The sequence below is a fragment of the Rhipicephalus microplus genome, chromosome 2, assembly GCF_043290135.1.
Source record: "Rhipicephalus microplus isolate Deutch F79 chromosome 2, USDA_Rmic, whole genome shotgun sequence".
Lineage (NCBI taxonomy): Eukaryota > Metazoa > Arthropoda > Arachnida > Ixodida > Ixodidae > Rhipicephalus > Rhipicephalus microplus.
This window is the reverse complement of record NC_134701.1, coordinates 161076242-161195354: the sequence shown is the minus strand read 5'-3', so window position 1 is coordinate 161195354 and position 119113 is coordinate 161076242. Positions and strand designations below refer to the sequence as shown.

General features: G+C 47.7%; 2 protein-coding genes and 1 non-coding gene across 5 annotated transcripts; 2 read left to right on the top strand and 1 right to left on the bottom strand.

Moving 5' to 3' along the window:
- The first annotated feature begins 6118 nt into the window (after positions 1–6118).
- Positions 6119–79182, top strand: LOC119169686 (glycoprotein 3-alpha-L-fucosyltransferase A). 3 transcript variants are annotated; one of them, XM_075886987.1, is made up of 5 exons: positions 6119–6172; positions 64991–65282; positions 73333–73516; positions 77994–78148; positions 78644–79182. In XM_075886987.1, the coding sequence occupies exons 2-5, from the start codon at positions 65011–65013 to the stop codon at positions 78963–78965; spliced, it is 933 nt and encodes a 310-aa protein (XP_075743102.1). In that variant the 5' UTR covers positions 6119–6172; positions 64991–65010; the 3' UTR covers positions 78966–79182. The 3 variants fall into 3 exon arrangements, with proteins under 3 accessions (XP_075743102.1, XP_075743101.1, XP_075743103.1); XM_075886986.1 differs by lacking the exon at positions 6119–6172 and adding an exon at positions 64622–64860; XM_075886988.1 differs by lacking the exons at positions 6119–6172; positions 64991–65282 and adding an exon at positions 66044–66192.
- LOC119170901 (small nucleolar RNA U3) lies at positions 53061–53270 on the top strand. Its single transcript, XR_005109776.2, has one exon. It is a non-coding gene; the product is annotated as a small nucleolar RNA U3 (small nucleolar RNA).
- Positions 79183–86212: 7030 nt separating the features above from the next.
- On the bottom strand, positions 86213–113622 carry LOC119169687 (glycoprotein 3-alpha-L-fucosyltransferase A). The gene is made up of 7 exons (XM_075885636.1): positions 113396–113622; positions 110751–110974; positions 108351–108398; positions 105063–105351; positions 103794–103977; positions 87543–87697; positions 86213–86837 (listed from the first exon to the last, which is right to left on the bottom strand). The coding sequence occupies exons 1-7, from the start codon at positions 113620–113622 to the stop codon at positions 86516–86518; spliced, it is 1449 nt and encodes a 482-aa protein (XP_075741751.1). The 3' UTR covers positions 86213–86515.
- Between the last annotated feature and the right edge of the window lie 5491 nt (positions 113623–119113).

The following is a 119113-nucleotide window of genomic DNA, read 5'->3' as shown; positions in this document are numbered from 1 at the left end:
ACCACCATTTTGCCAAGGCGCCTGTGACGTCACGTGCAGCAAAGAGTGGTGCCGTCGTTTTCTACCACGGTTTCAGCTGCGACAGATTGTTCAGTTTGCAGTGCCAATCAGAAGAAAGTTCGAGTATATTGACTTCAAGCACTGCTGACTACGTAAAAACCATGCTCGCCGAAATGCAGATGCTCGCACAGCCAGTTCCTTGGTATACGTCACCGCTAACGAGTGCACCAATGTTGCCAGACTGTCAGGTTGCTCGAATATTTATAAAAATATTGTTATAAACTAAGTGTTTTATCAAATGCACCAAAATATCGCCATGTCAGATTAGCTGTGATTGCTCAATAATCAACCCCGATTAAGGATTAACGCCAAAAGTATTAATCCCAGAAAATTGGGCGTCATGGCGCCTTTAACGAATTTTCCCCTATACTTGGGGGAAAATGTTGATTTCTTTCCAATCTTGCAGAGACTGATTTTATTTCGAGCGTGCCCTCTACCGCTATCGCAATCAAACGTCTACGTGGTCACTCGTGGCCTATAGTTAAATAATTTGACGCGGCCAGATGTCGCGCCCACGCATGGGGCAGTTCGCCGCGGTGGATAAGTGACTAAAGTGCTCGGATGCTGATAAAAAGGTCTTGCGTTCGATTCCTGTTGCGGCGGTCGCATTTTCTACGGAGCGAAAAAGGCTATTCGCGGCGAGATCGGGCTGTAGGCGGCAGCATCGTCCCGGGAAGTGTGGATAGGCGGTCGGCGGCGCGTGTACAAATACACGCAGCGGCGCTTCATTGCGTGCGGTATGAGACTATTTTCGGTGAATAAAATGCGTTGACTTCAGTTTACCGTTAATATCTACGCTCTTCTCCACTGAATCGGTGCACGACGCCTATGCAACGTTAACATTACCCGGGAGTAAAGCGCATTCTGCCTATCACATGGACGCACGCACTGGGTGACTCGATCTCTTCGCGTTTTCGCACTAAACCACGCCTTTTCTATGTTGTTTGTACGTGTTAGCTTGTGTTCCACCTGCTACGCACTGCTGTAGCGTGACTGAACTACTTATTTATGTCTTTGTCATCTGCATTTTACAAAAAAGAGAGATAAAGAAATTTCGTAGAAAGCCCGCATATCTCTGCGATTCGTTCAGTACCACCGTTCGCTCCTTATAGGCATATGATTTTTAGGGGCGAAGCTCCTTAGGGCGTGGGCTGTGCGTCCCCTGTAGCCTGTATGTAGCCACCTCTAGTTTAGTTCTTGCAGTGTTCACTAGATGGCGGTACCGTCCCCTGTATGTAGCCACCTCTAGTTTAGTTCTTGCAGCGTTCACTAGATGGTGGTACCGTCTCCTGTATGTAGCCACCTCTCGTTTAGTTCTTGTAGTGTTTACTAGATGGTGGTACTTGTAGCTGATGATGAAAAGATGCAAGATGTTATAAACTAGAAAGCGGTACTTGTAGTTGATGAAAGACGCGAGATCTTATAAAATAGGAATGATGTCACATATGGCGCGTGTCATTGGTTGAAGGAAATCGTTCGATTTAGTGCGGCGACGTACGCTAGGGGGAGCGTACGTCGTACAAATACGGCGTACAAATAAAAGTTGATTTGTGTATATACACACACAGCGTTTCTCACGTCTTTACATAATGATCGACTGGGCAAATTACACGGAAGATTCACAGTTTACCGATGGATCCCTCCGGAGCTTCGCCCATTCATCATCATTCACCCCGTGAATATGCCGTAATTTTTTTTTCTCGCATTCTGTTTGCCATGAAATGAGGGACAGTCGATGAGTCTAGTCAGGAATGCTATACAATGCGTTTACCACGTGTAAGCACATGTTTTTGCACCAGTGAGAATACAAAGAAATTTATGTTACGAGTTCAGCAGAAAGTTTTCATTGATGGATTACGTGCTTGGCAGTGCTACAACAAAGGCTTGTTTAATGAGACAAGCATTTTTTTTTCAGACAAAATATTACCACTGCGTTCTGTCGGCCACAAGCAATGCCACACCAACGCTGAATCCAATGCAACAAAGATAAAATTTACGGTGAAATTATACGACCTCGTATATAGCAGGCCATCTGAATTAACTTTCAACGTCTGGGCTCTTCAAAGAATCCTTAAATCTAACCACACGGTTGCGCATGGTAACTCTTTTTCAAGTACAGTTTAAGTACCGATGTGTCACAGTTTATGTGACAATAATGGTTGTATGTAGTGGTACCACGGCCAGATAAACACAACTAAGGCTCCTCGCATGATCGATAAAGTACAGTGCCCGTACAGTTGTACACATACTAACGGCGCGCATGTGCATGCCATAAAGCCTGTTTTTTTTTTCTTTTTTTTTCTACAACCGAGTCGCTATAGAACGTTGCATTCACACAGCATTTAATAGTCCTCATGTTTGGAAGGATGCCAAAAGCATTTCGCGATGTGCTTGAATCGGAAAGCGGCACCCACTCTTGAATTATTCTGGTGAATGGAGGGTATGACGACAATAAACAGCACTCTGGAAAGTTGCACTCGCCGATCTTATTACAATGCATTAGCAGCCGAGCAAGACCTAATGTTTTCGTACGTCGTTTCAGGCATATGTATAGAAACAGTTTACACTCGCGCTGACAGGACCGAACTACCCACTCTTTGAGAACGTGCATGACGTAGGCGCACATGGAAACACGACGGGGCTAGCAGACGACGCAAAGAGCAATCCACACTTCACCGTTTCGGCCGATTGCCGCCAGGCGGCAGTACTGCTTGGTATCGCGGCCAATAGATTCAGGTCCACGTTAAAGAAGCCCAGGTGGTCAGAATTTCCAGAGCTCTCCACCACGTCGTTTCTATAAATGAAATCGCGCTTTCGGGACGTTAAACCCCATCTGTTATCATTGTTATTAAAGTATCACACTCGTTTCCAGTAGGCAACTTTCACATTTATTAAAAATAAACACGTGTCATGACAGCCACTATGAGGAGGTCGTCGACGACCGGCACAGCGGCTTCGCGGCACGGTGGCTGAGCCATAAGCTGCTGCCGTGGTTCTTCACCAACGGCACCAAGTGGCCTCTACCATCCAGCAAGCTGTCGAGGCTCGCCAACCTGTGGCCAGACCCGGAGTCGCCGCACGACGATCGCATCACATCGCAGCTCATGTACCTGCCACCTGGCTACCTGAACAGAACGAGTGAGAATGAGCGCTTTATTAAAGGCCTAACACGACTCGCAAGTTGAAAAAACCCGGTTCGTTGGCGTGCGCACGAATGGCACAAAAGGTCACGTGACACTCGAGTGAATGAATGCGAAGGTAATTACAGTGTGCTGAAGTGAGTTCATAGTGTATCAAGGTACACAACAAAGTTAATTGAAGTGAATTTCAAAAGTTGATCAAGATGCCGAGGAGTCAAGAAATGCACCAGTGTTATTTGCAGTGAATTACAGTGGTTAATGCAGATAGAGGAGCAAGTAATAATGAGTACGTGGATTAACATGTAGATAACGTCAATTAAGATGAATGTCAAAGTATGTTGCGCTTTTGACTTAATCATTTTAGGGTGAGATAAGGACCCCAGTGATTTTCGTGACAGCAGCTCTAACTCGAGAGATCCGGCAGGATTTCAGCCGTCACCCTGATGTCCATTTACCGTTTCAAGACTGTTGAGGTCACAATGGAGGTACGAGTGCGGGGCACGCTCTGGGTGCGAAGAAAAAAAGTGCGAGAGTCAGTGGATGTATAACATAGTGCCCTTGATGCTCGTTGTTGCTCGGACTCACACCCACAACATCGCCTTTGGTGAAAAGTAGTGTTGCTGTACACATGAACTGTAACACTATAGCGGCGAGTCAGCCCATGTCTTTCTGTTTAAGCTTGTCCGGCCATGGCGGCAGGTGCGCTAGTCCGCGTGACAGAAGGCACGATAAACGTGAACGTTATAAAACACTCGACGTGCTGGCACTGCTATCATTCCATGTAAATTCAGATCACGTGATACCACTTCTCCTAGGTTTTGTTTGCATACGGCTTCAAGTAAGCAAGGAAGAAGTGGGGTCATAAATACTAGGTAAGTACTAAAGAACTTCATTGAGTGCGCATGGGTATAAGGAAAGCTCCGTGCAGTGTTTAACAAAAAAAAAAGAAGAGCCGTTAAACTAATGTTTCTTAGGTGTTCGATTAAGCTCCTTTAAGACAATATTTCAGACCAGAGTTTCTTTTTCCCTTTTTCGCCAAACTGCTGGTGTTGACTGATGTCTACACAATATATAGAGATTTAGCAGTGCGAGGAATATGGTATCGTTTTCGATACGGTATGACGGTTATATCGATCCAACAAAGATTTAGCGGAGCGGGTTGTTTGATGCGCATACGGTGACGTGGTGTGAGATGATGTCTGTTGCTAATGCACGTGTTGAGTAAGATAGCTGCGTGCCAACCATAACGGAACAGTATTGGCGCGCCCTTCACGCGCAGTAAACTATCACTATCAGAACACGCGATTATGCAACACAGCACGCTACAACACTGCCACTGCGTATCTAGCACGATGATTTGATTGATTGATATGTCGAAACCGCCATATTCATGTGAAAGACGCCGTAGTGGAGGGCTCTGGAAATTTCGACCACCTGGGTTTCTTTAACGCTCACCCAAATCTGAGCACACGGGCTTACAGCATTTTCGCCTCCGTCGAAAATCCTGCCGTTGCAGCCTGGATTCGATCCCACGACCTGAGGTTTAGCAGCCGAGTACTTTAGTTACTAGACAACAGCGGCGAGGCGTGTACCTGCACGAATAGACATCTGTCAGTACTCATTAGGTCGCTTCTAACTCGTTGCCTGTGGTTAAAGTGACCCGAAGCTCGAAAAATGACACCGACAGACTTTTTTTTGTCCATAAAGTACCGCTCGCTGAGATAGTTTAGCTCAACTTTTTTTTTTGTCAGTGTACATGCTGATTTTCCGTGTAGGTTGCCGTTTTGAGACCAGACAGCGTGTTGCAGCTCGTATTGAGTGTGACTGTACCTGCAACTGGGCATACGTTCCTTGGTATCGATGATCGAATATGCGGTCAGAACTAGAAGTGAGAAGTTTTGAATTCGGATAGAAAGTGGAGTTTTGATTCAAAACTGAAAGGAAGAAAACGCCGCCAGAACGTGGTTGATCAAGGAGCGTCGAGCTACAGATGAGTGAAGTCGGAAATTAGCGCTCGAAGTCGATCTGGCATTCGCAGCATGCTGACTTGCCGTTTATACCAGTTGCACTTATGAGTAATCGCCGTTTTTCTTCTGTAAGTTCAGATTAATCAGACCACTAAAAGGAAAACTTACGAAAATGAAACACTTCATTAGGCACGGAACATATGGTTCCTTATATGTAATTATCGCATGCTAGATTGGATGCATTGATAGTTCCTAAACAAACGAAATGCCCTTTTGAAGAAAATCGTCTTATACGTGAAGTGCACCGACAGTGCATGCTGGGAAGACGAACAAGGGTAGATAAGGAAGGAATGATACTTAGAATAAAGCCATTCGTTTTCACATAGAAAGAAGGACTTGGACACAAAAAAAACAAAAAAAACTGTCTTTAGAACAGCTTGACTTAATTCATAGCGTTGTATGTAAAAAAAGGGGGGGGGGGGTCGGAGCGGCAACAGCGTCACGGTAAACAAAAATGATAAATTGTCATTTCGAAGGTGGAGACAATTTTACGGATGGGTATCAGTGCCGCCACATTTGGCTCTTAACCGTTGTGTTCTGCATCTTTAGCAGCTACACGAACGGTGTTACGGTAGGGACATACTCGTGAGAGTGGTTGGGTTGGTGTGTACGATTTGTCATGACCTTATTTATTCACTCCGTAATATAACAAAATACAAAACACGGATTTGACAGCTCGATATGGCGTTATTCGTTTGTCCATAGTGCACTGCAATAAAGCACGCATGCATTAAACAAATGTACTTATAAAGAGCTCGAAACTAGTAACACCTGTCTAAAAAACAAGGACTTATGTCATGTTCCGAAGTTGAAGAGTATTTACATTGGTGCGCTCCCCATCACCTATGTGTGAGTGAATGTCTGTTTTTCTTCTTTTTGTTGCAGAGGCGTCTTCTAGGGGTGGACCGATCCGTGATCGCCACAGACCTGTTGATCATTCATTGGGTACGGTAATCGATTTTACATTGCACTTATCAGTTTCTTCGTTTTTCCCCGTTTCCAAGCAGTAAAACGATTCGTAGCTAACGCAGACATGTCGTGTTTAAAACGGGCTAGTAAGCTCACCAGTTAGAATGAGCTGGCTACCTGAGGACGACATACCGCAGCAAACACTCGCTGCATGTTCAGGCGTGTGTCTGCTGCATCAGAGATTGAGAAACTACTCAGCTCATTGTAATGAAATGCCTGGATGTTTACCCTGCTATGCTCGGCGACAACTTTTCCTGACAGCACTGTGGAGGCTACAGAACCAAAGCGCATGCCTGCTACCACGACAAAAAAGAAAAAAAGTAGTTAAAGGGGCTCTGCAACACTTTTTGAGCATGGTTAGAAAACGCTGTCGATTGGTAATAGAGGCTCCCGAGAACACGCGAGCCAAATAATAAAGCACAGCACTTGGCCTCTAATTCACTCTAAATTATCAGTCAGCTAAGTATTGATCTATCTTCGCTCGGCAAATCACGGAATAAGCCCAAAAAATGACTCGTAGTAAGTCCATCTATCAGCCATTGGCTGATTTGAATATGGCGCGCCCGGTCGTTACAGAGATTGCCGCGGGATGCCGCTACTTGTCCACGCTTAGTTTTGTGTACTTGTGGACGAGAGCAAAGGCCAGAGAGGAAAAGCAGGCAATGGTAGAGTGTATATCAAAGGACATTCAAGAGTTAGGAAGAGAGTGCGAGATAATTATACTAGGAGACATGAATGCGCGCATAGAAGATATAGATGGGTATACCGACCCGACAGGCAAAATGATCATGGATATGTGTGAAAGGCTTGATTTGATCATTTACAACAGTACTGAGAAGTGTGAAGGGCAAATAACATGGGAGGTAGGAAGGCTGCAGTCGACGATAGATTATGCACTGATGTCACACAGGAAATATGAAAAGCTCAGGGGAATGTACATAGATGAAATGGGCTCCAGAAGTCTGGGTAGTGATCACAGACGTATCAAGATAAGTTTTGGAAGAGCAGTGAAAGTGGGAAGGAGACAAGATGAGCAACTACAGGAAAACTTTTTAACCAGAAAGGCAAATTGAAATAGCCACTAAACAAATTGAGAAAGTAATCACAGAGAATAATAAGACAGTGTGGACATACACGAATCTAATTAGACTCTTTGAGCTAGAGCTTGCTAAGACGCATGACAAGTCACCCCGGAAAAGAAGACACAAACCCAAAAGTAGGTGGGATGAGCAAGTTAAGAGAGCCATAGCAAAACGTCAGGAAGCCTCTAGGGAACACAGGCATGCTAAGCAGTGGGGTGAACCGACAGATGATGTTGAAAGAAAATGGGAAACCTTTCTAAGCTGTAGAAGGGATGCATCCCTTCTGATCAATGAAAAGATTAGAAGAAAGGGAGCTCAGTGGCTGGCAGAAGTACATAAAAAAGATAGAAAGGCAGCTGCGAAATTTTGGAACCATCTAAACTCCCTAAGAAATGGGACGAGCCTAGAGCAGAGTTTTATAACTACAGCCCAAGGTGCTAGGCTAGAAGGGGACGAAACTATTGAATATATAAGAACAAGGGTGACAGAAAAATTTCAACAGAGTACCTTATGCACCTTAATAGACGAGGACGAATCAAGTGGTGAAATGGCTCCATTTTCACAACGAGAGTGGGAAATGACTGAGAAAAGGGTTCCTAGTAGTACATCAACAGGCCCAGATGGCATTCCAATTATGCTGATAAAGACATTAGGTCCGAAGTCTAAGCAGGCTTTGAGAGAGGCAGTGAGCAAAATAATAATCAATGGTGACGTTCCCGACGGATGGAAACTTAGCCGTATGAGCATGATCTATAAAGGAAAGGGGGACAAAGCTGACATAAACAACTACCGTCCTAAAACAGTGACATCACTGGTCTACAGGCTGGCGGTGCAGATTAGAAAAGAAATACTGCAGATATGGATAGAGGATGAGGGGGTGCTGGAGGAACTGCAGAATGGGGAAACACAGGAGGTTGGAAGACAATCTGTTCTACTGACGCAGTGCATCGAAATAGCAGAAAAGGAACACAGGCCCCTGTAGCTAGCATTTTTGGATATCAAGGGAGCGTACCATAGCGTGGTTCAAGAGGAATTGTGGGGAATACTGGACACACTAGGCGTGGAACATGTAGTCACTAATCTTTTAAAGGATATCTATAAAGGTAACAATGTAGTTATAAAGTGGGAAAAACAGGTATTCAAGCCTGCAGAGGTAAAACGAGGGCTTAGACAGGGGTGTCCCCTGTCACCCTTATTATTCATGATGTACCTACAAAGACTAGAGGCCAAATTAGAGGGAAGTGTACTAGGATTCAAGCTTTCTTTAGTCAAACAAGGAAAATTCATTGATCAGGCACTACCAGCATTAATGCACGCAGATAATATAGTGCTGATGATCAACAACAAGGAAGATTTGCAGAGATTGATGGACATCTGCGGTAATGAGAGAGATAGGTTATATTGTAGATTAAGTAAGAAAAAAAAATTGCTCGCAGCTTCCCTCGGGGGAACACTGAGGAGGATGCGGACCATATAATTGGTTAACGGGGTGTTAAAGTGCGACTTACTTGGGTCGATGGCTAAATTGGTTAACGTGAATGTGAAATGGGGTGTTAAATTGCGACTTACTTGGGTCGATGGCTAAATTGGTTAACGTGGTTGTAGGAGGGGGTGTTAAATGAGGGAACACGTACACACGTATGCGAAAGGGTGGCGCTGGTCGAAGGGACGTCGATCATTGTGTTTGTGGATTCGTTGGAATTCATTTCACCGCGACCTTGGACGTCGACGCGCCGTACAAACCAACCGACGAGCGGCAACTGAGTGAGCGAGCGCCGACCTTGAGTATTTATACAGCACGACGGCGCATGCACTGTCAGCTGTTGAATGTTCTCGAAGCGCGACGCCACATGCGCGTCCACTGGAGAATCAGGAGAATTGTAGATGTCGAACGCGGTGTGTAGAGGAGGAAGGGTGCACAGATGGTGGAGGAGTGAAGCGCGCGCGGTGTGTAGAGGAGGAAGGGATGCACAGATGGTGGAAGAGTGGGCGACGGCGCGACGGCGCATGCGCGCGCGTCAGCTGTCGAATGTTCGAGAAGCGGTGCGGACGGCGCACTACAAGGCGCGAGTATAAGATGCTCCGCATCTAAAACAGCAGTCATGATTTTCAATGACAACGAAGGTAGTGAGCTTAGAATACAGGAGGTCACGCTAGAGATAACAGATAAATACAAATATCTGGGCGTATGGATAAGCAATGGGACCGAGTACCTGAGGGAACATGAAATATACGTGACGACTAAAGGTAACAGGAATGCAGCGGTGATGAAAAACAGGGCACTGTGGAATTACAATAGGTATGATGTTGTGAGAGGATTATGGAAAGGGGACATGGTTCCTGGTCTGACGTTCGGCAATGCGGTCTTGTGAATGAGATTAGAAGTTCAAGCAAGATTAGAAATCAAGCAACGTGGAATAGGTAGGCTTGCTTTAGGAGCTCACGGGATACAGCAAATCAGGGAGTACAAGGTGATATGGGATGGACATCATTTGAGGGCAGGGAAGCTAGCAGCAAGATAAAACTTGAGAAGCGATTGAGAGAAGTGAGGGAGGAGCGTTGGGCTAGGAAGGTTTTTAGCTACTTGTACATGAAGAATGTCGATACAAAATGGAGGAAACAAACCAGGAAATTGACTGGTAAATACTTAGAAAACAGCAGGTGGCCAAACCAAAAAGAACTATCGGTTAAGAAGAAAGTGAAGGAAACGGAGACTGACATGTGGAGAATGGGCATGATTAAGAAGTCCGCACTAGAGATCTATCAAACTTTTAAGCAGGGAATTGCCAAGGAAAGGATCTATGATAATTCTCGGGGTAGTTCTCTACTGTTTGAGGCCAGGACAGGGGTACTGCGAACCAAGACATATCGGGCCAAATACGAAGGGGTAGACACAGTATGCAGTGCGTGTGGAGAGGAAGAAGAAACTGCCGAACACTTGATAATGTTCTGTAAAGGGCTTCACCCTATAGTTCAGGATGATGGCGCAGAGTTTTACAAAGCACTAAGGTTTAGGGACCGGGAGGGCAAAATAGACTTTAAGCGGGTAGACTTAACTAGAAGGACTGATTGCTGGCTAAAGTCAAGGCACGAGTGAAAATTAAACCCTTCACTGAAAAGTACGAATCCTCAAACTCACTTTAAAAAAAAAATCAATCTAGTTTTTGGTTCATTAAGTATTACGTCTTGGTGGCGCTAGCCACCGCCCGATCTAAAGAGTACAGCCATATCCATCCATCCATCCATCCATCCATCCATCCATCCATCCATCCATCCATCCATCCATCCATCCATCCATCCATCCATCCATCCATCCATCCATCCATCCATCCATCCATCCATCCATCCATCCATCCATCCATCCATCCATCCATCCATCCATCCATCCATCCATCCATCCATCCATCCATCCATCCATCCATCCATCCATCCATCCATCCATCCATCCATCCATCCATCCATCCATCCATCCATCCATCCATCCATCCACCCATCCATCCACCCATCCATCCACCCATCCATCCATCCATCCATCCATCCATCCATCCATCCATCCATCCATCCATCCATCCATCCATCCATCCATCCATCCATCCATCCATCCATCCATCCATCCATCCATCCATCCATCCATCCATCCATCCATCCATCCATCCATCCATGTTAGGGTGCCTCGATGCAAGTGCCACACAGGCTCGTGACGCCACACAGTCTCATAAAGAGTGTGCCACACTCGCCGCCATGGCTACAGATGGCACTGAATGACACTCTCACGTCTAAATTCACATAATACCCAATAAAGTGGCTGAGGAGATGGCCGCCGTGGTAGCTCAGAGGTAGAGCATTGAACGCGTTATTCGAAGGTCGCAGGTACGGTTCCCGCCCACGGCAAGTCATCTTTTCACCGACTTGCTCTTTCTTCACATTTACTTTACAATTTGGTCTAACAACCTCCCTATACTTTCCTTGGTATTATTGTCTGTTAGATTATATATATATATATATATATATATATATATATATATATATATATATATATATATATATATATATATATATATATATATATATATATATATATATATATATATATATATATATATTTCGTATAGGAAAGAAGACGCACGTACGAAGTTATTTTATTTGACGTTTCGGCCGTGGGTCCGGCCTTCATCAGAATAAAGTTTATAAACTGTATTCTAATGAAGGCCGGACCCACGGCCGAAACGTCAAATAAAATAACTTCGTACGTGCGTCTTCTTTCCTATACGAATAATATTTCCCCGACCCAGCATCACTTTTGTTTTTAGTATATATATATATATATATATATATATATATATATATATGATCTAACAGACAGTAATGCCAAGGAATGTACAGGGGAAGTTCTTAGAACCAATGGAATGTAAATAAGGAGAAAGAAAAGTGGGTGAAAAAATAACTAGCCGTGAGCAGGAATCGAACCTACGACCTTCGAATAACGCGCTCGATGCTCTAACCACTGAGCTACCACAGTGGCCTTCCCGCCATCCACTTTTTTTGGGTTTATATGTGAATTTAGAAGTAGGAGTGTGTTGCTCCGCCGTGGTGGTCTAGTGGCTAAGGTTCTCGGCTGCTGACCCGCAATTCGCGGGTTCGATTCCAGGCTGCGGCGGCTGCATTTCCGATGGAGGCGGAAATGTTGTAGGCCCGTGTGCTCAGATTTGGGCGCACGTTAAAGAACCCCAGGTGGTCTATATTTCCGGAGTCCTCCACAACGGCGTCTCTCATAATCATATGGTGGTTTTGGGACGTTAAACCCCACAAATCAATCAGAAGTAGGAGTGTCAGTCAGCGCCATCTATAAGCCAAGCGATGAGTGTGAAACACTCTTTTATGCGCATGTTTGGCGTCACGTAGCACGTGAACTTATTACGAGCGGGCAGCTGTATAATAGTCCCTCGTATACAACCTAATGACACCAAGTCTGCCAGTACGAGACCATCGTTTAATGAAATAAGGGAAGGAAGTGTATACCTAAGGGCTTGTTTTTCCGTGTTTTTGACACAATAATAATGAGATCTAATAGACAGTAATGCCAAGGAATGTACAGGGGAAGTTATTAGAACCAATGGAATGTAAATAATAAGAAAGAAAAGTGGGTGGAAAAATAACCAGCCGGTGGTGCTTTTGGCGTCCTTGGTCTTGGGTTGTGAATGATCTTGCCAGTTGGTGGCATTCTTCAGCGTATGTAGCGGCTTGAGACAAAGTCGTGGACTCTGAGGAGTCAGGTTAGTACGAAAGAATGGTGTCTATAGTGCAAGAAGGTTCGCGTCCGTAAAGGAGGAAAGAAGGAGAGAACCCAGTAGTGCTTTGAATGGCGGTATTATAGGCGAACGTGATAAACGGGAGCACTCGGTCCCAATTGGAGTGATCTGACGAGATATACATAGACAGCATGTCACCAAGGGTGCGGTCTAAGCACTCTGTCATTCCGTTGGTCTGGGGATGATAGGCGCTTGTAGTGCGGTGAACGACGTGGCACTCACGCAGAAATGCTGTGATGACGTCTGACAAGAATACGCGACCACGATCGCTCAGTAACTCCCGAGGTGCTACATGACGTAATACGATGCTGTGAAGAACGAAAGTTGCAACGTCTTTTGCTGTAGACGAAGGAAGGGATGAAGTTTCGGCATACCGCGTGAGATGGTCGACGGCAACTATGATCCAGCGGTTACCGTCAGCAGTGTTGGGAAGGGAAGGGGACCATAGATATCGATGCCGACGCGGTCGAATGGTCGGGATGGGCATGGTAAGGGTAACAAGGTACCGCTGGCGTGATAAGGGGGAGTTTTTCGTCGCTGACACGTCGAGCAGGCCCGAACGTATTGTCGTATAAAACGGTACATGCCACGCCAGTAATATCAGAGACGTATGCGAGAATAAGTCTTCAGGAAACCTGCGTGGTCCCATTGGGAGTCGTCATGAAACGGGGAACAAATTTCGGATCACAGATGATGTGGAATCACGAGTAGCCACTGACGTCCACCGGGTGCGTAGTTGCGTCGGTACAGCACGTCGTCGCGAGTGGCGAAGTGCTCGACTTGCCGACGCAACGTGCCAGAAGGCGGGGAAGCCGTCCGCCCAGCCAGGATGTCTAGAATCGAAGCAACCCAAGGGTCCTTGCGTTGTTCAGATGGCATGTCGGCGGTGGTGACGGCAGTGGCATCACAGGTTATACTTTCGCAGCAGTCCGGGTTCGGGGGTAGAGGCGAACGGGATAGGGCGTCTGCGTCCGAATGTTTCCGGCCGGAGCGATAGACCACGCGAATATTATATTCTTGGAGGCGTAATGCCCATCGGGCGAGGCGACCGCTCTGATCCTTCAGTGACGACAACCAGCAGAGGGCGTGGTGGTCAGTCACGACGTCAAAAGGGCGCCCGTACACGTAAGGTCGAAATTTCTCTATCGCCCAAATAATGGCGAGACATTCCTTTTCAGTGACTGAATAGTTGGTTTCGGCTTTGCTAAGAGTTCGGCTTGCGTAGGCAACCACGTACTCTTGGAAGCTGTCTTTCTGCTGTGCAAGAATAGCGCCTAGCCCGACACCACTAGCGTCGGTGTGGATCTCTGTGGGTGCCAATGGGTCTTAGTGTCGCAGAATAGGCGGCGACGTGAGGAGGTGGTGCAGTTCATTGAAAGAATTGTCACAGGTGGCAGACCAGGCTGAAAGGTCTCCAGAGCCGGCGAGGAGCTTGGTCAAAGGAGCGATGATCGTCGCGAAATTGCGGACGAAGCGCCGGAAGTAAGAGCGAAGGCCTATGAAGCTTCGGAGCTCTTTCATGGTGGTTGGTTTGGGAAACGCTGAAACGGCTGTAAGTTTGGCAGGGTCAGGAAGAATGCCGTCTTTTGAAACCACGTGGCCAAGGATCTTAAGCTTTCGAGCGGCGAAATAGCACTTCTTCAGATTCAGTTGCAGCCCCGTGGCAGAAATACACGCGAGGACTTTCTCGAAGCGGGCTAAATGGGTTGCGAAATCAGTTGAAAATACGAAAATGTTATCTAAATAACAAAGGCAAACATTCCATTTGAGGCCTCGAAGGATAGAGTCCATCATTCCCTCGAAAGTAGCTGGCGCATTGCAGAGACCGAAAGGCATGACCGTGAATTCGTAAAGCCCATCGGGCGTGGTGAAAGCTGTTTTTTCGCGATCGGTCTCTCCCATGGGTACCTGCCAGTATCCAGAGCGCAGATCTCAAGAACAGAAAAATTCGGCTCCCTGTAGGCAATCCAAGGCATCGTCAATGCGTGGCAGCGGATAGACATCCTTGCGCAAGATTCGGTTGAGACGTCGGTAGTCCACGCAAAACCTGATTGATCCGTCCTTCTTCTTCTTCACCAACACAACTGGAGAGGCCCAGGGACTGCTTGACGGTTCGATTATGCCACGTGTCAGCATGTCGTCAACCTGTTCATTGATGGCACGGCGTTCGGTAGTTGACACACGATATGGGCGCTGCCGTGATGGCGTCTCTTGACCGGTATTTATACGGTGAAGAACAGATGACGGTCGACCTAAGGAAGGCTGATTGTGGTCAAACGAGGCTCGAAAACGCTGTAGGAGCTTGATCAGCTGCTCCTGCTGCGCAGGCGTGAGGTTGCAATCATTGAACTTGCTGAATAGATCCATAGGTTCATTAGCGTCAGTTGCGGGTGTAATGGCACAAGTCGGTAAAAATGGCTTGTCTGGATAGATCGGGTTTTCGAAAATACAATTTAAGGTCTCGAGGCTTCCCAGACACTCGCCGCGTAGCAGGATGTACGGACAAGCAGAAACGTTGCACGAATAAAGTACCACCGACCCATTGGAAAAGTTGACTACGGCAAACGGGAGGACGATGGTTCGGTGTTACACACTAGCTATAGTTGGTTGGAACAGGAGCATCGAGTTAGTGGCAGCAGGGGAAAACACAGGCACTAGGACGGCGGACAACGGCGCGATGCGGACGTCAGCAGCGGCAAACATTTTCGAGGGACTGTGGTGGTCGATATCAAGGCACGGATTCGTCAACGTGAGTTCAGCACGAGCGCAGTCGACGAGGGCCTGATGGAAATCCCATCCTAGTATGATGTCGTAAGATGAACGTGGGAGAACAACGAAGTTGACGGCGTACGGCATCTTGAATAAAAACGCGTGCTGTGCACTGAGCTGTCGGCGCGATGAAATGAGAGGTGGCTGTACGCAGAGCAAGATTCGTAAGCGGCGTTGTAACGTTTCTCAAAACGCGACACAGTTTTTCACTAATTACAGAAACGACGGCGCCTGCGTCGACAAGTGCACGTACAGAAACACCTTCTACTAGCACATCAATTTCGTTGGTCAGACAAAGAAGAGGTCTTGGAAAGTTCGACGACGACGCAGTTCTTGATTCCGGAACTGCGGCTGTCAGTTTTCCTCTCGAGCGGGGCTCGTGCGCCGAAGCATCGGGGAGACAGATCGGCGACGGGGTGGTAATGACCGGCGAGAATCGAGAGGGCGTCGTGGGGACAATGAGTCGGTGATAGGAGAAGATGGTCGCTGGGGATTCTGGGCAGCCTGGTAATTTGCAGAATTCCCATGGTCTGGAGGCTGAAAGTTGCGACGGCGACAGTAGCGTGCTATATGTCCCACGAAACCGCATGCGAAACAGATGGGTCGATTATCCAAGGTGCGCCATGGGTCAACGACAGAAGGTGCAGGATGCGAAACGAATTGGGGTGCCGTGTATGTAGGCAGCGTCGTAGGGTAGGAACACCCGGTGCCCCGGTATGCGCCAGAGACAGGTGGGGCTGGGGGTCTAGCAACGACGGCAGCGTAGGTCAGCGGCGTAGAACAGATGGCGATGGAGGCAGTGCCTGCGTGGCCTGTGTCTCAATGACCTGGCGTAGACGTGGATCTAACGAGGTCACTGGCGCGGATGCTTCGGCCACAAGAGAAAGCTTACGTGCAACTTCTTCACGAATGAATTGCTTGATGTGGGGCAGTAAGACGGCGTGATAAGCAGCGACGTCGTGCACGAGGCCGGAAACTTCAGCCGTATCTTCAGCGGCCCTGCGCGTCGAGACACGCTGCTTACGCAACTCGTCGTACTCCTGACAGAGCTGGACAACATCGGTGACGGTCTCCGGATTCCTAGCGACGAGTATCTGGAAGGTATCGTCGTCAACTCCTTTCATGATGTGCTTGATTTTGTCGCGTTCGGTTAGAGATTTATCGACGCGCTTGCAAAGAGACAAGACATCTTCAATGTAACTTGTAAAGGTCTCGACCCTGCGCTGTACTCGACTACGGAGACGCTGTTCCGCGCGAAGCCGGCGCACGGCGGGACGACCGAAAACCGCGGCGATGGTGGTCTTGAAGGTGGACCAGTTGGTTATTTCGCCTTCGTGGTTCTTGAACCAGAGGCTGGCCACATCAGCGAGGTAAAAGCGCACGTTGGTGAGCTGGTCGCAGGCGTTCCACTTGTTGAAAGCGCTGACGATTTCGTACTCGACGAGCCAGTCCTCGACGTCTTGTTCGTCGTTGCCGCGAAAAATTGGTGGGTCGCGTTGCCGAGGCACGCCAGTACAGTATACTGTCGTTGGTAAGGCAGCTTGTGAAGGGCCTGGAGCAGTCATGGTGAACGGTGAGGGTAGCATACGATTGCGAAGTTCCAGGTTGATGGGGACCCCGGCTCCTCCACCACTTAAAATAGAGGTGTTGTACGTCGAGAAAGGTTCAGACGCAGCTTGGCAAAATGTGCTTTATCAGGCAGGTCTGGCTAATGGCGAGCGGCGTGCGCGAGCTACTACTACAGCCACCGATCATCATCGTCATCGTCTTCTTCATTACCAGCAGAGCGTCCGTTATTCAGATTCATTAATATATATATATATATATATATATATATATATATATATATATATATATATATATATATATATATATATATATATATATATATATATATATATATATATATATATATATATATATATAGCCACAGTTGGACCATCGCAGAAAACGCGTACCACAATTTGCGTTCGTAAAAGCCGTCAAGCAAGTAGCAAGAAAGCCGCGCCATGGAACGCCGTCCTGCACGCGCCACGATGCTACGCATTGGAACTGGCACGAGACTCGAGGGGCAGAAGAAGAGACCGACGAAGTTAGAGTCAGCGGGCACAGACATTTTTTGGCTGACCATTTTTGGCTTCGAGTTTACGGGCACAAGTTCGCCCTAAATAAAGAGTTTATATAGTACCAGGTGCTATATTTATTCGTAACAATCTGGTGGAAGTGCTGGGTAGGATTCCAAGCCCACCACAGGCAAGGAGAAGCCCAGATCCCAGAAGATTGGAGCCAGCAGAATTGACACCTGTGCACCAACGCACGAGTCGCCGACTACGTGGTGAGCAGCCCGAGTTTGGCCCCCTAATTGACTCATCAAGACCTGTCGAGACCTCAAGCACAAGCGTCACTGCGATGGCCACCCAGTCGATGCCATCTCCATCTCACCTCATCGTGGATTCGCCACGTACACCAGAGGTCTTCCACGGTGAGACCTTTGAAGACGCCGAGGAATGGCTTGAAGGCTTCGAGCGCGTTGCACGTTTGAATGGTTGGGACGAAGCCCGAAAACTTCGTTACGTTTACGTCGCCCTGCAAGATTTGGCACGTGCGTGGTTTGAGAACCACGAAGCGTCCTTGCTGTCATTGGACGACTTCCGACGAGAGCTAATCGCAACCTATCCGAACACGGACCGCAAAGAGAAGGCAGAGGCTGCTCTTCAGGCGAGGAACCAGCGGAATAACGAGAGTGTGGCCATGTACATAGAAGACATGTCACGGCTCTTCCGCCGAGCCGACCAAAACATGGCCGAGGAGAAGAAGTTGCGGCACCTAATGTGCGGAGTAAAGGAAGAAATTTTTGCAGGCCTGGTGCGTAATCCACCGCGAACTATGGCGGAGTTCCGGTCCGAGGCAACGACCATGGAAAGGACACTACAACAACGTGCGCGACTGTACAACAGAGACTTCAGCGTCTCTTCAGTCAGGGCGGAGTCAACAACCCTCCCCACCAACGTTGACGTCCTCCAGAAAATGGTGAGGGCTATTGTTAAGGAGGAGCTCCAGAAACTGCAACTTCCTCAAAGTCTTTCAGCGATGCCCTCAATCGCGGACGTTGTGCGTGAAGAAGTGCGGCAAGCAATTATTCAACCGCAGCCTCAGGTGCCACACTACACGCAACCGGAACCTCAGCCACAGCTGTCGTACGCGCAAGTCGTACGGCAAGACATGAGACGCCCGAGCTTTGCACAAGCTCCCGTTATGCCACCGACCTTTCCTCGCAGTACTCCAGCACCGATGCCAGAAGCAAGACCCCGCAAAAGTGATGTATGGCGCACGGCAGACCGGCGACCCCTCTGCTACCACTGTGGGGAGGCAGGTCATCTTTTCGGACATGCCACTACCGTCGGGTCGGGCTACGTGGCTTTCCAGTGAATGCGCCCTGCCCTCGTAACGGTGAGCGCCCTTACGAAATCGAAGAATATTTATCTTCGCGCTATGCCTCTCCAAACACTCAGCGACATGAATCGCGGTCGATTGCACCAATGCGCAATAGGTCGCCGAGTCCACACCCATCATCTACTTTCCCGAGGCGTCGTTCACCAAGCCCGCGACGGGAAAACTAGAACCGGCGACCTGTGAAGGCAGGGCCGCTGATTTTCGAAAATTTGAAAACCCTCCATCGCTAACCGGATCAGACGACGACACTGACACAACGACGGACAAGCGCAGTAATGGTGACGTGACATCCGAGCTACAAGTCAGAATAGACGACGTCGAAACCATAGCGTTAATAGACACAGGTGCAGATTACTCAGTAATAAGTAGCATGCTCGCAAAGAAGCTGAAGAAAGTGCTCACTCATTGGGCCGGACCGCAGATACGCACCGCCGGCGGGCACTTAGTCAGCCCCGTAGGATTGTGCACAGCGAGAGTGGGAATAAGAGGCCATGTGTACGTCTGCAGTTTTATTGTTCTCCCTGAATGTTCCCGTGAGGCAATTCTAGGCATGGACTTTCTGCAAGCAAACGGTGCCATCATCGACTTGCAGAAATCCCAAGTTTCTTTCTCTACAGAGAACGCTGTTGCCATGTGTCATGCGGAGCAACCAATTGTTTCGTCTCTTCGTATTGTGGATGAAGGTGTGACAGTGCCGCCACGTAGCAGCGTGACAGTTTCTGTGAAAAGCGACGTTTTTCGTGAATATGCCGGACTAGCTGATGGAAATGTCGAACTGCTGCTCACAAAGGGAATACGCGTGGCGAGAGGTCTAGTGAACCTGCGGAACGAATATACTGATGTGCTATTGACTAACTTTACCAACGAGGTACAGCATGTGGCGAAGGGAGCAGCCATAGCATCACTTCATGACTACGTACAAGTCTCAGATGTTTGCACCATAGAAAAAGTACCTACAACGCCCTAAACAGTGGACAGTGTCCTCGAGAAAATAGATATTGACCGAGAGCTTTCATCTCTGCAGAAAGACCAGATTGTGGAGTTGATCAAGGAATTCGCAGAGTGTTCTTCCTCTTCTTCGAAAGTCGGACGTACGCCTGTAGCAAAGCACCACATTGTAATCGAAGGGCATGTTAGACCAGTATGTCAGCATCCATACCGAGTAGCTCCAAAAGAAAGGGAGGCGATAAAGAAGCAAGTACAGGAGATGCTCGACGACGATGTCATACAGCCCTCCAAAAGCCCATGGGCATCGCCGGTAGTACTGGTGAAGAAGAAGGACAACACCATGCGGTTTTGTGTTGATTACAGAACACTCAACCTCGTCACGAAGCGAGACGTGTACCCACTCCCACGAGTCGACGATACGTTGGATAAACTGCGCAATGCTCACTTTTTTCATCGTTGGATCTAAAGAGCGGGTACTGGCAAATAGAAGTCGACGAATGAGATCGGGAAAAGACGGCGTTTGTGACACCCGACGGACTCTACGAGTTCAAAGTACTCCCATTTGGTTTGTGTTCTGCTCCCGCTACTTTCCAGAGGATGATGGACACTGTGCTCTCCGGCCTCAAATAGCAGTCATGTCTTGTCTATCTGGATGACGTAGTAATTTTTCCCACTACGTTCGAGCAGCATGTACAGAGATTGAGAACGGTTGGACGCTATTCGTATGGCTGCACTTACGATCAAACCCGAAAAGTGCCACTTCGGGTTCCGGGAGCTTCGGTTCCTCGGGCACATTGTCAGTTCTCACGGTGTCCGCCCAGATCCGGATAAGATCACTGCGGTTGAAAATTTCCCAAGGCCAAGAGACAAGAAAGCTATGCGACGTTTCCTGGGGCTTTGTGCCTACTATAGGCGCTTTGTTGAAAATTTCTCCAAGATTGCGGAACCACTGACACGGCTTACGAAGGAAGGTGTGCCATTCATCTGGCACAAAGAGCAAGAAGACGCCTTCTCTGAGTTATGACGGCGTTTGCAGTCACCTCCCATACTTACTCATTTTGACGAAGATGCCAAAACAGACGTTCATACGGACGCGAGCAACGTTGGCCTCGGTGCTATTCTTGTTCAATGGCAGAACGGGGAAGAAAAAGTTATTGCTTATGCTAGCCGCACTCTGTCGAAAGCTGAGTATAATTATTCAGCTACGGAAAAGGAATGTCTCGCAGTTATATGGGCCATCAGTAAGTTCCGTCCATATTTATACGGTAGACCATTCCGAGCCATCAGTGACCATCATTCATTGTGCTCGCTTGCGAACCTCAAGGATCCTTCCGGAAGACTTGCTAGATGGAGCCTACGTCTACAAGAATATGACATCACCGTAGTCTACAAGTCTGGCCACAGGCACAATGACGCGGACTGCTTGTCACGAGCACCAATCCAGAACTCGTCTCCTGAGCATGAACAAGACTCCACATTTCTTGGAGCTGTGAATGTGTCGGAGATGGCTCATGATCAACGAATGGACCCAGAATTACTTCTGCTCATTCAATACTTAGAGGGGCAGCAAGTCGAAGTACCGCGAGTTTTCGTCCGTGGACTACGTTCCTACGTCCTCCGCAACAACGTTCTCTACAAGAGAAACTTTCAACACACCGGTGAAACGTTCCTACTGCTGATACCATCATCACTGCAAGCGGAAATTTTAGAAGCGTGTCATGATGACCCATCGGCAGGTCACTTGGGCATTAGTAGGACTTTGGCAAAAATCCGCTGCAGATATTACTGGCCAAAATTGATGGATTCAGTACAGCATTATGTAAGATCATGTCGAGAATGCCAAAGACGCAAAGTACCACCCCTAAAACCAGCAGGTCTTTTGAAACCGATAGAGCCACCGAAAGTCCCGTTTGAGCAGGTCGGAATGGATTTGCTAGGACCATTTCCTATGTCATCGTTTGGGAAGCGCTGGATAGTTGTAGCAACCGACTACATGACCCGGTATGCCGAGACGTCATCTCTCACAAAAGGAACGGCAAATGAAGTGGCTCAGTTTTTTGTGACCCAGATAGTGCTGCGACATGGCGCACCTAAAGTTCTTATAACTGACAAAGGAACTGCGTTCACTGCCAGGCTAGTACAGTCTGTCATGAAACTAACGCACACCGACCACAGAAGAACTACCGCATACCGTCCGCAAACTAACGGGTTAACTGAAAGGCTGAACAGGACGCTTGCTGACATGATCGCGATGTATGTGGACGTCGAGCATCGGACTTGGGACACCATATTACCGTATGCTACATTTGCATACAATACCGCAGTACAAGAGACAACCCACTTCACGCCATTTCAACTTGTTTATGGTCGGACAGTAATAACGACATTAGACGCGATGCTGCCTGTAAACAGCACGAATGAAGAGGACCCTGACATAAGCGAATATGTAGAAAGGGCAGAAGAGGCGCGACAACTAGCACGGAACCGCATCATTCAACAGCAGAACGTCGACGCGTACCGTTACAATCTAAGACGAAGGGACGTTCAATACTCCCCTGGAGACCAAGTGTGGGTCTGGACGCCTGTACGTGCACGTGGCCTATCAGAAAAGCTTATGCGGCGTTATTTTGGCCCTTACAGGGTTCTTCGTCAGCTAGGCCCATTAAACTACGAAGTGATCCCTGAAGGTCAAGTATGCACAACACGACGCAGGAATCTCCCGGAAGTTGTACATGTAGCACGTATAAAACCGTACTATGACAGGAACTTAACAACGTCTTCTAACACAAGGACAAGTCCTATTGTTTAGAAACTGTCAGCTGGCTCTACGCATCGGGGCGATGCGTGCTAGGAGGGGGACTAATGCCACAGCTCGACCATCGCAGAAGACGCGTACCACAATTCGCGTTCGTAAAAGCCGTCAAGCAAGTAGCAAGAAAGCCGCGCCATGGAACGCCGTCCTGCACGCGCCACGATGCTACGCCATGGGACTGGCACGAGACTCGAGGGGCTGAAGAAGAGACCGACGAAGTTAGATTCAGTGGGCACAGACATTTTTTGGCTGACCATTTTTAGCTTCGAGTTTACGGGCACAAGTTCGCCCTAAATAAAGAGTTTATATAGTACCAGGTGCTATATTTATTCGTAACAATATATATATATATATATATATATATATATATATATATATATATATATATATATATATATATATATATATATATATATATGTTTTATGACACAACTGAAGCGTGGTAAACATCAATGACAGATATATTGATTTCCAAACAGTTTCGGGAGGGGTCCTCTCTACGTCAGGGGATGAAGACCCCTCCCGAAAGGTTGTAAATTACGAGGAGGGTAAGAACGGTGGCGCCATGTCGTGCGAACTCCAACCATGCTTCTTTATCTATTGGGAATTCATAATAGCGCAAACTAATTTATGTCTGCCATACTGGACACACGGGTAAGCTCACGTGTTCCCCAACTCACTCAGCATCAAGCCTTAATCGCTCGCTACTCGGCCGCTGCGTCGAGAACGCGAGGGGTCCTGTAAACGGGGTAGCATTGCCCCTCCGAAACGCGCTTGCAGAGCAAGTGTGCTACTGTCACATTCGCGTAATTATACTCTGCAAGCTCAATGTGACTACCAGTAACTCGCCTGCCAATGAAGCGTGTGTGCAAACTCTTTTTATTGTGTGTGTGAGTGAAGAGGGGGGGGGGGTATTCGCCTTGCCACGTACTCGTTAGGGAAGCTCATGGATATCCGGAGAAAACGATGCTTGGAAAACTTTCCATCCTTCAGCTGATAATATCTTCTGCTCCAGTATCTGGTCAAGGAAATTCCGAGAAGCCCTAATATATTTTCAAAGGCCCCATTTGTACTGCTACGATGCCTTATACCTGTCTTTTTCAGCTGTCAATTTACCTCGTTCGTGATTAATTCACTTTTTCTTTTGTTTTGGCCTTAGCCACTCTTTTGTGGGTGTACTTTGGTGGCGGTACACCCAATGTTGTGGTGGCGGTACGTACACCCAATGACGAGGTGCCGAAAGAATCTGCAATGACCATATGTGCATAATGGGGGAGATCATGATAATTTTGGTCGTGGTTTGCGTATTAAATATGACAGTACTCTGCTAAAGGCCGACAGAGGGCTGATAGTGTGTGTGTGTGTGTGCCAGGACTCAAAGTGCATGACTGAAGACTGGGAAGTTTTGATCCTTGGAGACTTCAACTTCCATATATCGGAACTGGATGGATACACGGACGCAAATGGTAGCCTCTTGATGCTGTTGGCGGACCGCCTACAACTGAATATTTCTAATCTTGATCCCAGATGTCAGAGAAAACACACATGGTGTGCTCGAGGCAGTGCAACATCTATTGACTATGTCCTCTTATCGCATAACCTAACTCGTCTCCTCAACTTCATCGATATACATGAAGAAGATTATAGCATTGGAAGCGAGCATAATCGTATTCGGATCGACTAGTCTCGCACACAACACCTCACACCGAAGCGCCGCATGACATCTGAGGGTCAAATGCACCTTCCGGCTAAAGCTATTGAAGCGGTGGCTACAGAATTTGAGGACAGTGAGCGCCGACGAGAGGTGTATGAGGAATACGTCCACATACTGCGCAGCATCATGCGACGGCACATGTCCCGCAACAAGAACCCCGTGCACCACGGGCGCAAACAGTGGTGGGACAAGCAAGGCGCTCAGGCGTCGCAGGCACGCCGAGAAGCAAACCAACCGTGCCCACCGCCATGTGGTCAAGGCAAAAGACCCAGACATTTGTAGCGACAAATGGCAGCACTACATTAAGCTGAAGCACGAAATGCAGGCCCTGATTCAAATGAAGCTAGCCAATGCCAATAGAAAGATGTTGCAGGACCTGTGAGAGGAGGGAAAGTCAACGGCTGAAAAAGTCTGGAACTATGTCCACTCGCTTGATAGAAAGGAACAGCCGGAGCTCCAAATCATGGTCAGCGAAACAGGAGAGCACGTTGTAGACCTTAAAGGGCATGTAACGACATATTTAGAGGCCCTGTATAGTCCTGCAAGTGCAAAGGAGAGTCCTACAAGCGAAATTCGAAGTATGCTGACCACTCCGCACCTTTCGGACACAAACTGGGCTTTCTCACAGAGGAGTGTCGAACGGGCACTATCCCGCCTTCGGACGCGCACAGCCACAGGTCTTGACGGCATACCAGCTAGCCTAATTAAGTGCCTAGGCTCAGACTGCAAAGAACAGCTGGCCAGTATCTTCCCCAACATTTTGGATGGCGAGGAGATGCCAAAAAATGGCGACTCGGCAGAGTAGTGCTGATCCTTAAGAAAGGAGGCAATACAAATCATCTAATTGACTACAGACCACTGACGCTCACCTGCACGCTATACAGAGCCTTGACGCAGGTGATAAAAGACTGGTTCTCTGGGTGGGTGGAGTTCAAAGGTCTCTTCAAATAACTACATAATGGCTTTCTAAAGGCAGACGGTTGGAAGACAACCTGATATTGCCAGAAAAGAAAACCGGGGACTGCTTTGCTGCTTCCTGGATGTGGAGAAAGCATATAACAGTGTTGTACATGCCAGTCTCTTTGACTGCCTGAGAGACCTGGGTCTCCCGGAAACATTACTGGCAAAAATTAAGCAGTACTGTGGTAACACAGTTACGACCTTCTTTGCTGACGTCACGACAGAATTTGTGGAGGTTTCGAGGGGTCTCCGCCAGGGCTGCCTGCTATTGCCGGTACTATACTTATTTTATGTGTCCGGACTTGAGCGAGCTATAGAGAGGTCTTCCCTTAGCTTCAGCCTAAAATATAGTATTACCGGTGTATACGAAAGTCGCAAGATAACGGCACTAGCGTATGTAGATGACATTGTTTTAATGACAGAAAACCATCGAGGCATGCAGGCCCTACTCAACATCTGTGCAGCAGAAGTCGAAAAGCTGGGGCTTCGCTATAACGACAAGAAGACGATTGTATTACAGCTAGTGGGTGAGACGCTAGGGAACAAAACCCTGACACTGTCTGGACAGGCGCTGGGGGTTGCTTCATCCTACAAGTACCTCAGAGTGACGCTGTGTGCAGGAGGCGAAATTTATAGGGAACGTGAGGAAATAGTCAGACGGATGGCCCTGCGGGCACAGTGTGTCCTCTGGTGCAGAAAGCATATGGGGATCGAACAGATATATCCTGGTTCGCGACATGTGGAAGCTCGTGCATGTGCCGGCACTGAATTTCTGTAATGCCGTTATCTGCCTATCTTATGCGACCAGGGAATGGCTGGAACGACGGCAGCGAGAGATCGGCCGCACTGCTTTGGGATCGCATGGGGCAGTTGCTATTGAGGCTGTTGAAAGACACCTCGGGTGTTCCACCTTCGAGGCACGGGAGGTGGCAAGCAAACTCACCTACCGTGGCCGCTTGCCTTCTCTGCGGAAAAAGCGACTCGCCCGACAGGTCTTTGACTACCTCTCATAGACGTGTACGCGCACCAACTGGAGAAACCGCATATACCGTTTTTAGAAGAAATGTGGCTCAATCACGGCACCTATACGGGCAGACACATGGCAGAAATATGTGAAGGATGTGCGCGATCGTGTCCTGGAGAAGGAAGAAGAACTGTGGCTGCAGGAAAGGGGGGGGGGGGGCAAGAGCTCTATTACCTTATAATGACAACACAATTAAGCGGGCTATTTGCCCGGTGTCCATACATGACAATAGCTTTGGAAGCAGCCTGCTCTTCGAGGCGTGAGGTGGGGCCCTGCGCACCTTGGAGCGCCAGCGGACTATAGATTGGGAGCAGCGGGATATGTTGTGTAGAGTGTGAGTGTGCAGACGAAACAGTCGAACAGATTGTGGTGCAGTGCAAGAAAATTGAACCCCAATGTAGAGGGGACACTCCGTTGCATGTCGCACACTGTGTTTCGAGCTCAACGTGGGGAGATGAACAGAGGACTGGTGGAGCGTGCTAAGCGGCGCTTGGAAAGATTGAGAATGTTATCTCTTCATTGGGTCGCGAAGTAAACAGACTTCTCCCTCCCTCCCTCTCTCTCTCCCTCCATCCACCCTCTCTCCCTTTTCTTTTTTTTTATCAAAGTAGGTCTTACCTCGCATCCTCCTTAATCGTTTATTTATCTTCATTTTTTTCTTTTTCTCTTAGCTTGGAGTTGTTATACTTTTTATTTTTATTGCCAAGCTGCCACACACGCGGTGACTTGTTATAAAGGGAACACTTCCACATCATTATCACCATCATCATCATCATTATTACATGATGGTGCCGGCTGGACTCGAGGGCGTGTGTTGTGTGTGCGTGTGTCGTGTTTTGCGATGTGCCTTCTCACCGTATATCGCAAAATAATGCGCTACGAGTGCAAGTGAACGTGTGAGTGGGGTGTAGGGGATTTTCGGGTGGACGTTCATGTGTGATGACAATGCTACGTCGCGCGAAACGAGCGCCCGTGAGGTTTAGGCCTACCACGCTCGGATCATCTTAGTTGACTTCGAGCATCAGTGTTTCCAACTGCTGACGGGGGGTGGCGCAAGGCTACTGGCTGGCACCGCTGCGATGGCAAAATGGCGACAAGGTAGCAATGCAAACACCGAGGATGAAACTTCTTGTGTGAAGTGCAACAGCTGTGGCAGATGGGTGTTTAGAGATGAAAGAATTTTCCTGGATATCGCTGCAGCCAAGGAGGTGGATTTGAAGTGTACGTTGTGCCAAACGATTGAGGACTTAAAGGAGCGGCTCACCTCTTGCCACAGGCACGCATGTCAAACAAAACGGGCCAGAATTAAAAAAACTGGAGAACACTGTCCAAGCTATACTGAACAACTACAACACCTCCAACAGCGGCTACCACCACCGCTCCACTCCCCTTAAGATGTGGAAGATTCTCCTCCTACACATCAGCTGGTACAAGCACCGGATGAGCATGAAATGGAAACGGCACCTGCCGAGGACCACCCGGACCCTTCTACTACTGCACGTGAGGTACATACCATGGAGGTAAAAATTGAGTGTGAACCCTCAAGTGTAGAGGACACACGCAGAGAACAGGCAGGCATAACCCCGCTGACCACAAAAGGAAAATCGGTGACCCAACAATCGGAACACGAAGTGCAGTGACCCCCTTCCCCGTACCATACCCCAGGAGCGAACAGACACCAATGGATAACGTTAACACGTCGCAGCAGCATAATATGGGCCCTGCACTAGCCATCTCCACGAAACCGTGAGACATCAACACGAAAAAATGCCACGCGCCTGACCAGCACCCTACTCATACGGGCAATAGATGGGTACTCCCGGACCCCAGCACTCCAAGAGAAGTGATCATTGCGGGTGCTGGAAACGGGGAGGCGCTCATGATGTTACGGGGAATAAAGTATGCACTGGTGAGCAAAAGCGTACTGGCGAATATACTGGCGAACTAATGCGTACGACACTGCTGTAGTCCGAGCATGTTCCAGTTCAGCACTTCATCGTCGTCATCCTCAGGCATCTACTTAGCCCGTGACATTACCCGCCGGCGGCAGAAGCACCGTCCCAGTGCGATCAATCCTCGAGGCGTGAGAAGTATGGTTTAAGCCGTGAGACGTGCACTATATCGGTCGGGACTGAAGCTGGTACTGACGTGGTATGGAGCGGAGCTATCTCATAGGTGACGCTGGTGACCTTGCGTATGACGCGGTAGGGGCCAACGTAACGGGACATTAGTTTTTCGCTGAGACCAACACGACGTGATGGGAACCACAGCAAGACGAGTGACCCCGGAGAGTACTGCACGTCGTGGTGCCGGCGATCGTAAGCACTCTTTTGGTTAAGCTGCGAGGCACATAAACGATCCCGGGCGACTTGGCGGGCGATGTCAGCTCGGGCCAGGGCATCACGAGCATAAGCAGTCGATGAGGGGGCGTCAGATTGGAGCATGGCGTCTGTGGGCAAAGGCGGGTCATAACCGAACAGTAGGTAAAAAGGGGAAAATCCAGCTGTATCATGACGTGAACTGTTGTACGCGAAGGTAACGAAAGGTAAGTGGATGTCCCAATCTTTGTGATCCTTGGAGACGTACATCGCTAACATATTCGTCAAGGTACGGTTGAGGCGTTCCGTGAGGCCGTTGGTTTGCGGATGGTACGCTGTAGTGAACTTGTGGTGGGTAGAGCAGGATCGCAGGAGCTCGTCGACTACTTTAGATAGAAAACAGCTGCCGCGGTCGGTGATCAACTGACGAGGAGCACGATGACGCAGAATGATGTCATGAAGAAGGAAATCGGCTACATCAGTAGCGCAGCTGGTGGGGAGGGCGCGTGTAACGGCATACCGCGTTGCGTAGTCGGTAGCAATAGCAATCCACTTATTACCGGTGGCCGACACGGGAAAGGGTCCTAGAAGATCTAGGCCTACTCGGAAAAATGGCTAATCTGGTACTTCAATGGGCTGGAGGGTACCAGCAGGTCTCAGAGCAGGTGTCTTGCGGCGCTGGCAGAGGTCGCATGCTGCAGCGTACTGTCGCACAGAACGGTAGAGGCCAGGCCAAAAGAATCGGCGGCGAATGCGGTCATACGTGCGTGACACCCCTAGGTGTCCAGCGGAGGGGGCATCATGCAGCTGGGCCAAAACGTCTGAGCGAAGAAGCACAGGAACAACGAGTAAAAGCTCAGCACCATCAGGGCGGGTGTTGTAGCGAAGCAAGATGTCGTTGTGAAGAACGAACAGTTGTAAGGAGTGGTCAGGGTGGGGAGAGTGCAGACCATTGATGATAGCACGCAAAGAAGGGTCGCGGCGTTGTTCAGCAGCTATGTCGGTGAAGTCGGTAATTGAAAGAATGAGGGCCTCTTGCTCATCTTCCCTCGTGTCAGGAGGATCGACTGGGTAACGGGACAAGCAGTCGGCATCCTTGTCAAGTTGTCCGGATTTATAGGATACGGAAAAAGTGTACTCTTGTAAGCACAGCGCCCAGCGACCAAGGCGTCCCGTAGGGTCCTTGAGTGAGGAGAGCCAGCAAAGCGCGTGGTGGTCGGTAATAACTGAGAATGGTCGGCCATACAGGTACGGTCGGAATTTCGCAATGGCCCAGACAAGAGCTAAGCACTCGCGTTCTGTGATGGAATAATTTTGTTCCGATCGCGACAACAGTCGGCTTGCATACGCGACGACGCGGTGCATGCCTTGTTGCCGCTGCGCGAGCACTGCGCCTATGCCGTGGCCACTGGCGTCAGTACGAAGCTCCGTGGCAGCAGATGGGTCGAAGTGTGCTAGGACTGGTGGATTGGTGAGAATGTCAACGAGCGACGAGAAGGCGTTTGCTTGCTGTTGGCCCCAGGTGAATGCGACATCCGTTTTGAGGAGGCAGGTTAGAGGACGGGCTACTTCAGCAAACTTCTCGACAAAACGGCGGAAATAGGAGCACAGTCCCAGAAAACTTCGGACGTCCTTGGCTGAGCGGGGTGTGGGGAAGTCGCGAACTGCTCGAACTTTCGCAGGGTCTGGTTGAACGCCCGCAGCGTTAACAAGATGGCTGAGTACGCAGATTTGGCGTTGCCCAAAACGGCATTTGGACGAGTTAAGTTGCAAGTTGGCACGTCGAAAAACATCAAGCACTGCGGACAGACGGGTAAGATGGTCGTCGAAAGTAGTCAAAAAAACAATAACGTCGTCAAGATAGCAGAGGCAGATGGTCCACTTCACGCCTCGAAGGAGAGAGTCCATCATGCGCTCCAATGTCGCGGGGGCATTGCATAATCCAAAAGGCATCATCTTGAACTGATAAAGTCCATCAGGGGTCACGAAGGCCGTCTTCTCTCTGTCTTTGTCGTCCACAGCGATCTGCCAGTAGCCTGAGCGAAGGTCTATTGAAGAGAAATATTTGGCACCGTGCAAGCAATCGAGTGCATCATGTATGCGCGGTAGGGGATATACATCTTTCTTGGTAATATGGTTGAGATGGCGGTAATCAACACAGAATCTCCAGCTATTGTCCTTCTTTTTAACAAGTACAACGGGTGAGGACCAGGGACTAGATGAGGGTTCGATTATGCCCTTATCAAGCATTTTATCGACTTCTCGCTGTATAATAGCACGCTCCGGGGCCGACACACGGTAGGGTCGTCGGCGAGTGGGTCGAGCGTCACCGGTGTCGATGCGATGGGTTACCACGGATGTCTGGCCCAAATTACGGTCGCCGAAGTCAAAGATGTCCTGATAAGAAGCAAGCACACGGCAGAAAGCAGAGACTTGTTCAGAGGTGAGCTTGTCAGATAGCATTGGCTTGAAAAAATCGGAACAGGAACGTGACGAGAACGACGTTGATGAAAAATCGGGTGGCGAATCGGTGGTTAGAGCGGAAACTGTGTGGTCGACCAGTGGTGTAAGATGCACAAGTGACATGCCGCGAGGAATAACTTGCGCTGAGAGGCCGAAATTGAGGACGGGAAACGAAGTTCGGTTGTCCTTAACGGTAACCACCGTGTTGGGGAGTGCAACATTGCGTGTCATGGTGACGTCAGAAATTGGGGCAGCAACATAATCACCATCGGGTACTGCAGGATATGGCGAGAGTTGAACTTGGACTGCGGCTTGCGGCGGAATTCTAAGGAAATCGACAGAGCGTAGACGAGGTGGGTTGGTAGAGACGGTTTCCGAAAAGGATGGTAGTTCGAGCCGAAGAAGACCTTTGGAACAGTCAATGAGCGCAGCGTGTGAAGTCAGAAAGTCGAGTCCAAGGATGAGGTCATGAGGGCAATTTTCCAGTACAGCGAACAGAACTGAAGTTTGATGATAGTTATAGCGCGAGAACGAAACGACGACACAGAGACAAGAAGGACACGAAAGACACTGTGTCTCTGTGTCGTCGTTTTGTTCTCGCGCTATAACCATCGTCATGCCATACCAACTAGACCAAGCTGCCACACTTGAATTTTGATGCTCAGAAATTGTTAATCGCGCAGTGCACATTCCAAGCACAGCCCCTCCACCAATGATGTTACGGGGAATAAAGTATGCACTGGTGAGCAAAAGCGTACTGGCGAATATACTGGCGAGCTAATGCGTACGACACTGCTGTAGTCCGAGCACGTTCCAGTTCAGCACTTCGTCGTCGTCATCCCCAGGTATCTACTTAGCCCGTGACAATATCCGTTCAAGAGTCTGTTGATGTTCCAAACGCCTTGGACTTGTTGTTTGGAAGAAAGTCCTCAACCGACAAGGTGCTTCAATATGTTGTCGTTTACGAGCAAAAGGTCGCGACCCATACGACATGTTGAAGTAGTGACCATTTTGAAGAAAAACCCCGGACAAATTGTTCAAATACTCAACAGCAAATTGAAAAACAGCGTAGCCTCACTGGCTCTATGCTCTACCCCAGAAGTCCCCACAAAAGGCGCGGAGGTGCCCGCTGCAATCCGCCTAGTCAATATTCAGCTGCAGAAATATTGCAAACGCACTCATCACAGGTTTCTCGACCTATGCACAAGGCGGAGCGCTCAAAAGATGAATAAAAAAGGGACATACTACAGCCCCAAAGAAGTGGAATTTGTGGCCGATAAGATCAGCGCCGAGGCCCAGGTTTCTTTAGGCCGTCGACCTCGTCGCACCTAACCACTCCCCAAGGTAAAAAAGTCCCTGGAGGGCAGACGCCAGCGGCCCTACCCAAAGGAACTCAACAAGTCGGACACACCAACCACCCAGCGGCGAACTCCACCACCACCAACCCAAGTCGAGGCACCACCACCATCACCGCCACAACAAGTGAAGATAGCCCCGCCACCCGGAATACACCCTCCAGTAATACTCCCATGGGGCACCAATCCTGTCCCGCCCACCATGTACCACTCAGTCGGGGAGCTGGTCAAGCACTACCTAGTGCTTGCCACGCGAATGCCCCACTGAGGCGCAGACATCGCGCCACCGCCCTCGTATACCAAGCTGGAGCCACCGTAGGGTTCCTCAACCTCCATGGGGCAAGGAAGACCCAAACATGGGAAGATATGCACAGACTATAAGATCCGAGGACATTAGCCTGTTTGCAGTTGTGGAAACCTGTCTCCGGGACTTGGAAGAGCCGCCTACACACCTCGACTGGCAATGGGCTGTCAATAACTGATCCGTCGGATATCGAAAAGGTGGAGGTGTGGGTGTGCTATGGCGAAGTGGTACGACATGGACACGGATACCGTTCCAAGAACACATGTTCTTGGAACGGTATCCGTGTCCTAATATCAAGTAAAATTCTTTGCTATATTTTTCAGCATCATTATCATCAGGCTTATTACCCACGGACTGGAAGATCGCCAAGGTCATCCCAATTTTCAAAAGCGGTAATAAAAATTCCCCGCATAACTACCGACCCATATCACTAACATGCATTTGCCGTAAGTTACTTGAACACATTATCGCCTCCCATATTTACGCTCATCTTGAACATAATTCCTTCTTTTTTCCTCAGCAACACGGTTTCAGAAAAGGACTGTCATGTGACACGCAGCTGCTAGAATTCACAACTGACTTGCACTCTAACAGGGACGCTAATCTTCAAACGGATTGTATTTTTTTTAGATTTTGCCAAAGCATTTGACTGTGTGGCACACTCGCGTTTATTCTCGAAATTATCAGCTCTCTGTCTGGATTCTTTAACATTATCATGGCTTCGTAACTTTCTTTCTTTCCGTCAGCAGTTTACTTCAGCTAACAGTTTTACCTCATTTCTCTGTGACGTAACATCAGGTGTGCCCCAGGGCAGTGTCCTTGGTCCTTTACTGTTCCTAATATACATTAACAATTTACCCACAGGCATATCTTCTAACCTGCGTCTTTTCACTGACGACTGCATCATTTACCGCTCAATTAAATCCACCGAAGATCACCTCGTACTTCAAAATGATCTCATATTAATTGCAAAGTGGTGTGACAAATGGCAGATGAGTCTTAACTCTACTAAATGCAAGGTTATCACTTTCAGCCGCAAGCGCATCAATTCCGATTTTTCATACCTCATAGATAGCACATTAGTATCCCAGGCATCATCGTATAAATATTTAGGCGTCCATCTCAAGCACAATCTTTGATGGGACATGCATACTAACACCATTACTGCCAAGGCATCCAGGTCACTTGGATACCTGCGCCGGAACTTGTGGAACTCACCAAGCAGTCTAAGACAACTCACCTATGAAACCATCGTTCGTCCGCAATTAGAATATGCTTCACCAGTGTGGTCTCCTCATCAAATCTACCTGACTAACAAGCTTGAGTCTGTACAAAACAGAGCCGCTCGTTTCATTACATCCAACTACAGCGCACATTCCAGCATAACGCAGATCAAACATGACATACCGCTTGTGCCATTAATTGTACGTCGTTCCATTTCTCTTTTATCTTTATTCTATAAATATCGCTATAGCATCAGGCCATCTCCCTTACCACTGGAAGCGCCTTCACGCATATCACGCCACTTGCATAATCAATATAGCATTAAACGCATCAGTGGACAAACTAACACTTTCAATTCATCAGCACTTCCCCGAGCCATTGTTCTATGGAATGATCTTCCCGACAATATTGCATCTATCAGTAACCATCAAGCATTTCTTGCCCAATTGCGTAAGCATTTCTTGAAATAGTATCATGTCGTCACCATTACTTTTTATTTCGCGAATTCTTCCGCCATTTTTTCCTTTGCGAGTGTGTGTGATTGGCGAAAAATTGTTTCATGGAATAAAAAATGCTGTTCCTCTGTTTGAAAATGCTTTGCACTGTACATATGTATGCACTGTACCTTTTTTTCAATTTTTTTTTCAATTTTGTTTCCCTGTATTTATTAATGCATTTATCTCTGATATTTTTTGTTTCGTACTTGCTCCCCTTACTCAATGCCCTATCGGGCCCTGTAAGGTATCGTGAATAAATAAATAAATAAATATGTGGATCACCAGTGAAATTCTGAACATCCCCGTTCGCGTTGTAGTTGTGTACTTAGGTAACGACCCGAAGACTGGATGATGCCAATTGTCAAAGATTACAGTGCATCAGATACGATGTGGCGCGCTAGGGAACGGGGAGAGAAGGCCTGCTGATGGGGGGACTTCAATGGTCCCGTACAGCCTCTCGATAGACACCAGGACGCAAACAGGTCTTTCATGCCACAATGGGCATGAGAGACCCACTTATCCTTCAAGGTGGCTAACTTGCGCAGTGACTGTGATGGTGTTTTACATGGTACGCGAGGAACAGCAAGTCTACCATCGACTACGTCCTGATAGCACATAAGCTATCCGTGCATACATCTCAGGGACACGTGGGTGAGGCTGGTGACCACAGTCTGTGGAGCGACCATAATCACCTAAATTATCGTTCTCGACGTCCGCATTCCGACAATGTAGCCATACAGCGCCAATCTAGAACACCCGAAAGTACCTACTGGCGACTGCGTACGAGGCTGTTCCGCAACAATTTCAAAAAAGCACAGTCCATTCGTCTCTGGTCACGTGCGACGACTATATCTCGGACCTCTTTCGCATCATGCAAAATCCTGAAGTCCTCCAGAAGAGCGGGAAAGGGCGATGACACAGGACCTGGTGGAACAATGAAATGAAGATGGCTCCCTAAGCACGATGTGCCGAAAAAAAGAGCTCACCAGGGAGCTGTCAAATTCCTCGGTCCGACAGAAACACAACAGAGCTGGGTAGATTACTTCAACTGCAAAAGGGGATGCAACAGATTGTTCAGCGAAAAATCACGGCGAACAATCAACCAGTTTTGCAGTCGCTGATGACAGCCGGGAGAAACGGCATGGGCACATTTTGGTAATACATGGCATCGCTCGACCGCAAAGCGCCCGTGCGTGAACTGCGGGATGAGAACATGATAGGAAAGGTCGAGGATATGTTGCGCATCATCTCACCGCCCACATTCGAAAGATATACGACAGCGCTCAACCCCATGACTCGCCCACTTCTCCCACAACATGCCGGACCACCAATGGCAAAGATATCCTGTGAAAAGTGACGTGACTGCCCATCGATCACGCTATTTCAAAAATTTGCTCCAAGACAGCAAATGGCTTGGAAGGCATTCCGGCAGGGCTCGTGAAATGCCTTGGCGAAAGAGCTCGGGAACACCTGGCGACAATCTTCACGGGCATCATTCAGGGCGACCCGATACCAGCTGTCTGGCTCCAAAGTCGTGTGTCTGGTGCCGAAATGAAGAGGAGATGCCAGCTTCCTCAGCGGCCACAGACCCATCACAGTAACCAGCGTTATGTACAGGGTATTCACCGAGGTAATATAACGCTGGGTAAACGGATGGGCAGAGGTGAATGGGCTGTTTTCTGAGCATCAAAACGGCTTCAAAGAAAGACGCCGCCTGGATGACAACCTGTTCATCCACACAGTCCATTGAGATTGCTAAAAAGGAGTCCCAGGATTTGGCAGCTCGATTTTAGATCTGGCGAAAGCATACCATGGCGTTCCACACGATCTACTGCTCTGTCGCATGCAGAATATCGGGATGCCACCAACCTGTATCGACCTCCTGCAGTGCCTCTACAGCGACAACATGGGGCTTGCGGCTTTTTGCCAAACCAGTACGGATCCAGTGTCGGTTCGCCGAGGCCTGAAACAAGTGTGTCCGCTCTCCTTGCTACTGTACATGCTATACACTGCGGGGCTAGAGCAGAACCTAATTGAATCGGGCCTTGCCTTTTCGCTACGGTTCCAGTATGCTGGATCTCAACAGGTCTGGACACTACTGGAAGTGGTATTCACGGATGACCTGGTGCTCTTAGCGGAAAACACCGATCAGCTGGAGAACCTCATACATATCCGCCCACCACCTGTTGTTACTGAAACTGACGTTCAATGCGAAAAAAAGAATCATCGGTGCTTAGTTTTTCTGGGCCATTTCTGGACCAGCGGACGAACGCGAGCTGGTGCTATATACCGAACGGCCAGCCGATCTCTCGCAACGCCGAGTAACGCTACCTCGGAGTGACACTTAGCGATAGAGAGTGCTGGGCCGTCCACGAGGCCAAGATGAGGCAGTCGACACAACGAACGATCGGCACCCTACAGAAGGGCCACCTGTGGTGTTTCAATGAGTACGTGATTGTACGCGAGCTCTGGAAGGCGGTACATCCGCCTTTCGTCAATTTCGCGATGGCTATCCTTTGCCTATCGATGAGCATCCGCGAATGGCCTGAGCGGATGGCACCCGGCTGTCATGGAAGAGCGGCCACGAAAGCAGTCTAGGATGACCTCGGCTGGTCATCGTTCGAAGTCAGGGAGGCGTGCAGCTAATAGCGTTTGAGGCCCGCCTCCAGCGTCTGAGCGACTCGTGATGGGCCAGGCGCACTTTTCGGTAACTCCCCCTCAAGGGTATTCAGACACAGGGGTTCGCCGGCTGCGCGGAAAATTCGACTTCTACGGCGAAACAAACAGTGGCTCGCCTGAAGGCCTCCCAGCACGTTCGGTGCGCACTCAAGTCAGAGAGGAAGAAAACGCCCCATGACGATCAGGAGTGCTGCGTAAGTCCACCCTTCATATGTATGGCGAACACAAGGCACAAGCAGCCAGGGAAAACCTCTACGACAACATTGTAGACAGTGCCTTGCTGTTCGAAGTGAGTGCAGTGGCGTTGCGTACACTCACCTACCGTCGCCGCTACGATCAGGACCCGCAGGTCCAAGCTGCCATCTGTTGCTGCTGTGCTGTAACGAGCGAGTCGGCTGAACACTTAATACTGGATTGTGCCCGTCTTTCTCCACAGCCTGCAGAGGGAACCACTCTGCCACAAGCGCTCAGATTTGCAGCAGTAGATCACGACGTTAACGACGCCTCTGCCATGGGGTGGGGGGAGGGGGTGATGTAAAATTGAGTGAAAAGAAGATAAAAGTGAGCCCGTAACTGTCTCTCAGGAGGAGGACACCTCAACAGTAGCTCACGAGGGATGGGACTAAGGAGGGATTAGAAGGATACAGAGGATCAAAAGGTATAAAGATACAGAGAGTGGTAGGGACAGAGAGACCCACACACGGAAGTAAGGGGAAGTGTTACAAGCTGCCACTCTAGCGTCGCCAGCGCGAAGTCGGCGACGGGAATGACAGCAGGTTGGTTCGTTCCGTACGCAAGCAGAGACAGTGAAGAGATCAGAGACGTGGGAAAACAAAACAAACTTTACTCTAGTGATATTGCAGCAACACGGGATCTAACACAACACTTAAATACAACTAACAAAATACATCGACACTTGAGATAACTAAAGAAATATATAACAGAAACAATAAATCAGCTTACAAGAGAGAACTATTACAAACTACACAAACTAACACGAATAGAACGACGGAGGAGAAAGTTCGAAGATATAAACAGGTGAAGGCATACGTGTGATGACCGGCAGCGTTGTGTCCCCGACGATCGGATGCGAGAAGTCGAAGGGAGTTCTGGCACGACTGCGATGTCGGCGGTGTTGCAACGCTGGTGGCTCCGGGAGGCTAGTGCTTGCAGGTGACTTCGAGCAGGTTGAGCTAACTCGAAGCGAAGTCCCGATGTCTACGTTGCAGACGTTAATATCGCGTCACAGCTAGACGAACGGCTAAGTTTAGGTGGCCAGCCGATACAGAGCCACACTAAAAACTTCTAGAAGAGATGCTTGTTGATCTGTTTCTACACCATCTTGGTCAGCGACTAGTCTCCCTAGCAGGGCAAAATCCTGCGCTTAAATCCCCCTCGTGTCTCCTCGCTCTCTTCCTTGGGGAAAAGAGACCTCTACCTGGGTCCAATCATGCGCGTTTAATTGATGGGAAGCTCCGCCCCAAAAATATTTTGACCCCACCCCTTTTTAATAGGGAGAGGGCCCGCAACTAGCGAGAGTGACAACCTGTCGTGTTGTTGTCATACGGCTTGGCCACCAGAGCGTTTCCCACGCTTTTCTCCGTGGGAACGGTCAACCACTTAGCTCTCAGCCGGGCGTCTCGTAGTCTAATCCTTTTTCGGGGTATACCGCGGCCTTCTACGACCTTGCAGACGTCGCCGCAGTTACAAAAGGATTAACCGTCGGCGGCGACGTTCTAAGGAGAGCACCCCATTTTGCACTTATCGGTTCCCTTTCATGTGCCGCCGTTTCTCACGGTCAGTCGGGCAGTACGGCGCCCGTTAATTGCCGTGACGCGGTGTCGCCGAAAATAGCCGTCCGTGACATTGCCCCCCACTTTCAGAATGTTATTCATAACATTTGTTCGCACGGAGGGGAATTTTCTCGACAACAAGGAACAAAACACCACCAACAAGGGAGGCATGAGGACTGTCCCTCTCATACACAACATAAATAGGCAGAGTGCATCAAAGTACCAACAAAAGGAAAAACAAACAATTGTTAGAGTACCAGCTTCAGTTACACGCAACAATATCAATGCGCCATACAAACAAGAAGAGGAAATAGCCGTGTACGGCAGCCATCAATACAGAATACACTGCACGAATGTATACTACAAAATAAAACGGAACTGGTGCGCTCCTCAACTGTAGTGCAATCCTTCAATGTGCATCACAGCAAGTAAAACAACCAATGCACCAAGCAAAAAGAAAATAACTCAAAATACACTTTTTATACAATGAAATACGTGCATACAAACAGAAAACAACCGACGGAAGGAAAAAAAACAACATGCTCATAGACCTCAAGTCTCAATGCGCGCAACGACAACTGTACCGGGTCACGCCAATCTTAATCAATTTACGAAATCATTCGGTTTAGGCTAACATCTTCCTCAAATGCTCATTCATGCCACATCCCCATGGCAGTGGAGGCATACGATGAACCTTTGAAAAAAACTAGAAAAGTGACATATTTTCTCGGTTTTTACCTTATGCAAATTTTCGCACTCGTGATTAAACTAATTCGATGCTAACTTTCAGCTTTTGGCTCGGCGGTTTTTTCTTTTTGAAAACTTTACATCAAATCTTGTAACCTATACAAAATTAAAACGACTCAAACATGAATCTCTAATGTTGCCCTGAATAATTATACTTAATACGCGCGTGCACCAATTCTTCAAACTAACCGCCCCCCCTTTTCTCAATTCGATTCGCTTGAATCGCACACGATGGGGTCGCTTTCCCGGCGGCTTTCGAGCACGCCAGAGGTTACAAAAAGCACGAACGCCAGGCTGTGTCCCGCTGTCACGCCTCATTCTGCATGTGACGATCTCGAGACGTCCTCTCGAGGCATGAGGATGGTTTCCAGCTTCTTACTGAGTCCATTAAGGCTGCTGGCACACACCTCATCCTCGCTAGGACCGTTGTTTGATACTGTCTCTACCTCGAGACCGGCCAAGGCCTCGTTCTCTACATCATTTATATGGATGCATTCGAGAATATGCGGGCCCTTTTCTAGCGCGATTTCTGGTTCTGGCGTTTCATGACGCGCTTCAATGTCCAACGCTTTCCGACGCGCCTTGCTTTCAGACTCTTGTCTTTCTGCTTCGCGCTCTCTTTCAGACTCTTGTCTGAGCTGCTCTTCTTTTGTCCAGACAGAAGTTCCGAACATCCGGAGCATCTCTGCCTTAACTACCTCGTAGTTGTTCGCGTTCTGCTGACCGAGTCGCACAACAGCTTCATTTGCCTCGCAAGGCAGAACCGTGAGTAGCCCTTGACACCATGTGTCTCGCTCAACTGCCAGTTTCTCGCCGGCATCGCCGTGCTCACTGCTGGATCGGCTCACCCTGCTACCCTCACTGAGGCTAATCTTTAATTGCAGTAACTGCACTTCCCGTTCTCCGGCTTCCCTTGCCGCTTCTCGTTCTTTCGCCCTTTCTTGGCGCTCTCTCTCTCTTTCTTCCCTTGCCGCTTCTCGTTCTTTCGCCCTTTCTTCGCGTTCTCTCTCCCTTTCTTCGCGCTCTCTCTCCCTTTCTTTTTCTCTTTTCTCCCGGGCCCGTGCCCGCTCTTCTCTGGCTTGCGCCTGTTCCTGCTGTTCCTTAACCCATTGTCTCAGTTCGGTGCCCTCGAGGCCTAACTGTTTACCGTACGCGATCCACTTATCAAAATTCATACACTCCATACTGCAACTGTCACTAAAATGCCACTATAAAAACAGCGCAATCATTGCAGGATGCAACTGCTTCAACTGTGCGGCTCTATCACCACGCTGTCCGCACGGTTCTCGTTCACCCCTCACTGTCTTACTCTTGTACGGAACGTCCTGTCTCGCGGACGCCAGTTTTGTTACAAGCTGCCACTCTAGCGTCGCCAGCGCGAAGTCGGCGACGGGAATGACAGCAGGTTGGTTCGTTCCGTACGCAAGCAGAGACAGTGAAGAGATCAGAGACGTGGGAAAACAAAACAAACTTTACTCTAGTGATATTGCAGCAACACGGGATCTAACACAACACTTAAATACAACTAACAAAATACATCGACACTTGAGATAACTAAAGAAATATATAACAGAAACAATAAATCAGCTTACAAGAGAGAACTATTACAAACTACACAAACTAACACGAATAGAACGACGGAGGAGAAAGTTCGAAGATATAAACAGGTGAAGGCATACGTGTGATGACCGGCAGCGTTGTGTCCCCGACGATCGGATGCGAGAAGTCGAAGGGAGTTCTGGCACGACTGCGATGTCGGCGGTGTTGCAACGCTGGTGGCTCCGGGAGGCTAGTGCTTGCAGGTGACTTCGAGCAGGTTGAGCTAACTCGAAGCGAAGTCCCGATGTCTACGTTGCAGACGTTAATATCGCGTCACAGCTAGACGAACGGCTAAGTTTAGGTGGCCAGCCGATACAGAGCCACACTAAAAACTTCTAGAAGAGATGCTTGTTGATCTGTTTCTACACCATCTTGGTCAGCGACTAGTCTCCCTAGCAGGGCAAAATCCTGCGCTTAAATCCCCCTCGTGTCTCCTCGCTCTCTTCCTTGGGGAAAAGAGACCTCTACCTGGGTCCAATCATGCGCGTTTAATTGATGGGAAGCTCCGCCCCAAAAATATTTTGACCCCACCCCTTTTTAATAGGGAGAGGGCCCGCAACTAGCGAGAGTGACAACCTGTCGTGTTGTTGTCATACGGCTTGGCCACCAGAGCGTTTCCCACGCTTTTCTCCGTGGGAACGGTCAACCACTTAGCTCTCAGCCGGGCGTCTCGTAGTCTAATCCTTTTTCGGGGTATACCGCGGCCTTCTACGACCTTGCAGACGTCGCCGCAGTTACAAAAGGATTAACCGTCGGCGGCGACGTTCTAAGGAGAGCACCCCATTTTGCACTTATCGGTTCCCTTTCATGTGCCGCCGTTTCTCACGGTCAGCCGGGCAGTACGGCGCCCGTTAATTGCCGTGACGCGGTGTCGCCGAAAATAGCCGTCCGTGACAGGAAGATAGGAAAGATCGACACGGTTGCAGGAGTCCGAGGACGGGGCACAACTCAGCGGAAGGTCTTGTCGGCGTCAGGAGATGGCGTAGGGCGAGCCAATCGGCCAGAGCTGCGCTGTCGTCGGAGATCGCGGGGGCACAACCGGTCGGCACGGAATCCAGCGAGCAAGTCTCACACTGCCGTGTCGACAACAAAAGCTCGTTTACAAGTGTGGTGGAGGGCTATGGTGAAATGAGGACTGACAGGGTAGACACGGCATTTTCGAGTGTCAAAACACATATGTGACAAGTGTGTGCCCCGCTGTCTGTTCCAAGACTTCCTGTCTCTCGTTTCTTTTTCTTTCTTTTTTTAAACCGCTTTGGTCAGTATTGAAGCGTCTTGATTTTTATGCATGGAGGTTATGGGGAGTTTCGCAACTCGTGTGATTGAACAGTGATGTTTTAGCTATGGGTGGGAACAGAAACTGTTGTTGACTTCAGCACTGTTTGTTGCGACCTTGTTTAGAGCTATCGATGAGCTGCGTGCTGCGTCACGTCACCGATGTTGTCACTGCGCGTGCAAGGAGTATTGGTGGGCGTATGCAAAAGGAGCGTGGGAATTGTTTTTTGAAATTTAGGCTCTGCGCGGCGCGCAGCTCTGTAATATTCAGAAAACGTGATCGCTGCGGTGTACTCTACGAATTACCGAGCTCGTTTGGGGGCTGTAAAAATAAAGATGGAGCGTGTTCATTGGCCCTTTAAAAAGCCGGTCCGACCTGAGACCACTACCTTTAACCCGGGCCCAGCCCACGGAGCTTCAGACCCGAGCCCGTAGCACACACACACACACACACACACACACACACACACACACACACACATGTATATATATATATATATATATATTGTGGTAAAGCCTTTGAACAGTGGGTCGTCCTTTGCAGCGCCTTCTAGTGGGTCGCCCTTTCCATAAGAAGAAGAGCAGCTCGCGCAGAGAGTCGATCCCCGCTTTGACTGTTGCTGTCGTGAATCATCGCTGAGTGTCGGCCAATAAACCACTTCACAATTTGGTGGAGAGTGCTGAGAGTGCGGTGCCCTTCAAACACCTTTCGGTCCGCATTCGATGCCCTTGGAGCTTCGATCCCGTACCGTGCCTCCAACCATGCACCAAGACGCCGCCCAGCAAACGCTTCCTCCTACGCCGACGCCATGTCCCGGTGTCCCCCGCATCCGCGACCCTCCTGTCTTCACCGGAGAGGATGGCACCGACGTCGAGGACTGGCTGGCCATGTACGAACGCATGAGCGTCCCCAACCATTGGGACGAGGCAGGTAAACTGGGCAACCTGTTTTTCTATCTCGCGGGTGTCGCCGGCATGTGGTACAACAACCACGCATCTGATTTCCCGACATGGTCCGCTTTTAAAACCGCTGTCGTCGACGTGTTCGGCCGCCCGGCCATTCGTAAGCTGCAAGCTGAACAGCGTTCACGTGAAAGAGCCCAGCGGACTGGAGAGTCCTTCACAAGTTATATTGAGGACATCCTTGACTTGTGCAAGAAAGTCGACCTGAACATGTCAGAGGCTGACAAAATCACGCATGTTCTAAAAGGCATTGCCGACGATGCCTTCACCATGCTCCTGGCAAAGAACCCCCGCACTGTGGCAGAAGTCATCATGTTATGCCAAAGTTACGACGAGCTGCGGTGGCAGCGCTTGATGACCCGTCGACCGCCACCACGTGATGCTGATCTCTCGGCCTTGTCAGCAGTTCCTGACCACGCAACCTTGCTCGCCGAAATCAAGTCGTTCGTGCGTGAGGAAGTTGCCCGCCAGGTCTCTCTACTGGCTTTTGCTTCCCCACAACATGCTCAACAGCCATCAAGTACACTTCTACCTCCGCTCCGCCGAGCCATTCAGCAGGAAATCGCGGAGGTCGTCCCTGAATACCACCAGCCGCCTCCTGCATCTGTGCCACTCAGCTACGCCCATGTTGTTGCCAGGCCGCCCCCACCGATTTCTGCGACTGTTCCCCTAAATTACACCGAACCCGTCGCGAGGCCCCAGGCCTTTGGAGAAACTGTCTCGCCTACATACGCCGGCGTCACCCACGTACCCCGAGTGCCGCCTACCATGCACTCATATCAGCAGCCGGCTCGTCAATCGCGTTCCGCGACATGGATGCGACCCGCAAACCAATGGCGCACTGCTGACAATCACCCCATCTGCTTTGTTTGTGGTTGCGTCGGTCATGTAGCACGCAATTGCAATCGTGTGCAGCAACCGCAGGTCGCCTCCAACTTTCCCAGCCAGTCAAGCCGCTCTTATGACCAACCACCGCCTATGTCACCGTCGTCCCGCCCCGTTCCGTCTACCCGCCGTTCACCATCTCCACGACGTCGCTCACTGTCGCCAATGCGGCCACGTCCACTCGAGGGCGACCAGGAAAACTAGTCGTCGCAGCCCACGAGGCAAGGGCTGCGACGCTGTCGAACTGCGGAAGCCCTCAGAGAAGCCCGTCGAACGTGGTAGACGTGCTTGTGGATGGCGTTCCTGCATCTGCCCTTGTAGATACTGGAGCCGCCGTATCCGTGATGGACGAAAAACTTAGCCGATTACTGCGCAAAGTGACCACGCCGCTTTGTGGGCTCTCCCTCCGTACAGCCAGCGCCCAAAGTATTCACCCTACGGCGATGTGCACAGCCCGCCTTATGATTCAGGACGTGATGTATGCGGTCGAATTCATAATAATTTCTTCATGCTCTCACGACGTCATCCTAGGATGGGATTTTCTCTCCCGCCACGATGCCGTCATTCATTGCGCACCAGCAGAAATAGAACTCACGCCATTCTCTTCTTTGACGCCGGCCGACAGTCCATCCGCTGCAAGCAAGGTGCTCGTCAGAGACGACACTCAAGTGCCTGCAAACTCGTCCGTTGCGGTGTCGCTCTACTGCGCAAGCCTTTCTGACGCCGCTGCACTCCTCTCGCCATCTCATCGTGTTTTCATAAGAAAAAGCTTGCTGGTTCCTTTCGCGACCGTGCAACTCACTCACGGCAGCACCACTATTTTCGTCGTGAACTCATCTCCGTACAGCGTTACGTTGGTGCGAGGGGAATGTCTCGGCAGCGTGGAACCCATCGAAGACGCGCATGTTATGGATCAACCCGATGACATGCACTGCTCAAGTTCCTGTACGCTTGGTGCTGTTTCCACATCTGCTTCATCATCCGATGATATATTCGGTCCCTACTTACCCGACGACCTTACGCAGGGCCAGCGTTCCCAGCTTTTGAGCCTGTTGGAAGAATTCCGCTCTTCTTTCGATGTCGCTCAACCTTCTCTCGGCCGCACATCCACCGTTACGCATCGCATCGACACAGGCGCACAGCCACCGCTGCGGCAACGTCCATATCGCGTATCTCCCACAGAACGCCGTGTAATCAATGAGCAAGTCGACGACATGCTTCGCCGCGATGTTATTCGCCCCTCTAGCAGCTCCTGGGCGTCTCCTGTCGTTCTCGTCACGAAGAAGGACGGTTCTGTGCGGTTCTGTGTGGACTACCGACGCCTCAACAAGATCACTCGTAAGGACGTGTATCCACTACCGCGGGTAGATGACGCGATTGACAGCCTGCAAGGAGCAGAATTCTTTTCATCCCTCGATTTGCGCTCAGGGATACTGGCAAGTACCTATGGCTGAGGACGCTCGACTGAAGACCGCTTTTGTCACCCCCGACGGCTTGTACGAGTTCAACGTTATGCCATTTGGGCTGTGCAATGCGCCCGCCACCTTTGAGCGCATGATGGATACAGTTCTGCGTGACCTGAAATGGCACACGTGCCTGTGCTACCTCGATGACGTCGTTGTTTTCGCTCCTGACTTCTCGACGCATCTTCAACGCCTTCGGCATGTTTTAATGCGTCTGAGCAACGCCAGTCTGCAACTGAACTTAAAGAAGTGCCAATTTGCAGCTCGGCAGCTGACAATACTCGGCTACGTCGTGTCCAAGGACGGAATTCTCCCTGATCCAGCCAAGCTTCGAGCCGTGACCGAGTTCCCCAAGCCGACATCCGTCAAGGAACTGCGCAGTTTCGTAGGACTGTGTTCCTACTTTCGGCGCTTCATTCGAAACTTTGCGACTATCATATCGCCGCTGACGAAGCTTCTCGGAAGTAACGGGCCTCTCCATTCGTGGTCATCACAGTGCGACGACGCTTTCAGAACACTTCGTCGTTTGTTGACGTCGCCTCCCATACTCCGCCACTATGACCCTACGGCCCCTACAGAGGTACACACGGATGCCAGTGGTGTCGGCCTTGGCGCTGTCCTTGCGCAGCGCAAACCAGGGTTCCCGGAATATGTCGTGGCGTACGCGAGCCGTACGCTTACGAAAGCCGAGACTAATTACACAGTCACCGAGAAAGAATGTTTGGCAATCGTCTGGGCCCTTGCAAAGTTCCGACCTTATTTGTATGGTCGCCCACTTGATGTCGTCATCGACCACCACGCACTATGCTGGTTGTCGTCATTGAAAGATCCCTCAGGCCGTCTCGCCCGGTGGGCACTTCGCCTGCAAGAGTACGACATCCGCGTGCTGTACCGCAATGGAAGGCAACATGCTGACGCCGACGCCCTGTCGCGCTCTCCCTTGCCTGACGACAATGCCAACAACTCAGTGGCTCACCTTGCCATTTCTTCGATTAGCATTCATGCCATTGCTACTGAACAGCGCAAGGATCAATGGATTGCCTCACTGATAGACTTACTGACTGATCCATCCACTCCATCCACTCGCGCGTTGCGTCGTCAAGCCCACCATTTCGCCGTTCGCGACGACCTCCTCCACCGACGCAATTACAACGGTGACGGCCGCCAGTGGCTACTAGTTATACCTCGCAGTCTGCGCTCTGACATATGCGAATTCTTTCATTCTGATCCGCAATGTGCGCACTCCGGGGTGTCGAAGACTTACCACCGCATTCGCCAACGGTACTTTTGGCGCGGCATGTACCGCTACGTGCAGAAATTCGTTTGCTCCTGCATAGAATGTCAGCGCCGCAAAACTTCAACGCACCCGTCACCGGTAGGTCTGCAACCTCTACCTTGCCCTGCCAGGCCGTTTGAGCGCGTTGGCATCGATTTGTATGGGCCACTTCCACTAACGTCAGCTGGTAACCACTGGGCCATTGTTGCTGCGGACCACCTCACGCGATACGCCGAAACTGCCGCTCTCCCCGCGGCTACAGCGAGCGATGTGGCCTCCTTCCTGCTCCAACGATTCATGCTGCGACACGGTCCACCTCAGGAACTGCTCAGTGATCGAAGCCGCGTCTTCCTGTCTGAAGTCGTCGAAGCTATTCTCAAAGAGTGCAACGTTGTTCACCGCAAAACTGCTGCTTACCACCCGCAGACGAATGGCCTCACGGAACGTTTCAACCGTACGCTCGGCGACATGCTTTCCAAGTACGTCGCCGCCGATCACACAAATTGGGATGACATTCTACCCTTCGTCACCTACGCATATAACACCGCCCCTCAAAGCACTACTGGCTTTTCACCTTTCTTTTTATTATATGGAAGGCACCCGTCGCACACCATCGACACTATACTTCCGTACAAGCCAGATCCGTCCGAGTGGGCACCTATTTCTGCTACAGCCAAGCTTGCTGAATAGTGTCGAGAGCTTGCAAGGACATTTACAGCGCATGATCAAGAGCGGCAAAAAGCCATTCGCGCTGACGCCAGCACTACTGCGCCCACGTTCCTCCCTGGAGCGCTCGTCTGGCTCTCCATCCCTACTACTGCAACTGGCCTATCTTGAAAACTATTGCCCAAATACGAAGGCCCCTACCGTGTCGTCAAATGCACTTCCCCAGTCAACTACTTGATTGAACCCATCGAACCATCTTCGGACATGCGTCGTCGAGGACGCGACATTGTTAACGTGGAGCGCCTCAAGGCCTACCATGACCCGCTCATTGTAACCAGCTGTTAGGTCGCCAGGCGGCTCCCTTTTCGTACCCGGGGTAGTTGTGGTAAAGCCTTTGAACAGTGGGTCGTCCTCTGCAGCGCCTTCTAGTGGGTCGCCCTTTCCATAAGAAGAAGAGCAGCTCGTGCAGAGAGTCGATCCCCGCTTTGACTGTTGCTGTCGTGAATCATCGCTGAGTGTCGGCCAATAAACCACTTAACAATATATATATATATATATATATATATATATATATATATATATATATATATATATATATATATATATATATAGAGAGAGAGAGAGAGAGAGACAGGGTTCCTGTCGAGACGTCGGCACAATAAACAGTTATGTGAAAGCGCATCTACTTTCATATATATATATATATATATATATATATATATATATATATATATAGAAAGAGAGAGAGAGAGAGAGAGAGATTTATTGCTTCCGGCATCAGTTGGTTCATACAAGATCTCCTTCTGTCGTTGAAATGTTGTTGTTGGCCTTCACTGGCAGCGGAGACAATCGAAATATTTATTTCTGGGTACATTGGCTCGTCGATGCCTCAGGGACTTCGAAATTAATCTATTTTAGATGCAAAGCAGCTCTTTGACTAGCCTGTGTAGCGCTGTCCCTGCGCACACTGCGCATGGTCGCCTCTCGTGCCGGCCGAGGAAAACACCCGCAAAACTGTCGCTCCCCTCCCACTCTCTCGCCCCGCAAGGCCGACGCTGGCCGCTTCTGCTAGTAGAAAAAATTGGCCCCGTATCTGCATGTTTCACTGCAAATGTCATCGAAACACGATAATCATGCGTCTGGAGAGTGTGAAAAAAATGTTTATTACATGTTCTGTGCGAGAATATCGGAGAGTGGTATTCAGGAGGCGCAGCGTTCGAGTGCCGTGATGCGTGCAGCGAAGGCGAGCAAGCGAATCAAGGCACGTGAGACATGAGCGTTGATTGATTGATTGATATGTGATGTTTAACGTCCCGAAACCACCATATGATTATGAAAGACGCCGTAGTGGAGGGCTCCGGAAATTTCGACCACCTGGTGTTCTTTAACGTGCACCCAAATTTGAGCACACGAAAATACAAGATTTCCGCCTTCGTCGGAAATGCAGCCGCCACAGTCTGGATTCGAACCCGCGACCTGCGGGTCAGGAGCCGAGTACCTTAGCCACTAGACCACCGCGGCGGGGCAGACATGAGCGTTGTCTGGAAGTTATCTTGGAAAACGAAAGATGACGTGCGCGCTCGTCTCGAAGGCGATAAGGTGTAGAACGCAATGTGACGGGTAGGTGCTACTACCATGTCGTCTTAGCTAGTCTTAGCAAAAGGTTGGAAACAGTTGCTTTTTCATTGCCAGCGCAGCCTGATAACCGCTACGGCCCTTAGAATTACTTATGTATGCGATACTTAGTATAAAGAAACACACCGCAAAAGATTAGCGCGTTGTTATTGTTACTCAAATGTGCGCAATAAATGCTTTTTATTGATAATCGTACAAGTATGAACGCGGAAACATGAGCAATATTGGTGGGTGCTCCCGATAGGGTTGCATTCAATTGTAGCCCTTTCGAGTGACGTCACGGCGACCAGACAAATAGACAGGTAGACAAACCAAAATATTTGCGTCGAAGTAGACTGTTATAGTTTACCATTAGCGTAACAGCGGAGGTAAAGCAATGAAGTTACCGAGCAAGCGTTCGTTGCCAACAAGGAGGATTTAAAAAAAAATGGCAGCATATCCACGGAGTGAATGATGGAGAGTGGGGCGAAGCATTCGTCCGTCCATGCGTCCATACACCCGTTCGTGCGTTCGTCTGTTCGTGCGTCCGTCCCTGTGTCCATTCATGCGTCTATCCATGCATCTGTCTGTGTGTCCGTTCGTCCATCTATTCAACACTCCAAGTACCACCATCTCGCATCTTTTCATCATATATTTCTCATATAGAAGCACCGCCATCCAGCGGACATTCCAAGGACTGAACGAGAGGAGGCACACGCACACTTTCTGACGGCTTGCGCTTCGAGTCTACTTCCCACCTTTAACCACCTCGAGTTCATGGTATATACTAGTTCACTATATTCATAGCACTGCGGCTCAACGGTCGCTAAACATTTCTAAAACCAAGGAGGTTACGCCCAGCGAGTATAACGTAGCATCCCTTTCTTGTCAGATAGTGCTCAATGTACATGCCAGTGGCTGCTAATGGGGATCGCAGCGTGTGCTTTAACTAAAAGCCGAATGTTCCTGTCTCTTATTCTTCATTAGCAGCCATTGGCATGTACATTGAGCACTATTTTTATTGTTCAACAACGCACAGAAGAAATCTCTCACCGGCACCACCTTGAAGGTCAAAATGTTATACTTGTTACATACCACAACGGCTACGAGGGACGAACTGGTACCGTTATAAGGAGCTTCGTCCCTAAAAAAATTGCAGGAGTGGAAGCTCCCGCAATGCCTTGCTAGCAGAAGTGAAGCCATCTTAGTGCCCACTTAGAGATCAAGTTGCTTTGATATGTTAGTGTTAATTCTACGTTAGTTCTAGATTAAAAGACAGTTCTTCCCGACGAGATAACACACAAAAACTTGTATAGGTGACTGAATTTCCCTAGTACTTTGCCTCCAATCGGTGGCTCACTAAGGAAAACTAGTAACACTAAGACGCACTTTCAGCACTAAGTCAAAGGAATCGTCGAGATAATTTCTCCAGGCAGGACGCAGCAACGCTAGTGTCGGCACACGCCTGGCGCCTCCAGCGATACTTCTGGACAGACCCTAGTCAACAGTATGGGCCTCTGTACAAGATTGATCCATCGTGTGACTTCAAGATGCCACGAAATCTCAACAGGCAAGATGAAACGTGTTTACACTGCATCCGATTAAACGTTTCATATACGAACTACTTCAGGAACAAAATTGGACTGTCCGACTCAGCAAGTATGTGCCCAATGTAATGTCGTTGAACACATAAATCATGTCCCCTGTGAGTGTACTAAATACGCATCCCAGAGACAGTCTCAGAAGATGGGCTTAAAAATGCAACAGGACACAAAGTTGGACTTAAAAAATATTCTAGGCCCACGGCAGAACACGTCCAGTGTGTTAAACTCTACAAAAGCGCTACTGACGTTATTACGGACCACAGGCTTGAACGAAACGTCGCAAATAGTGAATTGCGTGTGAGTGACTTAATGTCTTATGTGACTGTTATGTGTGTATGTAACTGTATGTGTGGTGTGTTTATCGTTCTATATATCACTGCCATCACCCGGCGACTGGAGTAGCCTGTCAGGTGAAAAACCAGGCAAACCTCGCCAGCTTCCCATTAAAATAATTCTCTCTCTCTATGTGACCCGAAAAAGTTTCCACATTACACTCGTTGGGCGTGCGAGGAAAACGCTCCATACCTAATCGCTGAACGGTGATACTTTATTATGCCCCTAGTGATATGGCTGCCGCAGCCACCATCTTGCCAGAGGCACGGCTTTACTCTTAGGCTATGATTTCCACTCCAGCATTTTTTAAAATCCTCCTTGGTTGCGAACAGCATGTTATAGTTTAGTGGCATAGCATTTACGTATTTTACGTACCCTAGCTGAGATGGCGGTGCCACCTATCGGAGGGTTCAGAAGTAAGAATAGTGAAAACAAAAAGAAAACGAAAATGTCTGACCGCGCAATGTCGCGAAGTATTGTTACACGTTTATTTAAGTAATATTTAAATAAATATGAACCACGCACCAAACTCGGAAACAATTGTCGATTTGTTTACATCAGCTACAAGTTTGCCAATTTGTTTACATCGATCTTGTATTTAGGCCTAGACACGTTCTAAATAGAAAGCTATTTCAAAAACTACGCCAACTTATCCGTAATCCTCGGTCATCTAAGCTAACTGAGGCAAGCGAAGCCACTGCTAACTGAGGCAAGCGAAGCCATTTTAAACAGTCATTTGCTGCGAACAAAGTGAATCTTTCGGCAACTACGCCAAAATCACTTTGAAGCGAGTGTCCAAGAGCGCCGTCATGTTTTACGTGCACAACGTACACCTACACTAACACGGTAACGTTAAATCTGAAAAATACCGTGCTTAAGGTAAGCGGCACGGGTAACGTACGTATTTGCGCGTGCGCAATTCGAACCTGCTATCACGGTACGCCCGGTATCCAGGTAAGTCCGGTACACTATAACTGTCGAAATACTATCGTCTTTAAAACCGACGGCTCGCGCTGCACAACCATTCACTGACCAGTGCCACCCCGTAGGGGTAGGCACTGGGTCGCCCGTTCAGAATTCAGTCAAGGGCGTCCTTACTTGGCTTTTGTTTCATGAGGGTCAGCGTCAACGTCGCCACCAACGTAAGCGTTAGCACCCGCTGCTCTTCATCTATACATGGTTTCGTTTAGCGGGATATGGTTCAAATTTTTTCGTTGCCGGAGTGATTTTTGCATGTAATCCATTTGTAATTATTCGCTCTTCTGTGGGATCTAAGTGAAAACGTCTTCATTCCGCCTGAAAATAAGCTAGCATGTCTTCAAAACCACCGAGAGTCCCGCCTCCCGCAATGCAACAATGTCGCCCGCTAAGCATAATAAAACCAGCCATTTTTAGTGGGAAGACCACAAACTAGGCAACTCTGGCTGGTGTATACACATTTTTTTTTCAGAACAACTTCTTTTTGCGGCGCCAGGTGGTGCTAGTATCGCGAGTGCACGCGCTGGCTATTTCAATTTCCACATAAAGAAATAAAATTCCATTGGATGCTTTTGTGGAAGAAATCACCTTTTTGCTATAAAAGGTCTAGGTGTTTAACGCTTTTGTGCAGATATCTTTACGTTCTTGTTTATTTCTGCCAATGTGTACAAGAAATACAGCACTGAGCGGCTTACGTGGCTTGTTTTTTTAACGTGGTCATTTGAAGTATGGTGAGGTCGTTAGCACGTGCTCCGTCAAGATCGTGCTTCATAGGATCATTTCTATAGTGCGATCGCCGAGACTCATCCGCGATCTCGGAACACACTCGACCACGATGATGTGTCGTGGGTCTCCGCTTGAGCGTGAAGCTGGCTCGGTAACTGGGGCGTGCTCTGGACCGAAGCTTTGATGACCACCCTCAGGCATTATTGGTGCCTGAGGATGGCGGAGACCCAGTCTGAGTGGCCGGGTGCTTGCAATCTGAAATGAGACATGAGGGAGTTTGAGCGCTGGGTACCCAAGCGGCTTGTGTACGCAGGACTTTGGGGCGGTGGTTTTGCGCATGCGTCAAACCCCAAACAGATGCGTCGCAAGATCGCTGGGGCGATAGGGCCATGCGTCCGCGCGGTCCACCTTCGCAAGAACACACGGTATCCGAATTGCGGATACTCTAGCCGTCGAGTTAAAATAAGCCAAAGTGCGAGCACTTATAGCGATTTCACAGTTTCAGCCTGATTTCCAAAGCTAGAATGGCCTGGAACGTAAAAACTAAAATATGCCAGCCCCCGACCAACTGAATAGGTGGCGCCATCTAGCGCGGCCATAGTGAAACAGACAACCACAACTTTGTTATTGCAGAAACGTTGTGCATTGTAAATCTGGTGCAAAAACTGCGCAGCGACAATATTACAAATGAGTAACCTTTTTATTCTTTTTCACCTCAAAAACATTACGCGTAAGCTAACATGTTCATGACTGCGGTTGCACGAAGTGTCACAAGATGTCGACACTGTCGTTACAGTAACCTTGTATTTTCTTTTTTTTTTGCGTATACCAGATTACTGTACAAAATAAAAAAAAGTGTCCTGATCACTATGTATATTTAATTTAACAATTTAAATCATAAAAAGACTTAAATAATACTTACGCGACAAGACGCTATGGCTCTGCGAGCGCGTGTAAACTTCGTGCGGCTTGCAATTGCGTGCGTGCCACCATAGCGCCAACTAAAAGGCATTCCGGTTTTCACGCAACGCCGCCCGCTCCCAAGGCCGCAACGCCCCAAGAGAATGCGTACCCAGCACTAAAACTCCCTATTCAATATTCCCTAAGGTCTCTGCGATAAACTCATATTGGGCTATGTCCCGTTGCTCTATTGCCTTATCAGGCAGGCATTCGTAGAGTAACATGCTGTATATAGAGTGGCCACTTGAGGACAATACCCAAGTTTGGCATCAATTTTTCCCAAAGAAGAAATTTTATTACATTCGTGCAATGCTTCATTTCTGATCCACATCTTGTGCCACTGAGGAAATTAATTGCTTTACAACTTGACTTAGTCTTTCTGTATTTCTTTTACACAAAGAGGCACATTCCTGTGGTTTAGATGCACTGTACATGTATTCCCTTTGCGGACGCATGGATGTGTAGCTTAGTTCAATAAAGAAAAAAAAGGGGGTTTGTAGGGTAGTGGTAAAGACACTCGCTTTCGCAGCATGAGGACACGGGCTCAAATCCCCGCGTCGGAAAGAAAGAAATTTCATTATTTCATTTATGCTGAAGACATTATCGGGTCTGTCCAACCACTCCTGGCGCTGAAAGCAGCGCACTAGCTGGGCCGCAGGGCCCTACGGGAGTGTCTGCTCTTTATGTAAGTATGTTTCTTCATGGAGAAAGATTGGAGCAGGCTGGGGTTTTCTTTTGTGTGCGTGTGTGTGCGTGCGTGCGTGTGTGTGTGAGAGAGAGAGAGAGAGAGAAAAAATCCATGCTGTCAACTCGCCACCGAAGGATTGACGAAATTTGCTGTATCCACGATGTTGCGACCGGGGTTTTCGGCACTAGAAATCCGGGATCACGATGTCGAGGCAGGAGAACGTTGTACTTCGTAGAGAGGGTTTATTTACATTATTTACAAAGCACGGGCTCTCGGGCCCGAAGCTTTGCATTGAAAGCTCTACATTGATAAAGGCTGTCTCTTGAACAAGCTCCGTGAACCATCTAAGCAGCCCGCGAGGGCTGATTAAATACAGTCTCATCTCCCCAAATCCCTAGATCAGGGAATAGGTCCATACGGCACGGTCCAATAACATGTCCCGCAGCACACACGAGTGTCATTAGGCCGGCACCACCCCCAACAAACACACATACACAAACCAAACACGTGTATGGCCTCGGCGATGCTGCCTCCTTCGGCGAATCTTGCTTGAACGGGGTGAAACGAGTCTGTCATCTCGCCGCTCGGGCCCAGCACCCTTGCTTTGCGAACGGCAGTCGTGGTCACGGCGCGTCCCGAGGGGCCATGCCTGGACCTTTGGTGCTGATTTGAGCGTCAGCGACTCATCAGTCAGAGGCGCACAGCGTGATGGTCCGACGTCCGTAATCGGCGGAAGCTCGGCATTGTGGTTTTTACCGGGACACGAAGACGCCACGTGTCGCACCTTTGCGCGGATCCGAAGGACAGCGGTGCTCCGTAGAATAATTTCAGCCACGCAGCGCCCAGTAAACGGAAACAGCAGGTCGTCTTGGCGCTGCTCCCTATCTCTACAAAATCAGGCGGCTGCCTTTCTTCCGTTTTGGAGGCCACGGAAAAAGAGTGGCCCGCCAAACGCAACAACGATGAAGTAATTGCTCGGCCGTACCTTTCGTAGATGTGCACGTTCCTTGCTGATTACCAGCGTGCGCATCCATGAAAGGCCACCCGAAGAGAAAGTGTGGAGGTTGGTTTACTTCATGAGTACTATAATTGTTGGTTCACATTATAGAGGTATTAGAATTTGGAGTCGTTCTTTGAAATGCAAAAAAAAAACAAGATTGTGATGTTAGCACTGCGTGCATGAGACAGCAAGCTATATGACTACAATTATACCGCAAGCGTTACAGGTGTAATTAACCGAAAGTACACGGAGTGTACCAGTGAAAGTCGCTAGACGAAAAGAAGTTCCAAAACATTCACTAAATATATCTTGTGATAAACAGGTATCTTAACAATAACAGAAGAGTGGGCAGTGTCTCGTTTATGTTCAAGGTACAACTGGCTGAAGCGGGCTGGGTACGGGCTGTATTTAAGAACACCGGTTCGGGCTGGCCAATGCACGAAGTTTTCGGGCTGGAAAAACGGGCCCTTGCAGGGCTCTAATATGGTCTCATGGAGCAAACCAGCCCTTGCGCGTTCTCTTCCGGCGGCCTTTCATAAAGGTGCACGGCCGTTATCGGCAAGTAACTGCAGTTCTACGAATTGTGTGGCCGTACTATTTGTGGGAATCAAGCGCGCTTCTCCCTAGGGCACCTCGATTCCCAGCTAGCGCACATGCCGGCCCGTGGGGCCCGGGTGCCCGAAAACATCGTTTTAATCGGCAAGATGGCTGCGCCACTGCAGGCCTGTCGGCTGGCGCGAGTCGGACGTCGGCTCCGACTGGCGTGCCCGGGCATGCTACGCCAGCACACGTCACGCTAGCTTACGTCACGATGTTCCGCCGATCCTCATTGGCCGCTCGTGAGCCCGCTTTTCCGGTAGCGTAGAATTTCATACAATGATACCTAGAAGGGAATCTGGCGCTTGTGTCTACGCGGGCTCAGTCGGCGGCGCTGGTACCCCCATGGGAATTGTGGGAAGTGGAGGCTTCGGATGCGCTTATGACGGTTTAAGTTCTTTAATTTCGCGACGCTTCTTTTGCGTGTGTAAAACAAAAGGGATATGAGCCTATATTTATTTGTAACTTGCTTCACTTATTTGTACGCAAACTTCAATGCTAAATGTTGTCGGGACCAGGCGGCAAAAATGAAATCTGGGCAATTTCAACCATCAGGGCATGCATTTCTCTGCCATTTCGTTCCAGAATTGGCATCAAGATTTAAGTAAATATTTTTTACAGCACTTGAAAACAAACATGCTTGTTTTTCCCTCAAAAATACGCATTATCTCTAAATGGAAATAACAGTACATCATTAAGTGAAAAACACCGTTTCGTCTTCTGCGATGCTAGGGGCGTGTGTACAAGTGGTCTGCCCCCAATGAGCTTCTGGTTTTGATGTGAAGTCGAGTCGGCGGAGCGCATGGAGGAAGGGAAATTATAGGAGGGAGCGTTGCGCAACGCGATTGAAGCCCACCAAGTCAGACCAACACGTGACCAAAACGTCAGCGCGGTCGGTAGGTTTTAGCTTTCTTGGTTTCGTTTTGTTTTGAAAAGTACTTCATCGCTCGTAGCGCAGAAGCACTACCGTGAACGCTGTGCTCATGTTTCTGGGCCTTGGCATCAATTGCAGTGTTTCTTCGAAGTTGAAAGAGTTTTCCCTGCCAATGATCTTACGTAGACACGTCTAAAGGAATGCGGCGTAAGATGATTGCGAAAAGTTGAAGAGCGATAGTTTTACTACGTGGCTGTGCCCTGTTGCAGGTAGAGTTGTTTCTGCGGTAACGTTGCGTTGCGGCTCGTGTTTTTGTACGTGTTGTATGCTGCTATTTCAGAAGCTAAACTCTTTACTTGTAAAGCGAACGTAAACGCCGCGATTTTTAAGCCTCCCTTTAGTTGCGATGAACAAAATCGTGAGTGAGGGTGTACTTTTCCCCATAATTCGCCGATGCATGTTGCAGGCTTTGTAAAGAAGATTGTTTGCCTTCGATCACCTATCACTCGTTACTGTTGTCAGTGAAAACAGTGCTGGGAACAGCGGAGACCAGTACTCTTAAGATATCTGAAGCTACTGTGCGAAAGACCTGGTTTTATCTGAAAGGCAGTTTCAATTGCCTGTATCTACAAGCATTACTAGAGCTGTAGCAAAGAATGGTCATGGGCCTAGTTCCACCCGCACAATTCTGCCGGCTGCAGGGCGATTATCCACTCCCGGGAAGGATACCCTATGACAATATTCGTCACAAAAGTGTGAGGAATACATGCGTCCTATGCTCACAATGATCTCGCTAATTCGATTGAAGTGCACGTCTAACGTTGGTTCGGGATTCATTCACGACTCGCCCGAATTTCTCGCTTGTACGGAACGAACGAAGCGGAACAAGCACCGAGAAAAACGTAACGAGACCACGATCAGAAATGCAGGTGGGGACACCGAGCAGCTGGGCACTCCATGAAGTGGCCGAACTGCTGCTCCCCCACTAAATACTACCGAGAACCAAACAAGAACATCTCGACAAGTCTCGTTTATTGCGTGATCTCATGGCAACAGGTCACGTGTGTGGCCGACTTTGAAGGCTTCAAAACGGGTCGGCTTGCCAAGGCTGGGTGCGTGACGTCAAGCTCCCTTCCATGTTTTTCCTTCCTCCATGGCGGAGCATGATGGTACGTCTACTTAGCTTCGTCTACGTTTTGAAGTCAGTTTAAAATGAGTTTAGGCCAGACGCACACGTGAGAAAAAACTCCCAAGCATTTTCCCGAGGGTGAACATGGTTAAGTGCGAATACACGGGGTGATGCTATGAGGGGTATTTATTAATTCGCACTATTATATTTATTAATCACACTATGGTGCCTTTATGGTGTAATGGTTCCTGGGAATCGCAATTTGATCACACGGGGAGTTTACGTTAACTCACTGGCCAATGCCAACGGATTTTAACTTTACTCCCCGCTCTCGACGGGAGACTGAGAGAGAAGGCGGGCGCGCGAGAGAGAGAGGGGTGCGCGCGCAGCTGCAGCGAGCGAGGAGAGCGGAGGAGCGAGCGAAGGGGGAGGGGGTATAAGGCGCGTTACTGACACCGATATCAGCGTCGCGTCCGTGGCTTATTCGGTAGAGCGTCGCGCTGCGGCCCGCCAAGTCCTCTTTCTTTTAAAGATAGAGAGAAGACTGCGGACGCCGCCAACAGCGGTGGATGGTTTGGGGTCGCTTATAAATTGTATTCACACTTAAAAAACATGAACTCGATGAAATATCTTGCACTGGAATGAGACGCTGCATCTATGCGCAGCGGTGAGTGGACGACGCTTTGCTTTAACTGTCAAATACGACTTGTAAAGCTCCAACTAAAGTTCTCCATCGCGTCTACTACATATGGAGGGCTTTTGCTGCAACGTTGCAGCATATAAGGAGATCTAGTAGTCTTCAGCCTCTTCCAACAACTAAGGCCCTGCTTCAGCCGTTTTCACCGTCCTACTACCCGCGCTGCACTAAGAATGAAACTGAAACTGTAGAAATTGCTAGCTATAACCCTATCCAATCCGAAGCCCGTACTTCATATAATTCCCTTGGAGGTACAAGATCGCAGCGCCAGATTCCTTTCTAGGTATTATTGTATGATACTCTCCGGTAGCTTACGTTCGCCCGGAGCTCGCCCGTCGTCCTTAGAATGATGAACAAATTCAGAGAAGGGAAGCTGTAGCCTTTACAACAGTACGCAAGATAAGCAGCGGTGGTGCATGGATCTGCCATTTAGTTAGCTGGTGCGTATGTGCCTGTGCGGTTGCCACGGGTGATTCTTTACTCTATGGCTATCCTTTTTAAAACAGAAGTGGACGACAGAGACCGGGGTTCGTGCAGGGCTACGGGGGTCTCGTATCTTTCACCCGCTTGTTTTAAGCGCGTTGATACGCCCACCAGCACACCACAGCACTCTTCGAAACACAGCACCTGTGCCTACAACGGCTACATGGAACCGAAAGGCAGCTCGCACCGGTAAAAACAATTCACGAGTGAGTACGGGGTTAACATTATTTATTGACAGTAAACTAGCAATTATGTTTCAATAAAAAATCTGTTGTGTTGGAAGTATTATCGAGAGTTCGCCTTCGTTTTCAGAGGCAAAACGAACAAAAAAGCGTGTCTAGATTGTAGGCACCATTATACAAAACATTCGAAAAAATCAGTACGAGGTGATTCAGTGACAGCTTCGAATTACAGCTCCTGCTTTCACCGAGCACGGCTTAACATCCCCGCTTTTTGTTGCATTACGACATAGTGAAGTTCAAGCCGAGGACACAAGCAGGTGGGGTTTTTCGCAAGCAAATCACGGTGGAGTGAAAGTCTAGAGAAGCGCAAGCATTTGAACACGTGAAACATCAGTGCAAATGTACGTAGTACACAAACGCATAACACTGACAGCGGTAACAATGTAAAATCGCTGACAGAAAACAACAATTATGTGTGCATTGGCAAGAAAATATCTACCTTTCTTCGCCGTGGAACTTGCGGAAATCAATGCCTTCGCCGGTATGGCACTTCCTGCGGCATCGTATAGCAGTACAGCAACTATACCTACAACTGCAGTGACTTACAGAAGCGAATAAAAAAATGAAGGCAGATCCACGAGGTGAATGATGATGAGATTGGGCGGAGCTTCTGGAAGCAATCATCTGTAAACCGTGAAATTTCGCCCGTTCATTCGCCCGATAAAAGTGACGTGAAACGATTGATGAAATGTTTTATCAAACTCTTATTCCTGGTTTCTGTTGTCCTTTCATTATGACCGCTTTGTGGTCGGTGAAATGTAAGCTTAATGGTTCTTGCACTAGTTGCAGATGAAAGTTGGCAAACACAGTGTCGATGCAGGTGCCTCTGATAGTGGTTGTGTTGGGGTTTTCAAAAGAGATGCATTTGATTTCGTACTTTTATGACATGTGATGCATCAACCAATGTTTGTTGGGGTCTGTAGTGTCAACGTTAAAGTCACCGACTAGCATGAAAGGTTTCGACTTGTATATATATACACATGTCTCTGTCAATGAACAGCTTGATGTCTTCAATGGGAAGATTTGGTTCCAGGTCCATTATGAAGACGGTGATCCCACCAAAGTCGATTGCAGCACTTTCTCCATCGTCACGCTGTGTGCAGAGTGCTACTTCCATATCTCGAGCTTCTTCGGCTTGCTTTACGTAAGCTGCAACACCACCGACAGGTCGTACCGAGTCATTTATACTTGTAACCATTTGAAACACTCATCAAAGGTACCTTGCCGCCCGTCAGGGAATCTTTACAATTCGAGCAAGCCTTGTAATCCTCGGCGGTTGCGGCGGGAAACGCGCGCTGCAACGCGGCGATGTCATTATGGCGAGACTTTTTCGTTTCTGATCGACGACATCGTGATTAGGTTGTTAGAGAACCAGAGTCTATCGCACACGTTACAGCTATGCCTAAAGGTGATTTTCATGAAATTTGTATCGAACCGGGCGTGTGCACCTTCGTGGTCTTTCTTGGCACGCTTTGCAGACGCCTGGCGTTCACCTTCGGGTTCGCCTGGCGATATGCGCGATTCCTCGCCGCTTCCCATTGTCGATCGTTTTCAAGATCTGCTTCGTGACGTTGACGTGCTGCCTCGGCCTCTCGTTCCTGTACGGAAGGATCTTGCCGATGCTGACGTGCCGGTTCAGCTTCTTGTTCACGTACGGCGGGATCTTGCCGACGCTGCCATGGCTGATGTGGCTTCTTGTTCCCGTACAGCAGGATCTTGGCGGCGACGTCGCGCAGCTTCCCGGTGCGCTTCTGCCTCTCGGGCTCTCACTTCAGGGTCCTGTCTGCGGGCGTGTGCCGCTGCTGCCCTGCGCGTCCACCTTTCGGCATCTTTATCCATACGTGCACACACCGACGGCAACGAGCATCATGAACTGCTAACCTGTTGCGCGATATGGTTTTGATCATAAAAGCATTGCTTTAGAAAACACCTGGCGTCTTTCGTTAAGCACCTGGCGTCTTCTTGTATTCTTACTGGAACATGCCAATGGCTGCTAATAGGGAATGACAACTACTGCTTTAGAAAACACCTGGCGTCTTTCGTTAAGCAGCTGGCGTCTTTTCGTTTTCTTACTGGAACATGCCAGTGGCTGCTAATGCAGAATGAGAGACAGGAGAATCTATCTATCTATCTATCTATCTATCTATCTATCTATCTATCTATCTATCTATCTATCTATCTATCTATCTATCTATCTATCTATCTATCTATCTATCTATCTATCTATCTATCTATCTATCTAGAACGTTTTAGATAGATAGATAGATAGATAGATAGATAGATAGATAGATAGATAGATAGATAGATAGATAGATAGATAGATAGATAGATAGATAGATAGATAGATAGATAGATAGATAGATAGATAGATAGACTAGCTAGCTAGACTACTAGACTACTAGCTAGCTAGCTAGACTAGCTGGCTAGCTAGCTAGCCGCCTACGACCTTTAGCTCTCCTGGCCGTTTCGATAATGGTATGGATATCAAACTTGTTATTGCGTAACGCCATTGTATGAAGAACATATTTGACTAGTCATAACATGAAAATCATGACATGTATTTCACGAATGTCATGAATTACTTTTCATGGTCCTGCAGCTCTTCCGGTGGTTTCGTTCACATGGCATGTTTCAAAACTGGTATGGTATGACATTATTGCATGGTGAACACAAGCGACAGACCCTAACATGAAAATCATGATATGCGTGTCATGTAACAACATGACTACATGCCACGCTCATGATGCGCTCGCGGCCGTTTCGCTAGCTTGACTTATACCAAATTTGGTATTACGGGACGTTAATGGATGACGAAGGTGTGATACCGGTGCAAACATGATAAACATGTGATGTGTGTCATGTAACAACATGACTACATGCTACGCTCATGATGCGCTCGCGGCCGTTTCAGTATTTTCACATGTATTAAACTCGGTATTACGTGACGTGAACGGACGACAAATGACACATCCAAGCATGATAATGACGACATGCGTGTCATGTAACAACATGACTACATGCCAAACTCATGATGCACTCGCGGCCGTTTCACTAGCTTCGCATATGTCAAATTGGGTGTTACGTGACGCCAATTGTTGACAAAGGTATGTGACTGGTGCAAACACGATAACCATGAGATGCGTGTCATGTGAGAACATGGCTACATGCGACAGTCAAAGCGCCAATACATTTCGGCGTGACGCGGTGCGCGTGCTCGCTGGCGCTCATTTTGTCGCGTTATGCCGGCGTTGTCACGCCAGGCGCTGGTTCTGCCATATACTGGCCGGCGCGCGCTGCGTTGCTTTGACGCATGCGCGTTTCAGTGCGTCCGGCGTCCCTCTGTCGCGAAAAGAGGGAGACGCAGTGTTGTCTGGGTAACGCATCGGCGCGAAATGCAGCATGTCGCATTTCGCGCTGGTTGCCGTCGGGCCGCACCGACAGACGCTGGTCGCGCCTGGCGTCAGACTATGCAGCACTTGCGTTTCTTTAACCTAGCGTCGTTGTGCCCAGCGTGCGCATGCGTCAACGCTACATTGGACTATATATGACCCTTCATGATGCGCTCGCGGCAGTTTTGCTAGCTCGACATATACTGAATTTGGTGTTACGTGACGTCACTGAATGATGAAATATATGACTGGAGCAAACATGATAATCCTGACACGCGTGTCATCTAAGAACATGACAACATACCACGCTCATAGCGTGCTCGCAGCCATTTCCCTAGCTCCACATATACTAAATTTGGTATCATGTGATGTGAATAGATGACGAAGGTGAACGACACATCCCAGCATGATAATCATGACACGAAAGTAATGTACGGCATCATTTACCTCCACCTCGTAACTTTGTGCTGATTTTAGAGTGACTTATCAAAATTTCTGATTCGTGCTTCGCATATAATCGATTGCCACTGTACGTGGTATCTGCCAATTTTTTCATTTATTTAGTTGGTTAGTTACTTACTCCTCAGGGTGCATGTGTTGCAGAGGGGGAAGGGTGATAACAATAAAAAAGTAAAGGAACAGACATACAAAGTCGAATACTGCTAACAACTTAATAAAACATTATCAAAAACAAATGGTGAACAATAATCTTGTGTTTATTACATGAGGGCCATAAGCAAAATAAATAAATTGTTGAATAAGCATAAAGGAGTAATTAGGTAATCATTGTTTTAAGGATATTCTTGAATGGAATGGAATCCGTGATGCTTGTTAATTATGCAGGCAGGTAATTCAATTGATTACACGTTGTTGTCATATATGATTGGGCATATCTATTGTGTTGCAATGGTAGACTGTGGATTTTTTTTGGGGGGGGGGGGGGTGATTGCGGTGCAAAGAAATGAAAGGAGCAGGTTGGATTGAACGGGAACAAAATATAGGATTATATTTTTTTTTCTTAAAACCGGCAATTGACTGTATCACCGTTGTGATACAGTTTCTTTTCTTATATGTTCAGTCGATTATTTCTCGGAGTCTAATTTATAATTGGTGCTTCTATGCTTGTGCAATGTTTTTGCTGACATGTAGACGCGGTGATACGTTGTAACAATGCTTTGTAACTCTCGATATCGTACTATTATCTGACCAAATGTTGCTCTTCCATAGGACCCACAACTGGCGTTTGAAAAACCGTGCATCCTCTTCTCAAACACTTCTGTCTTAATTCTTTACAACTAAATTAGAATTATAGCGTCACCTTTGTTGCATAATGCCTTCGTCACAGCTATTTCTGCTTTCCGTCATTGGAACAACACCTTGGTATAACGCTGTTATTCTACCCAGTTATGTGCCCTTTCCACAAGAGAAAAACAAAAATATGGTTACTGCAACTAAAAAAAAAAAGTAAGCTTCGCCCACAACGCCGCAGTGCCCCTGTCCTGCAGCTGTGGAAAGCAATAGTGATAGCTCATTTCCGTTCGAATCATAAGCACTTGTTTTCTTGGCTAATGTAAGTGCCTTGCATAGCAAGCTTCAAAGATTCGTCGTCACTACCGAAGCTATTACGTATGGCTGAGTAGCGATGTCAGCATCTCCAATACATTTACCAGTACGTGCAAGCTTCGGGTCTAAAACCAGCAAAAAAAAAAAACGTGTTTTCGTATGGCAATGTCATCTGAAACACTTGAAGAGAGCCTGCAGTCGTCGCGAACGTGAGTAGGCAATTCTGTACGGAACGTTTACGCAAGTTGTATGCGGGAGGGACGTCGATGGCAGTGGGCGGAGCTGGAATGTTTTCTTAGTAACTGATGATGAGAAGGTTGTTGCGTTCGATCGGCGCAGGGCCACATACGAAAGTGATTATGCTGGTCGGGCCCTGGGCGGACTTTATGGACGGCCGGGGACGGTTCCTGCACGACCGGTGTCCTGTGGACGACTGCTACCTGTACAACAACTACAACGACGTCCAGAGGAGCACCAAGTTGGCTGCCGTCGTCTTCAGAGGTGGCTACAGTGGGCCTTCGTTGGGCTTCAAGAGGAAGCAGGTGTGGATCCTGCATCTGCTGGAGAACCCGCTACACACGGAGTATATGGTGGACGAGGGAAGAGGCATCGACTGGGTCGCCAGCTACCGGTACGTACATGCCGCTCTCTGTACGTACCGTACATGCGATCACCAAAGTCACCTGTAGTCACCAAATGGAAGGGCGCGATGTCTGCCCCACACTTGTCATCAATAGGAGGTGTTCACCGATATCCACCGATTTCACTAAAGCTTTCAACATATTCTCACATAGAGATTTGTGCCACTGTGGAACGCAACTAGCGGAAGAAGGTGAACTGTCTCGGGCATTAACCGATGGTGTTGCACTTGCCATAGTGCGTGGAAGATATAGTATACGCCTTTTGCATGTTGCAAATATACCGTGAATACTGCAGTTCAGAGGGCAACATTTTGGTGGAAGAGCTGAGTAAATGTTCTCTTCGGTACTCTATATCTGCCATAAACAAAACCATAAGAATGTAAAAAATTATTAAAAGTAGTAACAGATTCCGGAATCACGCCTGTAAACAGTGGATGTTATGTGCGTGTGACGTAACATGCCTACTTTTTTTTTACTCCGCCTCATCCAGCAGACGGATGCGGCGCGCGCTTTCTTCCTCGCGGCAATGACGATGCGGGCAGTTGATCAGTTTTCTTGGCTGCAGTGTTAGTCATGGTTGATATCAGGTCTTCCAGTATACGCATGCACAATCTTGAAAAACGAGCAGATCGAGGCGGAGCACGTCAGCTGCATCTTGTGCCGGCGGATTGATATCAAAAGGTGGCGATGTTACTCTGCATTCATCGCTGAAGTTCTCACTGATAAATTAGGACCCGGATGACTGGAAAAGTGTGCAAACGTTTAGCATATGGCCTTCACTGTCGAGTTCAGAGATAGAGAAAATACTTCAGTCTATTGTCCGGCAAACAACTATCCAAGCCCCGCGAAAAAGGGTGATCGCGATACGGCAACACATCACCTCGGCGTCACATCTTCTCGGTGAGCAGCCCTCGCTACTCTCGCCTTCTGGCACTCGCGACTGCCCTTGTGCTGGGGTGGCAGCGAGCCCCTGGTGCTTTCGCTCGGGCGCTGCTTATCGTGGCCAGCCGGCATCCGCCGGACGGCCCATGTCTGCTTTTCGCGTTGGTCGCCTTCCGCGGGAGCTGCAAGGCAATGCTAGCGTTTCTCCGCGGTTAGCGCTACTGCTCACCTCCAGGGGCGCAATGACCTTGACGTAGTTAGGTTTCCTCGATGCGCGCGCCCCACAGCGGCGCAGGGGAGCCAGAATCGAGGAGCCTTAGACGCAGTTAGGGTTCGTTTTAGACTATAATTGAAGGCGTTCTTGCTTGCTGAAAAGGATGTGAGCGCACGTGCGCGTCTAGCTGTTCGTGAACCGCAGTCGCGAACGTAACGGCATGGGTGCCTTGGTCGAATCACACTAGCAACGGCAGCAACGGGAGGGTCTGTAGCGACAACATGGTGTCGGCGGTGTATGAAAGCGGAGGCATTGCGGATACTGTATAAGACGGAACGCTGGCGCGCCTATACAGTCCGGCCATGGTTCAGACAGGCTAGCACGGCATCATGCCGCCTGATGGCATCGCCAACCGGCCTTTCGCGCGAAATAAGAAAACACGGGTGCAATGACCGTGCAACAGTGGCGACGTGTAGCGTATTTTGTGAAGTCAACGCATACCCAGCACGGATTAGTGCCCTGTTTCGGTTTCGCTTTTGGCTAGTTTTTTCATTACTTATTAAGGTTTTGTAGAAGTGTCTCAGCAAAATGAACCACCCTAGCCGTTACAGACCTGTTAATACAGTTACGATTGTAGTTTGAGTATGTGCACCTGTGTGTACTAGGTCTACGGTCAAGAGAGATGAAGAGGAAGAGAACGTGCCTTTGCAATCGCGACGGCATCACAAAATTTAGATGCCACATACCACCTCTAAATTTTTTTTACACAGGTCTCGTCAGGCGCCATGTCCCCTTTGCTCTTACTGTCAAAAACCAGAAAGCATCGATCCTTTTTTTTTCTTTTTTTGCTGACGTTTCACAAGCCACAGAAAGAAACGTTTAGAAACTATATTCCGAAAACAAACATTACTCTTAATTCTAAAAGCACCCTTTCCCTTAAAACTCCTTCTCTGGGACAGCAACAGGAGCGTCTGCGTAGAACTTTGTGAATTTTTCAGAGACACAAGAAGGTTTGCTTGTTAAATTTTGTTCTTCTCTCTTTTTTTACATAATGGAATTGTAGTTCTTGAAAAGCACCATTCATTTATTACTTTCAGTTATCAGTTATTTACCTATTTTATTGGTAAATCACCTTATAATTATCCGCTCTTTTATTCCCTAGATGACTCAATCATTTTTTCTTAAAAAATTAACAATTTGTTTTCCCGTAAAAATAACCGCCGGTATAATGCCCGATACGCCATAGTAGGTACGAGCCAAGGTATATAAGAACGAGCAAGCAAGCAAGCATTATCCCTGTGAGGTCAAAAATGCACCACTGGAGTTCAACGCTGACTATTTTTTATACGCTCTGAGTTCTATTACAATTTCAACATATGTTCTCTTCAGTATACATTGGTGATGTCTGTCGAACTGTACAACAGTAGTTCATTGAGTTTCTTTTAGAACACGAATACACCATCTTCAAGCCCCCCAGCGGCCCCAACGGGCGCGCAAACCCCCTCGCTATAAGCGTGTTCGCCGCTGCAGCAGCCGCGAGGAGCGCGAAGGCCTCCCGCTTTACCTTTCCGCTTGCGCCGTTCCAGGACTTCACTTAGACACTAAGGTGCAACTGCGTAATTCATTCGCGAACTTCGGTGTTCCGCTGCAAGGGCCTCTCGACGATTTCCTCGGCTCCCGCAGTATCAGTTGAGTGGCTCCGAAGCATCACCCCTCTCTGTTTTTCATTGTGCCAGCGCCTCACTGCAAAAAATAATGGTTTTGCAAGACAACGCCCAGCTTGCAGGGTCGCTTGTGCACTTAAAATAAAAAAAAAAGAATCACCCGAGGAAGCTGTCGAGCCCGTCACACCTTCGCTACCGAAACGAATGGGCGCGCTTCTTGCGTGGTGCAGTCGAGTGTGTCCCAAGCGCTCTGAAAAGTCCCGATTATGGCCCGTGAAGCTCTCGGTGATTGGCTTCACATGTGAGAATTTTTTCACGCTGTGCAGTCACCACTGCTGGACCGCACCACTCGTTCATAAACTGTTTTTCTCCTTGCGCGAGCTCAAAACGCTGTTGTAAAAGTGTGCCCGAGTACTGTTGGGCCCGGAGCACAGGACAGTAAGTTAGAAGTGCCGCTGGCAACTCGAATGGTGACGCTATAGTGTATACGATCGACATATATACCTACGTGTACACAGTCTTGAACAAGTGCGTCATCACACTGTCTATCCCTGATTTTCCCCTTGTATTGCGTTACTGGTGACACGTTTTGTAGAAATTAAGATAGTGACGGGCCCTACTACGACTTCAGCCGCAAAGGTCGAAATTCAGTTCATGCGGGGAAATCGTGCATGAGTGTACGACGAACACCAAGCCATGAAAAATTTTTGAAACGGTCTCGTAATAGAGGAGATAGATGTGTTTGATTAGGAAGTTATACTATAGCGTTAGCGTGATATCGGGGGTTAAAGGAATGGCATTACCGTGCAGCAAACGTACGTTGTGGACAGAGTCTTTTAGTTCAGTGGGATCAACGTTATTAGATCTAGTAATGTTGAGCGGAATAGTGTTTACGTGGTTTACGTGCCCCAGCTTAGAGTTACTGTATATATGGTATATGTACTGTTATTAGGAATTACTGTATAAGGTAGCATATGCAGTATACTGTACCCCAGCTGAGATGATGGCACCACCATTCGGAGGGTTGATAAGCTAATGACACAGTGAAAAGGGGAAAAATTTGAATGTCGGCCTGCGTCCCCGCGCGAAGCATTGTTACAAGTTTATTTTAGTAATAAAAAATAAGTAAAGTATGAACGACGTACCAAACGCGAAAGCATTTATGCTGCCGATTTGTTTACGTCGATCTTCTAGTTAGGCCTAGAGACATTGCATGGAAATGCCAAGCTACCTCAGAAATTACGCTAGTTTACCCGTGATACTTACCCCCGTATGCAGAGATGTTACTTGGCTCGCGACTTCAACTTAGCTTGAGCAAGTAGGCCTGAAGCAAGCAGCGGAGTTCAAAACGACCAAGTCAGCCTTCGCGTTTCATAGATGCTCAAGCTGTCTTGCTTGGTCAAGTCAAGAACGAGCTTCAAAGCAGAAACAAGCTGCTTGCCTGCTAACGAGGGTAATAATGAAGTTGTTCGCGTAAGGCAAGCATTACAGCAAAAAAAGACCACACATTTCAAAATAACTATAAAACCAAGGGCCACAAGCGTATTCTTGCCATTTTACGGCTAACGAGCGGCACGTGGTGCCTGCCGCCACAGCGATGCGCAGTGTTGCTTCTGTAAAACGTTCGTTGCCCGCTGGTTTAGTGGCCACCCAAATGCGGCGCGTTTCTCCACGGTTGCTTGTTTGGAGGCGAAACAAGCATTGCGTTAGGTACTTTCATCGTTTTTTTCCCAATCGAACGCCACGGCATGTATTTGTGCTAACCTTGCTCACGAGGTGACGCGATTTTCACGGTATTTGCCTTTCTGTTCGCCTGTGTGCATACCCATAGTGGGCTAGGTCACAGTTATTATGAAAAAAAAAAGTTCTGGGAACAAATGCGATTCGTATCGTTTTGTTGAGCTTGGTAAACAAGAGAAAAAGTGGGGTTCAGGACATTGCCCTCAGCAGAATTCTGTCTCGCAGGGTGCAGCAGTGTATCGCTGCATGATGGCGAAGCGGATAAAAAAACCCGTGATAGGGGCACCTCTTTTTTATGTGTGTGGAATTTTACGGAGCGTTGTGCTACAAGCGATGCCTTTCTGAGCGAGAAACAGCGCCCTAGACGGGACGAAAGGATAGACGAGGCCCACAGACACAGCACCGAGTTATTTTGTACCGAAAGAGGCGGAAATCGTCGTCGTGTTTAAGAAAAACAGAAATGACCGTTGCGGTTACGGAACACTTCGGCGTACTCCCCACCGATGCTATTAATACGCACGTGTGTGTAGTCGACAGAGCCTGTAACACCAAGGAACTCAGCCACTTCATAAAAGTCCCGCATAACTACAGAAAGTGCTGCCGGCTGCGGAAAGCGCACCAGCATTGCGTACAGGTGCTTTGCGATGGGTCGCGTAACTTTTCGTACTGCATGGAAAACTGTCGACTACTGAATGCGGACGAGATTCCCGGTGACTGTTTGGAATGTGCCGTAAAACCTGAGAGCCATCAGTAGCTGTAACACTGGGGGCACAGGCTGTCCTCGGTTGTCCCAACTTTCACGGAGCGGCAACATACCCAGCAGCTGCCGCACGGCGTTCTTCGTGAATCTGTACCGAGCGTGGAAGCGTTGCTCGTCGTACAACTTCATCGGATTTCCTCGGTCACGTAAAGCGGGTCCAAGAATCTTCGGCATGGAGTGCGCCTCATAAAATGCTACGCTTATGGCGAGGCAAGCAAACTCAAAAGCCGCCACCCTCCGCGCGACGTCCATTCGAGAGGTGGTCATGTTGGAGTAACGCATGAAGTCGCTTTCAAGCTAGCCTCGCAGCTGACTTGAAACTTGTCCTGACGTCGACCGAGCCAAGTCGCCTTCAAGTCATCCGCAAGTTCGAGAACGATATATGGTGACCTGCAAGACTGTCTTGAGTCAAGAACGAGTCAAGTAACATCTCTGCATTCGGGGGTTAGTCATCGAAGCTAAATAAAGGCAAGCGAAGCCATTTTAAATAGTTGTTTGCTGCAATGGAAGTGAATCTTTCAACAACTACGCCAAAATCACTTGGAAGTGGGCGTTCGAAAGCGCCGCCATGTTTACGCACACTGTGCTAACACGATAACGTTAAGTGTGACAAGGTATAGTTTTGTCCTTCCTCTAATATAGGAGGAACTGGAAGCTTTCTGCATGTCACGGTGTTTCGCAATGCCTCCGGGATCGGTCCATCTTTGACCGAGCGAGGACGTCATGTGATGTCGCCAGCATGTGACGTTACGTAATGTGACACCATAGTTACGTCATCACATGACGATCTACACTGATTAATAACCTCGTATTGGTAAAAAACTATTTCAGGAAATGAGAAACACACGTAATGTGACACCATAGTTACGTCATCACATGACGATCTACACTGATTAATAACCTCGTATTGGTAAAAAACTATTTCAGGAAATGAGAAACACCTCGCGCTTGATGCGAGAAGACGCCTAAAGAGAAAATGCTGGTGGCTACGGCCCCCTGAAAATTACTGCTCCAGTCGCCATGACGTTACTGGCTTCGACGGTGTCTAGTAGGGCACTAGAAAGTTTAGTTGAGCCTACGTCGCCAAAGTACAAAATAAATAAATAAATACGTTTATTTTTTCATGCCACTACGGGAAATTCTAGCGAGAAGTTCAAAAGTGATACTTTCACGCTACTTTCTAATGCAAAGGACGCTTGATCTTCGCTTTCATGAGTAGGGCACGACTACGTAATCGAGCCTTGTGCACGTCATCTTTTGTATTGCTAGACTATAGCTTTGGTTCTTGGTGCATGCCTCAACCTTGCTGTCAGAAAAAAAAATGACTGTGAGTGTAACGCTGGCCGTTTCAAACTGTCCTAGAATGCCTACTACTGGTAGAGTTTATTAAGGGCTCACAGCGTCATGATTCTTCCTTTTGCGAATCATCGAAGAGCCCAGCACGCATACGTATAAGAAAGGAAGATCGAGAAGAAGGCAGGGAGGTTAACCAGGCACATGCCCTGTTTGCTATAAGGCAGCACACAAACCTATACGCACCTGCAATCCAGCTGCCCACTTTGTTAATGCATTCACAACAGGTAATCTTAAAATATGTCTGAGCACTTTGTGTGATAGTTAGACTTTTGAAACGCCCATTTGTTTTGCAGTTTACTTGTTTTGACGCTTGGTGAAATATTACCCTTCTGCCACGCAATAATACAGGTGTTGAGGAAACCGATTCCTCTACGTAGCAATCGTATGGTTGTTTTTTTTTATTTCCCTTTTGTAGCAATATCGTGGCTCTGTGGCAAAACACCTGCTTGCTAGTTGTCTCACTTGAACAAAAAAATTGACATTATTTATTTGCAGCTTTGTGTTTTTTTTTTCGGTCTCGAACAGGATGATGAATTTTTGCTCACACTATATGATGCCGCCACCAGAATTTCCGCGGGACGAGCTCTTCAATGCTACTGCGTTAAAGTCCAACTCCGGCGATTTTCCGAGGTCAATGGATCTCAATGAAATTCACTGGGTACATTCTTTTGCACATTTCCGTCATTCGTGCTAAATTACAGTCTTGAGAGACGCGCTGATGGTTTGAAAATGAATTTTAAACATTGCTTCGAAAAGCTCACCACGCTTGCCAGAACTATTGGCAACACTGTTTGTGTGACGTCATGTTTGGCATGTCGACAGAAGTGACCGCTACAGCGTTTATTCTGATGGCCACAAGGCGATGGCGGCAATGTTTGGCACGGGTGTATATATCACGGGAAAGCTTTCTTCTTTCATCTGTTGTGTTTGGCGAGCACTTCACTGGTCTGGTTTTCACAGTTTTGACACTCCGCACCCGCAGGACCAGTATACGGCTTCCGGTTCTTACCAAATAGTACGTCACACGCAGACAGGCCGCCCGGTTGGGTTTCAGTTTTGGTATCGCACCTTTTTGCTTATTAAAATATATTTTCACATTTCCTGAGCATCTCAGCTAATGGGCTTGGGAAAAGAGTGTCTCAGGAATATAGAAACATCATTATTTTGACTTGGTCAAAATATCGCTGGAGTTGGCCTTTAAGAGTGAACCCACGGTGGTGAAATGAACGACGCTTTTCGTACTCCTGCTGAATCATACTTTATCACACCAATTCATCGTTTCACTTTAGTATTTCCTTATGTATACACAAGAATATTTCTCGTTCTTTGAAGAGTTATGTGCATCCGAGGAGCCTGCTTGTTTATCGACAGCTGACACTCCAGGTACCTTCTAACCAGATTCGATATTTCTCTGTCTGTCGCAGTGCCGACTCGGAAATCGTGACGCCGTACTCGAAATTTGTGCTCTACGACCCGCGAGTGAAGCGTATCAGACGCGATTACAACTACGCCCAGAACAAGACCAAGATGGCCGCCTGGTTCGTGTCGAACTGCGAAACCACCAACAAGCGCCTCGAGTATGCGCGCAAACTAAGCGAGTATGTACAGGTACGAAACAAAGTCAGTTATTGCTCTCTGTAATATGCTAATATCAGGCACTAACATGGACAGATAATCCGCTGCTGTTTCTTCCGTTTCGCAAGGGCCTATTTTTAAGGGGAAGATTTCTTTATCATCCATATGAACCTCGTTATAGTGAACAGGGGTGTTTGACTATTCGCCTACAGCGAACTAAATACAATCTTTGGAAGCTGCACTTCGTTTTAGTAACATTCTCTTTAAAATGAAACCATAAGCGTGAGAAACGCCGTGATATGCGCTGCAACGATGAAATATTTGGTTTGCGCGAGCCTCAAAACATCAGTGGTGTAGCACAATGTAAGGAGAAAGATGGCGGCGCAACCTCGTACTTGCCTAAAAATGTCGTCGAAATACGATAGTCTTCTTCCAGCCGTATACTACATAAGTCCTGGTCTCATCCGAGGCAACCATGATGACTGCGTAAGATATGGATGCCATCTGGCAGTGGCGTCGGGAAACGTGAGCTTGTGCCGAACACACGTGCATTTCCAGGTGGCAGCATCCTGTTGTCAGTAGAGTGCCTTTTTGCGCATAGCGTCGCATTTTTTTTGCGCAGCGTGAGACACACTACGGGCTTTAAAATTACGTATCTATGTGTTTTCTAGTAAACGAACTAACCATCTAACAGGTATAGAGGCTGCGCCTCAGATATGCGTATATAGTGATTGCATTATGATCGAATATGTTCACAAGTATGAACGCAGCCACCAGTTCAAGATGGCTGGGCGTTCAGCAAAGGCTTTAAACTTTGGCCAGTTGGCAGAATCGTGTGACAGACAGGCAGACAGACAGATCAACATTTCTGTTTTGAAGTATCCCAAGAAATACTATCGTCTTTAAAAAAATTGGCAGCATATCCACGCAGTGAATGATGGAGAGCGGGGCGAAACATTCATTCGTCCATTCGTTCTTGCTTCCGTCCGTCTATGCGTCCGTCTGTGTGACCGTCCATGCGTCCACCCGCCCGTCCGTGCGTGCGTCTGTTTGTGCGTCCGTCCCTGCGTTCGTCCCTGCGTTCGTCCACACATCCACCCCAGCGTCCGTTCATGCGTCCATCCATGCATCTGTCTGTGTGTCCATTCGTCCATCTATCAACACTCCAAGTACCACCATCTCGCATCTTTTCATCATATATTCCCCATATAGAAGCACCGCCATCCAGCGGACATTTCAAGGACTGAACGAGAGGTGGCACACGCACACTTTCTTACGGCTTGCGCTTCGGGTCTACTTCCCACCTTTAACCACCTCTAGTTTATGGTATATACTAGTTCACTGTATTCATGGCACTGTGGCCCAATGCTCACTAAACCTTTCCGAAACCAAGGAGGTTACGCCCAGCGAGTATAACGCAGCAACCTTTTCCTGTCAGATAGTGCTCAATCTACATGCCAATGGCTGCTAATGGAGAATGAGAGACATAAGCATTCGGCTTTTAGTTAACGCGCACGCTGCGAATTTTTTATTGTTCAACAACGCACAGAAAAAATCTCTCACCGGCATCACCTTGGAGGTCAAAATGTAACACTTGTTACACACTACGACTATGACTACGAGGGACGAACGGGTGCCGCTTTAAAAAGCTTTTGTTACACCAGACAGTTAGTTGTACTCACCTGAAATGTTGTTACCAGTTCGCAATAAACTTCCCTATTCCGCCCCTAAAATTGAAAGAACAATCACTGCTCATTGCCTTCCGCGTCTTTTCAGGGCACTACGGATGAACTCGCGCGAGAACTTTGTGACCGCTACATCTGCCGCACAATTGATCCCGCAGGCCCAGCATATACGTATTCCGGCGCCCCTAACACCGACCTCGACGCCCCATACACGCTTTCTGATTTACGATTTGCACTCACGAAAATGCGACGGGGCACGGCCCCTGGACGCGACGGAATCACAGTATCGCTCCTGGCAAATCTTCCCGACCAAGCACACCTCTCGCTACTCCAGCTTATAAATTCGATATGGGACGGTTCTCCGCTTCCAACGGAATGGACCACATCGGTCGTGACATTCATTCCCAAATCGGCAAAGTCCATTAGTATTGAGGCACTGAGACCCATCTCACTTACGTCTTGCGCAGGCAAACTCATGGAAACCATGGTTCGCGAACGCCTTTCAGCCTACTTGGAGGCCAGGAGCACCTTTGCCGACACGATGTTTGGCTTTCGCCCGCATCTGTCGGCGCAGGACGTCCTGCTCCAGCTTCAACACGATATCATAGAGCCGACTACTATGCGCCATAACGATAAAGCCGTGCTCGCTCTTGATCTCCGCGGGGCTTTCGACAACGTTAAACACAGCACTATACTCACTAACCTGTCTACCACAAACTGCGGGCAGAAGACTTTCAACTACATTCGCGCCTTTCTATCACATCGCACCGCCTTCATTCGCCTTAATTCTACCGAACATGGCCCGTACTTATTAGGCACGCGGGGTACACCTCAAGGGGCAGTCCTGTCTCCTCTGCTTTTTAACCTGGCGATGATGAACCTCCCCTCTCTTCTAAGCGAGGTCGAGGGAATACAACACGCACTATATGCGGACGATATCACAATCTGGACCAACACCGGCTCTTTAGCGCAAATCGAAGAACGCCTGCAAAAGGCTGCTTTCTGGTGGACACCTACGCAGGCTCATGTGGCCTGGAGTGCTCTCCAGCTAAATCGGCTCTTCTTTCAGTCTCTCCGCTACCGCCGCCTCAAATTTTTCTTCCGTCCGGGCCCGTCCCGTCAGTGCAAAATATTAGGGTTCTTGGCCTTCACCTCACATCGTCTTTGGATCCAAAGGGCACAATAGCAGGCCTCAGACGCACCAGCGAACAGGTGAGCCGCATGATACGGCGAGTTTCTACCAAGCGCGGCGGCCTCCGCGGGTCTCAGTCCCTCCGATTGGCCCACGCGTTTGTGACCAGTCGCGTCCTCTACGCCTTGCCTTACCTTCGCCTGCGTCGTCGACACGAGCACCAGCTGGACGTCCTTCTTCGTTCAGTATACAAACGCGCTCTGGACCTACCTATTGCAACTTCCAACAGCCGATTCACGGCTCTGGGGGTACACAACACCTTTGCAGAGATGCGCGAAGCTCATCGCGTTAACCAAATCAATCGACTGTCGCAGACGCCTTCAGGGCGCCGTCTTCTACACAGACTTGGCCTTAACCCGATATCTGACCAAGACCCTCTGCAGCCGGTACCAGAGCTCTGGCGTCAAAAGCTATGGGTGGAACCTCTACCCCGTAATATGAACACCGACCTCCATCCTGGCCGTAGACTAGCACGCGCCGCGGCCCTTCATACGCGACACTCCGATCGTCCTGGTGTTTTCTACGTGGACGTCTCGGGTCCCTCCCCCTCGGGTCACTTCGCGGCTGCCGTGATTACAGAGGGCAAACACGTAGATGGCCTCTCCTTTCGAGCAGACACAGTAACGCACGCTGAAGAGGTTGCCATAGCTTTGGCCGCCTCTCACCCTGCCTCACGCACCATCCTGACGGACTCGCGCTCGGCCTGTTCTCAGTACCTTCAGGGTTCCATTGCTCCGCTGGCGGCTAGCCTACTACAGGCAGCCTCTTGGCGCTTTAACCCTCATCCCATTCGTATAGTGTGGACCCCAGGCCACTCGGGCCTGCCCGGCAACGAGGCGGCAAATGCCGCTGCCCGCGCTTCTCCTGTCCGGGCCGTTGCCCCTCCATGTCCCGAGACGGAATCTGGCAATACCAACCTGACGCGCTTTCGCGAAATTTTGGCTTATTACCGGGCTTCGCGCCGCCTCTACCCGGACCCCGCACGCGGTTTGGAGAAAGCGGACGAACGACTGCTACGCCGCCTGCAGACGAACACCTTTATCAGTCCGGCGGTCGCCAGGCACTTTTTGCCGGAAATCAATGGCACCTGCTCGACCTGTCATGTGCTCGCCGACACATATCACGTCGTAGCATCGTGCCCAGTTAATCCCGTCCCTTTCTCATCCCCTTTTCCTATCCCAACTAGAGAGGCTTGGGAGGAGCACCTGCTCGGCTGCTCTACCTTGGCTGCACAACGCTCCTTGGTGGAGCGCGCACGGGCAGCTTCCAGCTCCACTGGCGTCCCGGAATAGGGTCTTGCCACTCTAGCACGCCGATGGGCCACGTCGGCACTCCCTAGTAAACTTTTTCTAAAATAAATGTTTCTTACCACCTACCACCCGCGTCTTTATGCATTTAAGATATCTTTCACTCTAATGGGGGGTTTAGCGGAAGTGCGTTCTATCGATCACATGCGATATTCTCGAGCGAGGTGGTCTAGCTACTCTGTCGTTTCCTATTACTCCGGAGTGCGTCATATTCTCGTCATATTTTCATACGTCACGAGGTACATACTGTCTGGTCTTTCGCCAGATTTCTTCCTATGATTTTCGCAGAAACCTAATAGATCTTTATCCCTCTTCATTACCAACAGGTAGACATCTATGGCGCATGCGGACCCCATGAGTGCCCGCGGTCACAAGGCAAGAGGTGCGGTGAGTTGCTGGATAGGGATTACTTCTTCTATCTCTCCTTCGAGAACGCCAACTGCAAGGACTACATCACCGAGAAGTTCTTCAACGCCCTCAAGTACGTGCCCTTTGCCGGGTCTCGCTCGAGTTAGCCTTTCACGCGCGAGAAGCGATGACGTCGAACAGCAATATCGCAGAAATAACTAGGCCTCGTTCTTTGAAACAACTTGGGTTAATTGGAGGCTATGGCTTTCTGTTTCGCAAGACGAGGGTGTGATGACGCATCCATATCACAAGGAATACTGCGAACCCAGACTTTGTATTACAGTCTTTCGTAATACTCATTATAAGAGGTACACAGCCTATTTCTGTTCGGCTCCTTGTCTGTCTATCTATCTATCTATCTATCTATCTATCTATCTATCTATCTATCTATCTATCTATCTATCTATCTATCTATCTATCTATCTATCTATCTATCTATCTATCTATCTATCTATATATCTATATATCTATCTATCTATCTATCTATCTATCTATCTATCTATCTATCTATCTATCTATCTATCTATATGCCTGTCTGTCTGTCTGTCTCACATATTTTTCTGTGTAGACGTAACGTCGTCCCCGTGGTGATGGGCGCCTCCCGCGAGGAGTACCGGGCCGCGGCTCCGTACCACTCGTACATCCACGTGGACGACTTCGCGTCTCCCAAGGAGCTGGCCGAGTACCTTCGCCATCTCAGCAGCAACCATTCGCTGTACAACCAGTACTTCGAGTGGAAAGGCACCGGGGAGTTCGTGAACACGTACTTCTGGTGCCGGCTGTGTGCCATGCTGCACGCGCCGCCACCACCTGCGGAGACACGGCGCACCCTGGAGGTGTACAAGTGGTGGAAACACAATGCGTGCACGACGGTGGACAGTTCACGCTGAATCAAATGACCGATTGAGTCGGACGAAGAACGGAACTCGGCCGCCGTGGGTGCCTTTACATTTATCCCTGGATCGTCCGTCCACTATCTCATTCTGTGACTGATATGAAGGAAAGTTACCGTGTCATTGTTATTCTCATCCAGCGTTTACGTCACTGAAGGAGGATGGCCTCTTCCGGTCGTCTTCTATGCAACCAATCTTGCATGACCTTATCTGATTTTAGTCAGCCACGGTGGGGCTGTGGTCAAGTGCTCGGCTACTGAGCCGAAATTTATGGTCTTGATCCTGGCCGTGGTGGTCTCATTTCGATGAAGGCGATATGCTAGTGGCTCGTGTACATACACTGCGATGTCAGCACGCGTTAAAGAACGACAGATGGTCAAAACTTCCGGAGCTTCCCCTATGACGCGCGTCATAATTATATCGTGGTTCTGGCCCGTTAAACCACATATATGGAGGCAGGAGAAAATTAAGAATAATTACTATAATAGCGGGGGTTGTACGTCCCAAAGCCACGAAACGATTATGAGAGACGCCGTATTGGAGGACCCCGCGGTAGTTTCGACCATTTGGGGTTCTTTAACGTGCCCTGGCATCGGACAGTACAAGGGCCTGTAGCATTTCGCTGCCACCGAAATACGACCGCCTGGGCCGGGATCGAAACCGCGACCTTTGGGTTACCAGCTGAGCACTCTAACCACCGTCCCACTGAAGCGGAGGAAAGAGAATCGAATGCGAGAGCCTTAAATGTCTCGGCGAACGCGAAAATTCACTATCGGTGTCAACACTATAGTGATGCGAAAAATCACCACCGCGTGATGAAGTCACTATGGAGTCAATCCCTACCGAAAAATATGACGTCATCGCATGACATCGGCACTTGTTCAAAGGTGAATCGATCACGGAAGCTGTGTAAAATCAGGTGAGCGGCAAGAAGCTTTTGATGCCTCCGATGACTGAGTAAGTGGAAAACTATGGCGCTTAGTGCAAAGAGCTCTCGGAGTGGTGAAGGGGACAGTCAATACAGTGGCCTAAAGGGGAAAAAAAATCACTTTCTCTGTCTAGCCGTCTTTGGTAAATGCACTAGTGAACCTGCGAGTTCGTTTATTTATCCACCAAATTAAGAGAAACACAACAACACAAAACAAGGCATAGCAGGGCCGTAACTAGGGGCAAGGTGAGGGGGGTGAGGGGGTTCTGACACCCTTCACATTTTTGTGTGCTTCAACATTTCGATAGAAACTAAACTTTTTACACTCTTCCACATCGACCCCAAGGTTAGCAAGTCGACGCATAAACATTCCCCTAAAAAAAATTCCTGGCCATGGCCATGGACGACATACTGAGACTGGCAGATCACATGGTTACTAAAGCACGCGCTTGACGGCCTGAGGAGGGCGCTCACCCAGGCAGTGAAAAAAAAAAAATAGAGGAGACGCTGGCTATACCTGTGATTGTATGTCCACCCCTTTAGCGACCTTAAGAGGGTTAACAGCATTATTAAGAAATAAACAAAAAAATGCAACCACTAAGCGTATGAATATATTGTGCACATGTATGCGACAGGCGAGCCATGGTACTTCGGGCAGAACATGTTTATATTCGTACGTTGTAAGCGACCTCTTTCGGCTATCCAGTAACTCGTGTAAACAAAAATCTGGGCAGGTATAAACGCTGCACATGGCTCGGCTTTTATAGTTCAGAAGGGGGAGTGTAAAAGCTAGATTGCTCAGATATCCAGCTTTTACCACCTTCTTTCTCTTTCGATCACCACTTGGCTTGACTGAACCGGCGCCGATGGCGAAAAACAGCGTCGGCTGCTCGCGCAAGCGGTTGAAATGCTCGGCCTTTAGTTTGTCGCTGAAATAACACTCATTACTATCTCTTGTAATTTTTAGAAAAAGATTATTTACATTAGGTACAAAAAAAACAAGAAAGTCATAATGCTGTAATAAGGGACACACACACATGTTGTACATACACTTTGTTGTAGGGAACACATAATTACTCTAATATAAATGGAATACGTGTCATGCATGTACAAAATAAGTTAATGGGATATCATGATACAATGAATTTAACGGTACAACTACACAACAGATGCAATGAAACACAACTGGTTACAAATGAAGGCATGGACAGCAACTCAACAGGCCCTGCTTAGCACCATGTCTGTTGAAAAATGAGTTCTACTTTTTCGTGTTCAACATTGACAAAAAGGTGTGTAATTAGAAAAAAAATGCCCCCACCTCCCCGAAACGGATCGTGAGGAAATCGGATTGCATTTCGTGTGCCGAGAGAGGGTACCGTTGCCGTGAGAGATTCACCTTCGCCGACTTCTGCCATTGCCTTGAGAGGCGCTCAAGCCAGCGAACGGTTGAGAGTGAGGAGCCAGCGGACGGGAGAGTGTGGCGCTAGCATTCTCGGCTCGGCGTTGCCGTTTCACAGCGGCGTCTCGAGCACACATTTCAGAATGTTCTTGAGAGGCGCCCAGCCAGCGAACGGTCGAGAGTGAGGCGCGAACGGACGGGGAAAGTGGGGCGCAGGGAGGAGAGAGAGCGAACGGGGAGAAAAAGAGCTGCGAAGCACTGCACCTCATGTACGACATGCTCCGGTTGCTAGGGGGCAAGGATAAGCGCGCGCGCCCGGAGCTGTTGCTGTGGGAGAGGGAGTGATCGTGAAGGGATAACACCTACCGGTGCGCGGACACCACTGCGGACAACGCCGAATGCCTTCGAATTAGTGCATTCGCATTTAAAAGTTGTTAACAGTTAAGAGTACTTGCTAATCACCTAGGGGAGAGCTGAAAGCCGTCCCGTGGGCCTCACACTTGATGAGGTCACATGGACAAAAGGCTCGTGTGTTTAGCAAAAAAAAAAAAAGGCAGATCCCACGTACAGTGGGAGGCGTTGATATGCGAAACACGATTGAGGAAGGTTGATATGTGTCTAATATCGGCACAACAGTAGGAGGCACAAAGAAATTATGCCACACATGACTTTATTGTCATGATTATCACGTTTGACGTGCCATTTACCTCCGTCATCTATTCACGTCACATGATATCAAATTTGGCCTATGTGCAGCTATAGCGAAACGGCCGCGAGCACGCTATGAGCGTAGCATGTAGTCATGTTTTACATGACACGAATATCATGATTATCATGTTTGGACGTGTTACATACCTTTGTCGTGCATTCACGTCCTGCAATACCAAACTTGGTATATGTGAAGCTAGCGAAACGGCGGCGAGTGCACGTCACGTTTATGCGCGCGCACGCTGGGCGCAGCGACGCTACGCTAGCAAAACGCGAGCACTCCATATTCTGACGCTAGGCGCGACCAGCGTCTGTCGGCGAACCCCGGCAATCGGCGCGAAATGCGCCACGCTGCATTTTGCGCCGACGACGTTGCCTGCCAGCACTGAGTCTGCTCATCTTCGTTACGGGAAGGATGCTGGGCGTGCACAGCTGCGCATGCGTCAAAGCAACGCAGCGCGGCGTGCGCCTGCAGATCGGCGAATGGCGTAGCATCACCGGCGTGACGCCACGAAACGAACACCGGCACGCACGCGCGCTGCGCCACATCGAAGTGTTTTGGCGCCTTGAGTGTGGCACGTAGTGATATTCTTACATGGCTCGCATCTCAGAATTATCATGTTTGCACCAGTCGCATACCTTCGCCATCCATTAACGTGACGTAATACCAAATTTGGCATATGTGAAGCTAGCGAAACGGCCGCGAGCGCATCATGAGTGTGACATGTAGTCATGTTGTTACATGGCACGCATGTCGTCACTATCATGTTTGGATGTGTCATTTACCTAGTCGTCCGTTCGCGTCGCGTAATACCGAGTTTGGTACATTTAAAGCTAGCGATACGACCGCGAGCGCATCATGAGCGTAGGACGTTGTCATGTTCTTACATGGCACGCATCTCATGATTATCATGTTTGCACCAGTCACATCCCTTCGTCATCCATTCATGTCCCGTAATACCAAATTCGGTATATGGTCTCTTATTCTGTTCACCTCTTCAGACTCTTCTCGAAATAAAAGCTTTAAAACGTTTACGCTCTCACGGAAAACATTTTTTTTCATTTGAACATTAGCATTTCATTTTATCTTACTGATATTTTTTTTTGTAATTTACAATATGTACGTATTTACGTATTCTACATCCATACGAACTCGTAATAGCTCTCACTTTTTCTGTGTTTTGTTGTCGAGCTAGTCAAGCAGCGTATGAATTGTATACATCTTTCGCACATTCGATGACGCACCTCGTAGTATTTTACGCGCCTAACTGTCTCGACGATAGTAATAACAAGAATATCTGTGGTTGTGCGTACAAAACCAAAACATGATCATTAGGTACGATGGGGGGGTAGATGGGGGGCTCCAGAAAATTTAGACCACCTGGTGTTCTTTAACAAGCACTGACATCGTACCACCCACGGGCTTTTACCGTTTCGCCTCCATCAAAATGCAATCGCCGCAGCCGGGATGGAGCCCGCCATCTACCGGTCAGCAGCAGAGCCCCGTAATCTCTATTCCACCAACAATGTAAGCAACGCAAAATATTGCAATGGTATAACTGAATGTCTTCGTATAAACACCCTTTATGATTTATATATATCTTGCTGAGCAGCACGGCGAAGAAGAGGAAGGGCCGTTCTATGCGATAGCCGCACAGCCACAACGCACGTGCCGGCCTACCTGCCGCACCCTAGCGGAGGGTGAAAGAGCGTCGCCAATTGGCTGACCCCCGCTTGCGTGCGGCAGGGGTCCCAACACGTGTGTTGCGGTGTGCGGCAAGCGCGTGGAACCGCCCGAAGTCGTTTAATGAAGAAATGGAGAGAGATCGGCCTCAAAAGCTGCAGTACCTCGTCTACTACTGTTCACAGCACTAAGGAGAAAAGGGAGAAAAAGAAGAAGAGAAAGGTTTGATGACAGTTCACTATGGTACGGTACAATGATTCACTGTAGACACTGTCACGAGTGTACGATGGCCTGCGAAAGTTTTTATAAAGTAGCACTTGCTTTAAAGATGGGCCTCGAAACATGTCTCGCTTATAGAAACCTTATCAGGCACATTAAACGTCATTGTGCGTGGTCTAAAAGTTCCCAAACACCTAAAATATTTTCCTCCCAAAAGTGTCGGCAATACGCGTGGACATCTCCACCAGGATCAACTGTGGACCATCCAGCAAGCCCGTGAGTCAGCGAGGGGGAACTCCTCGGGGGTGGCCTACAGGCACGGTGCATGAATTTGCTTGGGGTTTTTATTGAAGTTGTTACCAACGTCCAGGTGATGTATGATGCACTTTAGTAACCTTTCGGTCAGGTATTGAGGGCATCACGGGATGCGGTGAATATGGTCTCTGACGTGTGGCGCACACAGTAGTTAGGCTTCTGCTCTTGTTTGAATCTTGGGAAGAAACAGTCGTGCATACGCAACACGAAGAGCGGCGGATGTCTGCGAAGAAGCGGAAAGCCGCGACCACAAGAAGCAGCACTGATATGGGGCGATAGCGACACAGCTTTGAGTAGCCGCTCGCCACACATCAATGCGACGCGCGTGATGCGAGAACTTCCGCCTCGAAATGACGCTGTATCAGCTTTACATACGATAAGAACACAACAGTGTCACAGCAAATACGTGGCTCGGCGAAGCGACTTTCTTATCCGCAAGCTGCAGCAAGTCAATCTTTGGTACGGTGTTATCAATTATCGTTCACGTTGGCTTCTCCATACACAGCTATAGCATTAACACGCAGCGAAGTTTTCACGTTGATCTGACCACTAGTTGAAAAAAATAACACGAGTTTGGGCCTTATTTGAAAGATCATGGTGTGCAGTTCATGCAAAAGCAACGATTTCGTGCACAGTCTCAATTAGCAATTCAGGATGAAGGAACGCAAGTCATATGCCCTAAACAAAAATAATTCACCATGCGCTTTAATTATCTTGGTATAGGCATGAAAACGAATAGGAATTTGGTTCGAAAAAGTTCGGTCATTTCTGTTGAACAAATTATGTTCGCATGCAGCAAGTTTGGCTGGATTCATGACAGCGAAACAGCACATGAAATGATGACAAAAAGAAATGACAAGACCAAGCGCCGACTATATACCAACAATGCGTTTATATAACACGAACACAGGTATGCGGTTTTCAAATGACCTGCCTGTCCTCTCTGCGTCGCCATTTTTCGCGCTGTTTCGTAGTCATGAAGCCATACCAACAAGTTTTCATGACTTATACGGCTGGGACTTTTATAACGAGTTGGAAGCATTAAACAACCCATTTGCTAGACAACTTATGGGAAACCCACGCGTTTATACACGGCGCGAACAACACCTGAAGTTGCACTGGCGTATCGGTGAAAAAGGCGAAGGCGATGTGGTTACACTAACAACAGTGGGCTATTAAATATGCCAATCGTTTCAAACTTGATACTACGCAAACTAAACCAATCCCGCACGTCTATAGTGGCGGTTAATTACTGGAGCAGTGCAACAAAGCAAGATACTTCATTAGCGAAGCGAACGGCATTGGTATACAATATACCAGTCATTATTGACACCTGCATGAAGACGTAACGTTAACCTACTTGGCTCGATTGTGGGGATCCCGCGCAAGGCACATGGAAGCAATGAAGCCATCACTATGATTATAAAAGTATATCGGCATGAAACAACCACTAAACAAGCACAGAATGAATTTTTATTTCGATTGCGCTTGCCCTTTAGAACTCGCAAAGGAGCAGAAAATTAAGGGCATTTTGTAAAAGATTTCGCACGAGGACTTCAACAACCATGTTTGACGCACAACACACTTCTGTGCGCCGTGCGTGGCCTTGACGCACCTGAACGCGCTATTCGTGTACTTGCAATATTAATGTTGGAGGCGAAGGTGCGCTTCACCTTGTGCGAACAAGAAATTCGGCAAAAAATTGTTGACGAAGTGCGCTGACTGCTCTTCATGGGGAAAAAAATAAGCTACTGATGGTGTATAAACAGCTAGATACGATAATGTGTAACTTCGTAGTCGATGCACTAGTGGTTGCGCCAAGAATCGCCAAACACGCGCATATCGGTACGATTAAATACATATCAACATGGAGATTCTTCCTGAAAGTACACTGGCAGACAAAAAAGACGTTTAGGAATAAACACACAAACAGACACTAAGAAGGATACGAAAATGTAATACGATTACAAATGCGAATAGGTCAGTGCAATTGTTCTGCATTAGATGGGTACACCATGCTCAGTCTATGCATGTGTTGTCATATTACGGTGCTGATTAGGTGTGAACATTAAGACCAAAAATGAGCAAGATGGCTGAGGAAACAAAAAAACAGACAACAAAAAACTAGTACGGAGTTCCCATGTCCCACTCGGCTGGTGCACGTTCAGTACGCGTGCCACGACACGCACCTGCGAGTCGCACGACAACGCATACACGGACAGTCGTAGCAAGCACGGAACGATGTGGATAAGTACGGTGAAATTGTGCGCGGAGCGTCATTAGACTGGACACCATCAGGGTTGGCGGGTGACCGTTTTGCAGGCACCGTTTAGCCACCAGTCGTGCACGCTTGTCCTGCGCTGCTTATCCGCTGGCCGAGGCGGCGCGTGCAGCATGGCGCACAGCCGGCACCAGAAGTACGTGTTCACGAACTCCCCGGTGCCTTTCCACTCGAAGTACTGGTTGTACAGTGAATGATTGCTGCTGAGCAGGCGAAGGTACTCGGCCAGCTCCTTGGGAGACGCGAAGTCGTCCACGTGGATGTACGAGTGGTACGGAGCCGCGGCCCGGTACTCCTCGCGGGAGGCGCCCATCACCACGGGGACCACGTTGTGCCTGCGGGAGTCCCGAAACGAGATTAGACCAAATTGAAATTACTGATTGTCATTGAATTAGCCTTATTCTGGCCCAGAGATCACGCAAGACAGACCTCGAATGCCTTTTATTTTGATTGTGTTAACTATACCATGTAAATAAACGAGACAAGAACCAAGACACACGACAAGGCCAGAGTTTCAGCACTATGTCCTCGACAGTTGGTTCTCAAGACAAGAGCCAAGTCTTAAAACAAGGCTTATGACAATCAAGAACCGTGTCTCAACAAACAAACCAAAACAACACAAGATCAAAGTAAGGCGATACTTAAATCTCAACACCGCACCCAAAACAGGGCAGTGCCCATTAAAACAATACTTGAGAGGAACATGAACTAACTCTCAAAAGAAGACTCAAGACCCAAAACCCAATACAGAGAGTATCCAAGCCTAAGCACAGAGATCAAGACAATTTTAATACTGAAGCCTCAAAACCTGACCAAAAGTGGCACCAGAGAATCACCAAGCCTGAACACAAAACCGGAGACTGTCAAGACAGATCGTTTGGCAACCTGCATGCTAAAAACGTACAAAATTATCATTGATTATTTATCATAAAATGATCGACTACTTCAGCAATTCGTTTCATATGGACTAAATCAACATACTCAATTGAACGACATGCACAATCGATAGAACAAAATTAGCGTATACAGTGGTGACATACCGCAGAGCATTGAAAAACTTCTCGGTGATGTAGTCCTTGCAGTTGGCGTTCTCGAAGGAAAGATAGAAGAAGTACTCCATGTCCAGCATCTCATAGCACCTCTCGCTCTGGTCTCGTGGACACGAAAGAGGTCCGCACTGACCGTAGATGTCCACCTGCGGATCAATCAGACCACGCGGGCATATTTTACTTCTCTAAAATATCGACGTACCCGCAGATAGAATTATTTGAGGCATATAGAATGTTCCGATTGAACAAACATAGAATAAATACTCTATATATAGGTTCTGGCACAGCAACCTAGCCTAAATAAAGAAATACGAAGTAAAAGAAACCTTTGCGCTTAACATGTGCGCTCATAGTCGGGCCTTCATTCCTGTGTTTAAAATGGTATACGGTTCACTGGCAAGAAGTGAGGCTTAAACATTGCGAACGACATTTATTTTCAGCTGTTTTGGTCGATTCCTCGCTGCTAGTTCCCGTGAGCACGGACTTACTCGTGGATTGAGGAGGTGCTTCTTCTTCCACGGTTCGACCTGGCGCTGCGCTTGATTAAACATAACCCTGGCCGCCAAGTCACTAGTTCAGCTCGAGCGAATAAAGTTTTTGTATCGGCCTTGTGGTAAAAACATGGTCATCAGATCCTCTGTAGACTTCCAGAACCATTGCAAGTTTCCACATTTGTCGGGGTAATTTTTATTCATGAACTATTACAATGCCTCCTGCTTTAACTTCATTGGTGGGTCTAGAACGCGAAAAGTGCGCTGATCGAAGTTAAAGCAGATATTCTTTTGTCCACCGGTTGCAAAAGTTTTCACTTAGCTGTTTTCTGTATGCATGCCGTCGTAAAGCTTCCATGCGCGTTAGGTTCATTAACGTGTCATTGCCGCCCTGTCGTAGCACTGCTAGTTTCATTCCCACAAGGAGGTCTGCTGGGGTTAACGCACGAGGTTCCCCGCTGTCAGACTCGATGTAGGTGAGAGCCTCGAGTTCACAACCGCCTCTACTTTCGATAGCACAGTAGTCAGCTCCTCAAAGTTAGGTGGAGCTTTGCCGAGAACCTATCACAGTGCAAGCTTGATTGTCCGGACCAGACGCTCCCACCATCGGCCCCACCATGGAGCGCTGGGAAGAATGAACTTCCAGGTGATCTTCTTGTGACCCAAGTATGCTGATACGTTCTCTTGGTAAACCATCCGACAGAGCTTCTCCGAGTCTCTTGACGTCTTATTGAACGTCCTTGCATTGTCTGAATAAATTGCGTGAGGGCGACCCTTTCGTGCTACAAAGCGTCGTAAACACATCAGGAAGGCTTCTGAGGTCAGGCTCGAAAGCAGTTCCAGGTGGACTGCTCTGAATGTAGCACATGCGAAAAGGGCTATGTAGGATAAGCTCTCTGCAGCCCCGGCTGCAGTCACAACAAAGAGCGGTCCTGCAAAGTCAACTCCAGTGACTTCGAATAGTTTCGTCGTTGTCAAACAATGGCGTGCTATAGTAGCTGTCGGAGCGTCGCCTGGGCTTATACTGAAGCGTCTGCACGTATATCATCTATTTATCACTTTCTTCACCAGTGTTCGTGCCCGGCAGACCCAATATTGCTCTCTTAACTGTGACAATGTGTCTCTCACGCCTCCATGTAAGGTTTCGCAGTGTGCTCGTACTGTAAATAATGTGCAAAAGCGAAGATCGTGCGGGAGGATGACTGGGTGATTTACCTCTTCAGATGCTTCAAGGTGTAACAAGCGCCCACCGACCCGAAGGAAACTGTTGTCATCCAAGAACGGGTTGAGGTCTTTGATTACAGAGTCCTCCTTTGCACCTATGTCTTTCCGAATTGAGCTTACTTCTTCTCTGAAGGATTGTTGCTGCAAAGGCCTGATCTAATAATTTTCAGCTTCAGCAATCTCTTCAGCTACTAGAAATCCGGTGTGCGCTGCGATTTTCATTCGGCAGCGTTCAATACATCTAAATTATCAGGCCGTGACCCCGAGTAGCCTTTCAATTTTGCTGTAACTGTTTATGTCCAGGACTGGTACCGACGTTGTCTTACTGGATATCGCAATGTGCACGGCAATCATTTCAGAAGTAATCCTGTCGTCGGTGTCAATAGCTTCTGACGGTGGTTGAGGCCATCAGTTTTTTTATTCGCATAGCCAGTATGGTCTATGTCGCCTCATGTTGCTGGATAATAATTTCTCCCTAGAAACTCCACCTGTGAGCAGGTTGGCTGAATTCACATTACCAGGGCAACACCTCCACATTAAAGTATGTGTTTTTTTCCTGATCTCTTTCACTCTGTTCGACACAAACAGCTTCCATTTCGTCATGTCGCCTTTTATTCACGAAAGTTCGATTGTGGAATCCGACCACAACGTACAGTGGATCTCGAAGCCCGTGAGTGCACTTGACACATAGCAAAGTAGCCTTGCTCCAATCAAGGCTCCTAGAAGCTCTAGCCGTGGTACTGCCATTGTCTTGATAGGTGCTACACGGGCTTTTGCGATCAGCAATTTGGGCTTCGCTGAACAGCACGGTACGACGTAAAGCGCTGCACCGTATGCCGAAGGGCTTGCGTCGCAAAATATGTGCACTTGTAGCTCTCTGGGTGATGTGCGTGATTTGGCTCCGCTGCCAAGATAACGCGGCATGGAAACATTCTGCAAAAGCGGTAGTTGATGCACCCATTCACGCCACTCATCCTGAAGATCCGGAGGTAGCTGCTCATCCCATGCTATTCAACGTGTCCATAAGTTCTGGAAGAAGTTCCTTATAGCAGTGGTGAATGGCGCAACAAATCCCATGGGGTCGAATATTCTGGAAGCAGCTTGAAGAACGAACCGCTTGGTATCCCGTTTTTCTTTCATAAACTCGAGAAGGCCCCTCAAATAAAATGTGAAATTATCCGTGTGTGGATTCCACATAATTCCAAGTACTTTCACACTTGTCTCATGGAGGACAGCTAGTTCCTTGCCTGCGGTCTGTTCCTCGTGCTGCTCTAATCCGATAATCAATCCATCCGAGTTAGTCATTCAATTCCTCAGTGTCATTCTTGCTTGCTGCATATTCTCCTTGGATTCTCTGCAGATCTGAAGTGCTTCTTCATCTGACTCTGCTCCAGCCACTAGATCACCACGTAGAATGATTTACTGAGAAGTTTTGCGGTTCTGGCTTTGCTTGAATGCACGCTCCTCGGATGGTGGAGTATAGTTGCCGTCAGTAGGTACGGACAGGACGTCGCTCCAAATGGATCTCTTGTCATCCACTCTTGAATATCCTCCTCTGAGAAATGCAGTGCTTCCTTCTCTTGAAACCAGATGAACCTAAAGACATTTCTGTCTTTCGCGGCGATTGAAATTTGAAGGAATGCCTATTCAATGTCGGCAAGAAGAGAAATACGGTGCATTCTGAAGCGTAATAATACTATCACGAGATCCTGGTACAGGTTTTCATCCTTTTCCATGCATTCATTCAATGAAAAGCACCCTTTTGCGGGAGAGCAAGCGTCGAAAACGATCCGGACATTTCTGGTGAGTGCGTGCTCTCGGATCACTTCTCTATGCGGCATATAATAGACTGTTGACGAATCCAGGGGTGGCCCGTTGACAACTTCTGCATGTCTCGCTCGTAGGTACTCCCGTATGGTTGAGTCATACGTCTCCAAGAGTCCTTGCTTATACGACAGTCGGGAAAGAAGTTTCCAAAGTCTTGTCATAGACACTTGCTTGTTGCCCTACAGCTCCACGTCTTCCTTCCAGGGCAGCGTCAAGTCGTATCTTCCGCTCCTAAGGCAGACGATTTGTTCAAATTGCTGGAGTGCTGGACTGAGCTTGCTCTCACTGTCGACGGCGTCTGTTATTCCTACGCTCTCGAATTCCTAAAACGAACGAAGGAATTCGTCGCTCTCTTGTACACTGGTTTTCAATACGCAGACCATAATCCGTGAGTGTGTAACGTCCGTTGCCATGCTGGAATTTCTTAAAACATCCACCCCAGCTTCAAGTTCATAGCAATAAGCGTGTCATTGCCTGTGCATCGAGTGACCTCTCCTGTCATCATCGTCCACATTTGGTCGGAACCGATGAGAACACTGATGCCTTCATCCCCGACAACGGACCCGCATAGTAGTTGATCAGTAATGTCTTTTCCAGCTCTCTGTATTTCTGCGACAAATGGTGAATTTGTTGAACTTGCTTCGATATCTTGGCATATGTGCGGAATTTCAATTGCTTTCAAGGTAACTTCAATGTGTGAAAACTGACTTTTCAATCGATGCTGCACAACACGTGGCCTTTGCGCTGCTCGACTTGACTTGCTTGCGAAAGTGTTGAGCGCTATGATGGTAGATCCCACACATGACAACTGCAGCTGCTTTGGTAGCCTCTCTTTGACAAATGTGCGCTGACTTCCTCCGTCTATGACACCTCTGACATACCGACATGTAACATCTGTTACGGCCCAAGCCGGAAACGTCTGAAGAAGTACGCTCGTCGATAAACTCTCGAGGGTATGTCGATTCTTCCCTAGAGATGCACATACAGTCATGTTGGTGCATGGCTTACTTACCGGTATCCAGTATTTGTCCTGCCGGTTTCTCGTGTCTTCCGGCTTAATTTCTGCGGATCACACACACTTGTGGCATGACGCCCTTGACAGGTAGAGCACGAAACCTTGCGCCTGCAATCCCACGCCCTGTGACCTTTCTTTGTCCATCGAAAACACCTCATGTCTCCTGATAGAACGCGCTTCTTTTCTGGTAACGGGCGATCCAACGAGCACTCTTCCGTGGAATGTTGGCTCGATCTGCAAAACACACAGTTCTCAGGTACCTTCTTTATGGAGAACTGAGGGCGTGGGTTTTGAGCTACGAGACTGCAGTGATTTGTTCTGCGCATTTTCATTGCGACTGTCTTTTACACGATGGTGAGCGAACTCTCATCTCTAAGCTCTCCACTTCGATACACAAGAAACTTAATAGGCGTTCCAGCTCCGTGTTAGAGGCTCCATTACTGCTGTAGCTCACCGCCCGATTGGCGCATGACCAATGGTACTGTACAACGAGATCGTGTGGTAAAGCCCGCAGTAATGTGTCGCACAGCATTGCCGAAAAGAACGTCTTGCTCACCCCAAGAGTCTCCAGTCCTCTGATGTTGATGATAACCTGGCCGTACAGGCTTGGGAAGAGCCATCGGATCACTTGAATGGATGAAGGCAACGTACGAAGTCTGAAGAAGACTCCAACTCGAGTCTCGTTCTGTCACCGAAGCGTTTCATGAGTATGTCGATGGCGTCCTTGTGGCAAGCTTCTGTGTTTGGCAGGCCCGCAATAGCCGAAGCTGCTTCGCCCCTTAGGAAGAACCTCGGGTAGCTGAACTTGTCCGTTGCCGTGAGGTTTCCGTTCCGGTGAATCATCTCGTCGAATCGCTCTCAAAAGTCGTTTCACTGGCACAGGTCACCAGGAAATGGGGTGATGGTAAGCTTGGGAAGCTTGGCACCATAGGCTCCAGCGGTACTCGCTATGGACGAAATCTGAAGCTCCGGTGCTGATGACGTGGCCGCAACAATACGGTCGCGCTTGCTAAGAAGCTCACTCATGACGCTGTTAGCGTTGTCTTCGTATTCAAGGATGGTGTCGTACTCTTCCTTAAACTCCTGATCGGGTATGTGGCTCTCTAAGTCCCTGCTGATTTGGTTCAGCTCATCGCTGTTCGCCTTCAAACGTCCGTACATGGCGTTAAACTGATCGATGGTGGCTGTCGCATCGCCAAGAACAGCTCTTGCCTCGTTTATAATCCTGGTGTTGAAAGATCGTCTCGATTGGCGCTTCGCTTTCATCCTCTCCATAGCGTTCAGTTCATTCGTACCCTTCCGTAGTCTTTCTTGCTCCCTCGTAGGAGTTCCCGGGTATCGGCACCAAAACTGTTTAAAATGGCATACGGTTCACTGGCAAGAAGTGAGGCTTAAACATTAGGAACGACATTTATTTTCAGCTGTTTTGGTCGATTCCTCACAGCAAGTGCCCTTGAGCACGGACTTGCTCGTGGAAGGAGGCACTTCTTCTTCCTCGGTTTGACCTGGCGCCGTGCTTGATTAAACACCTTTATGTACAAGAGGGCCCCTTAACTGCTTAACACTATAGGCCTTGTCAACCAGATAACTCTTCAGTGAATACTTACAAGCTTAAAGCGAAACAAAGAAATATGTGGGTAGAATTCTCGGAAATAGCCGCGATATCTTTGAAATGTTCGCGCTGGTATAACGCTTTTCAAATTCCTAAAGAAAAGGCATCGTGCAGCGCGAACGAAACAAGTAGAACACGCACTTGGAAACAGGGCGAGTTCAAGTTTGTTATTTCTCATGCGCATCTCCTCGTCCTTGTATTTTTCGGGCAGCAGATTTTGTTTGCTCTGAACCTTTCCTAGATCACTATGTCTTGAAGAGAGCCTAACCAGCCTCTGAAAACACAAAGCCCGAGCCCATCATATGCTCTCTTGGCGTTTCTTGTCGTTCTTGTGCACGCCGTGACGCAAGAAATATTCACGAAACTCACGTGACATCATTACGGTGCATACTCCCGATTGGTTCATATACGTGAAACATCAGTTGTACGTTGTCCCTTACGCTGCTTTCCCATGCAGCCACCCACCCGCTCTTTCTTGTCAGGCATGGCTATCGCACGTTATTACACTTTATTTCGCGCGTTTCCGGCTGAGCAAACGGAGAACAGCATGCAGCCGGCAAGTGCGAAACCCTGATTGGCTCAACGCTCAGTGTTGAAATCGCACTCGCGCTTTTAAAGGGACCCTGCAACACTTCTTGAGCACGGTGAGAAAACGCTGCAGATTGGTTGTAGAGGCTCCCGACAACACGCGAGCGAAATATTATAGCGCTGCACGTGGCCTGGAATCTACTGCACTTTATCAAAGTCAGCGAAAAATTGGTTTTTCTTCTCTCAACAAATCTCGGAATAAGCCCAAAAGTCACTCGTAAAAAGCCCATCTATCAGCCATTGGCTGATTTGAACATGGCGCACTCGGTTGTTACAGAAATCGCCGCGAGAGGCCGTCTTGTGTCCACGCGTGCACGCGCGATCACACGGAAAAAAAGCCACGTATTCGAAGAAAAAAAAAAGGGAAAAAATGGTTCAAGGTCACGAGGCGCGCATGGCGTTTTTTTGTTTGCCCCTCCCGTCCTTCCCTGCTTAGCTTCCAGCGCTTTCGTCCGGAGGAGAGAAGAGAGAATGCGAATGCAGCGGGTGACAAATTTTTGTAACTTCGCTCGTGCTGGGCAGATTTCAAAATTTTGCAACGCTGAAATCGTGAGGCAATAATCTTTTTTACTGAATCCATTCCATGGTTACCTGAAGAAGTGTTTCAGGGCCCCTTTGAGAAATAAGTATGAGTGGCTAGAAGAAGATATTGCCCCCAGGAAGCTTAACAAAGGCAAGAAAGAAATCACTCCCTCCTGTTAGAACGTGTGGCAGATAGGGGCCTTTATTTGAACGCTGTAGTTCAGGTAAAACGTGAGTTTCGTACGAACTGTATGCATTTTCAAGACCTTAATACAGAAATAAAAAGTATGACAAACAACAGAGTCGGCATATCTATATTATTGTGTGACGTTTTCATCAGTCACACAATAATATAGACTATTAACACGCTGTGCAGGTCATCAAAATCAACAGCTTAGTTCACGAACCTGTGACGGCAATACAGGGCAACGAGAATACGAGTTCTGTCCTGCTCCCCACGTGCTTGCATAAGTGTTATCTCAATGTTCTAAAGACATTGTAGTGTGAGGCCCATGGGACGGCTTTATGCTCTCCCATAGAAGAGTACCTGGTACTCTAAATCGTTAACAACTTTTATATATGCGAATCTCCTTAAGCCGTGTGACATGCGTCCGCGATGTATGTAATAGTAGTAGCAATGGTAGTTATAGGTAGCCACTTCCACAACCGTACTACAGGAGTGGCATGCCCGTACTTTTTAAATGTGAAGCATTTCTTAGCGAACTTCGGTGACTTATCTATCTATCTATCTATCTATCTATCTATCTATCTATCTATCTATCTATCTATCTATCTATCTATCTATCTATCTATCTATCTATCTATCTATCTATCTATCTATCTATCTATCTATCTATCTATCTATCTATCTATCTATCTATCTATCTATCTATCTATCTATCTATCTATCTATCTATCTATCTATCTATCTATCTATCTGTCTGTCTGTCTGTCTGTCTGTCTGTCTGTCTGTCTACCTGTCGGTCCGTCCGTCCATCCGTCCATCCATCCATCCATCCATCCATCCATCCATCCATCCATCCATCCATCCATCCATCCGTCCATCCGTCCGTCCGTCCGTCCGTCCGTCCGTCCGTCCGTCCGTCCGTCCATCCGTCCATCCATCCATCCATCCATCCATCCATCCATCCATCCATCCATCCATTCATCCATCCATCTATCTATCTATCTATCTATCTATCTATCTATCTATCTATCTATCTATCTATCTATCTATCTATCTATCTATCTATCTATCTATCAGCCGTATTTTTAGCTCTCCTGGCCGTTTAAATAATGGCATCGATACCATACTTGGTGTGGCACAACATGACTGCATGAAGAACATATTTGACTAGTCATAACATTAAATTCATGACATGTGTGTCATGAATACATCATCATCATCATCATCAGCATCATCAGCCTGACTACGTCCACTGCAGGACAAAGGCCTCTCCCATGTTCCGCCAGTTAACCCGGTCCTGTGCTTGCTGCTGCCAATTTATACCCACAAACTTCTTAATCTTATCTGCCCACCTAACCTCCTGTCTCCCCCTAACCCGCTTCCCTTCTCTGGGAATCCAGTTAGTTACCCTTAATGACCAGCGGTTATCATGTCTATGCGCTACATGCCCGGCCCATTTCCATTTCCTCTTCTTTATTTCAACTATGATATCCTTAACCCCCGTTTGTCCCCTAATCCACTCTGCTCTCTTCCTGTCTCTTGAAGTTACACCTACCATTTTTCTTTCCATTGCTCGCTGCGTCGTCCTCAATTTAAACTGAACCCTCTTTGTAAGTCTCCAGGTTTCTGCTCCGTAGCTAAGTATCGGCAACCTTCCTCTTGAGGGATAGTGGCAATCTACCTGTCATAATTTGAGAGTGCTTGCCAAATGTGCTCCACCCCATTCTTATTCTTCTAGTTACTTCAATCTCGTGGTTAGGCTTTGCGGTTATTACCTGCCCTAAGTAGACATAGTCTTTTACAACTTCAAGTGCACTATTACCTATCTCGAAGCGCTGCTCCTTTCCGAAGTTGTTGTACATTACTTTCGTTTTCTGCAGATTAATTTTAAGACCCACCTTTCTGCTCTCCTTGTCTAACTCCGTAATCATGAGTTGCAATTCGTCCCCTGAGTTACTCAGCAATGCAATGTCATCGGCGAAGCGCAGGTTACTAAGGTATTCTCCATTAACTCTTATCCTTAACTGTTCCCGTTCTAGGCTTCTGAAAACCTCCTGTAAGCACGCGGTAAATAGCATTGGGGAGATTGTGTCCTCCTGCCTTACACCCTTCTTGATTGGTATTCTGTTGCTTTCTTTATGAAGCACTATGGTAGCAGTTGATCCCCTGTAGATTTCTTCCAGAATGTTTATATATACTTCATCTACGCCCTGATTCCGCAGTGTATGCATGACGGCTGATATTTCTACTGAATCAAACGCCTTCTCGTAATCTATGAAGGCTATGTATAGTGGTTGGTTATACTCTGAACATTTCTCTATTACCTGATTGATAGTATGAATGTGGTCAATTGTTGAGTAGCCTGTTCGAAATCCTGCTTGTTCCTTTGGTTGATTGAATTCTAATGTTTTCTTTACTCTGTTAGCAATTACCTTTGTAAATAGCTTTGTAAATAGCTTCACTGCTTGCAGAGAGCAAGCTGATCGGCCTGTAATTCTTCAAGTTCTTGTCATCTCCTTTCTTATGTATTAAGATGATGTTGGCGTTCTTCCAAGACTCTGGTACCCTTCCCGTCCGGAGACACCTCGTAAACAGGGTGGCTAGTTTTTCTAACACAATCTGTCCTCCATCTTTCAGCAGATCTGATGTTACCTGATCCTCACCAGCAGCTTTGCCTCTTTGCATGCTCTCCAAAGCTTTTCTGACTTCTTCTATCATTACTGGTGGGGTGTCATCTGGGTTACTGCTAGTTCTTATAGTATTAAGGTCGTGGTTGTCTCGGCTACTGTACAGATCTCTGTAAAACTCCTCCGCTATTTTAACTATCCTATCCATATTGGTAGTTATTTTGCCTCCTTTGTCCCTTAGTGTATACATCCGACTATTGCCTATCCCAAGTTTCCTCTTCACTGCTTTGACGCTTCCTCCGTTTTTGAGAGCGTGTTCAATTCTCTCCATGTTATACCTTCTTACATCGCATACTTTACTTCTATTAATCAACTTAGAAAGCTCTGCCAGTTCTATTTTGTCTCTTGTACCTGACACTTTCAATATTTGACGCTTCTTAATTAGGTTCTTCGTTTCCTGGGAAAGCTTGCCAGTGTCCTGTCTAACTACCCTGCCTCCAACTTCCACTGCACACTCCGTAATGATACTCGTCAGATTATCATTCACTGTATCTGCGCTAAGGTTGGTTTCCTCACTAAGAGCCGAGTACCTGTTCTGCAGCGACACTCTGAATTCCTGTACTTTCCCTCTCAGTGCTAGCTCATTGATTGAATACATACATACATACATACATACATACATACATACATACATACATACATACATACATACATACATACATACATACATACATACATACATACATACATACATACATACATACATACATACATACATACATACATACATACATACATACATACATACATACATACATACATACATGCATGCATGCATGCATGCATGCATACATACATACATACATACATACATACATACATACATACATACATACATACATACATACATACATACATACATACATACATACATACATACATACATACATACATACATACATACATACATACATACGGATGGGCTGACTGACGCATGCTTCGCCCAACTCATATCATCTTTCATTCCGTGTGGATATGCTGTGATTTTTTTTAACTTTTACCCGGGTACAGCTTTCTGCTCTGGGTAAAACTGCACCCTGCATCATTAATAATTTGTTCTAAATACTTCAATACTTCGGGAAATAGATCTTCTTACCAAATAGCAGTGCTTATTTGACTTATATTCGCGCTCTCCTGACACTCTGTATAGCGTCCGGCAAATTGTTTGGCAAGGTGAACGCGACAAATTATAGCTTGGGCACTGTTCATTTTTTCCTTGTGTTTATGCGAAGCATTTTGTAACGAAAACATACAGAGATCACCACGTTTTTTTTTTGTCAGCATTACGTTCAGGGTAAAAACAATATTTTACAAGCTTAAATTTGGAAAAAAAAGTTTAGTAACCTAGATGAGCACATACCCGGTTATCAAATATATTTATTTATTTACTTATTTATTTATTTTATTTAGCAACACTGTCAACCCTCATAGAGAGTCGAAACAGAGAGGACATGCATAAAGATTGTACAATGTTCATAAACTTTCTTAATACCTTGACAATTCACAGTGAAAACTGGTATTCTCATAACTAACAACTCAACATTCAAATAACAATTCAAAATTCAGTCATTTTTCAAAATATTTGCTATGAACATGAAGTCGCTTACATCACTTGGCACTGAAGAAATTAATTTAGCAATCACGTAATTAAATGCGCTTCTACAGTATTTTCGAAGTCAGTCACATCTTATAAACAACAATTTCGTTCTGCAATTTGTTCCACATTTCTACGAGATCTAAAAAAATATCTAGAGGTGTCAGTATTTGTACGGTATGGTTTTATAACGCAATCGTGGTTAGTTCGGGGATTTCTTTTGTTCTAGAGAATGTAAATATTTGAGCTTATCCATCCTCAGTTGATCATGCATTAATTGGAACAATACTTTCAGCCTATATTTATTTCTACGTAGTTCAAGAGAATCTAGGTTGCATCTCCGTAACATCAGTGTGACAAATTCCTTCCTTCGATACGCTGAACAAATAATGCGCGCCGTCAGTCTCTGTATTCTTTCTACCTTCTTTTTAAGAGTAACTTGATGGAGACTCCAAACAACGGATGAATATTCTAGTACTGTCCTAATGAAGGTGGTGTATGCAATATGTTTTACGTCGCGAGATACATCCTGCAGCTTCTTCCTCAAAAAATATAATTTTTGATAGGTTTTCGTGCAAACGTTATCTATATGCTCATTCCATGTAAAATTTTGCGTAATTGTTACCCCAAGGTACTTGAACTGGGTCGTATTTACCAACAAGTGTTCACCAATGCTGTACACAAAGGAATGAATTGTTTTTTTTTGTTGATGTGTGTAAATGTAAATTTAGAATAATTTATTGCCATTTTACATTTACTACACCAGTTATCTAAGTTTTGCAAAGAGTTCTGAATTTTGATTTGCTCGTCTAGTTTGGTAATTGCGGCATAGGTTAAGCAGTCATCCGCAAAAAGTTTAACATGAACACCCCCTTCTGCCACACTACTGATATCATTGATGTACAGGAAAAACAATAGTGCTCCCTTGGGGCACTCCCGAAAGTACCACCAAGGGTTGTGATAAGTAACCATCCAGTTTCACTACCTGCGTACGATGTATTAAATAAGCTTTTATTCATTTTATTACGAGTTCATTTATTCCTGCATGACGTAATTTGATGATTCATTGGACATGAGATACTTTATCAAACACTTTCGCGAAATCTACACATATCACATCTACCTGTTGCCTTATATCTATAGCACTCGCAAAATCGTAAATTGTTTCTATTAACTTGGTCACGGTTGATAATCCTGTCCTGAAGCCATGTTGGTAAGGGTACAGCAAAGCGTTCTGGTCCAGAAATGCAAGTATGTGTTTTTGAACTATGTGTTCAAACACTTTGCAAGCATCGGAAGTGAGTGATACTGGACGGTAATTTGTTGCCAATTTGCGATTGCCGCCTGTTAAATACAGGAATGACGAATGCAGAGCGCCAGTCTCGTGGCAGTGAGTGCGTTGTATAAGATTTCTTGTATAAGAAATAATATAATTAAGGCCAAATGCGTGAATAAACGTTAATATTTCGAGGAGCAAAAGTTTTTGCCGCTCAAGATACATTGAGAAAATGCTGTAGAGCTAGCATGTATCAGTGTAATTTTCTCCGAGCTTTTTTTTTATAGAAATTGGTTTTTGGCAAGCGCCACGCCATGCCTGAGACTGTTGTCATGCAATGACCCTATTGCAACATTAATTACAACATTAAGATTTGCGTGAGGCCTAACGTAATCACAAGCTCAATAACTGGCGCTATTAAAGGCACTACATCAAATTTCAAAATCGAGATGTGCCCATCATTCGATGGCTTGGTACGCATAAGTCTTCTTGGCCGAATTTGAATGAGATCTGTCACGTGGAAATTATTTTAATTCGACGTCAAACAGCGTAGAAAAGCTAAGGAGAAAACCCGAAAATAGACTGCCCTGCGACATCGACACTAGTGCTGCGTGTTTGGCGTGATCACGGAGGCAAGAAGGAAAGATAGGAGAGGGCATGCGCAGCCGGCGTGCTACGTGAAAAGTGTGGAGGAAATCACATCATGGCAGCCATATTCACTGGGCACAATGGCGGCGTTGCTATGGTTACGTGTTGTGCAGTGTAGCTTGTCTAGCAGTGAGCGGCCGCGGCTGGCGGCGGCATGCATGCCTCCGAAGATCTCGTGCTGGGCCATGACGGACAATATCCGTTCTCTGCGCTGCGTGATTAGTTACGCAGTGTTCTTCTGGCAGTTACTGTATTCCTAGCAACGTTTGCAAAACCCTTTGTCGACCACGGGGCCTGAACAGTGCGTAGTACGAGTGCATATCTATGTGTCGTGCGGCGGATGACGCAGATGAAGCATTTGAAGTGTTCGGCGAAGTTACGTTGGGCACCATGACGAAACGGAACGACGACGAACGCCTTGCAGCTGAGTGATGGTTGGGCAGTGCTCCTGTTTGTGGCAACGGACGAAACTGTTCTGCCCAGCAAGACGCAATGAGGACTATGTGCGCACACCTAGTTTGGTGTTCAGTATGTGTACAGTATCAACTTGCATGTGCATATTAAAACATTTGCTTGTTATACTCGCACCCAGCATTGTCATGTCAGCGTTAAAACAACCTCATTCAAGTGTAACTTGCACCGTGCTCAAGGTCATCGCGCTGGCAGAATTCTGACGCCGGTGAGTTTCACGCGGAACACGGACACAGTAGCCTTGCGCCGCGTCAGCCGCGTGGCGGAATGCAGCCGTAGAAGGCGCACGACCGATCGTGTTGTCTGTACAGTTGCTGAATTAATGACGTGAAAGCACTCGCCATTGTCAGTGCATCTAGCGCGCGTTCTCTTGTACTTGCTTCGTTGTCGGCGAGCTGTTACTCGCTGTTATTACTCGGACGAAATGATTTCGCAAAGGTGTCGCGCTGGCCCAGAGAGTTGAGCCCCGTTACATTGGTTTCGGATCGTCACGACATGGGCGCTGCGCAGCCCACGTGCTTTCCGAGCCGGAGAGAGAGTCGCGCTTTCTGCTTTACATTCGGATGTAAACAAGAGAAAGGAATTCGCCCAGTCAATATGGCCGACTTCCGGCTTCACCACGGCTTCACAACGAGTGACGTCAGGGCCTCTCCTAAGTTTTTCCTTCCTCCATGGGCGTGATATATTTTACAAATACCATCCTGAGTGACGATACACTAGTAAAAATGACGTCGACGATCTTAGTGTGTTTGGAGCCGACTCGTGGCCATGCTCTCACTACTAATGGCTCTCCTTGCTGTGTTGAAGCGTGCGTGCGAATCATCGTGTCGCATCGACTGATTTGACATGTGCTCCACAGCGTGAGTACGATCATTCAGAGAGACAATACGTGCCAGAATGTCGGGGAAGCGCTGCGCAGTGAGAACCTGCACGTCGAGGCGCGGAAAAAGCGGAAAGTGCGCGGCGTTTCTTGCCTTTCGAAGCCACGAACCTCCATGATGCCAGTGGGTTGACTTCGTACGCACCGATGGACAGAGTGACTGAACGCCTAAGAAGAATAGCCTCATTTGCTCGCTTCACTTTGCGCCGAGCTGCTACAGAGTAAATCCTGCGTTGGCGAACGAGTTAGGTTTCACAGGCAGCACGAGGCCCCTTCTCGAGGCGGGGGCTAAAGGGAGAGGGGAAGAACGAGTTGGCGCTACTTGACCCAGCCGGCGGAAAACGCATGGAGCGGCTTTAGCCTACATCTTCAGAGACACAGATGGACTGACCACACGTGTGCTCCACGAGAGGAAATGCCAGTGTGCATGACGTCACCATTTTTTTTTGTGTGTGTGAAGGCAGCATCAGCTGTGCAGCTGCCTCGACGTGGCTGCGAGGTAGCGCTGACAGCACTACAATTTGCCGGGCCTTCGATCCATTTTGAATTATGTTCAATAGCAGATATAATAATTACTATTAGAGATATTCATTCGTACTTCAGATGCGTTTTAGGTCGCGAATCGCTACTGGGGGGTCGATAGCTACTCGCTGGCGCATGAGTAAAGTTGATGTCACTGCTCCTTTAAATTTTGTCTATATGGCGTATAATGCTGACTAACTGTTGGCTAGTGTTGTGCATCCGTTGACGTCATGAAATATTTTCACGTGACATGCAAGTCGAAATAATATGAACGCTGTTATAGGTGTTAGCATCCAGACGCACGGTGCTTCCTGCGATAGGTTTAAAACGTGGCTATAGCGATGTTCAAAATCAGTTCAAAAAAAAAAACAAGTTCAAGAACACTATAAACTGCAAGAAAAATGGAGAATTAATCACAATAATTTCCCCAAAATTGATGAAAACGCTTCTGTGACATCTGCTGATACCCGTGCCACGTGATAGAGGGCGCCTTAACCTCTACAAGCGCTCGTTTGCCGAGGTGGTGGCAAGCAACTTTTCTAGGACTCTGTTTGGAAACATTGGTTTCAAGCAAATCGCTGGGTTACCCTTGTTACGCACTTCGTCAGGTTTCAGCACTAGGGCAGCTGCATTAGGCGCACGATTTAGAACTGCGCCAAGACCTAGGCAAGAACGTTGTCGTGGAATTTTCTTCGTACCTGTATGTACTCGCCCAGTTTGCGTGCGTATTCGAGCCGAGAATTGCTGGCGTAGCAATTGGAAACGAACCAGGCGACCATCTTGGTTTTGTTCTGGCCGTAGTCGTGGTCGCGCTTGATCGTCTTCACCAGCGGGTCGAAAAGCACGAACTTTTCGTACGGAGTCACAATATCCGAGTCCTTCCTGCGTATTTGAGAAGATGCGTTGGGCAGCGCTGTACGTCACTACATGCGCAGTGCTCGGCTGTCAGTATCTTTTCGCTTGTGCGTATGTAACTAGAATGCTTACCTAATGGCCCCCCTCGCTAACAGCTCAGTTCGCCGCAATCGTTTTCCCAGTCGGTTAAGGGGGGAAACAGCTCATATATTTTTAAAGTTTTTTCATCTATCTTGATGAAACTTGCTAAGTTTGTGCATACTTGTGCGGTTAGTTGAATATGCAATAATCATCTAATATAATGTGCAGTTTTTTTTAAACGCGATGGGGAGCAACATTTTTCATACCTTGAAAGAGTTACGAAATGAATGTGTTTAGAAAAAATGTTTAACGATTTTGAGTACTGCACATGATAGTAATCTGGAATCCGAACCATGCACAGTACAAAGAAACAAAAAAAAAGATGTTCTAAACTAAAAATAGCCTGAACAAAGGTACGGGCTATGTTTCTCGATTAGCATTATATTTATAATATCGTAATAGAGTAATTTAGCTCATTCGAGACACATATTTTTTTTTGCGTTTCGGGGCAAAGCTTCTTAATCTGTGGGTCGTGCATTCTCGATGTATGCAGTAAGTAGCCACCTTTCGTTTAATTCTAGGATTGTCCGATAGATGGTGGTACTTGTATATGATGAATATATATGATGAAACGATGCGATATGGCGGCACTCGGAGTGTTCATTAGACAGACAGACAGACAGACAGACAGACAGACAGACAGACAGACAGACAGACAGACAGACAGACAGACAGACAGACAGACAGACAGACAGACAGACAGACAGACAGACAGACAGACAGACAGACAGACGGGCGGGCGGGCGGGCATTTATTTTGTGGATATGCTGCGATTTACTAGTGTTTCTTGAGCAGGAGGTCATCAAGCGTCACAACAAAGAAAGTATACACGAAAAGAAGACCTAAGAGAAATTGTATCGCAGATTTGAACCAGCGTGTGGAGTGGGCGTCCGCACGTCTTTGACTTCTATAGCCCACGTGACTGCTGCAACTCTTTCATGTGGGCATTCAGATGATTCTTACGTGAGTACCTGTATGTAGCGGTCAGGTTGATGCCGCTTGAGTGTTCCCCGATGAACGAGTGCAAGGGATTCTCGAGCAGGTACAAGATCCACAGCTGGTTGCCCCTCCTCTTCTTGGGGCCGGAGCCGTAGCTGTCCTTAAATATGATGGCGTCCGCTGACAAGGCATCGTTCGAGGAAGCAGTGCCCTTGTAGACGCGACACTTGTCCACCGGACACCGGTCACGGAGGAAGAGCGCCTGGCCATGCAAGAAGTCGTACCAGCTGCCGTCCAGAAGAATGGTCTTCATGGACGAGTCTGCATTGAGGTAAAGTGTGACGTGCACCACACACTATGCTATACGACGCTACATGTGGACAAGTTTACGTAAGACGCGTCGGCACCTCCACGTTGGGTTGGTAAACGAACGTTTTATTATCTTTGTCTCAAGTGAAGTGAATCGATAAGGTCAAGAACGTTGAATGAACCAGCTCAACCGTTTCGTAGAGTACGTTCACCACAGCACTGTTTAGTTTGGTATACAAAAAGCAAGACCCTGAAAAGTCTGTGGAAGTAGACTACACAGAATTTCAGTGTTAATGTGGTGCAGTGCTTGGTGTAGTTCTAAATCCTGTGCCAAAAGCAGCTTCACAACTCTGAAAACTGAGAAAGTGCGTAGCATAGCCACCTAGAGATCCTCGTTCGCAGAGTTTCCTAGGCTCCGTTTACACAATCCTCGATAACGTCAATGTTTGAAGTAAGCGCGTGGGGTTTCCCCGGCATAAATGGAATCTTGTTAGAGAGATTTCGCAAGCTCAGTTGTGAACATGCGTGCCACTTTTTGTAGCATTTTATCGACTTCCTCCTCGTAACGGTAGTTGAGATACGGGTCCTCCGCAAAGGGTTTCATCAAATTGTCACCCCCTTCAGATGAAACGACGACGGTGCCGTAGAAGCGCGGGTGGGAGGAGCAATAGCGCTCTTGGCGAGGCGGTGGTGCCCTCTCTTGTGCGGGGCAGGGGTGAGCTAGGCGTTTCCAAGTATTTTGAACCATTTTATCTTATCATTGTGATTACTTCTTGGCTATTTCTGTTCGCTATATTATTTTAGACGTGGCTCATTTATGGTTTGAGCATTTATAGTCATGCCTCGAACATGACCCGCCATAAGTTCACGGCGGAGGCTTCGACTTCGGCCTTCGTACTTCCGCATGCAAGCAAATATGGCATCGTGTTCTTTTTTCCCTCTTGTAAAAAGGTGTAGTGACCTATTTATATTAGCGTGCCCACGCTACCTGACATTTATGAGCTGAACGACCAGCCGCGTCCCTAGTGTGCTAAGGACTTAAACATGCGTAGCCAAAACAATTCACATAAAAATGACAAGAAATGTCCAATTGAATAACAATGTGGCGCTGAATCGGCTTCCCCTTTAGATGATTTAGGGAGGGCTGCCCCCTCTGGCCCCAGGCACAAGCCTATGCCGTGCCGCACCCTTTCTCCACCATACACTGCTCCGTACATTGCTGCCACGGATCCCCGATAGTGTGCACTAAGATGACCACCATGGTATGCAGAAACAAACCAGTTTAATATACCCACGTACGCTTAGCGGAAAACATTAAAGGCCTGTGTCTTTCAGTGCCGTTTAGCGCTGCCCGAAGAGCACTTTACATTTTTTCAATGACCCGGAGCCAAGGTTGACGTTCATTTTGCACATTCTATAGATGCGAAGCTTCGTCGAGCTCAATACGGTGTGCGGCGTGACCACCTTTACCGCGCATGCGCGTCCACTCTCTTTCCTCTAGGCCTCCCTCCCCGCGGTATTTACATCCCCATTGCGCATGACAAGTCCTGCAGCGCTTCCGAGGGTCAATATGCCGGCACTGCCCCGACACACCATGCCCCAACATAAACACATACACAACTCAAACACATGTATGGTTTAAGTGATGCTGTCTCATCGGGCGAATCATGCTTCCAGCATGCGGGGTTTGATGGGTCCGTCATCTCGCCGCTCGGGCCGACCACCCATGCTGTCGAACGGCGGTCGCAGGCCAGACGCCTCCAATGGCAGGGGCCTAGGCATCTGGCACTGATTTCAGCATCGGTGGCCTAACAGTCATACACGCACAGCGTGGTAGTCCGACGTCTGCCTTTGGTGGACACTCGGCGTTGTGGCCTTTCCTGGGGCACAAAGGTGCCACGTGTCGCAATTCCAAGCCGGCCTCTGCGACAGCAGTGATCCGTTGAGCAATCGCAACCACGCCCAGCGTTTTCGCGCTTTTCCTTACGGCCACTAAGTGAGGCAGCTGCCTTTCTTCGGTCCCGGCGCCCGCGGCAAAGGGTGGCTCGCCTATTGCAACAGGCCTTAGCGGCATCTTCGGCTATCACTTGTAGCTGGCCCAGAATGTTTGAGCTAAACAGCGTGGTCTCCCACTGCTGTGCATTCACTTATTTGGTATTTAGCATATTCATGGGGTTCGGAGAAGCCCAGATAATGTGTTGGAGGTTCGCCCGCTGATTGCAGAGTTTACATTTGTTTTGAGTAGAGTTCTGGATAGCAATGACTACAACCAATAGGTTTTGGAAAGGCGCTTGTTTGTTATGGTGTCTTGCTGTCATCTGCTATTTATTGAGGAATGTGGTAAAGAGTAATGCTGTCTCCCTAATATGTAGTGGGAACGAAAACTTTTTATTAAAAGAAATACGTGTAGTAACCGTCACTTGAATATCATTATAAAAACACTCTAGGGGTGACTACAATCCTTCAGTTAACTGTGCCGTAGAAGCACTCACTCGTCGGTGTTCGAATGTGCAGGTAAATTTCTTAGATAAACGTTGTGTTTTGCGCGTTGAATAAGTGGATCTCGGAGGCCATTTTCAAATAAGGAAGCCGTTGAGACCTGCTCCGCTAGGTGTCGCAACAATCTCAAATGCTCATAATCTTCCAATGAACTCAATCGATTCATTGTCAATAAATATCCTGTTGATTATTTGTCTATTACCTTAATTGAAGTTTTGGTTCAATTATAAAATATAACTTTACTTGTACCAGTACCAAAGATTCGAATTTTTAGAAGACTTTTACGAATATTTGGAATCGAAGAAACCGGGATTGAGCGCTCGACAAGACATGATTCTAAGAAGAAAAAGGATGTTTATATCGGTATTCGTGCCACCAAAAAGAAAGGCGCGGGGGGGGGGGGGGATTGTGAGTGACGATAAAACTATTTCTGCGGAACTAACGACATGTGAAACATTCGAAGCGTGTATCCACTCGTAACTAATAAAGGTGCGATAAATTGGAGTGCTTACCGTTGCGAGAATGGCCTAGCTCATGAGCGTCCGGCTTGTAAGTTGTGTCTGGAAAATGTGCTCCATTATCAGTAAAAGAGTCGATAATCATTCAAACAACCATGCATCAGCTGCTCAGTCATACATTGAGCTTGTGATTTTTCGTTCAGTGCGTGGTACATATGTCAATTCGAAAGTGTCGCGCGGCATCCTATATAGCCTCATTACCGGCATTATAGTAATGCTTCCCAACTGTTTACAAGCAGTTGCCATTCTGAACATTATCAACTCCGCCATGTTGTCGAGTTCTGCCATTAGTCAAATTGGACTAAACTGGAGAGCCCGCAATGAATAATAAATAACACATATTCTAATAATTTATGACAGAAATCCTCTCGACATATCATATTTAACCAGAAAAATGACGCATCAAGTCTTTACCGATAAAAAAACACTTATTTCAAATTGTGCAACCAAGTTATGTACTCGTGATTCTACTATTATAAAAACTGAGAAATACAATTTAACAGACCATAAGCAAGCGACGCACGTTTTGTAATGAACAATTACAAGAAACTTAGTAAATTAGAGCAAACTGACATGACAGGTGGATGAAAGTTAACCATATGGTCAAAATTCATCCGGAATCTCATGTTTTACAACAATATTGTTATTTTGGCACATAAAACCCAAGAAACTATTATTACCATCTAACCACTGATATACTAGCACAGCAAAATATTCAATTGCACTGAGTCTATGTTATTGAGTTTGGTAGCTTGTTTCGGCCGCGGTAGATAATGCTTTCTTATCGCACTTTTGTAATAAATTGATATAAGATATAATTCTTTATAAGTACGGTCAGTTGAAAGTGTTGTGCTACGTCACCGAGCACGCGTAATCAGGTAGTATGTTATAGCGCTTTAAACTCGCATTTTGTTATAATTCCCCCTGAAACACAAGTCTTGTGCCAGACATACATCTCAAAGTAGGGACTATATATACTGCGCTAGTCGTTTACTTAGTACAGTTGTGTAGTGTCACGGCCGCTGGATAAAAAAAAAAAACATTTTTTACAATCCAGCGGCCGTGGTAGTGAACTTGTTACGGTTATGTACTCGTCGCGATTACGGCATGCCACGCAAGATTACTTAAAGTTGTGTAGTAATGAGACAATATTTAACCAGTATTAAACATGGCGGAAAAACGGGGCAACATGAGCACGGTAGTACCGCTTACTACTCTTGTTTTTTAAAACCTCAAATTACAACTTAAGGTTAGTAAAGGCTCGGGTAGTAACAGTTACTAATGTTGTTAACGACAAAGGTAGTAACCGTTACCGCCCTCACCGTTACTAACTGCACATTATACCAAGGTTGTAACATACGTGACAAACCATAGTAACCCTTAAGCTAGCAAGTACTACTACTTTTTAAGTGTATATACCAAAAATTTTTTTTCTTTTTCATTTTTTGCAAACGTTTGAAAAAACGGGAAAACAATTGTTTGTTTTTTTCGGCTGCCCTAAATTTCCGGAAATTTCACACCTCTAGTTGCGGCCATATGTGACCGAATTAACAAGAGCCTGGTGCCATCAAACAACGCACATGGGGCCAGGACTATAGAGAACGCGTCCTAACTGTGCCATTTTCTGAATCAGCTAGGATCAAATGAACACAGTAAGTTTCTCGTTAAAATAGGCAGCCCCATGGCGCGCGCACAGGAGGGGCGGGGAGGTGGGGGGAGGCCTCACTGACGTAATACTTCAAGTTTAATAATTGTTGAGGTTCTACTTGAACAAGATGCGATTATGAGGGATGACACAGTACGAGGGCTCCGGAAGATTTGACCCCATGGTGTTCTTTCACACGCATCCCAATCTAAGTATCCACGCCTCAAGCATTTCGCCTCCGTCTAAATGCGGCTGCGACGGCCGGGATTCGAACCCACGACATTCGGCTCAGCAGTTCTGCATCGTAACTAGAACATCGTGGCGACTAAATGCCACGTCTTTGCACTGCGTTCCGATTGTAACGGGCTCAGTGTCAGATCGCCCCCTACCGTTACCTCGGAATAAGTCTATTTTAAAAAGCATATGCCGTAATCAGACCACGAAGCGTTCTATAGACAAAAAAAAAAAGCCACGCGTCACCACGAAATGAATGATGACGAGTGGGTGGAGCTATAGGTCTTAAGGTCCGTTATGTCTACGGAGAAGCCATTGACTAGTCTAAAGGATGGTCAGGTGAACGGACGTATGCACGGACGGGCGATGAGATGGACGGCGCAGGTAGTTTTTTTTTTCACAGCTGCGTAGCAGGTGTTGTGGTACGAGTGTGGGCACCGATACATCACCGGACATGGCTAGCCCCTAAGAAGCTTCGCCCCTAAAAGAACGAATGCGGTAAGCCTATGACTCACTGATGCTCTTGGGCTGTCCCTTGTATCCCGGTGGCAGGTACATGAGTTGGGACACGATGCGATCATCGTGTGGTGACTGCGGGTCCGGCCACACATTGCCGAGCCTCGACAGCTTGCTCGTCGGTCGGGGCCACTCGGTGCCGTTGGTGAAGAACCAGGGCAGCTTGTGGCTCGACTGCGAAGAGGGCGGGTCGTCGTGTCGATGGTCGGCTTCCTCTCTGTTCCTGCATAGTCACGCGGCGAATGGTGTGACATATACCACCTGGAGATAGTATGTCTTAGCGATCCTACAAAGGCAAGCTCATTTGCATTCTAACAAAAGCGTTCGCGTTTGGACGAATTTGGCATTAGCACGTAGCACAAACAAAATTGGGAATAAATTAAGATTGAATTTTCTATTTAAAGGACGGACGACGCAGTGAGCGATGGAAAGAGAAATGATCGGTGTAACCTTAAAAGGGTCATGAAGAGGCCACTCCACCGGCAGCCGCACGCACTAACTAGGTGATGTTTTATGTGTCGTTAACCTAAGAAGAGTGCACCTGCATAGACCATTATTAGGGCGAAACATCCATGCTCGATGATATTATCGAGGCTTTGCTTCGCTAAGCGTCCGTGCAAGTCTACTCTTCTTAAGCTGACGTCACTTAGTTAATGTGGCTGCTGGCACCTCCGCATTGTAATTTTAGGAGCGACATTTCACAGCCCCTTTAGGGTACAAAGAAGCATAGTGGGTCAGGCAACAAACGTTCGTTGAGGAATCCATAGTCGAAATCATGAACAAATGGGCGTGGTCAGAGCGTGTAGCGAGAAGGCAACATAGCATATAAGTCATTAAGTCTGACAGACTGCATTCCAAGAGGAGGCAAGGATACAATGTACGTACATGTATGCAGCTCCTCCATCACCTTTCTACCGTCCAGTTTGTCAGAGGTGCGTGGACAAGGGTATTAGCGTACAAGCCAAGGTCAATTAACTTACATTCGCTGAGCTGTGGATGAAAAGCGGTCCCAAATAAATTGTCTCGCCGAGGTGGTCTAGTGGCTAAGCTACTCGGCTGCTGACTCGTAGGTCGCGGGATCGAGTCCCGGCAGTGGCGGCTGCATTTGCGATGAAGGCGAAAAAGCTGCAGTGCAGGTCAGTGTGCTCAGATTTGAATGCATGTTAAAGAACCCCAGGTGGTCGAAATTTCCTGAGTCCTCCATTACGACGTCTCTCATAATCATGGTGGTTCTGGGACGTTAAACCCCATATCAATCAATCAATCAATCCCAAACTAATTGTGAGTTACATTGTCGAGGATCGTTATGTGAGGTGCGATTATATCACGATAAAATAGGAGGGGTCTAATTGTATGTGTAAAAGCAGAGGGCGCTTCATATAGTTCGCTATGTGACACGCAATGTAAGAAGAAAGAATGAAAAAAATCAGTGTTCTTAACTGAATTTCTTCTTAAGAGCCTTTTGGAGGGGAGGGGAGTGGGAAGGGGAGAGGCAACCACATCGCTGCATAAAAAAGTGCTGTCGGGCTGCTGTCTATGCTATGATACGCTCACAACCATAATTTTTGTATTCGGCTGCTTCGCGTGTTACCTGAATTTAGGATCCTGAATACGCTCTCCCAGTACAGTATCTCCTAGCTGTGTTACCATCATACGAAAACGCATCTCTTAGATGTGCAGCGAGTTCGAAGCCCCACAAAAGCGTCGGCACCGAAGGTCATCGTGCGACTGAGGTGACCGAAGAGGCGACAACTCCGGATTTCGGAACATTGCAGGAACACTCTCATCTCTGCAGGCGGGGACAAAGTGTTCTCTGACGTGTGTAACAATTTTTTAACTTTTGATTGATTGATTGATTGATTGACCTTTTCGTTCATTATTCGATTGACTAACTAATTTAGTGATTGATTTATTGATTGGTTGTCTGAGTGGCTGATCTTTTTGACTTACTGGCTGGTTGTTTGACCGGCTGATTAATCGATTGATTTTTTATTGATTCATTGATTGCCTTACCATTATTCACTAAATACTTTTCGAACACATGTGGCAGCCAAATTGCACAACGCCAGACGATTTATGTTCGCGCCAACCGCGCGCCTCTTAATCATACCGAGGTTCTGATACGAAAAGCGCCGGCAATCACTTTCAAGGCGAAAAACCTTAGATGCGTCAGGAAACTCGAAGAGTGACCGGCGGGGACAGCAAATAGACGCGTAGATGCAAAGCACTAGGAAGCAGGAGGATTGAGTCCAGAACACGCATGCCGCACGTGCGCTGGGCTGAAGACGACGATGTCAAGCAGGTTTCCAAAAACTGCTAGAGTGGAAGTCTTGCAAAGCCTTGTCTGAAAAGAAGGCATTGCCGGAAGTTCTCATATTAACCTCGTAGGGTGTGTGAGCAAAACACTTCCATTTGCAGAGCACTACCGTGTTATCGTGCCTCTATACTCAAACGGCGGCCGCGGCCACCATTAGTATACGTGGTCCCCATATACGGTTCCCGAATAGGCATATTTCAGCGAGCACAGCCTCGTTCTTGAAGCATAGTTTTCGCCCCAGCCCTTTTTTATTTTTGAACTGATCGGGCTATACAGGCAAGGGAAGCTTTTGGTAGAAACTCTGTGAGCCTTGTTTTAGGCACCGACCTGAATATCTGTCGCTCCATGATGCGGTGTGCCCGCTCCGTCCTGCTCTCGCGTCCACCCTGGCCAAGGCTAGCGGTCATCCAGGGCGGCACCGCGGTCTTCTGGACGGCCAGGTGCAGCTGGAAGGCGACCAGCATGGCGCCACTGACCAGCACCGCGACCACGACCCAGCGCCGAAGGCTGCACACGTGACACACCAGCATCCCACGGCGGAACAGAGATGCCATGGATCCAGTGGCAGGAGCGCGATTGTTCCACAAGCTGCTCACGACACCGCCGTGTATAGGACGTATAGCAGTGTTTTGTTATTAGACTTTTTTTTCAAAAGCACGTGCTTGTTGTGCTAGGCACAATATACACTTAGACGCTATTTTACAGTGTTGACAAACAATCACTTTTGATCGAGATGGGCCTGACCAATATCAAATCTTCTGATTATGGTTGGCCTATAACTTCAGAAGAGAATTCCAAAGTCTGTTGAGTATTTCGATCACAATCAGGCTTAATCGCCATCAGCAGTGCACCACGCGACACTGATTTTAGATACTGTTTTTGTATCTTCCATGCGAATCACTTAACATCTGACAAAACGTGTAATCAGTGCTTGTGATTAAGATACAAAAATATATATGCATATATACCCTGCTAATCAGTCACTTCCGGTCGCCTGGCCAATCGCGTGACATCACAGGACCAGAACAAAACTCTCGTCGCGTTGGTTGGTAAGGGACCGGGGTTACCGCCTTCGGTATGGAAAATCATCGCATTGTCGCAAGCCAATCAGTACGTCAACCAGCCCGTAGGTTCGAGAGAACTTCAGTCGCTGTGAAACGATACCAGCGTGGCTGTGACATGTCCTGCTCAACAGCAATGCTTGCAACGCCGCTTGTGCACAGCCACGATGACAATACGCGTCTTGGGCGAGTGGGAAGGTCAAATGCGTCACGTTTGTACTGGAACGCTTTATATGTTCCAGTGTGGTCGTGAATGAGCATATCATCGCGCGAGACAAGAGCTTGCTATCTTGCCGGGCGGTGAGATGGAGAGCTGAGCTGTTCGGTGTGAACGGGGCTTGATATAAGAGATTAGATTCTGCTATCAATGAAGAAAAGGAGTAAAATCTTAAAGGCTCGTCTTTGTTCGCTAGACACAATATTAATGAGACTGGTACTTCGAAGGTTACAGGTGCAGTCTCTGCCGGCGGCAAGTTGTCTTTTCGCCCACTTCGCTTTCTTTACGTTTGTATCATAATTGTTACAAATAACATTCCCTTGGTGTTATTGTTTGCTATAGGTTACATTAATAGTGCGTCTAGACTTCTGATATTGCAACATCATCGCGAGAAACTGTACACTACGCTTTTAAATCTGATATTGCTGCGATTTGGCCGCGTGGACAAAGCTTCTGTAACGTGCTGCCAAAATACGTCTGACAAGCCATTACTAATGTTTACGTACTCCTCTTAGTCTATAGAGTTTTCTGTTGCGTCAAGATGATGTTGCACACACACACACACACACAAAAAAAAAAGAGTAAAATCTGCGCGCCCGGATCGGCAACACTAAGAAAAAGTGTGATTGCGCTTCAGGAGAAAAGCGATGTCGATTTTGCATCATAAATAATGAAAATCGCAAGACATATAATGGATACGTTGGCAAGAGGAATCCAGAAAGGGCATCATACAAAATGCGTTTTTTTTTTCTAGTGAGCGTTGACACCACCCCTTAAAAGCTATTTTCCGCCGCAACTGAATTTTCTCCAGATGGTATAAAACAGCGGGAACATAGGGATACAGGAAGGCAATGTATACGAGTGCTGCGTATGCAAGCTTTGATAAATATAAATATCCCCTTCAGCGGTAGTGGCTACGCTTTTATGCGCAACTTTGTTGCGCAAGTTGCCGCAACTTGGGAACAAAAGCGAGCAAAATACATTTTTCATTAGACCAATTGAACCTTCTGCATGGTCAGCGTGACTCAACTTAACCTCAATGCGCTGCGTATGACCCCATAGTCGATTACTTTGGTGTTGACTCTACGATGGTCAGCCTTCCAGAACGAATGTGAAAAATACTACTTTTTTTTTCCCCGAATACAACCTAAAGTAATTGCGCACACTTTAGGAACCTATAACTTCTTTGTCTTATGTCGAAATGAAACATGACTGACTGCAGAACGATGAAGTGTTTAATTAGATGATGATGGCAATTACTGAAACTCGCATGGAGACGGAAATGTTGTAGACCCGTGTGCTCAAATTTGGAGGCACGTTAAAGAACCACAAGTGGTCAAAATTTCCGGAGCCCTTCACTACGGCGTCTTTCATAATCATATGGTGGTTTTGGGACGTTAAACCCCACATATCAGTTAATCCATCACTGATACTCAAACAAGACACATTACTTCATTTTCTCTTTTTTAATGTTATAATGGGTGCCTTAAAATTGTGTTATGTGAATTTGACACATTTGTAGACACTGCATCATCATAATTCGTCCCTGAAGGAGATGTAGACACGACCTCCTCGCTTCTCCTCTCCCCCACACACACTCATATGCAAAAAAAAGGAAAATACTCGTGAGCCATTTCATTCAGTGAAGGAAGCTGTTGAGCGAAGCTGTTCAGCCCATAGCTGATACGGAGCTGACACATAGCTGATACGGAGGAAACGTGGCTGATATGAACCACTGTGCAGGGTTTACGAAGGCAGCGCCCAAATGTGGGGAAGCCCACTTACAAAAACAAAGATTACACCCATGACTTTAAGATACACTAGTGTATTGCTGAAAACACATCTTTTGAGAGACACTTTAAGTCGTCCTGTATGAAAGTACCAAGTGCCCAGAGATTTATTTAGATATTTAAATTTTTGTTTGCTGTTGTCTTCGGTGTTCACTGGCGCCATTGACATTTCCCTTGCTATTTCCTCGTAGCCACGTCGCTGTTCATTGCATCGTTGTGCCTAACCACAGTGCATGGTAAAAAATACAAGGCATTCATGAATCATATGGTTCAGATATTTAGCGCTTTGCTAGCGGCGTTGTGTAGACTTGTGGCTTTTTGGGCGTGGTGCCCAGGATCAAACCGCAATGATGGTAGAAAATATCTTTTTTTTTTCAACTCTAGTAGTTTAGGTTTTGCTATCACTTCTAGAGGTCGCCTATTTAATGCGTCAATGATGTTTTAATCGCATTAGTTCTTCCATTCCCTGCTAAAGGACACTGAGGGTTTGTCCGCACGAAAATAATAAAATCCTCTATCCTATCCATAGACAGTACGCCGCAAAACAGCACGAAATTGTAATACTACATCGTGAAGCCCACGTCTCACAAGTGGACCACAATCAGTGGACAACTCTCTGTACCGAGGGGGATCTTGTCCTGCCACGTGGCAGCCTGTGTTAGTTCCCCAGTTATTCATTTGGTTACTGCTCTGACACAACACTGAACGTTTTCTAATCATGGAATGCAGCCGTAACTGCTGAAACGTGAGGAGACACGCAAGTTGAGAATGCCGTTACTTAACGACGCACCATGTTCTCCTAAACTTTGACGTAAGCATTTCCCCATTTCACCCATGCTTATTGGACGGAAAAGCAAGTCATGCAATCTCACGGCACGCGCGGAACAATTTGCATACCATGCTTGTACTAAAAGCTAAGCATGGCCCGCCGCGGTGGTCTAGTGGCTAAGCTACTCGGCTGCTGACCCGCAGGTCGCGGGCAAGCATCCCGGCTGCGGCGGCTGCATTTTCGATAGAAGCGAAAATGCTGTAGGCCCGTGTGCTCATATGGGAGCATGGTAAAGAACCTCTGGTGGTCGAAATCTCCGGAGCCCTCCACTACGGCGTCTCTCATAATCATATGGTGGTTTTTGGACGTTAAACCCCACATATCAATCAAAAGCTAAGCATGGTTATTTTAAACCATGCTGCCACTAGCACGACTTCTGCCATCAGGGGTGAGCTTAAGAACCATCCCATATAACCGACAGACAAATATGTCGTGAAAGCGTGGTGCGCCTTCGTCAATTACATACACTTCGCAAGGGCATTGCAATACGCAAGATCTATAAAAGCCAGAGAATTGGTGAGGGCTTTATCGCTTTGTTTTTTTGTTATATTTATTTCAAGCGAGAAAAAAGTGCTTTTCACGTTGGTCCTAGAACGCGTCACGTTGAACAATCGTCAAACATGGTAGTGTATCCAGCAAAGTGGTACTCTGCAGCAATACGAAGCCTAATGAAGTTAAATGATCGGCAGTTTTCCACTGAGGATGGCTGCGCGAATGTGCACACTAAGTTGCAAGGCATTTGATGAAACACGTGGTGCGTGACGTGCCATTGAATTTGGCGTGTACGTTTGTACACATTGTGACTGAATGGGGTATACAGCATAACGAAATCTCATAAATGTATCGTCTTTCCTGCCGCGTAATCATAGACCTTGCTCCTCTGAAAGTTGTAATGACGTACGTATATATGGCGCGAATTATAATAGGGAGTCTACTGGAAAGTGAAGAACCGTCAGACGTTTACCCTGCCACACTTGACCGGCATACTGGCTGATCAATTGACTGTTGTAAGACATGAAGCTGTAAATAAAAAAGAGCAGGACTGGGTTACTGATGCACTTAAGTAGGCACTCCAAGAATACAAGCGACCACCGCAGACGCACACGTAGGCGTTATTAGGCGGCCGTGGCCTTCTAAATCTTACAGGCTTCAAACCACAACTCAACGCAGTATGAATTATCGACTACCCAGGACAACAGCACTCACAGAATTGGTCTTCGACTGAAGATGCACGCTCGTACGTTGTCACACAGATTTGCTGTAAAAGTGCTGACGTATATGCAGATCTTTTTCTCCGTTCTTACACATGGGCACGAGAGCTGCATGAGCGAGCACTTCTTCTTTCTCGTTGACTATGTCTCCGTTCAGCGCGCAAAATTGTGGATGGTAACATTGCCGAATTTGCATGTAATTTTGTTTTCTTTGTGCGTGTTTTAATCAAGGAATGAGTGAGCGAACAACTTTACTGGAGCCCATGAATTAAGACATGCTCGTTATCTCAGATCAGTCAGCTCAGCTCAGTCTTTTTTTTTAAAGGGCGAAGCTCCTCTTAGTTTAACTTGTCATGCGTCACGCGTAAACAATAGAAGAAGAAAATTATAAAAAAAGGAAGGCAGTATGTTCCGAACAGTATAATAGATGGCGCTGTCTCATAGAAGCACATACAAACTGCAGTTTAGTGAAGTAATTTTAGATGGCGCTGTATCACTACTCTCCGAAGTCAAGGCATGAGTGAAAATTAAACCATTCACTGCAAAGTACCCACCCAACTTTACTATTTAAAGGAAAAGAAGATAAATCTAGTGGTTAGTTCACTAAGTATTACGGCTAGGTGGCGTTAATCGCCGCCCGATCTAAAGGGTGCAGCCACATCCATCCATCCATCCATCCATCCATCCATCCATCCATCCATCCATCCATCCATCCATCCATCCATCCATCCATCCATCCATCCATCCATCCGATTGGCTGCTACGCAGGCTGTGCTTGGGTACGAGGAGAACGAGTGCCTCTTTGTCTCCTGCATCGTCGCCGTACGTGGCGGATAGTTGGTTGTGGAACATGAACGAAGCAGAGCACCTGGCGCGGAGCACCGCGGCGGCTCGTGCTCGTCGTCTGGTTAGTGGAGCATGGACGAAGCGTAGCATG

Coding starts and splice junctions, on each gene's coding strand:
- LOC119169686 (XM_075886986.1), top strand. CDS start 64,731: ATGTCAGCATCTCCAATACATTTACCAGTACGTGCAAGCTTCGGGTCT. Junction 64,861..64,990: donor AGCCTGCAGTCGTCGCGAAC/GTGAGTAGGCAA, acceptor CGATCGGCGCAG/GGCCACATACGAAAGTGATT. Junction 65,283..73,332: donor GACTGGGTCGCCAGCTACCG/GTACGTACATGC, acceptor TGTCTGTCGCAG/TGCCGACTCGGAAATCGTGA.
- LOC119169687 (XM_075885636.1), bottom strand. CDS start 113,622: ATGGCATCTCTGTTCCGCCGTGGGATGCTGGTGTGTCACGTGTGCAGC. Junction 108,399..110,750: donor GGGACAGCCCAAGAGCATCA/GTGAGTCATAGG, acceptor CACATTTTCCAG/ACACAACTTACAAGCCGGAC. Junction 86,838..87,542: donor AAGTTTTTCAATGCTCTGCG/GTATGTCACCAC, acceptor GGACTCCCGCAG/GCACAACGTGGTCCCCGTGG.